The sequence below is a fragment of the Thermobia domestica genome, chromosome 9 (assembly GCF_964235325.1).
Source record: "Thermobia domestica chromosome 9, izTheDome1.hap1.1, whole genome shotgun sequence".
Classification (NCBI taxonomy): domain Eukaryota; kingdom Metazoa; phylum Arthropoda; class Insecta; order Zygentoma; family Lepismatidae; genus Thermobia; species Thermobia domestica.
Window position 1 is genome coordinate 94,926,689 of NC_137462.1, and position 144,179 is coordinate 95,070,867.

General features: G+C 35.0%; 1 protein-coding gene across 1 annotated transcript; it reads left to right on the forward strand.

Annotated features, from left to right (window-relative positions):
* Positions 1 to 51,370: 51,370 nt before the first annotated feature.
* LOC145694045 (rh5-interacting protein-like) lies at positions 51,371 to 96,358 on the forward strand. The gene is made up of 5 exons (XM_081770184.1): positions 51,371 to 51,492; positions 52,329 to 52,502; positions 55,242 to 55,415; positions 77,477 to 77,644; positions 95,948 to 96,358. Exons 1-5 carry the CDS (start codon positions 51,411 to 51,413, stop codon positions 96,118 to 96,120), a joined length of 771 nt encoding a protein of 256 aa, XP_081626310.1. The 5' UTR covers positions 51,371 to 51,410; the 3' UTR covers positions 96,121 to 96,358.
* Positions 96,359 to 144,179: the final 47,821 nt, after the last annotated feature.

Below are 144,179 nucleotides of genomic sequence, written 5' to 3' on the forward strand. Positions count from 1 at the left end.
ATGATAATTTAATTGAAATTCATCGTAATTTGGCACATGGCAAACAGCAGTGTGGTAATTGAAGTTGAAGAACTAGGGAAATTCCCATTCACCTCTAAACACTTTCCAGGAACCTCGTTCCCTTTCGCTTTCTAGACGAGGGAGGGAACTTCGTAATGGTATCAAACCTTCATGTGTAATTACAAAAATTAAATTTATAAACAAATGAGAAATCATCAGTTTATCAGGCTTTAATTGATAATTTATTCACAAGATTCCCTATCAAAGGCGTGGTAGATGAAGTTTCTGTTCTACATGGGTCGACATTGCCAACAGACATGGTCGATATGGAAAAGATGTTGTATGGTGATAGAGAGATGATACTTCTTGCTGAGTATTTCAAACCTGGCCAAGAAAAATCTTTATCAAACTTAAGTCTAGCAAGTAGATTGTCGATGAGAAGTTGCAGAAATCGGGTAGAAATATTATAAACTTCCACGACAGAGTGCGAACAGGGATTTCACCTTATGAATTTACAGATGACTAATATTAGAAATACACTAAGTGCTCAAACATTGTCTAACTTGTTGCTCATCAATGTTAATGGCCCACCGCTAGACAAGCTCAAAGTAGACGAGCTAGTTATTTCTTGGCTGGAGGATGGACATCATTCCCCTTCGGATGATTTGCCGCCAAAAAGTTACCAAGTTACCAACAGGAAATAAATCCGATTTCAGATGTTTTGAGGTGGAAAATTTCGAGTTACGGAAAATGAATACTTGTATTACTAATGGCTTATTTGAGTTATTCAACTTTGTACCTAATTTTTAGTAAGTCTCTTCTTTGCTTTAGGTAAACTACTTTGAATAAATATTCATAATAATTGCAATTATGCATATTTGTAACTTAAATTTAACGTGGTGTTTTAGTGATTACACAAATTACAATTACGAGCATACTTTATGGAGATGCTCTTACAGAGGGTACCCGAGCACCTTTATATGCTATGAACGACTGATTTTTCAAGTCTTTTATGAGAAAAATACTGTGAACTAAGAAACCATAACCTTTTCCATATTGTAGAGGGATATTTTCCTGCGAATAGAAGTTTCTTCTGGAATGCATTCAGAAATTAACACTTGAAAGAATACTCTCTTAGTACAAGTATATTTTAGGCACACACTAAACATCCCCCGCCTCGAATTGTTTCAATTTCCCCAATGACAAACACTTTACCATTTTATATGGTAAAGATCAGATCCACTGTTATTGTAACAGAGTGGTGCTTGAGCGATTGACTAGAAATTCGAACTCCGATTAGTGACGATTTCACAGTCTTGTTTTATTACAAGTGTAAACTCTTTAGTCAGGTCAGAAGAGGCCGTGGATCTTGTTCAGAGTTGATGACGATGGCTTTTGGTAAGTCAGAGTAGGTCAAAGTGGATGAGAGTGGTTCATGGTGGGTGGTGGGTCAGAGTGGTCACCGTGGGTGGTGGGTCATGGTGGGTCTCAGTGGGTCATGGTGGGTGGTGGGTCAGAGTGAGTCACGGTGGGTGGTGGGTAGCCGTGGGTCATGGTGGGTGGTGGGTCGCAGTGGGTCACGGTCGGTGGTGGGTCACAGTGGGTCATGGTGGGTGGTGGGACGCAGTGGGTCACGGTGGGTGGTGGGTCACAGTGGGTCACATGTTGACCCACGATCCACTGACCCACGCAGAAAACTTGACCCACTGACCCACTCGATCTCTGGATACGAGTCGATTTGAGACTGCTCGTAAAAATCTGGACTCGACTCGAATGTCTCGAAAATCTTCCTATAATTCAGAATTAATGCTGGGCAAAGTACAAGTGTGTCTGAACACACAGTGCACCAAACACTCCTAAAGATTTGCTTACGCAGCCGACGACCCATCCATGTGCGAATGTTAAGATCACGACATCCACAACTACGACTGAAATGAACACGTGACCATCGCCACTGGACCTGACGCAGTGTCGGAGTGTTGTATTGTTTGATGAATCCCGATACTTTGTTCATCATGAAGATGTGAGGGTGCGAATCCATCGTGTTACAAGGGAACAGCACTTTGACTCCTGTACTGTGAAGGACCGAGACAAGCTGTTGGCGGCTTAATTATGCACTGGGAACCTTCACGTGAGCATGACGGCAATGTTTCCGAACAGTAATGGCCATCTCCGACAAGATAATGCACTATGTCACAAGGCCAGGAGTGTGATGGAGTGGTTCGAGGAACACAGGGGCGAGTTCCAAGTGATGTGCTGGCCCCCCAACTCGCTGGATTTGAACTCAATCTAACACATCTGGGATGTGATTGAACATGACGTCAGAGCGCATCGACCCCCACCCCGGAATTTACGGGATTTAGGTGATCTGTGTGTGCAGATGTGGTGAAAAATCTCTCCAGCGACCTACCAAAGATCACTGCATTCCTGTCAAGACGCGTCTCCTTTCTTATCCGTGGCAAAGGTGGACATATTGACAATTAGGTGGGTAGACATAAAATTCTGGCTGATGTGTACGTATATTTTAACTTGTATACTTTGTCTCGACTTGAAATTCGACACGTCTTGTCTCGAATTCGAGTCGGGTCGAAACAAAAAGTATCGAGTCAAGAGAGAAACATATTTTCGAGTCGAGACATTTTCTCGAGACAAGTCGAGACAGGCTTAAATCTCGACTCGACTCGACTCGTACGCATCCCTACACTGGACACATGGATGCTTACATGAATGTTCCCCAGAGCATAAATAAACGCTGCCAACTTGCCTCCGTCCCGCAGTACAGGTGTCAAGGAGCTGTTCCCTTGAATCAGGACGGATTCGCACCCTTCCATTATTATGATGAAGAAGGTATCGGGATTCATCAGACAATGCATCGCTCTGCCACTGCGCCAAGGTCCTTTGGCGATTGCAATGTGTTCATTTCATTCGTAGTTGCCAATGTGTGGTGTTGACATTTGCACATGATGTGTCGTCGGCTGCGGAGGCCTATCATTACGAGTGTTCGGTGCATTGTTTGTTCAGACACACTTGTACTTTGCCCAGCATTAAAGTCTGATGTTAGTTCCGTCACAGTTCGCTGCCTGGATTGTTTTACCAGTCTGCCTAACTTACGACGTCCGACATCTGTATTGAAGTGTGGCGCCCAACTCCTCGACGTTTGGAAGTTGTTTCGCCTTGGTATCGCAACTTGTTGAAGGCACTCACCACAGCACTCCTCGAACACCCGACAAATCCTGCAGTTCCAAAATAATGGTGCCGAGTCTTCGGGTCATTACAATCTGCTCTCATTCAAACTAAGATAGATTGCACGCCTTTCCTATTCTAAACACGGCCAGCACTCGCACTGATACTGCATGCACTGTACGTATGTCTGACTAGCAGGCATTCCTCGGCAGGTGACGCTGCTATCGCCTGAATGGGTTTATATCGATAGTAGATAGATGATCATAATGTTCCGGCTGGAGTATAAGAAATAAATTTAAAATGTAGGAAATTTTCAACATTCTGACTAACTTGCAGGAAATTTCACAAGTTATGGCAAGAAGCAACTGACTTGGACAAGACAAGAATAGTTGATGAGGCAATCATTTTTCAGGTTTTTGACATGTGCGGCTTTGACGTCAACAAATATTTCATGCCTTGTTTGGTGCTAATCAGTCACGCTTCCATTTTCTTTTCTAACTTTTTCCAATTCACGATAGTTAACAATACATGGCGCAGTTCGAATACATGTCCACTTTTTCATTCAATCCAACTCAAGCCCTTTCAGATACTATATAGTTGTATTTACTTACCAAGAGTTAATTGCATACATATACTTTCTTCAAAATAATATTAAAAATAATATTAAAGATTTTCGGGACATTCGAGTCGAGTCGAGATGTTTACGTTCAGTATCTACTCAAAATTGGAGTCAAAAAACAAATTTGTCTCGACTCGTCTCGAATTTTACAAAATGTGCCTAGACTCGAATCTCGACTCGAATTATAGTCGAGTTGAGTTGAGATTCGAGACATGTCTCGACTCGTGCGCATCAATACTTATAAAACTTAAAATGAAATGGTGCACATGTTCTAAAAAGTTGATTTCAATTGGATCCTAATCACTAATCAATTATGACAGAAAATACTATTTACCATTTTTAATCAAAATGACGAACAACACTGACATTGCTATAGGTTATTTCATCTATCTGTATACATTCTGCAATTTGATTTTCATATAACAATTATTATCCGAGTTACGGGATATAAAATAGTGAATATTTATGATATTATGATAACCACCATTTTGGTTTAAGAACCCATAGAGAATGATAATTGTCACAATGGCATAACTAGGCCCAACAGGGAACCGAGCAGAAGTTGAATTGAGCCTCTAAACACATTAAACTGTAGATTATATAATTATGATTTGCACTTATTCGGGATTCAACTAGTGAGCCCAGGGACACTACCCCGATTGCCCCAGCCTACTCATATCTCTGTTATGTACCTGTGCATATTACGTTATTTTCCAAAGTTCTGGACATATTCTAAAAATTTCATTCAATTCGCACAGTAAACCTGAAAAATGATAGAAAATGCTATTCACGGTTTTGAATCAAAATAGTGAACAACACGACTGACATTTAAATGTCAAATAAATGTTTGTATTTATGACAAATATAGATTTACATATAATCTGAAAGACTTGTTTTCGTACGAAATTAGTCCGGTAGGATAATTAGTTTCTGCAGGACAATTATTAACATTTAATTTTCTAACAATTGTCGTTCTGTTTCAAAGTCATGTTAATGGGACGACATTCATACAAAAGGATTTTAATTTATGTAGCTATCGTGCAAGTTTCGATAAAATTGATTGAGATGCAAAGAAGTTACTCAAAGAGGAAGAAACCTATGCGTTAGTAAATTTGGAAGCTTTTAAGATCGTCACTTTGTTTTCAGAAACTGAAAGTTTAAAAAAATACAAAACGACAAGCCTACATCGATCCATCTATCTGATCTGACATATCAAAATCCCTTCAAAAGTATAAAAGAAAATCGTGGGGGACCAAATAACAAACACGAGTTATGGGCAGTGAAATCATAAACTTGTTTCCTATTTTCTATCAGAAATTATCAAAGCATTATCTATTTACGAAAAACAAATTTTAAGGTTTTGTTTATTGCAATTCAAAGAAAGATTATAAAACGCAACTCAAGACAGTTGTTGAAACGGCTACCAAACTTTTAAACCATCACTTCCACTCCCAAGCGCCAGAGCGTTACAAAGGAATGCATGTAAACGCAGGAGATACAAGCGTTCAGGCACTTTGCGCTGTTGCCAAACTTCGGACGCCATATAGTCAGTAATTTCAAGGGAAGTATACAAATAAAATATACAAACTTTGTGACTCGAGCGCCAAGGTGGTAAACGGCCGAACTAATAAGCAGAATATAGGTTTACAATATGCTATCCATTCGACGTCCGACGAACTTTAAATATCGAAGTTATTACCCGTCGAAGAACATTTTCGGTAAATAAAATATATTATTTTTTCCAACCAACAATCAGAAAAAGCATCATTTTCCATGAAACACACACAGGAAGAAAATTATTGAGGATTGTCATCTGGCGTCCGGTATACGGACGTCATATGTACGTGGACGCCACATGTAATGCAATCTTCGCAATGTACGGACGCACTATGGTAGCAAAACTAATATATATATATATATATATATATATATATATATATATATATATATATATATATATGATGTAAAGACTTATCTAGAAATGCCCATTTCAGTTTTAAGCTGGTAGATAAAACCTATGATACTTTGAATATGCTAATATTGATAATGCTAGGTTGTTAGACATATAAAGGTATAACATAGATAAGATAAATACAGGGCAGTGCAAAAGCTTGGGAACACTTAAATAAGTCCAAAACGATCAGAATTGGGAATAAAGGAAAAAACTTATGATAACAGGCTGGTGAAAATTATTTTGCGACATATGGCACCAGCGGCCAGCATCTTGAAATTCGTTAACTGTGTTAAATGGGAACCCTATCGTGTAATATATAAAATAGGATAATTTTTTTCAGGATCAAATGCTGAAACGGAAAACTGTTGAAAAGTCTTAACCGATTTTCTGCATTTACCTGGAGATAACGCAGTGTACAATGTATGGCCCACTGACCAATTGTACAGCAATTGTTCAATGTGCCGTCCCTCCAGAGCAATTGCTAAATGTATCTGCGGTTGACAGTCTTCTATTACACTGCACAGTCTGACTTCAGGAATGCTGGCACACGTGTCAATAATCGTGCGTTAAAGGTAGTTAGTGTCCTGTGTTCTTGACAGCATACACAACGAATTTTATCTAGCCCCACAGAAAAAAGAATCGAATTGAGCAAGATCTGTGGAATACGCAGGCGATCACATAGATCTCCACAGGCTTATTCATCTATGTGGGAATTGCTCTTCAAGATACTCACGAGCATATATTCCAAAATAAAGTGGTATCCCGTTATGTTGATAGAACAAAGGGAAAGAGACGTCCTTTAATGCAACGTCAACACACATATGCGAATCGAGGATTCTATCTGATTTGTTCCGTGGCCTACTAACAGAATTCGAGTCGGCGGTCTGAATCATACTCGCTTAGATGTTGGAATAACTAGATCTTTTATGAGTGCCACTTATGCACAGATACGATTCGCAGAATGGACATAAGGGATATATCACATTCTTAGGCTAGGCTACGGGTACTGCAGGTGAGACTTTTCGCGAATGATGATTACAGAGCAATGGATGTAGCTTCGACCAAATATGGGAAAAGGGCTGCCCTTCTGGATGACGAGAGTTGAAATCGTCTGAGATCTGTCTGTTGCTGCGCTATCCTGAGATCAACATGCTATTCTCTCATCCCGTGTGAATGCCTTTTCGTTGGTCGTACAGTCAAAACCATTTCAGCACTGGGTTTCTGAAAAAAGTTTATTCTTATCTGATGTATCACACGATAGGGTTCCCGTTTTAAAAAGTCTCCCCCATTTGAAAAAGGTGCATTTCTACGCGGCGGCTGATAGCGCCATATATCTGAAAAGATATTCCGCTTCGTATGTAACCATAGCTTTGTTCCAATTCTGAACGGTTTGGATTTTATCTGGGTTTACGCACTTTTAGACCACACTGTAGTGTTGCTAAGTCAACATAAGGTTGTATTTTTATAAATTCCAGGTCATTAAATATCCCAAATCTATTCATTAACTGATAACTTGTTATTCATTATTCCAAACCAAAATACTATCTCAACCATCCACATTTTGGATATCTCATCAATTGTAATAATGAATGTTAGATGGAAGTACAAATGCGCATTGAAAGTTTCTTAGAGTTGAATACCATGGTCATAATATAACGTATTTCTAACAGTTAGGATCAAAGTTAAAAAAGAAGATTGAAAATTTTACGTTCTTCAGAATATTTTATAACGAAACATTGATTACATAATTACCTCACATGGTTTGCAACCTATATAAAATTGATACCTCAATATGTCTCTGGAATGAGATAATGTTTAAAATGGCGTAGTTTTGATAAATTGTTTTAAGCTATTGTATTCGTCTGCTTGTGTAACATTAAAACAATGAATCTCGGTAGTTGTAATTACAGAAAGTTATCGCAATTTCATAATTTTTGCTGTGTTCCAGATTTTGACCCTGCTCATCATATCTCCGGAACGGATTGAGATAAGAAATTGCTGAAAATTGTACTATAATCTTCATAGTTATTGAAAAACATTTACGTGTTTTAGCAATTGTCGTTTTACATTCTTCACAAATCATTCTCAGGAATTTTATTACACTTAAAGTTTGATCTCGTTTCTAAAAGAGAAAGAAAATCTTCTGAAAACACTAATCATTTAACTCTACGCTTCCAAATAAAATGCAGTCTTCCTCAATCAAATGATATTTGAATACTTTGTAATATATATATATAATGAATAAATATATATTACAGCTATATCGCCGGATTTTACAGGAAATAATTGGCATGCCTGCAGAGATGAGTTGAGCGAAGACTTCTCCGTCTACCGAAGCCATATTACTTCAATGTCAAATAGCGTTGCTGCTATTTTGGAAGGAAAAAATAGTCATAATAGATTGAAATTCGAAGATATATATATATATATATATATATATATATATATATATATATATATATATATACTCTAATATTCGCGGAAGTTTTAGTATTAAATTTAAGAAATATATAATTATTCCTAGTAGTATTCGCTTTATTGAAATATATTCATACATCTTTAGACATACCCAGCACGGGCCGTGTGGACTTTGTGATGAACAAACACCGTGCTCGTGGGTTTTCTCGGGGTTTTCCTGTTTCCTCCCACTTTCTTCATTCCACCATTTTCACTCATTTCTCATCATCACTCTCTCCTTTAGCCTAACCGGCAGAAGCGTGGGACGTAAAACTTAAAGATTTCATTTAATTTTTTCTCAGACATATTTAGCTTTAAGAACGTTTTTCTTTTCTTTTTTCTTTCTTTTTTTGGAATTTGGGCTATACGTTTGTTACATTGATGATCTGAAATATGTATGAAATCTTACATGGGGACTAAGTAAGTTTTTCTTGCGTTATTTTCACAAGTTTTGTATCCGATTTATTGATGTGCAAATGAGTATTGTCCTCAAGTACTTGTACTCTTTGTCAGCATTTTGACAGTTTTCGGGTTATCGCGTTATGGCACCATTTTGTGCCACGTGGTTGCTTTATACGTTCAGCAAAAAACATATTAATATTGTTTTATGTTCGCAGCTTCACACTAGATATTGTGGTGACATGTAAATCTTAAAATTTGTTGTCTTGAATATAATATTCTGACTGCATACAATAAAACATAATTTATATTTGAAGTGCATATGGACAAAAAATTTATTGTTACTGATGCTATCGAATGCTTCTATTTATATAACTGCGTTATATAAAGTCAGGAGTACACTTGCTGTCTTAGTTTCAAAGTGTTTTCCAAAGAAAACCTCCAATAAAATGTTTGTTTTTCTATTTAATCAATGTGAACTGATATAACAAGTTCGTGACGTATTCTGAAAAGTATTGAAACAATTGTGAAGAAATATTGATGTTTCCTTATCTTAGGAAAATGGACATTATTTACAGTATTTTATTTACGAGGGCGAGTGAAAAATTATCTACACTTTTCATTCTACAGTTCATGTACCTGAAGCTAGGATTATACTATGTACATAATTTTCCTACGTAATCTCCCTCCTTATCAATGCACTTGTCCCAACGGTCGACGAGCTTATGTATTCCTTCCAAATGAAAGCTTTTCGGTTGGTCGTGAAGCTATTTTTGTGCGTCTAATTTTGCACGTCTAAATCTGAGGTGAATCGGCAACCACGCAAAGCATCTTTGAGTAGCCTAAAAAAAGTTAGTCAGATGACTGATGTTCAAAGCAGATGCTACCTCATCGATAGTGATTCACCTATTCGCCAGAACCATCTCTCTAGCTTGCTGAATGTTGTCATCTGTAGTGAAGGTTGATCGCCGTCCTGCTCCCTCTTCATGCGTTACACTTGTTCGACCACTTTTAAACTTCTCGAGCCACAAGAACACAGTTTTAAGTGATAGTGTACTTCTCCCATATTGCGATGATAGTCTTACCCTTTGATACTCTCTGACCAGAGGAATCGGAACACTGCTCGTTGTTCCTCTTTGGTGCAAACTTCTAATGGAGTAGCCATGATATATCTGCAACAAAAAGAAAAAATGGAGGAATTAAGATCACACTTTCACAGCATTACCACAACAATATAACAATAAAATATGCAAGGACGGATGACAAAGTGTGGAATGTAAGAAAAGTTATGACAAAAGTGTAAATAATTTTTCACTCGCCCTCGTACTTCACAATATTGGTCTTTGGAGGCGATTCTTACTCAATACGTTACTGTTACATTATTCCTTACTTATGACATATTTGTTACACAAATCCATAATTGAGAATGAGACAGTTAAAACGAATTGAACATCAATAAAAGTTAATTAAATTATTTAATGAAAAAAGTCTGTCAAGTATAAGAAATGTGATATCACATACTTTAAAACTGTACACGAAATCGATTTCAATGTAGTGCATAACTTACATTATGAATACGCTAATTTCTCTAAACAAAGTAATTACAGTAGGTGATTATAATGTGATTGCGATTCTAATTTAGGCTTTTCATGAACCTAAGCTCTTATTTTCTAATGGAACTATTGTTTTGTTGGATTACATGCCTTTTAGTAAAAGACTTGTCGCATACGAAAGTACATATTTATGCAAATATACTTAGTTCTTTCCTTTAAGTTATTTTATCAGTGCATAGTCAGTTCAACTGTATGTATGTTTGCAAATTGTAATCTAGGAAGGTAACAAATAATTGCAAAACTCTGTTATCTTTGTTGTTACAGGTGTGTCCAGACGATGGCGTAGTGAGCACAATGGTTAATAGGAAGTATGTAATACAACTCAACCAACATTATGGAACCGCCATAAGCTACAACACAGCGAATGATGTATAGTCGTCTTGACAGTTATGTGTTATGAATAATTGTATTTTAATGCATTCAAACTCTTTAACCTAATTGACTCTTAAGACATTTCTACTCTATAGCAGAACCAAAGACTTAATGAACATGTACAGGTCTGAGCAAATTATTAGCAAAATTGAAAAGTATAATTTACTTCAGAAGAAAAACTTTCATTTTTCTAAATCTAAATATATATACTACTAGTTATCGATGCTTTATTACACGCAAACATCTGCTATAGACGATCCCTTATTTAGAATTAAGACAAAATATTCTTGCCGTACTTCGAATCAATATTTTCCATACATTTGAAAATATAACTTTCTCTACTTAACCCTTTAATTGGCAAGCATTCATAACATTATATTTAAAATATTTAGTTTGCTTTTATGATTGAACCATGTCTTCCTAATCATAATTTCGTAGTTTTTAAAGTATTTTTGCACTTTGGTTACAAAATACAGGATGTTTATTTCAAACCAACATTGCCATAAAAATAGGTCTTATGTGTAGCTACTGAACAGTATTGCCCTATTATGATCAAATATCATAAGAATACCCTCAGTAATTAGCAACAGTCTCGTTGAAATATTTTCCTACAGAGCAAGAAACCACCAATAAAAAATAAAAAAATGAACTTTCGCGGAACGCAGGAGATAAAGCTTCTACAATACTAAATTTGACTATCCCCTGTTGACGAAGATTAGAAATATCTAAAGAAGCGACCCGCAAATCATGTTTATGAATATTGTATGAAAGCAATAATGCCAATTAAATAATCCCTTAAGTTATAATTCCATGCAATAGAATGCGATGTTGCTTGAGAGCAATAGTGCCAAATATAGGGTGGGATGTGGTTTCACAATTAGGTTTTATTTTTATGCTATTTATCTTTGATTGCAATTTCAGCATGAGTTACGATGGTTTCATAAGGTTCTCAGCTGGACTGTTTTTGAACTCCTGTTTTATCTGGGCTAGTGCTCCGCTGCTAACCACATAAATGACTTCAAAACAAGTTGCGCACACACAATTTTTGATCAATGATAAGGTGCGACGCCTTTCATAAATATTTCATCATGACACGTATAGTATGTTAATATTAAGCATCATATACTCTCTTACATTCATGGCTACTAGTAATGTTTGATTTCATGAATTTTACCAAGTTCATACGTTAAAACAGCACTACTGATTTTTACTTAATGATGCGATATTTTACGTGCTCTACGGTACACAATTATTTGAAGTATGTGGATTGCTTAGGAAACAGGAAGTACACATTAATTTAGCTATTAAGTTGAATGAAAGTTAATAAATAAATCATTCACCTCTTACCTAGTCCCATCATTATAAATGTCGAAAATATATTATTATCTGTGACACGAGGAACATATCGCAAGATAGAATCAAATAAATATAGAACGTATCTTAACTCTGAAAATTAAGTCGCAATACAAATTCAATGCAACCCATGATCTCAATATTCGAAAGATATTTCCTGTCCACTATCATAACGCATAAAATGCTAGTTAGGAAAGATGGATATATTACGCTATAAAGTACTCAGTAAATGCAGACCGTGAATGTACTATGAAAGTTTGTGAAATGTCACTAATGCTATACAAACATATCATATTTGTTATTTCGTTGGTAGTGACTAATACTTATCATAGAATAGGCTATGTCCATATTACGCATTATCCCTAATTAAGATTGAAAAGAAAAAATGACAATATTTTAATAAAACTATCCATCATTTTTCACTCTGTTCATTCACTACTAGATTGCAAAGCTACACAGAAAACTCTTTCTGTATAAAACATTAACTACGGATCTGGAAAAGTTTTACAACGCCGGCACTGACTTAATACCTTAGTTTAAAAGCATATTAGGGATATTGTGTACGTTAAATATTAAAATAACTTCCGCTTGTAAAATCAAATTAAGACTATTAAATGTGCTTTGTGTTAATATTAAAATTCATATAAATTATTTCTTGCAATTTAATCAGTTTATTATTTCTCCTTAAATTAAACGTCTTTCTTAACTTAGGAATTTGAGCTTTAAAAAGAACAAAATTATCATGCCTCAAAACATTATTACTGTCAATATTAGATGGATGTTTACTTGTTTTTGAATAACATGTAATCGAACAAACTATTGACTAGTAACATTGATCTTTGCAAGGTGTAAAACCTGGTATATTAGTCTGAATCTGAAACAATTTTATAAACTTTATATTCTTACTTATATTGAAAAAAGGGTTCTTTCAAGTTCACAAACGTGCTTTACGGCGTTGTAACTAATCGCTTTTCTGTTCTTCAGCAATGTTTACATTTATAACACAAAGTGTCTTGAGCAATACAATTGCAAAGACAGTTACAATCATGCGAGTATTTTATTTCACAAATATATTAGGTAATTCAATAATTAGTATGGAATTTCATCTAGCAATACGTCAAATATGTATGTTGTATTTTTATTTATCATGCATTATGCGAGTTTGATTTTTCGAAGTGAATTTTGTTTTCATATGTTTTAAAAGTGTACTTTATACTAATATCTTGTGTTTAATGTATGAAAAAAACTGATTCACAACAAACTAATAGGAATTAAAGCAAACAGTGAGGTTCGATCAACATCATAGTCATATTTTTATTATTATAATAGTTCTTCCTTGACAATTTACCTTGGTTTCAATGTTTCTGTTGTGGAATATGAATCTCTCATATGCGTATTTAATAAGTTACTTGAATGTGATTACTGGCTGAAAGCTAAACCGCATTTTTTCGAGATACTTAGCCACAATGTCATTCAAATAAGCAAATATTTATATGTATAAAAGTAACCAAGATAATTCTGTCACTTTTTCACTCACCATTTTCGATAATCGATATGCCACCTAAGACGTATCTGGAAGCTCAAAAATAGTCCCCGTCAGCATCGACGACCTTCTGCAACGATCTAGAAGGCTATGGATTCCATTGCGGTTAAACTTGATGGGCCGTGAAGCAAAGAATGTATCAAGTGAATTTGGCACCTCTACTAGGAATTTGAACTGGAGTCCTCTAAGGTTGTTGTCCAAGGAATGCAACAGGTGACAATCGGACGATGCCATGTCCAGGTAGTATGGCGGAGACAATAGTGCTTTCCATCCAAGGCGTAGAATGTTGTCCCGGGTCATCCTAGCCACGTGGGGTTTAGCGTTGTTCTGTAACACGAGAACCCATTTGCTATTCAGAAGTACTGGTTCCAGGGTTTTGAATTTTTCTTGAATATATCACAACTGCTGACAGTTGCGTTGATGCTGTTGACCAACTGGTAGCAGTTCCTGATCCATGATGCTGCGTGCAGTCCACCAAACACACAGAAGGACCTTCTTCTGGTCCAGTGCTGGTTTCGGCTGTTTTGGAACCGACTCATGGGATGCTAACCAATGATGACGGTGCAGTGAAGCTTCGTACGGAAGCAACTTCTCATCACATGGCAAAACCCTGTCCAGAAATGGCTTATTTCCCAGACGAGACAGCAAAGGAACACAGGTGTCTGTTAGCGTTGCCTGCTGACCCGGATTTAAATCATGTGGGACCCATCGACCTTACTTGTACTGTTTCTCAAGTTGATGGAGGTGCTGCCGAATGGTTTCTTCACTCACAATGAATTATAGTCCTAGTTCCTCACATGTCTGGACACTGTTTGCCTCAATTACTACTTGAAAATCTTCGTTTTGTACGTGTGTTGATCTTCTGGAACGTGGTGCGTCTTCGTGTGTTTCGAGAAACTTGTTAAACCACAGTGCACTATCCGCGTAGTCACGACACCATTATCAAAGCCCTAGAATATCTTCCGCCCCGTTACAGCGGCGTTTGACCCCAGTTTTATGTCGTACAGCACACCCGCCCTTGACGCTCGCTCCAGTTCCCATGTTTACTCCGTCCTGACTCTAGTTCACGTTGTAACTGAACTGCCAGAAACAACATTGCATATATACGCACCAACAACTGACTTTCACCTTGCATTCAACTCGTAGCGTGAGGGCCGATTTATCACAGTCCTCCACAAAAAAACGACAGAACTTTCTTTCTTTAGCTCTATATAAACAAAATATCATTAATTTCTATTTTATATATGCAGAGTGCGTGAATCTCTTAACACATCCTTTCCAAACTCAGAAAGAAATTACATATGATAATATAACTCACATTTTAATGGTAACTTTGAAAGTTTTGCACATTATAGATGAGTAGATAGATAGTGTACCAATTTCCGTCCGATTTCAGTGTACTTACTGTGTGAAAAAGTAGTGACGGTTGTATCCTAAGAAATTATACCATAATGTACTATACCTCGACATCACACTTTCCACTGCACAAATTAATTACGAGCACAGGTTATAGGAATTGTCTCTAACTCCTTCCTCCAAATTTTCCATAGGCTAATGAAGACTATTTTAAATGTCATTTTAATTCCGAATCACTAAACCCCTTTGGACGGGAGATATAGATTTTAAAGCAAATACCACGGAGGCAATACCGGATTCTCTTTGCTGTTCGAAACTGAGTGTAGCTGATGAACTGAAATGTGAGTGGTTCCGTATGTTGTAATTAACCTCAATCGCAAGGTTGTAAACATTTAGCAACGCTAGGTTACATTTTGTATATAATTTGCCATATATTACTAACTCTCCCTATTAAAAAAATCTAGAATTAAGCCACATTGATCTCATCGTATATGCACTAAACCCTGGGTTAGCTGTTATTCGCATTTTGTCCTTGATTAACTAGCAACTTTATAAGTACTAGCTTCCTCAAGAGCTTTATAAAGATTATCCTGATTTTGTTTGAAATTTGCGAAGTGGGTCACAGAACAATTACAGCAACATTACTATTTCAACTAAAGAACTGACCACTTAAGAGATTAATTAAGTGAATAAGCAACACATTTGATAATAGTAAGATATTGTAACGAATTGGGATGATGAACCTGTAAGTGTTCCCAGAAAAAGTTATTATATGTAGTGGTAGGAGAACATATGTTGTGTGTCTTTTCCTTAAGAAGAAGAACATACGGCGGCGAGTATCATTCGATGTCAGAAGAGAATATTTTAGCATTGTTGTCAAAGAATGGGTCATTTTAAAGTGTTTTATCACCGTGATGATTTCTCCTTGTCATTGTGGTAATTGGCTCGTAAGTATTTGGATATGCAGCTTTCAAACACTTAAATTGGTCAGCGAGGTACAATAAAGTTGACATCCGATCCGTCTGAAGGAACGTGTTAATTTCTTTACCTATATTAAGCATGAAATCATCAATGCATGTGCAATATTACTGCGACATGGTTTTGCAACAAGATTGCGTTAAAAATCAACTGGAATGGACAGATTGCGTTAAAAATTAATCGGAATATTGAACATCCAAGATAAAAGTGACGTGTCTTTTGTTCATGAGTAGCCGGGTTTCGAGGACAACAACAAATGCTCATAACCGCATCTCGGTTGGTGGTAGAGCAATAAGCAAACACAATTTGACTGATGAATAAATTCACAATATAAGTGGTATGTCTCATGCTATGTTTTCAATTTAAAATTTCCCATGTTTCAGGATTTATTATAGCGGTCATCATCGTCATATGTATATCTAATTTGATATGTCATATAAACCATCATATACTTCAAAATTACAGTTACGCTATATTTAGCATAATTTAACTTTAATTAGAATGTTTTTACGCTTTTAAAGCACACTATATTTCGGAATGTTAGTGCGACGTCTTCCCATGAAACACAATACAAATTGCTATTTTCAGTTTTAATGAAATGTTGTGTATATAGAAGGATAATTGAATTTATAATGATAAAAGAATACTCATTCTTCAGATGGTTTAGAGAGAAAGACCTCAGGCACTTAAATCGCAGTCACTGCTAGCATATAACTTCTAGACAACAAATAACAGGTAAGTGATCCTCAGACTTTCAGATATTAAATTGTAAATACTAGCCTGTATTCTACGAAAGAAGTGTCTAACGTCACTCCTTCGAACGAATTACGGTCTATATTTCTTTTATAAGAGCTGAAGAAAACTAAGAACCTAATCTAAGAGAGGGAAGATTGGTCAAAGCTCTCCTCTACTGAAACAAATCTGTAGACTTATTTATGTTAGTAAAACCGACCAGGCGCTTTGCTCAAATCTTATAAAATGGTTAACCTCTAAAGGTTTAAACAAAAAAACAATAGATGGCTACATAATACCAGTAATTCTCACATTTATGTAACAGCAATTGATGAGACAATTTAACACAAACAAGAGATAATAAGTAAAGACCACCAAACTTAACTTCTTCGACCACATTATAGACAAAGTAATTAGAGTCCTTTTTCAGGAAATTGTCAGAAGAGATTCACACCATAGTAAACTATTCCTTCTGAACTTTTCTAAAGTATGACTGAAGCTGGTTATTTCTAACTGGATACTATATAACATCACGTTTTGCTGCCGTACAATCAGTAATCCACGAAGAATGGAAAAAGAAGACTGCAAAACAAAGGATGAGAGGAAAACGAAGCATAGTCGATGGTTTCGCAAACACATTAGTTGAGCATTTAACACTAATCCTACACTACCCACACAATCATATTCAATTCCCTCACACCGTATCATCCCTATCTTTCCTTAACATACTCTCTCTATCATGGCTCTTATCATAAAGTTGCTCTCCCACTTCAAACTGGCCAGTCGTTGAGTTCATTTCATTCCAGTTGTTTCCATCATTTTGATAATATATATATATATATATATATATATATATATATATATATATATATATATATATATACAGTGGACAAAAAAATCCAAAACGTTTGCTAAAGTGTGAAAATCATACCTACTATGGTGTGGGGCATCCTTTTGCATCCAAAACAGGTTGAATCCGACGTGGAATGGACGTACACAGATCCTGAATCGTGGTGTGTGGAATTGTGTACCATTGTTCCTCCAAAACATACTCCAGTTCCTTAAGTGATGCTGGTGGAGTGTAATGAGACCGAACCTGCCTTTCTAACTCAGACCACAATGGCTCAATGACGTTCAGATCTGATGATTGTGGGACCCAGGGAAGGCAAGATACCCCCTGTTCATACTCCTCAAACCATGATTTCACCGTTTCCGCAGCGTGACAGAGCTATGATGGGACCTGCGGAAAACCACGATATCACTGTCCATACTGTAACAGAACCACTCCCCTGCTTTACAGTTAGGAGCAGACAGACTGTATCATAGGCCTGCGTCGGTGTTCTTCATACATAAACAGGACCGGTTTTTTGGAAACAAGGTGAAGGTCGATTCATCGGACTACATTACGTGTTTCCACTGCTCACGAGTCCACGCCTTGTGATCCTTGCACCACTGGATACGCCTCTTCGCATTTACTGCTTTGACCAGGGGTTTTGCGAACGCGACCCTGCCATGAATTTTCATTTTATGAAGTTTCCGTAGCACTGTTTTCGATAAAACTGGGCTCTGTATCCTGGAAATGAGTTCAGACGTAATTTTCATTGCAGTGGTATTCTTATTAGCTGCTACAATCTGTTTTAATGCCCTCCGGTATTTATCTCACAGAATTGCCTTTCGACCACTGTTGTCCTTTGCAGACGTCGTTTGCCCATGAATTGTCTATGCCCTCGTGAAATTGGACACAATGCCTTGCAATACCCTCACAATGTTTGCCACTCGTGCCACTGAAGTTCCAACCAGACGGGCACCAACGATCATGCCTCTTTGGAAGTGTGTCAGGTCGCCTATTTTACCGCACCATTTTCACACCACGACACACAGGTGAACGGTTTACTGCTGACGGAAGAGGAAGGTTCACATGACACATTGAAAACAAAAAACGATCGGCAACCGCAACACACGTTGTACAGTGGGGGTCAAACTTACGTGTCCAGTATGAATGTTCTTAGATTTTTCTAACCCCTGTATATATATATATATATATATATATATATATATATATATATATATATATATACACAAAAAATAATTATAAAATTTGTTGAACACAAGTTCCAGTAAACTCGAAATAAATATTGAGTACTGTATTTTTGCTATATGCTACCTTCACATTGAATATGAAATCTTGGTACCTTCAATTTGTAGAATCTATCATAGTATAGTCAAGAAACTTGTATAAACTGATGTAACTATTTAGTTTCCTATCTTATTTTAGTTTAACTTTTTTTATATATTCGTCTGTTGAATAAAAATAATGCTGCAGAAGGGAATTGTAAACTTGTTTTCTAAAATGAGTTTGTGTACTTATATTTTTATTTCTCCTCGTAACTTGCTATACATAAGAATGTAAGCGTATTTACTGCCTTTCTCATAAATAAATGTATTGTGGACTATTAAGGAAAAATTCCTTTATTTCTCGTGTCGTATTCGTGCTGATCGCTATGTCAAGTAAGGACATGACCTAGGTTTTTCTTTACAAATAACAGCAGATGGAAAATGTACAACCAATGTAACGATAGTATATTGAGTTTTTTTTTAATATTGGCCTACAATGCTCTTTATATTTTGATTTGGTAATTATTCTAACAGTCCTTTATTTGTAAACAGAATACTGCTTTACTTTTAGACATGTTCCCCAAAATATAATTCCATAACTCAATGTCGATTGAAACAGGCTGTATTTTAATTGCATAGCACACTTGACTTAGCTTCCCGGTAAGCGACAGTATATGATCATCCCATGTATGGGTGTCTGATATGTATAATTCCAAAAACTTAACCTTTGATGCATTTTGTATTAGTGTATTGTTAACCACGATATTTACTAGATTCGGTTGTTTATTTTGGGTGTGGTGGAAATTTACACTTATTGTATTCCACAAATTTATATCATAATGTTCTTAAATGGAATATATATTTTAAAAAATAACATATACAAGGGTTTCTGGAGCAGGACATCCAAGTTCGCTCATGTGGTTCTGATTACACGTTATGCTGTAGGTTTATGTCCTATACTGCATCACTGCTGAAACCAACCTAAACTTTAGAAAAATCAATCCTGGGATTATTAAGAAAATTGAAATCCTCATTCTCTTGCAAAGCAGTTACAGAAACCTTGAGTTTAAATTTTATGCATGATATTTTTAATAATATTACTCCTAGGTGCGTAGACATAGATCAGGATAAACGGAAGAATGGATGGTCGTTCAGAAGTAAAATTTACGCTTTATACGAGAGTTAATCGCGTAAATGTTTCGAAGGAGGACTACAGTTTCCTCTTTCCTTCCATTGGTGGAAAGTAAAGAAGTAATTGTCTACATTAAATTTAATATAAGTTTCTCTTTCAAATAAAAATAATTATATGTTTATGTTTAGAAACTCAGGTTAAAAAAGTTTAATCTTATAATTTATTGCTTTGAAGAATTAAAACCTGGTTATCTTCACTCAGAGTTGCGAACCTGGTACCACTTAGAGCTGCGAACATGACGCGGCATATAACTTGTTAGTCCAGATGTAACGATTTAGGAAGAAGTCTAGTCAGAGATAGATAGATGGAGAGATTCATCTAAATATATATATATATATATATATATATATATATATTGTTGAGGAAGTAGAGTTATATTTTACAAATCTATAGCAATTGGCTCAAATAAAGACAAATAGATGTAACAAAATTAAAGACAAAATTAAAAATAAAATTAAAGACAAGAAATTACAAAACGCAAAATTAAGTAAAAGAAAATACATTTCAAAATTATGATGAGATTGTACTGTTGTCCAAGTTATTGTTTTTGTTTTATGTAAAATGTAAATACAGACATGTGAATGTGTAATGTTTTGATGACGAAGGACAACAAATAAGTAATGCAGAGTAAGAACTATTGTGAGAGTCATTGTAAAATTTATTTTTTATTTATTATTAGTTAACATCAACACAATTTTAGGATGTGACAAAACTGTCAGATTACGGAGATAGACGTCTGGAGGTTTTGTCTATTTGATGATCATTGCAGAAATGTGAATTTCGGCAATGAGATAAGAAAACACGTGGAGTGACGTGAATCAAGGTGGCAGTTTGGAAATTGACATGTTCGAGATAAATACCCTACCAAGATTGGAAGGAGATCATTCGAAGAAGAGCATTCTAAGACGATCATTCGAGGAAGAGCTTTCTAAGGATCATTATTCAACGAGATTTATTCAGAGAGAGTTAGTCGTCAGCGAATAGTCACTAGTCACTATAATATAGTTCTTTATTATAATTTCTAGAACTATTCAACGTTCTATAATCTTGGTAGTCTCATCATTCCAAGATGTTGGAACACGCTATGTTGTACCTTGCTTCCAGAGGACCATCAACGGCATCAATTCAGAAGGTACGTGATCATCGTTGTCAAATAGAGAAAATAGTCAGACTTTGCGACTTGTGATCTGATAATGTTTTGTACATTCTTGACACAACACATGGTACACTTTAATGACGAAGTTCTTTACTGAAAATACAATTGTTTATTAATGAAACTTGGCATGTGTTTGTTTTCATGAAATTAGTTACTGACTTTTCCTGGACATTATAGAGAATGTTCGGAGGACAATCTCCCTGCGTTTTGAGCTGCGCATTTGCTATAGAAGGCACACGAAGGGGTGTTGACATGCGTTCCACTAATAACACTAAAGCCCGTCTCCTGAATACACCAAGGAGGCAGATAAAAAAATGAAACCTTTTGTAACCTTCAAGGGACATAAAATAGAACATTATGCTCATATGGAGAACACCCTATGAGGTGCGCTCAAGGGGGTTTCGAAGGGTAACTACAAACTTTTAAATAGCAGGCCCCACCGCGCGGTATCTCGTTTGAGAGGTAATCATGTGTTAAGAACAATTTTTCAAACTCCATGTAGCTAGCGTGTCCCTACCCAATATAGACGCCATCCGTAATGTAAGGTCGAAGTACGTTCCACGCATAACACTAAGGCTCGTCTCCTGAAGAAACCAAGGCAGATAGAAGCACGAAACCTTTTGTAACCTTGAAGGGACACAAAAGACAACAATATGCTGATAACAAAAATCCCCCGTGAGGGGGGCTAAAGATGGTTACGTAGGGTAATTACGAATGTTTCGACAGTACTTACGGATGGTCGCCACGATGGATAGAGACAAGCAGTTTCCAGAACTGGTCTCTATTTAAAATAGGTTGCTATTTAAAATGTTATAGTTACTACCCATGACTCCATTAAGTCCCCCTCTCGGGGGATTCTCCATATTAGAATAATGATGCATTTTCCGTCCTTTCAAGGATACGAAAGCTTCCTGTTTGAAAAGACCACTTTGCGTAATTTCGGTGGGCAATCAGGAAAGACTTCATGACTAACCTGCTAAGCAGCTATTTTGAGCTCTCGTTTGAAGTGACTTGGATAGTTACTTTTTAAATTATTTTTGTTCTATCCTTTGAGTGGTTATTTGATCATAAGTACTGTTAGTCAAAGTAGCTCACTTTTCACCAAATCGTTGCAATTGTGTCTAGTTTGAATTCGGATCAGATCATAGGCTATCTGTACTCAAAGGACTATGGGGGATCCAAAGAGGTGGCATGAACAGAAAATACGAGAGAAAAAGACGCTAATAATTTGGTAAATTTACCTATTATATTATCTTCTTAGTTGTGTTCTGTTCATTTCTTTATGAAGAGCTGTGAGATTAGTCGTTCTTATTTTGCTAACTTCTTCTGATTCCATTATATTCCTTCTGGAATTACAATATATATTTTTTGTATGTACTGTGATACATTGATTCCCCCAATGTTACTGAGTAATTTGTTAAAGAATCTAATGGCTTTATAATTGTAAAACTATGAGATCAATCATAAAGTTTTCTTTTTCCTTCCCTATTACATGCGTATCTCCTTTGATTTTTTTGTTATTTGTAAAGGTTATTTAACTTATTAGCATATATCGTTTTTCATCTCAGTTCTTTTCTTCTCGTCAGAAGTTTGGCGTTAAAACATGAGAGATTTATGAAGTAATTCATTTGAAAAGGGTATTATTTACTAGAAAATATTGCGACAATTTTTTAAAAAAAAGCGTTAATGACTTATGTTTATTTGAGAAGATAGTCAGAACTTAAATTTACAAGATTGACAATAAAGTTATTTGACTCTATTTTAGATTACCTAACACTAGTGTAATTTTTGAGACATCAATATGGATTGTTTAAAATTGTATTAGGTACTTATATTGAGATGTCTCTATTACTCAGATTTAATTTGACGAAACTGTTCAGTGTGAGTATTTGAATAATTTATTTGCAACAGTATTGAATTTGTTAAATTTTCTTTGAAGAGATGTTCTTTTTCCTGAAGTTTTTGAGGGCTCATCTTGTAACAAAATTTTATTTCCCGATTTGGAAATTCATTAATTGATCGTGAGAATTTGAACATTGAAAGAAGTTTGATATATTTAGAGACAGTTAGGACTAGGATTCTTCTAGTTGAATCGAAGTTTTATAAGATAGTTTTATGATTTAGAAATTACAAATGTATTCTGATGATTTGTGACTATGTGGTAATCTAAGGTGCTATTACATATTCACAACCACCTTCTTGTTTAAATAACACTTTTATAGCATACAAAGTTGATTCTTGGTGTTTATTTTTTATTGAAATTTATTTATTGTCTTTTTGTGCAAGGAACATTGGGTCATTGTTAAATTCATTTTTGAGACACATGACTTAGCTAATGCTACTCTTCGTAGTCCCGCTCGCCGAAGATCTCTGAGTAAGTCCGAAATGAACGAGTTTGACTTCTCTTAATTGTTTATTTTGGGTTCATTTGGGGAATGAGTGTATAGAGGCGTTACATTTTACACTTCCCTTATATACATGGACAAGAGTACACCATAGCTCACTTTGCATGCCATAAGAATTATTAATAATATATGAACGTCAGTCTTAGAGAGGAGCTTCAGGTTGAGATCTTAAATATGTGAAATCTTTACAATGCCAAAAGATGGGCTTCAATAATTTACAAACTGATGCCTCATATATCTTATGAAAGTAAATGAAACTAACCCTAAAAAATTTCAAGTCTCCGTTGGTGTGACACGCTAACTTCTAGTAATAAACAATCATACTAATATATGTTTTTATGTCCCCTATAGCTTTAAATTATAATATATTATACGTTATGGAAAATGAAATGCTTGAATAATTTCGCACTTCTCACATGGACTTTGTGGTTGTTGCTGATTTAACTGAAATTATAAAATAAATAAATAAAGTATTAAATATAAACAGTATAACTTTTATTAAGTATCATTTATAATAATAGTAAAAACCTGGTCAAATGTTTGGATAGAGTTGGTACAAACAATAGTGAGTAGTAAAGTAAGTGAACAAAATTTTTCAGAAAGAATATATATACCATTTAACACGACATAAACTTTCATAGCATAGGACCGATGTACGGTTAATTCATTCGTGAAAACAAATATTCTACGATTTAAATAGCAATTGCTTGTTTTCTTTACTATTTTCATACATATTTAATCCTGCTATCAGATGGAAACGGGAACCGGTCAAAATCCCCACAGCCAAAACACCCACACTCAAGAAATGTCAAAACGCCCACACAAACGGTCATAACCCCCACACAAGTAGACAAATCTCCGAAATACACGAACGGTCATAACCCCCACAGCCAGAACCCCCACACTCAACAAATGTCAAAACGCCCACACGATCGTCATAACCTCCACACAAATGGACAAATCTCCCAAATACACGAACGGTCATAACTAGTGATGGGCAGGGGGAATATTCCCGGTGGGAAGGAATTTAAAAAATGGGAATATTCCCGGTTTTTCCCCCTGGCATATAAATTCCCGGGAAGGAATTTATTTGCATTTATTTACTTTATCTTCCAAATTATAAGAACAATATGACTAATTACTTTATTTTAATATATTATGATTTAATTCTAGATTTTAAAGAATTTGGAGGTTAAAAAATTTAACATTCTTTGACTGTACTTTATATAACTAATAATATATTTTTTTGTTCCATTTTCATTTGCACTAAAAAGTAAGGCAATTGTTTAGAATTGGAGGGCCAAAACTAGCAAAAATTAGGGTGATTTACGGAAGAAATGAGTTGATAGTGATGTTCAAGTAGTCAACAAAGTATCGAACACATTTTTTTTAGGGCAGTAGGGGATTTATACAAACCGGAAAGGTAAGTGGTAGTGATTCATGTGAGAAAAGAAAGTGAATTGTTGGTAATGAAGATAGAAAACAACGGGGCTCTAACCCACCTCCATTCGCTAACGCTCGCTCTGCAACGCTGTCTGAATTTAATGTTGGTAACGTAATTTAACGTATGAAACCATAAACCAAACGCATCGGAATAGAATATCACAAAAAAAGTAGGTGCAAATCTGTCCCCAAATGCTAAAGAACAGCCAAAATTAGCAAAGTACTAATTTACAAATGATGAAAAGGAACCATTTTATAAAGTAATTTAGAATTATGTAGAAATAGAGATGAAACACTATTAATAAACCCCGAACCACCATTAGTAATAGACGTCGGTCTGTCTCCTCTCTCTGACTCGAATTTCTGAAGATGTACTCGGACTTCTTTTACATGTGAATTAACGTATGGAATTTCGAGAAATACGTAGAATGAAAGGTCGTGTATGGCAATGTTACGTGCTAAAATATAAAGATAAGTATCTTGCAAATTTTGTGAACATATATATGTATGCGGAAATGTTGATAAATTGGTGAGACATGTATCTTCTAGCATTTACCCAATCTAATTATTTTATAACATTTATAAATTTAATGTGTTTATAATATCAGCAATAGAGTCAAGTTGACCAAATCCACTTACATATAAATTTAATCTGTTACTATATAATTTTTTCACACATATTTAATTGATAGAACATATTGTAAATAAATATGCATTTATCCGTTAATCTAAATATAATAAAGTGTTAATAAAGTAACATAGTACCGTTTAGAATATTCATTTTAAAGAATCCTCTGTGGACAACAGTAATAATATGCTGTGATATAAGAATTAATTCAACTTTGGAATCATAATATAGTAATAGAATGCAATTTTCTTTCTGATTGAACATAAATTCCCGGATAAATTCCCATTTTGGGAATCTTCCCAGGGAATATTCCCGAAAAATATCTTCCCGGGAATTTACCCATCACTAGTGATAACCCCCACAGCCAAACCCCCACACTGGTAATCGGTCATAACCTCCAACGGTCATAAATCCCACACAAATGGACAAAACAGCCACACATAGCAACGGTCACAATCCCCACATAAATGGACAAAACCCCCACACAAATAGACAAAACTCCCACATGCAGAATTTTCCAGTGTTCTATTGAGCGAAATGTGGAAGTCTGGAAAGTAATTATGTATAGTGTATAAAACAGAAAGAAACCTGGTATAATTGCATGAAATCTATACATTTTATGTTTAGCTTAGCTTGATACAGTATATAAATTTAAAATTCGTACTTCTTATGATCTTTCTGAAGTTGGTACAAAGAAAATATTTCAATCGTTAATAGAATAATTATACGTATGTTTCCTTCAACGACATATAATCACTTCAGAAAAGCTATTCAAGTAGTAGCTGCAAGACTTGCAAGTATTTCTTGGTCTTGGTCTTACATCGGGATTCTTGGTATAGCTTTTGGTCTTAGTCTTCCATGTAAGACAAAGACCAAAATTCTTGCTCCCATCGCTATTTGAAGGAGACCAAGTGACCGAAATTTCACTCACAAGTCAGAAAAAAACATTAAATACTTAACTCATGAACTTATGACTAGACATCGTAATTTTATGCAAATGCAAATTTTGTTTGTTTATATGCATCTCTGTTAAACTTGGTAGTGGAATCTAACAACAATAATACAACTCGAATTTAAAGTTTTATAGTCCATATAAATCCATATTTCAAAGGTTATTGCATAGTTTGCTGCTTAAGAGCAAATTGAACATATTCTATAAGTTTTTATTTATGATGCATGCTCATAGCATGCAATATATTCAGTTGTAGTTTGTATTTTCAAAATATTTAAATTTTTATGCAACATAATGAATGTTTTTCATGGGAGGATGGAAGAACGTGTATTTTACGAAGTACCATAATGTTAGCAAACAATCTGCAGAAGAAACACGCTTTCAATTGTCAAAATGTTAAGGAAAAACTGATAATGACAAAGAATCATTGTACTATCATGTCGACATCAATTTAACAACAAGAGACGCACGAAATGGTGCCCAATGAACGCTTAGCTCTAGTTAATGAAGTTCAGCAGAGCTCCAGTAAGCTTCCGGTAATATCGGGCGCTACGTGAAAAAGAAATTGGCGGATGTTTTTGCCGGAAGCTCCACATAAATAAATAAATAATTGAAACTATGGCAAAATACCTTCAAGGGTTAGACTTGAACTTACTAGGAAACACAGATACTAAACTAAACTCTTTATAAATATTGCTAAATATCATTTGTTGATGTTGAGAGGTTATTTTTTGACTTCAAACGTTACAAACTGACACCAAAAGTATAGAGGAGTACCTCATAATATACTTTAAAGCTAATTATGGGAAGAAGTAAATCCTTAAAAACGAAAACTTTTTTTTTTTTTTTTTGATCAGTAGAAACATAAAAATGTGAGGCTCTATTATTTCGTGTAATGTAAATGCACTCTAAAATACAAGTATGAAGGAAAACTACAGATCGTGTTCTCATATCACTGATTTTATATTTCACCTATAAAACTTCGTCTCAATTTTGCTGCTCAATTTTGAAAATGCCCTCTTTTATTGCATTGTTAGTGCATATTAAATGCATAATTTAACACCTTTGAAAACTGAGTTGCATGTGTATTTCATGAATTTTAAGTGCATAAAAATCCGATGTCTACTTATGACAGCTTCGACGTGTGGGGGATTTGTCCATTTGTGTGGGAGTTATGACCGTTTCGATATGTGGGGGTTTTGTCCATTTATGTGGGAGTTATGACCGTTTCTACGTGTGGGGGATTTGTCCGCTTATCACCTTGTCCACTTTGGATCATAAGCGATTTTTGGACTTTTTTTTATTATTTTCAGCGTGTGAAACTTACAAGACATGCAATCACGATCATTTCAGAGTGTGGGGGATTTGTCCGATTGTGTGGGGGTTTTGTCCATTTGTGTGGTAATTGTGACAATTTCTGCATGTGGGAGTTTTGTCCATTTCTGTGGGGGTTTTGTCCATTTATGTGGGAATTGTGACCGTTGCTATGTGTGGGAGTTTTGTCCATTTGTGTGGGGGGTTTTACCAATTTTGTGGGCGTTTTGACATTTCTTGAGTGTGGGGGTTTTGGCTAAGGGGGTTTTGACCGTTCGTGCGTTTGGGAGATTTGTCCATTTCTGTGGGAGTTATGACCGATCGTGTGGGCGTTTTGACATTTCTTGAGTGTGGGGGTTTTGGCTGTGGGGGTTTTGACCTAGACCCATGGAAACATATTTAAGTTAATAATTCTGTTCTTAGACTCTTACTTTTAAACCTTCCTTCAAGTAGAAAGTGATTCAATTTACAACTGAAGATATCTGATGGCTGTCATTTTCTTGTAACGCACCAGCAGCAGTCTAAATGTCTGGAACAAAATGAGTTATTAGATACAAGCTATACGCTTTGACGCAACTCCACAGCTCTTCAACTGTAGCTGGCCAAGTTGATGGGAGTGAGAGGCGTTGTTCACCACAAACTAGATATATTCAATAACGAGAAATTGGGTGAACGCATCAAAAGGAAGATAGAGAAACATCGTGTCCATTCAAGAACCTTAGCAAAGTAGGAGTAACATTATTCTGTTGGATTGTTTTCTATAGCGTAAATGCATTAAAAGGATCACTATTGTGCCCAGCACCTTATGAATGTACTCTTGGCAGTCCACATGCTCGTCAATGCGTAGGATGTACATACCAACATGAAATATGCAGAATTATTGACATACAACATAAGAATATCTAATGCTATGTTGAAAATGCAGACGTCGCAAAGCCCTGCGCTACGTTAACACGAGATACAGATGAGGCCACATTGAAGCTGCAGACATAAGTGAGATTCGTCGGTAAAGAAAATGTAGTGACATTCGTGTCTACATGCGCGATGTTCGCAAAAACATTGTAGTAATGCGTAACTAGCAAACAAACCATGCTCTCTCAGACGCCGTTAAGCTGTTCTTTGGTACACAGGGCGCTGTAGTACAGCTTCCAGTGCCTGACCCAGTGAGCGGGAAGTATCTTTCTTTTCTTTCGATTTGCCAGACTCATACGCATATGCTGTCTATTCTCGTGGTACAAGATGTATGTTCAAGTTGAGAAGTTTAGGTAGAAGAATCTGTCTAAACTGTACATGAAATAATCACTTTACCGTCAACTAAGCGTTTGTTGGATTGAGCTAAACATTTGAGTGACAGACTGAACGTTAAGGGGTAAAAAATCTCTCACATCATTCACATAAAAGAAACACATCGTGATAATATTACGTATTAGCGGAATCATTTCTATTATGTGAGTACTAAACACTCTTTGAATCTCAATATTACTTCTATCTAAATAACGCCATTATTCACGTTTAGCCCGTCTCACTATCTTAGACTACATTTCTTCTTTTCGAAATAATACTTTCCTAAAATGCCAGAATTCAATAAGTTAATTGTAAAACTGCATCCGCAACGTTCGTGCTGAAAACTATTAAAAGCTCAATGTTACAGTTAGCTAAAAGTGTAGTTTTGGGGTAAATGTGTCTTGATCCAGTTGACATAAAATGGTCTGGACATGTATTTACGTTTTTTTGTCAACTCGGCGCGACTTTTCTACTCGTGCACAGAAGCGTGTGGAGCATTCACGTGAGAGAGTAGCCCGTGCTAAAATAAATGGGAAGATGAGCAGAACCACTCAGTCTGACCACACCAAGAGGAAACGATTGGTACTTTCTTACAATAACAAAGCTCGTCTACACATCACATCTCTCTACGAAGTATGATAATTAGTTACTCTCTTGGCTAGGAAGACCCCATATATATATATATATATATATATATATATATATATATATATATATATATATATATATATATATGTGTGTGTGTGTGTGTGTGTGTGTGTGTGCGTGTGAGTGTGTGACCAGCTCGAACGATAAACATGTCACAATACAATATCCAGGAAATTAAGGGTCAGTTTGCCTTAGGAGAGGGCACAGAAGTTTTATGGCAAACCTCCCAACCGAATAAGTGCATATATCCAAGTTCGAGACGATGCTGAAATAAAATCGCATAATAACATGATAACAACACGAATCCATTCAGACGGTTGTTCAAGCAGCCATGGACCATTTGTACCCTAATCTTTTACATACCCGCCGATTGTGTAGAAATTCACGAGAGGATATCAAAGACTTCTGACTATCAACGTAGGGCGGAATTACTCTTAATAAGATTTCAGTTGTTAATCAGTAGCCTTTATGTTTTTGTGGTAACGCCGTAACGAGGTATAAATTCTGAAATCCTTGCAAACCAGTTATACATTATATAAATATAGCTTTCTACACTTTCAATAGACAATTCTCTCAACAAGAAATCATCAAAATGTAATAGTATCGAGAACTTAAAAACGAAGAGTAACGAGCAATTCACAAACAAAGATGAATTTAGTATTTAATATTCAAACACGTAGCTTCTGTAAAGTTTGGTAAAGTCCAATCATAAATTGGCGTTACAAGAGGTACTTTGTTCAAACTTTAAAGATTTACTTCTATCATTAGCTTCCGCTCACCTTGCTTGCTCTTTACGGCCCTCAGTGTGTGAATTAGTGATTTTATTTGAGTTAATTTTGAGTTCAACGTCTCTATCAGTAGGAATTCTATATGAGAAAAGGACCTACTGATTAACGCGGAATCTAAACCACATGAACTCCAGCCGGGAATCGAACAAGTGTCTCTCACGCCGAAGACGCGTACGCCAACCACTTAGTGACGAAGATCTGTGCGAATTAGTGGTCTATCTTAAAGAAACACATTAATGTATTAACTAAAAAATAGAAAGTTTCTCGGATTAAAAACGCTTATGTTCGACATCCTGAAATCGTTCAACCACAAGTTGTTATTAATAATAGTAAAATTTATTATCCTAGTATAAATCCAGTCCGTAATGAAATTTTGTGTGTACCATTGATTACATATATTATTAAATATATATATATATTTTAAATAATTGTACTATTTTTATGTTTGTCGTAGTTCTAAATAAATATGTTTAATTCTTTTTGTGTAGTACAAAGAAATTTATTTTACACCTTTGTGAATTGTAAATTTATATTACACATTCGTGAAGTGTAGCCAATTACAATGAGGAGAAACTGTATGTCAAGAGTGCAATTCCCTGAATTGTGAAAACTAAAATATGGAAGAAAACCTATATTTGACTGCTAAATAATTTTGTTTTATAAACATCTACACTGTAAACTATTGAGAACAAATCTCAACACAAACAGTACTATTACTTTGTATTGGGTATCTCTAAGATGTGAGTGAGATACCTAATTATAACAAGTGTGTATTTAGTGTAGTCAGATTATAGTATAGGAAGTAAGTCTTACATAACATTGCTAAATTACAACGCACTTGATAATACATTCCTTGATGTAGTACGAGCTCAAAGTAAAAGAGAAATAAATTTTTAATATACATATTTTAAACACAATTCTGATATAAAAGCAACATATTCTACGAGCAAACACTATTGTTTGCAATATTTGGATTACATATTTCTTTTTTCTTTTTAATTTTACTTCAGTTCAAACATACAAACACAATTTCTTCGCTAATGAATTAGGTTCTGTAGACTTTCTATGTGAATATATATTTCATATGTTCCCAGATTTACTCTTACAAGCATCTTCAAATTTGCTGTTAATAATTTTTCAGTATTCGTCGTCATACCCTTCATATGATGTAGCGTATACAAACAGAACCACCATCTAAATGTAACGACTATAACTTATTAATCTTATATTTTACGTTACATTCAGCCCACAGTTCGCGTAAATTTCAAAATGTGTCAACATGATCGAAACACATAAAATCCGACACCCCACATTGAATCACTATTACATTTTTATTGTCAAGACTCCATCAATTATACTTTTCTTTTTCGGTTGTCATAGCAACGTTTTAAATACACAACTATCTGCTGGTATGGTAAATATGAGTACCAATTATACATATAAAATCAACCTATATGTCCAGTGAAGATTAAATCTTATTTCTTTATATTTAGAATCAACAACATATATATTGGGTAAATGCGACAGTAGTCGACCGAATTTGACAACATCTACTTTGAAACTTTGCTAGTGCTGACTGGTTTATTACAAAAGAAAAAGAGTATATGCATTTTATAGAGTACACTGTTCTTCAAAAATACAATGGATGAAACTTTGAGTAAAATTCTTCTAATGTTGTTTTAAATTTAAATTTTGTGAAAACTACTAAAACGTATAGTGCTGGACCACACAAAATCAGTGGTCGACCTATGTTTGTTACACTAGTCGACCACTAAAAATATGAGACAGTTATATGCCTAAAATATGAGATATGCCTAAACACTTTACAATATATTACAAAACTGTTTTTTTTTTTTACATTTTTCTTGTATGTTGTCCCTTCTAATAAACTAGTATAGTGCAAAGAACTGTAATACTAATGTTAGTAATACGTTTGCTTACATCCTACTACAGTTCAACAGAAATTCTTCACCACTGGAGTCACTTTGTCCGTAAAAGCATCGAGGACACTAAACTTCTTCATAAGTGTGTGCAGTTGATGCTTCTAAATCAGGATAAAATGTTCGGTGTATTTTGGGAATGTATACAAAATGCATTTTTCTGGAACATTGGTTACACGTAACGCACTTTAGCGGGTTATTCAATTTAGTGTCAACGTAATGTTTACATTGCATACACTCAACTTTTCCATTTGCAGCATCATCTCCAACATCACTTGTGCTTCTTTTCTCCCTATTTGTTGGCACACTTTCACACAGGTCTGTTACACTGAAAGAAGTCCCAATGGTATTTGTTAGATCTATGTTATTTTGAATTACATTTTCGTCCTTGTCTTGCACGTCCTCGACAAAACGTTTTGCACTGTCTCCAACTTCAGTTTGGTTACTTTTGTCTCGATTCAGAGTAGACGTTCCTTCCAAAGTAACTGGCTTGCTTTTAGATTTTATCTTTTCCTTTGTTTCCGTACATTTTCTTTTACGCTCTTCTTTCTTTCTCTCCTGTAAGACTTTAGCTTTCTCTTTCTCTGAGTAGTACTTTATCCATTCAGAAGACACGGCGAAAGGAAGTTTCTCTAATCTCCTGTTGCTATTCTTCCTCGCTGACGTTCCTTCGCCTGGTCACCACAAATGATCTTGAAAAGAACTTGATGTAGGGGTAGATTGAAGTGTACAAGTCTGAGGAAGATTTTCAACTTGACTAGTACTTTGGTCACTAGCATCAACTTCAAGCAGTTCCGACGCAGCACTTCGGAATGCATTTTCTTTTGTAGATTCCATTCCTCCCGTACATAAACTATCGGGTCTGTTTTCAACACTTTTTTGACAAAGTTTTTGCCACAGTGTAAATATAGCAAGTTCATGGTCAGAATCGTTCATTTCTTCACAAGATTCCGCTAGTTTTTGAAACTTTTGTGTCACATCCAACCCAAGTTCATAGTTCACAACCTCGAGCGCAATTTTATATTTCTCATTAATAATTGTAGATTTACTGCTATCTTCAGAAACACTACTGAGGAAGGAATCATTGTTTCTTGATTTGAAACACTTCGTATAATCAACGTTATTGGGCTCAAATGGAAAACGTTCGCATTTTTGAAGGCATTTTTATGACTTCTGGTGTTGTCATTACTTCCGAGAGAAGTGGACAAAAATATTTTTTAGATAGGACCTGGTTAGGATTCTGCCCTTGCCATTCATGAACAATTTGTTTCCACTCAGTTTTCAAGCCTCTGAAAACTCCCGCATCTGCAGGTTGCAATATGTGTGTAGCATTAGGGTAAAAGGCATACAAGATAATACCGTTCTCCGAGCAGAACTGTCTTGTGTGAAGAGTTAAGTGTGTCTTATGCCCATCAAGGAAAAACAAGACGGAAACATGGTTTGTTGTTCTTTCAACCATGATAGTAGTAAATTTGCAACATACTCGTAAAAAGTTTCAGACTTCATCCATCCACAATCGGATAGACCTAAGCCCCATCCTGCCGGGACCCACTCCGCGATGTTTTTAGGAGGTTTTACATATGGAAATACAACCATCGTTGGTAAAGTTTTCCCATCAGCAGTAAAACCAGCTAGTACTGTGATAGTATCTTTTTCTGAACCTGGTGCAATTTCGTAAAGATTTTTCCATCCTTTAGGGGCTAATACAACTCCACTCTTTGGACACATTTGGAAGTTCGTTTCGTCAACATTTAGTATACATGTAGGATCTATAAGTTGTTTTCACATCTTGATTCAGTCTGATAATCTTTCAGTTCACTAAACCAGTTTCTTATTCCTGTTTCAGATACACACGCACGCGCTTTCGACACTATCTCAGGCGATCTCTCAGACAGTTCGGGATGTCTTTTCAAAAACGCATTATACCAGCTAACACCAGGACGCCCGTTTTTGAAAGGTGATGGCCTAGGCCTACCATCAGAAGTAATAAGTTTTTTCACTGTGTTTAGAAGATCATCCTTTTTTTCTAGGCAACCCTAATTTCGCCACAGCAATCAACCAATCTACAAGTTTTTTCTTCTTTCTCTGGCAATATAGTTGAGGGAACAATTTTTCTGCCTTCTGGACGTCTGCTGTGTAATTTATCTAAAAGTGTTGTTTTTGGCACACCAAAAGTACAAGAGGGTTTCCGCGCTCTCATTCCCTTCGACCTTACGGCTTCCAAAGCATTCTTCATAGCATCTTCAGTGTAGTTAAACAAACGTTTCTTGTTGACTGGAGCCATGGGAGCTTTGACTTAGACCGTTTTCCCTAAAAACAAGAGAAAGATTGTTTTATGTTTTCGGTCATGATAAGAATGGTAAGTACAATTACATAGCAAGAAAATTATTAGTGTCTGTACACACCATTCAATTTTTATCATAATCTAATTGTCGTACTAGAAGGTTATCCTACATTGATTTAAATAAGGTTGTTCCCATTCATTGGATTACGATTCGGAATCGAATAAAACTAACAAAGTAATTACTATATCTGGCTTATTAAATGTAATTTGTGTGAGTCATACGACAAAAATCGATTGGTATGTACAATCACTTAGGGGAAACAGGCAAGCGAACATAATGAAAAATTGAATAAATATTTCCTGCCTAAAGAAATAGGGCAAATTTTGAGCCTAACACTTAACACTTTTGAACTCAGCAGCTATGCATGATCAAACCTAAATTGCATATCGGCTTAAAGTTCGCTATGTTAGAGAGTATTGCCCCTACTTTAAATGAATGGAAAGGTAGGGCCTATCATGAAAATGACGGGTATAAACTAACCTACAATATCATTTAATGAAGTGTTTATCGCTAAAAATACTTTCAATCTCACTACTTTCCAAGTTTCTACATTAAATTGCCTTTCTTCTAAAATAAATAATTAAATGAAGACATAAAGTGTTAATGAAATACCTTACGAGACAATTCATGCCGATAACTAGTAACAATTGATGATTAGGAAATTATTTAGCACTATTTTTCAAACCAGACTTTCAATAATTAGCTCAAATACAGTAGTCGACCACGAAGATACATAAGTCGACCACCCTAGGTCGACTACTGTTTTCATTCAAAAGTTAACAATATTTCCTACTTTATATGCATTATTATTTCTTTCGCGGAATCTTGAGGCAAGAATCGTATAAATATTTAATGGCTATCGGAAAACATAGTAGTCGACCAGGGTGGTCGACTTCAAATTATGCATTCACATCGTCCATACAATAGTGGACCACCCCCCTAATATACATAACAAAAAATGAAACAATGAAATGAAAGCTTTGAGTTTTACGTCCCACGGTTATGCCGGTTAGGCTAAAGGAGACGGTGATGATGAGTAATGAATGAAATGGTGGAATGAAGAATGTGGCAGGAAACGGAAGAACCCCGAGAAAACCCACGCACACGGTGTTTGTCCACCACAAAGTTCACTTGACGAGGGCTGGGATCGAACCCGGGACCCCTAGCACCAGAGGTGAACGCTCTATCACTGAGCCACCGCGGCCCCCATAACAAAAAAATGTTTGAACAATAAAACTTAAATTAATACAATGTTTAATGATTATAACAAATTGATCAGTTCATTTTAATGTCATGAAATTAAAGCTTGCTTATCTGTTGGCAAGATCCTCAAAAAATATCTTGTTATTGTGTCCTCCAGTTACAATTGCATACGACTTCACGAACAATCACATTCCCGCCAAGTCGCGAAAACATTAATCTTACACAAAAAGCTGAATAACCACAATACGTGGGTGCGTTCGAAAATGCAGTGCTAAATACTGAGCGGTAATAAATAGTGATCTTACGAGTAATTCTTCTTAGGGTGTAAAGATGTAGGGTGTTACGAGTAGGGACGATGTAACGCCCCTTCCACCTAGCATAAACAGAAAGCTCTCAGTCCGACTATTATCATTCAAATAATAATAATAATAATAATAATCGTCAGACCGAATGCAATCCGATTAACGCCTAGTCGATGGGACTTTGAACCGGAAGGTTTAGTTCTCCATCGTACAACCCGTTAGTGTGAAAGTTAATTACCATTCCAATATTTCCAAGAGTAAATTCAAATTAAATAGGAGACAAATTATTATATAATAAATAAATGACAACAAAAATTCAATTTTCAATAACAATATTGAGTTGTATATTTGCACTATTGCGTTAGAATAGTGTAAATATACTATTGAAAAAAAATACAACCAAAAAAATTTATATTAAAAAAATATACTATCAAAATACCTGAGTGAATCTATAAGCAAAAAGTTTCTTTATATACTTGAATTCTAAATAGTAATAATATCAAAAATTATTCTTAATAGAGTCTTCCATTATGCAAGAAAATACAAATGCAATACGTTAAGTTCCTCTAAATATCAATGATTCTCAATAATTCTATAAACTGTTACTTATTACCTGAATTCATAAAGATAATCAAAATTAACAATTTACAAGCGCGCATCTAAATTTCTCTTTCTTTACGAATTCTAATAAAGATTTTTATTACTGAAATATTCAATTTCAAGCAAATAAGTCTATACAATATGGCTCTATGATGTATTAAACAATGCATCTATTATATGAACTCTCAGTCTCAATTTTTATAAAAGTGGAATAAAAATGTTGAATCTCAATTCTTGACTTAAACATATATTATTCAGCATTTCAAACAATTCTCATTCAATACCTTTTTAATATCTTTCTTGACTCTTTTCAATAAAGTGGAATGAGAATGTTAGAGGAAAAAATATTTGCATTCTAGTTTTTTAACGGCAAAATACTCGGAACTCTTCATATAAAATGAAGATTAACCATATACTGTAAAAGAATTCAAATTAAACTGGAAATATTGGAATTCTAAAGGTTTTTCAAAAGTTGGTCACTTTTGTCCCCTGTACTATTTAACTCCGAAAAAATGGAAAATTCCAAAAAATTCTAGAAATTTTCGTAAGGGTGAAAAAATGATGGAATTGCCATAGCAATACAACCTGAAGTGGATTTCAAATCGTACAACCTCACAAAACACAGAATGAGACAAGTCACAGTCACTACTTGTAATAAGTCAAAAATTACACTCACCTTGACTTGTTTATAGTATGGATTACCTTCTATGTGTAACGCTCGCTCTCTTTTGGTAGTCAGGCTTCCGTCTGAGCTTTCTGATATTCGATTGAAATTGGTTGAAAAAACGTCAGTTTTAGAATGTAAAGTAATTCCTTACAATAATCCTTCTAAGCCTTAGTTTCCAAACGAAAATGTAAAGCAAGAAAGAATTATATCTGGTATTTAAGCTAACTACACCAGCTAGTGCCCGATAGGAATTACTAATAATGTGATCTAAGCGGGCTTTCACTCGGCACAATAGGCCCCACAAGCACTGCCCTTTAAAACTCACTATTCCTCTGCACAGAAGTAACAAAAAAAGAAAGAATAAGCTTACAAAGCAAATAACTCTCTGTGCTACTATTTCACAAGCATATAAATCACTATGAAAGAAAACTTTCACTCTACTATTCACTTTCATTACTTAGCGGCCACAAAACGATGAAACAAAAAGAGCCCGTTTGACTTGCCACTAAGTTTGCTTGCGAGAATTGAATAGACGAGGAATAAAACATTCCTTTTTCCACTGATCACTTCGTTATTTAACTGACATAACACCAATGTGATTTCATCGACAGTCGACGATAATACACTCATCACACAAACAGAAATAACAGCGGTGAAACAATTCTCAAAAGAGAAACCCTGCCGAAACGAAACAAAACTCCATTGACTGCACAATCCTCTCGTTAAACCAGTACTCTGTTTTGACAATCATCCGGCAATACCACTACGAAACAGAAGGGCAATCTTCCGGTTGAATAAATACGAACACAAGTAAAGTAGGCACGGGACCTACTTTAACTTGTAGATTCGGTTTTATAGACCACGCGCACAATTCGCGACTGCAATCTTTCCTCTAACAGTCTTACCAACTCTCTTTACTTAAACTTTTAACAGTTTCAATATTTTTTCTTCCTTCCTTCCAACACTTTACTTTTTCTTTTTTTAAAAAGAAATCAGATATGGAACGCAGATAAGAACAAACAGTCGCAAGGAAGATTATCAGTTATTCTGAATAACACAGATTGAAAAAATCCGGATAAGTTAATCACCAAAGTCACCTCTTCATCCGTAACAAAGTTCAGACCAGAAGGCGCATTGATGGTTCGTTCTTCTACCTTACGAACATGTTCTACCACATTGCATCTTTTCACTAGATCTCGATTCACTAAGTTAAAACTAGAGCCCCCATCAACACAAATATTAGTTAAAATATTATTAATTTTTCCAATGACGAACGTTGCCACCAATCCGTTCATCTCTGATGGGACACTATTCTTCTTATTAACTGGAGGAACATATCGATTCCTATTAAGGTTCCCAGAAAATCTTGAAGAATCCGAAACCCTAAAACTATTCTTCATGAGGTTCGATTTTACATTAGGTAATGTAGAATTCGGATTATTATTACAATGTTCTTTCTTATTTACTGAAGAACCCAAATTCGAACAAGACATTTTCTCTTTGCCTTTGTTAATCCTCAAAAATTTAACATACTCCAATTGTTCCCTATTTTGCAAAACATATTGTTCGGATATTTCTAACAATTCTTGTTTATTTGCTGGATAATAATAATTTAGCATCCGAAATCGTTGATTTGGATTCATACCATTTAAGATTATACCAACTAGTTGACCTTCATTCAACCCGAGTTGTAAAATATCCATAGATATCATTACTGATTTGACAATCGTTAATTAATTCTGTCAACCCCTGTTTTCTATAAACCTTTTCACCTATTAGTGAATCCACAACTGTGGGTGTACTATATCTATGCAATATATTATTCCTAAAATAAACCCAATCAATATTATTATTCAAAGCTGACGTAACTTTCTTCAATATACTACCATCACATCTAGAGAGAAGTACTGAAAGAATCATATTAAATGAATAACTAGTATCCATTAATATTTCTTGGATCATAAATAACATCTCAAAAGTCTGAATGCTATTATTTCCACTAATGTTCTTAATTTCTGACATTTTATTCTCTAAATATGTTAAAGATTTATGAAAAGTAAATTTAGTCATCAGCTTATGTTCTAGGTTAAGGTCTGAAAATACATGATCTTGTCTATTCGTAGGAATGTTATTATCCCTATTACCTTCAGAACTATTCTGATTTCTATAATTCGAGTTATGACCATGCATTCTGAGACTAGGATTATTTAAACCCACTTTAGGAGTCGAACTCAAAACATTAGAAACTCTTTTATAATAGTTTCCAAGATTTAGATATCTATTCTGCATTCCAACTCGTTCTCCTGAGTTACTGCTATCAGAAATATTCGGAATATTTCTACCTAAAGGCGGTTCCGAAAAAGTTACTCTAGGATCGTTTCTAGTAATTTGACTATTACATGGATTAGCCATACGACTAGCTCTATCTAGATCAACTGAGTTCATAATCGATTGATTATTATCAATAGGAACACTAAACGATCTTACATTAAAGCTATTAGCTAGTGGAGGAGTCAGTTCCATGCTCAAATGAACAAAAGTTGAGTTTTGATCTAAACTAGGATAACCAGTAGCGTCTACTGTTAAGAAATCTGCATTCGACATGTCTATACTAACGTATTCTTGTCGAGACTCCATTATATGATCAGAATTTAAATGAACAATTTTATAAAAAACAACAGTACAATATAAGAATAATATACTATAACTAAACATATACTACTATTTTCTACTCTACAATAATACTAAGATGGAAATCTACACGACCAAAGCAACAACGCTGGAAGGAAAATCGAAAATTTTCAAAGATTCCAATAACATTAATATATACAAAAATTTGTAAACGCTGGCTGAAATATTTCTATCAAAATTCTCAAATTCAATAAATTTATTTAATTGAATTAAATTAATTGAGTCACTATAATTTTTTAAAATTAATTTTATAATTAATTCTGTATTCAGAATTCCAAAAAAATGTTTCGGTGGAATTATAATGTTGGAGGAGAATTTTTTTTCAAACTCAATTTCAAAGTATTTGAAATACTAAAAATTATTTTCCAAATATAATTCAATAGCCAAAGAACTTATTAGAGACTGAGAATTTATTTTAAATATTAACAATAATAATAATATACTAAATTAAATATAACAACAACAAAAAATACTTGACTTGTGTTCGTATCTTGTAACGCCCCTTCCACCTAGCATACACAGAAAGCTGTCAGTCCGACAACTATTATCATTCAAAAAAAAATAATAATAATAACAATAATCGTCAGACCGAATGCAATCCGATTAACGCCTAGTCGATGGGACTTTGAACGGGAAGGTTTAGTTCTCCATCGTACAACCCGTTAGTGTGAAAGTTAATTACCATTCCAATATTTCCAAACAAGAGTAAATTGAAATTAAATAAATTGAAATTAAGTAATTGGAGACAAATTATTATATAATAAATAAATGACGACAACAAAAATTCAATTTTCAATAACAATTTTATTAACAATATTGGGTTGTATATTCGCACTATTGCGTTAGAATAGTGTAAATATACCATTGAAAAAAATACAAACAAAAAAATTTATATTAAAAAAATATACTATCAAAATACCTGAGTGAATCTATAAGCAAAAAGTTTCTTTATATACTTGAATACTAAATAGTAATAATATCAAAAATTATTCTTAATAGAATCTTCTATTATGCAAGAAAATACAAATGCAATACGTTAAGTTCCTCTAAATATCAATGATTCTCAATAATTCTATAAACTGTTACTTATTACCTGAATTCATAAAGATAATCAAAATTAACAATTTACAAGCGCGCATCTAAATTTCTCTTTCTTTACGAATTCTAATAAAGATTTTTATTACTGAAATATTCAATTTCAAGCAAATAAGTCTATACAATATGGCTCTATGATGTATTAAACAATGCATCTATTATATGAACTCTCAGTCTCAATTTTTATAAAAGTGGAATAAAAATGTTGAATCTCAATTCTTGACTTAAACATATATTATTCAGCATTTCAAACAATTCTCATTCAATACCTTTTTAATATCTTTCTTGACTCTTTTCAATAAAGTGGAATGAGAATGTTAGAGGAAAAAATATTTGCATTCTAGTTTTTTAACGGCAAAATACTCGGAACTCTTCATATAAAATGAAGATTAACCATATACTGTAAAAGAATCCAAATTAAACTGGAAATATTGGAATTCTAAAGGTTTTTCAAAAGTTGGTTACTTTTGTCCCCCGTACTACTTAACTCCGAAAAAATGGAAAATTCCAAAAAATTCTAGAAATTTTCGTAAGGGTGAAAAAATGATGGAATTGCCTTAGCAATACAACCTGAAGTGGATTTCAAATCGTACAACCTCACAAAACACAGAATAAGACAAGTCACAGTCACTACTTGTAATAAGTCAAAAGAAAACTTTCACTCTACTATTCACTTTCATTACTTAGCGGCCACAAAACGATGAAACAAAAAGAGCCCGTTTGACTTGCCACTAAGTTTGTTTGCGAGAATTGAATAGACGAGGAATAAAACATTCCTTTTTTCACTGATCACTTCGTTATTTAACTGACATAACACCAATGTGATTTCATCAACAGTCGACGATAATACACTCATCACACAAACAGGAATAACATCGGTGAAACAATTCTCAAAAGAGAAACCATGCCGAAACGAAACAAAACTCCATTGACTGCACAATCCTCTCGTTAAACCAGTACTCTGTTTTGACAATCATCCGGCAATACCACTACGTAAGAGAAGGGCAATCTTCCGGTTGAATAAATACGAACACAAGTAAAGTAGGCACGGGACCTACTTTAACTTGTAGATTCGGTTTTTATAGACCACGCCCACAATTCGCGACTGCAATCTTTCCTCTAACAGTCTTACCAACTCTCTTTACTTAAACTTTTAACAGTTTCAATATTTTTTCTTCCTTCCTTCCAACACTTTACTTTTTCTTTTTTTAAAAAGAAATCATAATATGACAATACCAATGAATCCAACAACCAATAGTGACTCTTACAATAAATATTTGATTAACTCAATCTATTTTACATTGTTTTTATCCTTCTTTGGATTAATTCTTCTTGTATCGTGTCCATAATCTTCGGCCTCATTCCTCAGTCGGCCCCATTCCGAAGACGACACGGCACAACGATTACTATAGGTAGGTCGACCATAGTCGCAACCACCCTTCTTTTCTTTTTCTTTTACATGGCAGATTATGTACTTTTATGCACCGTTGCCCAAAACCAAGATATAAAAATAGAAGGAATTTACAAAATAGATATACAATATCGTTCTATACATGGGCCCCGGACGATGTCTTCTTGAATTGGTTAAATTTAAGAAAGAATACTGGACTGCTAGGTATATTTATATACTGGCTTACATTACTTTCCGAATATGTCTTGAATATATACATAAATTATAATACATATATATTAACTTCATTTTATCTCATTGTTACATTCATTTAACAATTAATTCCATTTTAATTGTATAACATTATGAACAAAGTGGAATAATTTAAAGAATATGTTCAATTTGATAATTTTTGCTGTCCTAAAATAGATTCTTCAAATCAACATTGTAGGAGCTCATTGAAGGATCAGCTCCGTATATGCTGACATATTATATGACTTATTTTTACTTTTTGGGCATAATTAACATAGCTTTGATAAGCAATATTTGTATCGGTGCATAGATATAAATTGTATAGAATTCAGAAGAAGTACGAATTACAAAGAAGTTATAACAATACACTAAAGGAAATAATTAAGACTTGATTAATATCATATTTAGGATTAACACAAATAAAGAATTTATTATATTAAGAACTAGCAACGTTTATATAGGTTAGAATACAGTATAACATGTTTTATTTATTCGAGCATGTTTATCATAACTTTTAGCAAGCAATATTCGTACTCATACCACAATTTGCTGCAACTTAGTATCCATTATTTTTATTATCTTTATAGAATTCAAACGAATTACGAATTACAAACTAAATTATTACGATATTTAAAGTGAAATGAAACAAAAATCAGTCGGGTGTTTTCTCGAACGCCACAACGTTAGCTTAAATTAGATTGCCAAAGAGTTCAGTTAAGTTCATTTTACGCCACAATCTTGTATACAGTTCTGCCTATTATATACATCAACTGTATTCGGATTTCTATTTTGAGAATTTCTTCCATCTATGAATCAATTACGAAATCTAATTCGTGTAAAATTAAACTTATTATTCGATTCGTTCCTAAATATATTACGATTATTGCTTCTGTTTCTCCTAAAATTAGAATCAGTTCTATTACCGGTAAAATTGGGTTCAGTTCTATTCTCGTTAGAATATAATCTATTATTATTTCTTGCATTAAAAATACCTTCTCTCATAACTGTTTTGATTACAATTAGTATTAGCCTGATTTCGATTACTATTAGCTTGCAACGTATATTGACTTTCAAAATTTTGCACTATTATAACAAGGTGATTGAAATTAACGCATTGTGCAGAAATCAACATTTGTTACAATTTAAAAGGTAACAGAATTCGGATTGATGCTATTATTGTTGATTCCTGTTAGTATGCATTAATTAATTTCAATTCATTATATAAGGATATTACAAAATCATTGAGACCCTTATCCAATTTTGGGTTACAAGGTATATTTCGAACTAAGGCGTCTCCATTGGCCAACATGAAATCATTTTCAAAGTTGGAAAGTAAGGCATTTTTAAAATCTAAGTAATTACGTAAATTACTTCTGATTGCCTTAAACGATACGGAACACGGTGGTAATAAAACATGAGGGAGAATTTTCAAAAATTTAGATGGTCTACACCAATTAAATCACATTCTTCTTCGAAATTTTCTAAGAATGTACTGGCCGGGATGCCATCTGTCTTTCCACTAAACTTTGTTAATGATCTAATTTCGCTAAACCAAAAATAATTACCTTTATTAGTATGATAACGATGCTTGGAATTTATTGGAATATGTGTCCGGCGGTGAGATGGATGATTTTTCCCCGTTTCTCTCTATAGTAACTTCACTATCCTCTTGTTCTGAATATCCTTCTCATGAATTATTATCCTCCTCTACACCTCTAGATACATATGGAATAGGTTCACCGTTGATAGCCGGACCTCGATCACTATTTGGAGTGTTAAATTTCTCTTTGATCGCTTTTATTTCTTGCCATTCCCGAATCTGATTGGTATGCTCATTAACTACAGTTTCCACAACTTCCACCAAACTTTGTAAATTAACAAATCGATGTAAAATCTGCTCCATCTTATTATCTGTCTGTTCTGATTTCAAATGTATTTGTTGATTTATTTGCTCAAATTTAGCATGCACCTGTTGCGTTAGTTAATGTGTTATGGATTGAGTTATTTGGTGGGACATTTGCCCTAGCTGAGTATCAATGTTTCTGCTGTTGCTGCGATATTATCTGTCCAAGCTTTCTTATAAGATCAGCCACGTTCGTTGAAGATATCATACTTGTTAGCTCTACATCACCTCCTTCTTCATTTATATTTTCATTTCCAGAAACACTCATATTTTGATTCTATAAATTCTTTTCTCACTTCTAAGCAAAGTATGCACCCTGTTGAATACTATGCTGAGACAGCTTTACTTTACTTCAAAACTAATCTCAAGGTTCTGGTCGGTAAACCACCATCTAAAATGTACGTCCTCGGCGACAAAACACCATCAAAAATATAAGGTCCTGGGCGAGATAACACTATCTAAAATGTAACGTATATACATAGATAGAACCCGTGTAACGTGGGTTCCTGTCACCACGGCATAGCGCGTCCTCAGGTTGCGGATCGAGGAGAAGGACTCTAGATGTAGAGGTTAGCTGCGAATATACTGAATAAGCAGTCGCGGACAGACGACTAGGAGTAGTCCTCCAGCTTGGGGGTTTGGGTAAGGCTAACACCCTCATCCTGTAAGAAAGGTACTTGTTCAGAAACATTCACAAAAGCCTCGGACAAGGACTGATAACTTGGCACGACATCAGCAAAAGAAAATGGACATGAGTTTTGGAACATGGAATATTAGAAGTCTTTACAGGGCAGCGCGTTAAAATCTCTAACGAGTGAGTTAGAGAAACACAGAATGGACATGGTAGGAGTTCAGGAAGTTAGGAGGGAAAGAAATGGATCTGTGAATTCCGGAAATTTTACGTTCTTTTACGGGGAAGGAAATAAAAATCACCAGTTAGGAACAGGGTTTTTCGTTCACAAACGAATATTACCAGCAATTAAACGGCTTGAATTTGTTACTGACAGACTTTCTTTTATTACTCTTAAGGGACGGTGGTGTGATATTATTGTTTTAAATGTACATTCTCCAACTGAAGATAAGGGTGACAGTATAAAAGAGTTATTACGAAGAAGTGGAACGGATATTTGACCAACTCCTGCGATACCATATGAAGATTCTATTAGGGGATTTCAATGCGAAGGTAGGACGAGAGGATATTTTCAAACCGATTATAGGGAACGAAAGTTTGCATAAGGAAAGTAATGACAACGGTGTTAGACTCGTGAACTTTGCAACATCCAAAAACCTAATCGTGAAGAGTACAAAATTCCCACATCGCGACGTTCATAAATACACTTGGACATCACCAGACGAAAAAACACATAATCAAATTGATCACGTTTTAGTAGATAGAAGAAGGCAATCTAGAATAATTGACGTCCGGTCGTTTAGAGGGGCTGATTGTGACACTGATAACTACCTGGTAGTAGCGATAATACGGGAGAGATTATCGTTCAATAAATGTAATATTCATTGTCCGAAAACGGAGAGATGTAATTTAAAGAAATTAGAAAGAGAGCCAAGTAAGAGAGGAATACCAGATTGAAGTTTCGAATAGATTCTCGGTTTTAGAAGACTCACAATGCACTAGTGTTGAGGATACTTGGATTGAAATTAGAGATAGCATCAGAAAAATTGGGACACGCGGAAATACGTAAAAAACAAATCATGGTTCGACCAAGAATGCATTAAACTAGCAGATCAGAGAAAACAGGCAAAATTACGTTGGCTACAAAATCCGAATGAAATAACTACACAAAATTTCGCAGATATCAGGCGGGAAACTTCCAAAACTTTTAGAACAAAGAAACGCGATTTTCTGAAAGCCAAAATTAAGGAACTTGAAGATAATAGTAAAAATAAAAACATCCGGGACATGTATAAGGGAATCAACGAATTTAAGAAAGGCTATCAACCTCGTGCTTACGTATTAAAGAAATCTAACGGTACAGTTCTCACTGATAGGGATAGCCTCTTAGATAGATGGAAGGATTTCTTTGATGATTTGCTGGACACGCAGCCAAAAACTAATGTGCGTGGAGAAAAGGAGATACACAGCGCAGAACTGTATATTCCAGAACCCAATCGAATAGAAGTGGAAGCCGCTATAAAGAAATTAAAGAAACACAAATCTCCGGGTGTAGATGAAATTCCGGCTGAGTTAATTTTAGCTGGAGGCGAAAAATTGTGGAACAAGATACACAAACTCATTCTCCTTATCTGGAACAAGGAAGAATTACCACAAGAGTGGACAGAATCAATCATTGTTCCAATCCACAAGGAAGGCGACTAAACTGACTCTAATAATTATCGAGGTATTTCTCTTCTGTCAACATCCTATAAAATCCTTTCAAATATTCTATTAGCAAGACTGACCCCATACGCAGATGAAATTATTGGAGATTATCAGTGCGGATTTAGACGAAATCGATCAACTATCGACCAAATATTTACCATTTGCCAAATACTCGAAAAGAAGTGGGAATATAATACCCGGTACATCAACTATTTATTGATTTTAGAAAGGCTTACGACTCGGTTAGGAGAGAAACATTATACAACGTTCTTACAGAGATTGGAATACCGAGAAAGCTAATTAGATTAATTAAGATATGTTTAAGTGAATCCCAAAGTAAAGTCGGGGTAGGAAAATTTTTGTCCACGAGCTTCCACGTCGAAAATGGCCTGAAACAGGGAGATGCGTTGTCGCCATTATTATTTAACTTTGTGCTGGAATACGCCATAAGGAAAATCAAAGATAGCAACCAGGGCCTACAGTTGAACGGCATTCACCAGGTTATGGCATATGCTGATGATGTAAATTTAATAGGGGATGATAGGAGAACAGTAGAAATAAATGGAGAAATCTTATTAAACGCTTGCAGGGACATGGGTTTAGAAGTAAATGCAGAGAAAACTAAATACATGGAAGTGCGTCGGGACCGTAATACGGCAAATTGTGGAGGCGTTAAAATATTAAATAATACTTTTGATAAAGTGGATAGTTTCAAATATTTAGGATCAATATTAACAGACGAAAATCATATTCACAAAGAAATTAAATGTAAACTAAAAGCTGGAAATTCGTGTTACTATTCGGTTCAAAATCTCTTGTCGTCGCGAATTCTGTCGAGGAATTTGAAGCTTAAAATATATAAAACGATAATCATGCCTGTTGTTCTGTATGGTTGCGAAAAATGGTCGCTTACTCTGAGGGAAGAACATAGACTGAAAGTATTTGAGAACAGGATCCTGAGAAGAAAATTCGGACCCAAGAGGAACGAGAATGTGGAATGGCGGAAACTTCATAACGAGGAACTACATAATTTATACGGTTTACCCAACATTGTTAGGGTCGTCAAGTCATGTAGCTAGAATGGAAGAAAGTAGAAACGCTTTCAAAGTCTTGACTGGAAGACCCATAGGAAAACGACTATTAGGAAGACCTAGGAGCAGATGGGAGGATAATATTAAGATGGATCTCGCAGAGATAGGAATACAAAGTAGAAACTAGATGCAGTTAGCTAAGGATAGAAGTCAGTGGAGAGCTTTTGTGAACGCGGCACTGAACCACCGGGTTTTCATAGGCCATAGAGTTAGTTAGTTAGTTTTATAGATAGAACCACCATCTAAATGTAACGATTATAACTTAATATTCTTATATTTCACGTTACATTCAGCTTACAGTTCGCGTAATTTTCTACTATGGCAACACAATCGAAGTACATAAAATCAGACACACCACATTGGATCACTATTACATTTTTATTGTCAAGACTCCATTAATTATATTTCTCCTTTTCGTTGTCATAGCACTATTACTGTTATGGTAACTATGAGTACCTAGTATACAGATAAAATTAACATATATTTGCAGCTAATATTAAATCTTATTTCTTTATATTTAGAATCAACAACATATACATTCTTCTTTTCTTGTTTTTCTACACGACAGGTGTGTACTTCTATGCGTCTTTGCCCATACCAAGATATACAAATAGAAGAAATTTACAAAATAGATATACAATATTTTTGTAATGCTTACTCCTTGATAGAATCCTTTCACACTGCTGCACTTCTAGTATAGGCAAATTTGGGTTGAAGACGGAAAATAAATATTAGAAAGCAAATTTTCATCAGAACGATAACTGATTTGCTTTAACTTGGTATGAGAACGATCTCTGTATCTCAGTCCTGTGATGAGATATTATCGTATAAGCATAAATGAATGTATTCGCATGGCCGCCTTATTGAGGACGTCATTTGAGATGGTTACCCATGTGCTATTTTGACGATTTTCTTAGGAATATCAGCGATTTAAAAAAGTTTGTTTTCCAAACGTTTTTTCTCCTTTAAATGTAAAAATATTCTCAAATGATCAGCATAATCTAAGTGCTGACTTCAACACCTTTTGCTACAGAAAATGGACTAGTTCGGTTAATTGTTAAGATATAGGAATAATATTGGTGTTCTCAGAAAGGTGAGACACTACTCTATAATGTTTATTTCGAGGTGTTTTTCTGTATATCTAATACTTTCATAGTAATCTACTATAAAACAAATAAAATGAAAAGGAGAAAATTAATTTTTAATATCCGCCATATTTAAAAATGGCGGCAATATATAAGAACGATATTAACGGAAATCACTTAAACTATGCTTTATTTTTAATTTGGCACCAGAATGCAGTTTGTATGTCAATTCCGTGATTAGATATTACCGCTTAAGCGGAAATGTCGCAGTTGCGTAACCGCCATACTGGTGACGTCATTTCAGGTGGTTGCTCACTTCAGATTTTTGGGAATTTTTCAGTGGAATATAAAGGAAGTAGATAGGATATACAAAAATGAAAATTTGCTTTCTATTTTTCCTCCTTTTGGAGCCAGTTTTGGCTTAATTTTGCTATGCTATTGACATTAAACGATAGACTATGATTCAATAGGACACAGAAGGTATTCATAATAGCAATATGAATACTCAAATAAGAGCAATATCAAGATTTATTAAGAATGTCCAGCGTTATTTCGTTTGTATGTTCTAGAGTTGATCCACTCATGTATATTCCTTTTAGTTTCATTAAAATACATAACAATGTCAGAAGTTTTCAATGAATATTATTAAATTTGCAATTCAAATAAAGGTAACGTTTATTCAGGGCGCACTTTTCTACGTTTTGCGCTCTCCAAGTGAAGTTTACATATCTTATAAAAGTAGTAGCCAACACAAGAGCTAAAATTATAGATTAATAAAGAATCCTGGGACAGACCGAGATGAATCTCTAAATATTCCAATTCGTGGATCGGGAGCTGTTCGTACAATGTCGTGTCTCAATCTAGGAGTCATTGGTGCAATGCATAGAAACTGGTGATCACTTTGAAAAACAAGTTTTAATTTTTCACTACTCGAGGTTTATTATTTACTGCAGTGTTACACTAATTAATCCTGAATGCCACTAGAAAAGTCGTTGTAATAATATGCAGATCAAAGTGTGTATTCTTCGTATTAATAACTAAAACTTGCTATTTGTTCAAGAAATTTACACAATTTAATGAGTTGAAAGAAATATGATAATAACAGTCTTGTGTCGAAGGTTATGAATTATATTTTCTACAAGAATGTGTTATTTAGTGTCTTTTTATTATGAAACTAAATTTATTTGCTAATACGTAGTATACTGGAATAGTTATTTTCCTTAAGTATGACTGTCTCAAATAATATAAATGTATATAGCCAATTTTAATAATATTTCATTCTATTTTATATTTAAACCCATCATTTTGAAAAAAGGGGGCGCAGTGACTCAGCGGTAGAGCGTTCACCCTCCTGTGTTTGGGGTCCCTGGTTCGATCCCAGCTCGCTCTGTGTGGACTTTGTGGTGGACAAACACCGTGCTCGTGGGTTCCCTCGGAGTTCTCCCGTCTCCTTCCACTTTCCTCATTCACCGTCTCCTTTCGCCTAACGAGCATAAAAGTGGGACGTAAAACTGAAAGATTTCATTTCATTTTGAAAAAAGACTGAATTGAATATTTTTTAACGAAACTCTAACTTCCTTTTAAAGGGAATATTTACAAATTAACTCATACATAATATGTAAATAATTATATTATTAAGTACGTTTTAAATATCATGTGTTGCTATGAAATTAAAAATATTCAATCTATGTTTTCGTCTAAATTTATGAACATTGCTAAGGATATAAAATCAATTAAGATTGGTTTATTATAAAATCTTGAAGTAATGTTGTAGAGGCAATTCTTTATAAGCAATAATTAGAAAAACAATAAAAATATGTTCTATTTTATTGATTGCTATGTGACACAAATAGTTTACTCTCGGTATGAGCTTCAACGATTTCCTGGAATTTTCTTTAATGTAGAATTATGGTTCATTTGAGTTAATATCAAACACATTCGCTCTAACAAGCAATAAACCAACTTTTTCAAACAGAATGTTGCTTAATCATTAATCAGAAATTCATTGTGATAGATTAAACAGCATGGGCATTTTAGTTGGAATATGTTCTCTCCTGTTGAACTTCGGGGTTTCAGTACACACGTACAGGCCTACATCTAACTCAGGTAATTTGTTTGCCATTTCACTAAATGAGAAGTATTCTTGACAGTAGTGTTTTAACAGAGCGAATGAAATAAATAGAAAACATTAAGATTTCGGTGTAAAGAAAAATCTGGATTATCAGGTGGGTGGAAAGGAAAAGCCATAAAAAATTTTAAAAAATATAAGGTAGGTGGAAACTTACGAAACATTACTTACAGAAAAACTATTTGGAAAATAAGCCGAAATATTGTTTGAAAATAGACTGAACCCTATTTGCTTTCTTTTTAGTTAAACAGCTATATATATATATATATATATATATATATATATATATGAATTATGTGTTTCAAATAATTTTGTTACTAAGATAATAGTGTGTATGGCAAGAGCAATAAAGATACAGAAAATATTATAAATGCTAATGTAATAGAAAAATATTTATAAATCTAAATTCATAAAATGACATTACGGCACGTAAAAACGTTGACAAATACTTGAAGAATTGTTATAATACGAATCAGTGGTAACGAATACTTTAAAAGATTTTTTTATTTTATATGAGGAAGTAGCAGGACAACAATATATTTTGTGCATTTTTGTACGAAATCGTTAATATAAGTCATAAACTCCTTTCAGTTTTGTAAGAAACTCTGAAATGTCAAATGATTGATTCGTTTCTTTGTTTTTCACTTGTATTGAATTAGAGCGTTTTATTTTAAAGTTTCTCATTTATGTTTGTATCTTTATGTATACCGAATTGTTTATCATGATATACGCATGTAAGTAGATTTTAGGTAAATAATACCATGTGACATAAAATGTAATATTTAGCACTACAATACGTCGTTTTATTTATCAGATTGTGGGCCAAATGAATTTTACAATCCGTGTGGCCGCCAATGTCCTATAAGATGTGACTTTACACCAGCGCATTGTTCGTCTCTTTGTTACCCTACTTGTGAGTGTGTAAATGGCTACGTGCGTTTATATAACAAGGGACCATGTGTTCCTGTTTCGCAGTGTCCAGTACTAGGTGAGTGATCTCTGTCTTTATTCCAACATACGAGGTACTACAATTTACTCCTGCAATAGCAATATGATATATACTTGAAATTATTTTACTCGACTTTTAGTTCTATAGCTTATGTAACATGGAAAATACATAAAAGTAAAATCTAACTCAGCACTGTGTGAACGCAGAATTTCAATGCTCGTCCTTCAAAAGATGTCCACGTTTGCTGCTACAGACAGAACCTTGAACGCAGAAAATTACTACAGAAGAAGGCTGGAAGTTTGTGAGCCGAAGTAGTTAGTGTACTTTAAAGACACTAACCAATCAATAATCAATCAAAGCTCCCCAACGATCCTCACCGTATCCATAACCTAGATCAACTAGCTCCTCTCTACAAGGATCCCAGGTTTTATACCCGTGTGATCCATGTGGCGAGCCCTGATTGGCTGAGAGTATGTAAAAGATACGGGATCCCTGTCTTGTTTTTCTGCTTTATTATTTTCAGTAGAAAAAAAATTCAACTTCATAATCAGACATTTGATATACAAGATGAGAAACAAATAACATAAAAGGAACTGCATATTTTTTTCTGTTCAGGCAGTACACAACTGCATGATTATAACAATACACAGTTTAGTTTACATGACAATTGCATCACAATTACAGTCGCAGCTGCAAAAAAAATCTTCATAACGAAAATGAGATAAGTATGAGTAAATTGAGCTTGAAGTAAAATAGTAACGTCTGCGTGTACTATCGCTACGGATGTAGGAGTAGCATCGGTAAACATTTCCACTGTGTTAGATGCCGGTTGGGTCAAAAATTGTTGCTGGCACACTATTAATCCGAGAATAAAAATGGTACATTAATGGAAAACACACTTGGTTTAAAACTGTCTATGCCAAGTTGTAAGAAAGTTTGGTAACTGGGGTGAACCACATAATGTATCCTGCCAAAACTTGACGAACACATTTACTTTGAAATAACAAACGTTATGAGCACGAACGCACAATATTGAGATAGGCTTCACGAATAGTTAGTTGGTTAGCGTCTAGATCCAATAAAACTCCCAGATATGTCACCGAATGTATCGGAGAGAGCACAGATTTGTTGTAGTTGATGACAAGCGATGTTTCTGAAGTAAGTAGAAACACAGCAGACACTAGTTTTTCTGAGGTGCCTATGGGGAGGATATAATCATAGTACACTAAATATTTCACTAAATGTGACACATGATGAGTAAACTCGTGTATCGGAAAACGTTGCAAGATGAGAGGTGATAGAGCCCATCCCATAGGGAGACGGGTGAAACGAAAGCATTGGTCATCACAACGAATTCCTTAATATCTGCGTGTCTCTGGCACAAGACGCACATGATAAAAAATTTGCTGTAAATCTATCGTTAATAAATAGTCACTCGGGGAACACTGTGTAGCTAAGTCCGTAATGCAAGGCAGCGTAACATGAGACAAACTATGGTAGAACTTGGCCCACTCAGAACAATCATAAAAGATGCGCACTTCTCTATCACTTTCTGGTATGCAAAATATGGGAGAGGTGTTGACCACATCAGCAGACCGTTCAATGATAGCAGCGTCATGTAGGGTACTTATAACTGGTAAATATCGGTCCTTAACAACCTTCGGCCAAGCAGGGCTCGCCACCTGGATCACAGGGATATAAAACTTTTTATCCGTGTAGAGGGGAGCTAGTTGAGCTTGGTTGAGGATACGGTGAGGATCGTGCAGCGCGCGTTGGGATCTTTGATTGATGAGAGACAGGAGACACTAGGTTTCCTAGGGTGCCTATGAGGAGTAAAGGACAATAAAATTAGCCACTGAACAATAAGACGTACAGTAGCCTGACCTCATTATAAATATCGGACAATGTAGTATGTCGAGGTCAGTAGGACTAGTTACAGGGCATACTGTGCTGCGTTAACAGCAGATTTGAACACTAGACCAAAAAAGTGGGTACATAGTTCAAAGTACAGTACAAGGTATGGGTTTCCGTAGACGATGTGTCACATATATACAATTGATAACGGCATGATATCAAAGATTATTACGAATAGTCACTTTTTATTTAAATGCTACCACTTTCCCCTGATAGGCAACACCTTTAAGAATATACTTACGGGAATGTGTCAAGTGAGGATAATTACGTGCTACAGTGAAATTTAGAAATATGTCTGCCGTAGTTCACTACGAAAAGGGCCACCCATACCGAATCTGTCTAAATGGAATAGACAGAAAAAGAGTGCTTTTAGAGAAGGTAAATTATGCAGAAGCCAAGTTCTCAGAGATCAGAGTGATTGGTATTGCAACTTGGACATTAGTTTTAGGTATGATTTTAATGGCAGGGTGGAAGACGACTCACTCACTCTGTTTTCCCTAGTTTGTTCACAGCAGAAAGAGAATATATTTACAATGGTCTTTCGTAGATCAAAACACAATTTCGGGGGAGGATGGCTTTGAAGGACCGCTAAAGATAGGAATTCTAATACTAGTTAAATGTAACAGACAAAAAATTAAGAAAAACTTAGTTTTACTTTAAAATTTATGTTTCCATATATACTACAACATATAGTTTGTGTTTCTGTGAACAGAAAATAAACAACTTGCAAGCAATCGAGTTTATGGACTTGATTAGTAACTCAAACCTTAAGAATCAAATTTTGATCATTTTTTATCTACATGTTCTTTTTTGATATTTTAACAAACTGCTAACTTTAAAATTATTTTTTTATTTATATGACAGAGTGCGGAGAAAATCAAATTTTTACTCTTTACGCATATTGCAACCGATATTGTGATAATATACCTTCACCAGAATGTAAAAATGTGCTAGCTCCCGGTTGCATTTGTAGAGAAGGCTACTTCATGAATAAAAATTTTCAGTGTGTTCCCTTCGAATCTTGCAACATCCCACAAGGTAAGTTAAAGATTAAACTTCTCAATTTAAAGTAAGATTTTAATAGTTATGAAAAAGATACGAGGTTTCCGAGGTTTCCGTATGTATAATACAGCATACGGAAACTATTCCATTTAAAAATGAAAGTGTATTAAGAAGTCCTATTTCTAAACAGAGCTTAATACAAACATTTATTAAAAGTAAAATGAAACATAACATTGTGTTTATGAGACATTGAGTAGTATACATACTTTAGTAAGACAGATAAACATATCCAAAAATTAAAGTTGTAAGCACTCCTCATTTTTTACAAAGGTAACTCTATTTGGGGAGCAGGGACTGACATTTAACCAATCCGACTTCTCTGGATTCTGTGATCAATCTAAATGTTGTTTATCTTTTTCAGGGTTACCTCTCTCCAAATACCCACCTGCATCTTGCTAATACCATACAGTTTTTACCTTGATGCTTAGCGCACCTAACTTTATATGTTACACAATTATATGCATTATACCTAATAATAATTAATACAATGGAAAAGAACATAGAAATATCATTAAATTTTAAATAAATAAAACTATATGGATATACTAAGGTAGGTGTAGGCCTACATTGAAGTAACACAAATACATAACAAAAAATAATTATAAGTAGAACAATATTAAAGTATAAGAAACCTGCTTTCTTGCTTCGATTTGCCCCGGGAGTTTTTCCCTCAGATCATTTATCAACAGTCCACTTCTCTAGTTCATTAATGTGTAACATGTTTTTTTCCTTATCCACTGTGCTTCATTCTATTTCTTTGTTGTTGTCTGTCTTGCCCTTGGACAACTTCCCAGTCTATCGTAAGACCCGTTTTTAACATGTTTGGCAATTCCAGTACTATTTCTCTTAAGAATCACATCATTCATATTTTGATTTATTCCTTTTATTTTTTTTTTTATTTCCATAAAGTATCTTATATCACAATCCTTACACTGCTTTGTACACTACCCCTTCATCTCCTTTCTCTATGTTCTTCTTCCTTCTCCTATTTGCTTTCAAATCATTTCAGAACTCTCCGTTCCTTTTATTGTAAAAGTGAAAATATAAAATACATGAGGAGATGAAGTAAGTCTCAGCTCTTGAATGTAACATTCCCATCGTGGGTGGCCACGAAGGAACTCACACCTGCCGATGCCTATTAAGAACAACTTGCAGCTTGCAGAAACAATAAACCTGCTTCAATAACCAAAACACTTACTGTCATACCTGCACAGATTGCACTTTCAACAAATTGATCTTTAATTATGATTGTTACATGAACAGTTTCAACTCAACGATCTCGTACAAGTTGTGGCACTTCATTCACTCTGCTATAAGATTCACTTCTTGAATCTGTAACAGTAGTAATTCATCTTCCTTTCGAACAAATGACTTTTAAAAGCACGTTTAGCAATTCTAGTGACACATGGCACTAGTCACATATAAGTGCAACACCTGGGTCTTGGGGACCTTAACACTTTGATTGGTGGCACTTGGCGAACGTTTTTGAAGTACAGCTTATGTGCAAAGTGTTTCGATTCCTGTTCCAGTTGCAGTTCGAATTCTTCTTCTGTTTCTGATTCTGACTCAAGTTCCAGTACCAGTTACACAACGCAGGGACATCTCCAGTAGACTACAAACATAGCAGAAAGACTGGAGATTTTTACAACTAGTTATTTAACACTATCGCCTATTGTAGAGATTACACAAGAAAGCCTACGGCACAGCAGCAACATACTATGCAACACATATTCCAACTCCCAATCTAGAGAGGCAATCACCACACGCAGAAGTGAACCAATTACAACCAATTTAGAAGCGGAGGTATTTTTGTAGCCCTTTACGACCACTTTTTGAACCGTTATAGAAGAATATGACCTATTTTGCAATCCCTAAATACAATAGTACATATTACAATATCTACTAGTATTACTCTTTCACTCTGTGTGTGATGGTCTGCTCGTGGCATTGTGCATTGAGAACTACTACTGGCTGTTCAAAACATTACCGCTAACTCTTTATCCAGTCCTTCAGTAACGGGGCAACGTTAAGGCCCTCGTGGTTAGGATGACCCAAGAAATACTATTCCAGCCGCCATACTGCCCGGGCTTTGCACTTGTTCCATCGCGATAAAGTGCATGATGTCCAGAATGCTGTAAAATTTTATGACCATTTTTATAAACTTTATAAAAGGCAACTACCTATTGTAGATATTACACAAGAAAAGCTACAAGCAGCATAGTTTAGAAACGGCATAGCAGCAACCCCTACAGAGGGCTATGAACTTGTATTGAACATAGCAGAAATTGCACTCAGCCTAGAAATACTATGATTACATGTAAAAACGTAGAAGTTACAGAGATTACACAGGCTATAGCATATTTCGCAACTTCTACAAAGGGCTATTGACATGTATTATTCTAAAAATGCTATAACATTGGCAACCGCGTTTTTTCAATCGTTATAAAACACAATGACCCTAAATAACATACAATGACTACCCGTATTACTCGTTTTTGTTATGAGGAAAAGACTATGACATCCTTACTTAACATAGTGGAACAGAAATTACATACTAAAAAACCCCATAAGTCTGGGGTAGCATTGGCTCAGTGGTTCACTCCCAACTTCGGTTCCGCTTCCAATTCCGACTCAGATTAAAGTTCCGACTCAGGTTCAAGTGCCAGTTCCGGTTCCAATGACACATCCCAACTAGCGTATGTGTGTGTGGGGCGGTTTCATACCATTTTTCATTATTACCGTCTTATTTAGACTATTCGGCATAATAGTGTGACGCAAAACTTTAAAATTGCATATAGATCACACATGGTTCACTGAGCACTTGGTGACTTACATTCAGTTCAAAGTCCGGTTCCAATTCTTACTCCAGTCCCGGTTCAAATTACACACCTCGGCTCGCGTGTCGTGTGCGTGGGTTTTTTCCTTAGTTAGGGACGTAACCGTGGGACGTAAAACTTAAATATTGCATTTCGGCTCTCTGTCTCTCTCTCTCATACACACACATACACATATTAAAATTCGCATGGTTTCCGGAGCACTTAGTAGCGTATGATCACTTCCAATTTCGATTCCAATTCTAGTTCCTGTTCCCATTCCGATTACATATGAGCTGACTGCGAACATATAAGTCATTGCAAAAATTATAAAAGACTATTACCAAGAACTACTAGCACTGTTCTTTTTAACTCTATATAACATAGCAAAGCTAGTGAAAGAGAATGACGTATTTTCAAACAACTACGCAAGAAATACTATGACCAACCTTTGAACCGCAGTACAACATAACAAAACTTACAACCTTTTACCCCATTGCACGTAGAGATTTATATAACGCTACGGCGTATTTATTTCACATAGAATTTCAAAATTACTTAGTCGCGTTTCATTAGGAAAAAATCTCAAAATTTGCAATATGTATTCTACGTTTTTCACCGGCACCACAGTTTCAGAATTACCTTTCAGGTAGTGTTGGCAAACTGAAATTCGTGCGAGCAACCGGAACAGAAATGGAAACAAGTCACAATGGAGTTCCGATTCTTTGCAGTTTGATCGTTCCAACTCACCTATTATTGACGCGCAACACTCTTACGCCTTAGGCATTCTCGTTTTATGGAAAGATTCGCAATTTTTGCTTCTCAATGCTATTATATCCGAATTTTGAGAAACGTTTCTGAACTATTGCTGCATTTACTGTAGGAGAAGACAAACGGGTAATTGCTTACGTGACTGACTGTATTTACATTATTCTATTTTTAAGTTAAATGCAGGAATTGTATTTGAATATACACCAATATGTATTCTGCGTTTTTCACCGGCACCACAGTTTCAGAATTACCTTTCAGGTAGTGTTGGCAAACTGAAATTCGTGCGAGCAATCGGAACAGAAATGGAAACAAGTCACAATGGAGTTCCGATTCTTTGCAGTTTGATCGTTCCAACTCACCTATTATTGACGCGCAACACTTTTTGAATATACACCCATATGTATTCTGCGTTTTTCACCGGCACCACAGTTTCAGAATTACCTTTCAGGTACTGTTGGCAAACTGAAATTCGTGCAAGCAACCGGAACAGAAATGGAAACAAGTCACAATGGAGTTCCGATTCTTTGCAGTTCGATCGTTCCAACTCACCTATTATTGACGCGCAACACTCTTACGCCTTAGGCATTCTCGTTTTATGGAAAGATTCGCAATTTTTGCTTCTCAATGCTATTATATCCGAATTTTGAGGAACGTTTCTGAACTATTGCTGCATTTACTGTAGGAGAAGACAAACAGGTAATTGCTTACGTGACTGACTGTGAATTACATTATTCTATTTTTAAGTTAAATGTGGGAATTGTATTTGAATATACACCCATTTAGAATTTGCTGTAATCACAAAAGCTTACTGCAGAATATAAAATTATTTCGTTGATCCCTCCTGTGACAGAAATTCCAATTACGCGTGTCTTGCCACTCCTGAACAGAAAATAGTTCGGTCATACGCACTCCAAGTGTTAAGACAGAACGTTATTAACGTATTTATGCAACAATTGAAGTGCAATAATTATTTTTTGTTAATATTGTTTTAAAATTAATGTACTAATTGACCTTCTAACTTCAATTGAAATTTTAATAGCGAAACCGAAAACAAAATACAAATATGATCCCGAGGTATATTTGATCTTGAGCTAACGTGTTTTTTGCATATTCTTTGTGCCAACCTAATACCAGTGTGCGAATTGAAAAATTTTCCCAGGGGGGATGAATTTCACCCATATGCGCACCCATTCCCCCCCCCACACACACATATATGAGATCTTTCATAAATTTTCACTCAAGTAATATTTAGGTTAGCTACACAAAGTAAGAATTGTTGCCATTTTCTATCTTATCTTTATGTCCATTTAAAAATACTCCAGAGGGGGGAAAAGTTATCGCTGCCAGGGATAAAATTTTTCTTCTCCAGGGAGGGAAAGATTTTTGTCAGGGGGGGAAATCCCTGGCATCCCTCCCGCCAATTCGCACCCTGCCTAATACAATAATTAAGAACAGTGACAATACTAATCTACCCTAAATTATCTAGGCTGTATTTATCTAGAGCAAGATATTATGGCGCAATCTCTTTTCCTCTTTTATGTGTTTTAGAATATTTTCTCAACTTACGAATGAAATATTTAAAATTATTTCTTTTTTTCTTTACTTTAAAAATCAATGAACTAATTGAGCTTCTGAGTGCAAGTTCGTAAAAAGGAAAAAAGTTAATAAATTGGTTCCAAAATTAGGGATGACCTTAAAGTTTCGGCTCTGGCAGAACCGGTCCCACGAAGAACCGGATCTCGGATCTTAGGAATCGGTTCCAGAGCTGGATCCGAAAACCCGGTTCCAGAACCGGATCTTAGGAACCGGTTCCAGATGTGGATCTGAAAACCCGGTTCCAGAACCGGATCTTAGGAACCGGCTCCAGGAATGGATCCGAAAGTCCTTAAAGACCCGTAAAGGAGGCACAAAGTTCAACTTCAAAACACTGGAAAAAGAACCATGCGCTTGTGCCTTCTCCGCCCAGACCTGCTTGTTCCCCAGAAATAAAATTTTGGTCCACCAGTGGGTGGTTTGCCAAATGAGTTGGCCAGTTCGCCTGTTTAGCCAATGAGTTTGCCAGTTGCCCAGTTTATTTAGCCAAATGAGACAAGCGGCCGCCGCCTGGGCGTCTGCCTGTCGCTTCCACCATTTCATCTAGCACACTGTTCACAGCCTGCCAGCAGTTCGGGTTTACGGTAGGGATGGTCACAAAGTTTCGGATTTTCAGAACCGGCTCCGGAACCGGTTAAAGACTTGGATCGCAAAAACCGGCTCCGGAACCGGATCTTCTAGAACCGGAAACGTTCAGACCAGAAAACCGGTTCCACCAGGAACCGGTTCTGGCCATCCCTATCCAAAATATCTCCGAAATTTTTGACGCAGAAATTGTTTTCGAACTTATTTGATAGCGAACCTGAAAACGAAATCTCAAGATGTTCACAAGTTATATACTTGATCTCGAGCTGATCACTTTTTGGATAAAAAGATTCAATATATTTCAGGCAAAAATATTCTTGTAGGCCTTATTATTTGAGAACTACATATGGTGTAACAAAACCAAAATTAACAATTTACTAGCATGATGTGCTTATTCCGTAAAAAAAAAAAAAAAAAAAAAAAAAAAAAAAAAAAAAATTGATTTAAGGACCGTTCAAATATTTTGTGGCCCCTGATCCACAAAATTCCATATATTTTAAAGAATCAAGCATTTTATTTTATGCCGTATATTTTGAGAACTACATATAGTATGGCCAAACCAAAACTAGCAACTTACTCAGTATGGTGTGGTTATTCTGCGAAAAAATACGAAAGCTCGATTTAGGGACCGTTCAAAAATTTTGTGGCCCTGATCAAAAATTCAATATATTTCATACAACCAAACATTTCTTGTATGATCTGTCAGGAAAGTAAATGTACACCTGTTTTTCGAGTCTGGCATTCCTGCTCTCCATCCGTGGAGAGTATGAGAATTAAATCAATCAAATGTTTACTGAGGGACAAAAAGAAAAGTTTAATCTGAATAAGACATCGCAGAGGGACACAAGCTGTCAATATGAATAGTGCATAATGTAAATAAAGGACGACACCGAAAGGGAAAGCCAGAAACAGCTGTTAAACTTAGAAAAAAGAGTAAAAATTGTGAAGTGGGAACATAAAACACAAATACAACAAATACGCCGAAAACTAAACGTTCACCATACTATGATGTTGGTGTAGTGGCTAAGGTGCTGGCTTACAAATGCAAAGATCGCCAGTTCGAATCTTCGGTGAGGACATTTTAAAAAATTTTTGTTTATAATACATGCAGCTCATGAGAGATGGTAAAAGAGATCGTATTTAGTCTTTCGTAGCAATTATTATTGGTAAGGTTTAGTACTGATAATACTTTTTGTCTTTGCGTATTGCTTTTATTCTTTTCTTCATTTCAAAAGAGAAAAATATCCGAACAAATGCCACCAAAATTCCTCATATTTTGAATATAAACGCTATTTGCAATTAGTAAAGAATAAAAATTGAACGTTCCGATGTAGCTGCAAAAAGTAAAAAGAAAAACATGGAAGTAAACCATACTCATGGTTATTAAAAATACAATTTCTATCTGCCTTACACCTCCCGACCACGTTTCTACGTTAGCAAGTAAGAGGTTTGTGTTTAGGTCAGGCTGGTCAATACGTTTTGCAAAGGGGCCCGGTTTAGCTCTGACGCACCACAGGTGCGAGAAGGGAGCAAAACACTTTTTCTCTCTCCCTCTGTGTGTCTGTTTATCTATCTATCTGTATATATATAACGCTATTTGTGAATGCCGTAACCACCCTAATTTTCAGCGGATTGAGATCAAACTTGGCACAAACATTAATTGTGAAATATCTTCAGTTCGTTAACGAGAATAATCAGACGAAAATGTTCAAAATGGCGGCCCTTTAAACTCTTAAAAACTTCGAAGGGAACCAAATTTCCCCCATAAATGGGTATTCAGAAAGTTTGAATAACTTTTCCTCTTCTACTGAAATATTTGTGTGCAGAGACTTATTGAAATATTGGACCCGATTAATCGCATAAAGAATGTTCACGCCCTTTCGCTACGGCCAGGCTTTTTTTTTTTCCAGGAGGGGGTTATTTTCGTATCGGAACAAGATGATTGCTAGTGATGATATGAAATTACACATTGAAAGTGAAGTAACTTGTGAAACGTGTTATTTGAAAGAATAATATAATAAATGTGCTTTCCTCTGACACAGAGAGAGCGTGAATGGTGAGGAGTGTTATTTGGTTTGCTTTTTAGTAACACATTGCATTGCAAATAAAGGTAGGCAACATTAGTAGTAAGTAAAACAATAATAATAATAATAATAATAATAATAATAATAATAATAATAATAATAATAATAATAATAATAATAATAATAATAATAATAGGTGTTGTTTGTGGCAAGGCAATATCTTCCTCAATTCTTCTTCAAACGTAATGATTGTAACGCCATATCTCCCTTACAAACAAAATATTAGCAATTTATATCGAGAGAACGGGAAACTGTTGAGTGATGGGAGCAACGTTAGACAGTATGCACTCATAGTACTCAGAAAAATAAGCGACTTCAACGAAAAACGAACGAAGAGTCATTGCCGTGGGTAGTCATGGAGCCAAGCAGAGCCCTCTTTAGGCAAAATGTCGATAACTTATATCGAGAGAACAGGAGGTGATAGTGAGATGGGACCAACGTTGGACACCGTGGACCCATAAGGCGCATCGAAAAAATTAGGGGGGCGGGCGCCAGCCAGCCTTACTTATTTCCACATAATAATATAAAATTATATTGTCGAAATACACACACGAGTTAGCTAGTAATATTTCATATTATTATTATTATTATTATTATTATTATTATTATTATTAACGACAGCGTCTTTTCATTACGTGTATATGTTTGACATGAAGCCAAAGAGAAGATCCATCATTCGTAGAAAGAATAAGAATAGCCAGTTACTTTAATTGTGAACGACGGCGAAAAATACGAAAAGAGACAACCTTAACGAAAAGAAACAATACTTTCTCTCAAATGGATAAAAAAAAATCAAGCCGAGGTAGATTCGAACTTGCATGGACGGCGCGAACAGCCAGTTCATTGGCCACTTTTTTTTTTAACTGACTCACCGAATGTGTTTTAGTAACTTACTTATTGCTAATTTTACTTGCTTCACTCGTTTAACTTGCTTTTTCTAATAACTTATAACGACAGGGACACGAACACAGAAACATCGAGGACAGTTAAAAATCATAAATGCTCTTCCGCCGGGAATCGAACCCGGGACACCATGCACCAAAGGCGCACGTGCTTGCCACTAGACCAGCGGGCAGGGCACTGCTCACTCTCTGTGTTGTTAGGGATTACTACCACTGTATTGCCAGCTATCACTTCTGTGGGTTGTATACTATGATCACATGTTTCTTCTTTGCTGGAAGAGTTAAACCTACATTCTATGTAATACATGAGGTATTTAGACCTACATGCTCTTCATATAATGTAATAAAAGTGTCATGCTGGGAATAAGAAAAAGAACATTCCTTGGACAAAACGAAAACTATTGGCATCAGAAATATTTATCTACGAGGCATGCGCAGTAGTATATTTCAGAATAGTTACTCTTTAGTTCAGTAAACGAAGAAAGGGGTATAAAAAAGCAAATATGTCGAGTCAACGAGATCGACCAGAGTTGACAGAGGCGGAGTAGTAATACAACAACTTCGTTAAATTGATAATTGGTTCTTTATTCTGTAGTAGATCGTATCACAACTTTACGGGAGAGCAGAGAAAGACTTACTAACGCTGTCCTATAGTATGCATTAGTAACACGATCATACAGACACAAATGGATGTAACTGTGAGTACTATAACTTGGATTTAACGAAAGCCGTTTAGATATTCAGTGGTTTGCAGGGTTGTATAAGACACAATACAATTCTTCATACCTCAGCTTCCAGTAACTAGATACATGCAATTTCAGGATAGATACTGAAACTGCTGTCGGATTTTAATACATGACGTATTGCAGGATACAAAATGCTTTGTATTACTTGTTTGTTTGTAGACAGCTACTAGCTTAGTGTTCCGAAAGGTTGTGTAGAAACTAGGGATAGTCAATTCCCGAATTATTACTTTCCGGACTCCCGAAAGTAAAACCGGACAAATTCCGGGATTCGGAAAATTCCGATTTTGGAATTATTCCGGAATTCGGAAAAATCCGGAATTTAGAAATTTCTGATTTCTTTAATATTCCGGAATTCGGAAACATCCGTTTTTTCGAAATCCGGAGTCTTTCTCAATTCCGGAATTTTCTAAATTCCGGATTGTTTCCGAGTTCGGAAATTATTCTGAATTCCGATGTTTAACTGAATTTCATAATTTTCCGAAATCCGGAAAGTGAAAGTTCCGCTTCCGAAAAATGAAATTATTTTGGTTAATATGAATCGTGGCGGAAATAAGTCTTTGACCAGGTAATGGCGACTTCTTTGAAAGAAATGGGGTGTATGAGAATTCAATCTGTCATATTTATAGTTTCGTGTGGAGAAAAAACAAACTTGTGAACCAGCGGTTTAAGAACAACTCAAGATATTAATGTAAACTTTTCCGACTTCATAAAAGAAATACGAAAGAAATTTTGAATCGAAGAAATATAACATACAAGTTTGCAAGCGGAGACAAAGAAACCTTACGTAATCAAACTAAAAACGAATCTTTTACCGCATAGCGATCGCGGTTGAGTGGTCAAGGTGCTTGCGCGAATGCACATTGTAATGTGTTTGTTTTACTTTAGGATTTTGATGGCGATTGATCAGCGATAACATATGTTTTATTATATTCAGATACTTGAATACTCGGATGCAATATTTGAACTACCAAATCTTCAGGAATAATAATAATAATAATAATAATAATAATAATAATAATAATAATAATAATAATAATAATAATAATAATTATTATTATTATTATTATTATTATTATTATTATTATTATTATTATTATTATTATTATTATCTCGTAGAAGATTAAAAGCTAGGTGCTAATTATCGCTCAGGTCATACCATTACAAGCAGAAGCGTGACATTTGGAAAGAATATTTCGGTTTGGTTTAATGTTGCTCACGAGAAGAGGACTTTCTCATCTCGTTTCTAAAACAAATAAAATAACATGAGAATTAACATTTTACATTCGAGACGGGTCAAGACCAACTCAAAATTTTCGTCTCTCTTTGGAGATCAGAATCGAGACGAGACGAAAAGTATCGTAAACATTTCCCGTCTTGTCTCGATTATCGAAATAGTGTATGTCCATTCTTTAAGTAACAATTGCTCTGTAGACTGAATCTCATAGGCTATTTCGTTACATTATATTTCAGAGCTCATTGAATTATGCTATGTGTAGGTATTTTGTAGCAAAGCTTTTATATTTACCTCTGCATATCCTAAAATTTAGTTTATTATATGCCTTACTGTTGCGTGATATTCAGTTATATTTATTACAGTTATTTTCCTTAAAACATACAGTACAATACTTTCTAAATGAAACTTCAACGGAACGTTGTAGTTTAAAATGTTGGTAGTTGCAGAGGTGTGTCTTGAAGCAGTAGCGTAGCCAGGATGTGTGTTTGGGGGGGGGGCAAGTGCTGTTACAGGCAGATATAGAAAAATTACAAACAAAAAATATATAAACATAAAAATATATAAAAAATTACAATCATCAAAGTACCAAAGTACATTATCGGACCTCTTTGGGGGGGCCGGCCCCTCCGGGCCCCCTTCCCTACGCCACTGTCTTGAAGGTACTGAACCCTTTCCCCGAAATCTCTACTTTTAAGTAAGTTTTGCCAAATTTCAACGGCAAGTTTAAAACTTTTATTATTATTATTATTATTATTATTATTATTATTATTATTATTATTATTATTATTATTATTATTATTATTATTATTATCATTATTATTATGATATCAACACCGTGTATAATCTTTCAAAGATATACGGTTTGTATCTGAATAGTAAAAGCTAATTGACTGTCGATCTCGGTCGTCGAGAAGTCTTCAGGAGGGAAGGACATCGGTCACGTTCTGGGTTTGAGTTCCGAAGGGGCAAGTTTTCGGGCTCGAGCCAAAAATTGTTAAGAGTTATAGGCTTCAGCCAAACATGTTCAAAACAGCTGGGACCGGGTTTAGGCTTCTCAACGGCTCGAGCGGCTCGGCTTACAGCTCATTCACTATCGAACCGAACCAAGAAGTGAGCCGAGCCAACAGCTCACCCAACCGAGCCGATTTCAGCCATCGGCTTCGTTGAGCTGAATCGAAACGTGTCGATGGACTAATTTCAACTTAGCTGGCTTGAACCGGTTCACATGAGCCGAGTAGGGTACCCATCCCAACCGAGAAAGCTCGAGCCATCGGCTCAATTGAGCTGAGTCGATGGCTCGTTCCAACTGAGCCGGATCGGGTCATCGGCTCATCCCAACCGAGCCGACTAGAGATGTTCGCTCAGTTGATACGAGCAGAGCCGGTTGATATCGCTACCCGAGTTGGTCTTCTGCTTGGGCTCAAAAATTCGACAGTGCAGGTCTCAGCCTTGATTTTAAGAACAACAGTATATACTTATATTGGTGATTACGACATTTGAGGCTGTCTCGTAATAATAAAAAAAAACCCTTGTCTTCTCGTTATCTAGACGAGACGAGATACACAAAAATTGCCCCACGAGATGCACTAAAATTACGAGACGAGACGCACCCCTGTCGTGAGCAGCACTAAAAAGTATTCCATATTAGTGCTTACATTTCTCATGGCTTTCGCTTTCCAGTCTAATCAGGCCATTATTTAAAAAAGTTAAAACGAGCTGAACGAGCGAGCGAGCCATTATCAAACTCGACTCAACTCGAAACTCGTCCTGGAAAACAGCTCGACCTTGATCGCTACGCGGTAAACGATTCGTCTTTACTCTGGTTACGTTAGGTTTCTTTGTCTCCGCTTGCAAACTTGTATGTTATATTTCTTCGATTCAAAATGTCTTTCGTATTACTTTTATGATGTCCGAAAAGTTTACATTAATAACTTGAGTTTTCCTTAAACCGTTGGTTCACAAGTTTGTATTTTCTCCACACGAAACTACAAATATGACAGATTGAATTCTCATACTCTCTATTTCTTTCAAAGCAGTCGCCATTACCTGGTCAAAGACTTATTTCCACCATGATTCATATTAACCAAAATAAATTCATTTTTTGGAAGCGGAACTTTCACTTTCCGGATTTCGGAAAATTATGGAATTCAGTTAAACTCCATAATTCACAAGCATTCCGGAACTTGGGAAGAATCCGGAATTTAGATAATTCCGGAATAGAGAAAAATTCCGGATTTCGAAAAAATCCGGATTGTTCCGAATTCCGGAATGTAAACGAAATCAGAAATTTCTAAATTCGGGATTTTTCCGAATTCCGGAATTATTCCAAAATCGGAATTTTCCGAATTCCGGAATTATTCCAAAATCGGAATTTTCCGAATTCCGGAATTATTCCAAAATCGGAATTTTCCGAATTCCGGAATTTGTCCGGTTTTACTTTCGGGAGTCCGGAAAGTAATATTCCGGAATTCGCTATCTCTAGTTTATACACAACCCTTCAGAACACTAAGCTAGTAGCTGTCTACAAACAAAAAAGTAATACAAAGCATTTTGTATCCTGCAATACGTCATGTATTAAAATCCGACAGCAGTTTCAGTATCTATCCTGAAATTGCATGTATCTAGTTACTGGAAGCTGAGGTATGAAGAATTGTATTGTGTCTTATACAACCCTGCAAACCACTGAATATCTAAACGGCTTTCGTTAAATCCAAGTTATAGTACTCACAGTTACATCCATTTGTGTCTGTATGATCGTGTTACTAATGCATACTATAGGACAGCGTTAGTAAGTCTTTCTCTGCTCTCCCGTAAAGTTGTGATACGATCTACTACAGAATAAAGAACCAATTATCAATTTAACGAAGTTGTTGTATTACTACTCCGCCTCTGTCAACTCTGGTCGATCTCGTTGACTCGACATATTTGCTTTTTTATACCCCTTTCTTCGTTTACTGAACTAAACAGTAACTATTCTGAAATATACTACTGCGCATGCCTCGTAGATAAATATTTCTGATGCCAATAGTTTCCGTTTTGTCCAAGGAATGTTCTTTTTCTTATTCCCAGCATGACACTTTTATTACATTATATGAAGAGCATGTAGGTCTAAATACCTCATGTATTACACAGAATGTAGGTTTAACTCTTCCAGCAAAGAAGAAACATGTGATCATAGTATACAACCCACAGAAGTGATAGCTGGCAATACAGTGGTAGTAATCCCCAACAACACAGAGAGTGAGCAGTGCCCTGCCCGCTGGTCTAGTGGCTAGCACGTGCGCCTTTGGTGGATGGTATCCCGGGTTCGATTCCCGGCGGGAGAGCATTTATGATTTTTAACTGTTTTCGATGTTTCTGTGTTCGTGTCCCTGTCGTTATAAGTTATTAGAAAAAGCAAGTTAAACGAGTGAAGCAAGTAAAATTAGCAATAAGTAAGTTACTAAAACACGTTCGGTGAGTCAGTTAAAAAAAAGTGGACAATGAACTGGCTGTTCGCGCCGTCCATGCAAGTTCGAATCTATCTCGGTTTGATTTTTTATCCATTTGAGAGAAAGTATTGTTTCTTTTCGCTAAGGTTGTCTCTTTTCGTATTTTTCGCCGTCGTTCACAATTAAAGTAACTGGCTATTCTTATTCTCTCTACGAATGATGGATCTTCTCTTTGGCTTCATGTCAAACATGCACACGTAATGAAAAGACGCTGTCGATAATAATAATAATAATAATAATAATAATAATAATAATAATAATAATAATAATAATAATAATAATAATAATATAAAATATTACTAGCTAACTCGTGTGTGTATTTCGACAATATCATTTTATATTATTATGTGGAAATAAGTAAAGCTGGCTGGCGCCCGCCCCCCTAATTTTTTCGATGCGCCTTATGGGTCCACGGTGTCCAACGTTGGTCCCATCTCACTATCACCTCCTGTTCTCTCGATATAAGTTATCGACAATTTGCCTAAAGAGGGCTCTGCTTGGCTCCATGACTACCCACGGCAATGACTCTTCGTTCATTTTTAATTGAAATCGCTTATTTTTCTGAGTACTATGAGTGCGTACTGTCCAACGTTGCTCCCATCACTCAACAGTTTCCCGTTCTCTCGATATAAATTGCTAATATTTTGTTTGTAAGGGAGATATGGCGTTACAATCATTACGTTTGAAGAAGAATTGTGGAAGATATTGCCTTGCCACAAACAACACCTATTATTAATATTATTATTATTATTATTATTATTATTATTATTATTATTATTATTATTATTATTATTGTTTTACTTACCACTAATGTTGCCTACCTTTATTTGCAATGAAATGTGTTACTAAAAAGCAAACCAAATAACACTCCTCGCCATTCACGCTCTCTCTGTGTTAGAGGAAAGCACATTTATTATATTATTCTTTCAAATAACACGTTTCACAAGTTACTTCACTTTCAATGTGTAATTTCATATCATCACTAGCAATCATCTTGTTCCGATACGAAAATAACCCCCTCCTGCAAAAAAAAAAAAAAAAAAAAGCCTGACCGTAGCGAAAGGGCGTGAACATTCTTTATGCGATTAATCGGGTACAATATTTCAATAAGTCTCTGCACACAAATATTTCAGTAAAAGAGGAAAAGTTATTCAAACTTTCTGAATACCCATTTATGGGGGAAATTTGGTTCCCTTCGAAGTTTTTAAGAGTTTAAAGGGCCGCCATTTTGAACATTTTCGTCTGATTATTCTGGTTAACGAACTGAAGATATTTCACAATTAATGTTTGTGCCAAGTTTCAACTCAATCCGCTGAAAATTAGGGTGGTTACGGCATTCACAAATAGCGTTATATATATACAGATAGATAGATAAACAGACACACAAAGGGAGAGAGAAAAAGTGTTTTGCTCCCTTCTCGCACCTGTGGTGCGTCAGAGCTAAACAGGGCCCCTTTGCAAAACGTATTGACCAGCCTGACCTAAACACAAACCTCTTACTTGCTAACGTAGAAACGTGGTCGGGAGGTGTAAGGCAGGTAGAAATTGTATTTTTAATAACCATGAGTATGGTTTACTTCCATGTTTTTCTTTTTACTTTTTGCAGCTACATCGGAACGTTCAATTTTTATTCTTTACTAATTGCAAATGGCGTTTACATTCAAAATATGAAGAATTTTGGTGGCATTTGTTCAGATATTTTTCTCTTTTGAAATGAAGAAAAGAATAAAAGCAATACGCAAAGACAAAAAGTATTATCAGTACTAAACCTTACCAATAATAATTGCTACGAAAGACTAAATACGATCTCTTTTACCATCTCTCATGAGCTGCATGTATTATAAACAAAAATGTCCTCACCGAAGATTCGAACTGGCGATCTTTGCATTTGTAAGCCAGCACCTTAGCCACTACACCAACATCATAGCATGGTGAACGTTTAGTTTTCGGCGTATTTGTTGTATTTGTGTTTTATGTTCCCACTTCAACAATTTTTACTCTTTTTTCTAAGTTTAACAGCTGTTTCCGGCTTTCTCTTTCGTTGTCGTCCTTTATTTACATTATGCACTATTCGTATTCACAGCTTGTGCTCCTCTGCAATGTCTTATTCAGATTAAACTTTTCTTTTTGCCCCTCAGTAAACATTTGATTGATTTAATTCTCATACTCTCCACGGATGGAGCGCAGGAATGCCAGACTCGAAAAATAGGTGTACATTTACTTTCCTGACAGATCATACGTCATATGAAGACTAACAATTTACTCAGTATGGTGGTCTTATTCCACAAAAAAATATGAAAATTGAATTTACGGGCCGTTTAAAAACTTTGTGGCCCCTGATAAAAAAAAGAATCAATATATTTCATTCAGTCAAACATTTTCCTGTACGAATTATATGTGGAGAACTACATATAATGTAGCCAAACCCAAACTATCACTTAACTCAGTATGGTGTGCTTATTCCGTAAAAAAAAAAAAAAAAAAAAAAAAAAAAAATCCGATTTAGGAGCCGTTCCAAACTTTAGGAGCCCTTCGAAAAATAATTATGTACTTATGTTATTTTTTGTCCTGCTTATCTCTTTTTTTTTTTTTTTTTTAAATGAAAGTATTCCAGCATTCAAATAATCTTCATTTCTAACAATATTCATAAACTATTCATGTCGTTTTTTTTTTTCTGACAATACAACTTTTACAGATTTGTCATGTCCACTTTTTTGGGCCTGAAACAATTGTACACTGTTGATCTGTTACAGAAACAGGAAAGAATTCTTACATTCAAAGTACCATTCCTCTCTGAGACTGCTTGGTGCACTTCCATTAAATCTGGTATTTTTGGCAAGTTGGTAGGTTTTAAGGAATCAACAGCCGAAATTGCAGAAGTATCAATGTAAAAGAACTTAATGTTTGATGTTTCAGACCTATTTAACATATTGAACAATGCTTTTGCATCAGTTAAGTCGTATCCATGCGAAGCTAATATGTCAGCTTGCTTTTTTTTTTAACTGTCCCACCAACACCATGTGCAGCACTTTTTCCGTGACTTGTTTCATTGAAATTCCAGGACACAAACTTAAAATTGTACTTGCTGAAAGACAAATTTGAAAACAAAAACACATTTTTTCTAGAACGATACTGGCTTGTCGGTCCATCACTAACGAAATGTAAATAATCAATATCGGATGACATGTAAGTTAGTACGGGATGTAAGTGAGCCCATATAGCGGATGCATCATGTCTTGTACATTCTGAGATTGTGCAAAATGACAAAATATTTTCTCCATGGGGCGATAAACGTGGGCAACACATGTATGTAACGATACCTGATTGCGAGAAGCACCGAAATGCATCTGCTGTGTTTCTTGAGAAAATTTACACTGATATTTCTCAGAAAAATGAACGTAGAATACACATTCTTTCTGTGTAAGTGTCTGTTTACGTGTCTTTACTAAGTAATACTGATGATATACGTTGTAATTGTGTCTAAGGAAAGGCATCATATCGTTTTCAATTGCACGTGCTAAGTCTGTCACCAAACGTCTTACCTTTTATTTTTCTGTAACTCGTACTATAATTGTTTCGGATGTGCCTTTCGTATTGTACTTCGTTCTTTTTTTCTTTTTTTGTTCCAACAATACCAAAAAGTCTGTTCCTGTATATTTGGAATTTTCATATTCAGCGACATGCTTTTGCACTTCAAACATTCTCGGTATGGACAGGATTTCCTTTTGGGATTACAACATAAAGTTTGAGCAAGTCCATGTAGATTATTTGTATGAACCACCGTACAAAGTTTCAATTTATCTGCTTTGAACTGTAAATTGGAATGCATTTTGCAAACGCAGGTCTCTCCTGATTGTGCTTTTGGTTGTAGAATATAAAATGGCTTGAGAGCACAAAACTTGATATATCCTATGCTTGTGTGAGGATTTTGCTGGAAAAACTTCTTGCACAGAGATTGCATGTTATCTAAGAGTATTCTAACTTCCTTCCTAATTCCCTTCTTTGTTCTTTTATCTCTTTTACCTGGCAATTGACGATTATTTGGATCATCGGAGAGACAATTTATAGCTTCTTCCTTCAACCCTTCAGAAATGGCAGCAGTACGTCTAGGTTGTTGATATGACAAAAGGTTGAGAGATTATGGTGACGACAATGAACGTTGGCATTCAAAGATATAGAGAGTAAATTTCCTGTTTCAGCCTGAAGACGATACAGAAGGTAAATTTCCTGTTTCAGCCTGAAGACGACAGAGAGGGTAAATTTCTTGTTTCAGTCTGAAGACGATAGAGAGGGTAAATTTCCTGTTTCAGCCTGAAGACGATAGAGAGGGTAAATTTCCTGTTTCAGCCTGAAGACGATAGAGAGGGTTAATTTCCTGTTTCAGCCTGAACACGATAGAGAGGGTAAATTTCCTGTTTCAGCCTGAACACGATAGAGAGGGTAAATTTCCTGTTTCAGCCTGAAGACGGTAGAGAGGGTAAATTTCCTGTTTCAGCCTGAAAACGATAGAGAGAGTAACTTTCCTTCTTCAGCTTGAAGACGATACTTTCTCAGAATATCCGAACACAAAACTTCATGAAAAATGTGTTTTTCTTTCTCACGTTTCAAAGCCTGATACTTTTTGCGCAATGAGGATAACACAATATTACTAAATAAGAGTCTTCTTCTTACTTGATAATTACCTGCTAATAATACCTTACGTGTCTCTTTTCGGGGAGTCATATCCTTTGTATCATCAACCTTATTTTGTAGACAGTGGAATTTTTTCTTGTACCTGGCAGCTCTTCTATTTTCTTGTTCCAATTCCTTCTCCAACTGCTTAATTCTTTTGTATGCATGGGCCCTATCTCTGCGTACAAGTTTCCTTCCTGTCCTCCGTTGGCTGGACGAACTGTAAGAAAGAAACATTTTCACTGCGTTTAGTTAGTCATCAAATTGTGATCTACAAAACGTAAATAAAATTAATTCAAGAGACAAATTGTAGCAAATTAGGAAGAGAATAAGTTGGAGACCTTGTTTTAGTAATTTCAGAAATTCTTCAAACCAATGTTTGGTAGTTTATATTTCAAGCAATCTTATTTTCTTAGATATTTGTGTACTAAACATGGCTTAGACTTTTGTTCAAATTGGGATAGCTGCTCCAACAAATGGAATGATACTTATCGTAGACGGGTAATATATTTAAAATAATATTGTTTTCCGATTTGTCTCAAATTTCGATACAACTGGATACTTCTAGAAGATTATCCTGAAACTTTCGCGCAAAGTTGTTGAATAGAAAAATACACAAGTATTTTTTTTCGCAAAACAAATTATTTTGTTTTGCGGAAAATATAGCTTGGCTTTGTTTCTGTTTTTTTTCTATTTCTCTATAAATAAACCATGAGTTGCATTTTGCGATCCCTAATTGGACATTTCTAAAATATATTAGAATTTTTAATTCAGCCTAGTATGCATTCTGCTAGCTGTTAACATAATCCCTTGTACACAGAGGGTAACTGATTGTCTTTGAAATTTTGATGACGTATTTTCAAATTTTCGAATGCGAATAATTATTCGGCATTTTTTTGTGTGTGTGACGAATAAATCCCAAAATAATACTTCTAGCGAGAGCGAGCAGAACAGCAGAAGTCAGAAAACGTTGTGAAAACAGGAAACATCTTTTTCCCATGCCATTTGAACCAAAAATGAGGAATTAATTCTGGATCTCAAATATCGACTTAACTCATTTGTGCAATTTCTGACTTATGCTCTTTTGCCCGGGCAAGCTTGACATACAATTTATTATGAAGTAGGAAAAAATATTAAAACATAAAAAAGGTGATTTTTTTAAAAAAAAAACAACGTATCTTTCATGTCTGTTTCAATAAAGCAGTTTAAAAAATATTTTTCCATTTAAATATCAACTTTCCTGATGTTGAGCGTTGCCTTGGAGGTTTAACTAACTTCTAACTTTCCTTTGAATTCTTTCAGGGAAAACTTACCTTGCTTGATCTCTTAAAGGAGAAGCAGGTGGTGTCTCCGTGTTACAAATGTTCAATACATGTTTATCTCTTTGAATCGTTCTTCTTTGATTTTCACGCCACTGTCTTCTTTTTTTGTCTTTGTTCTGTTGGAGTTAAATCGCCAACTAGTTTTATTTGTCCTCTTGCTTTTATTTCCCTGTATCTTTGTTTCTCCTTTCCTAAATATTCTCCATATACTTTTCTGCATTGGCTTTAATTTTCTGACGGTAACGAGTTTGTCTCTTGTTTTGCAGACAAATGGGCCATGACACATGTAGGATAAATAAACATACAAATAGAATGATACAAATAAAAAATATCTTTAAGATAAATACATACGAAAAATCTTTAACACTTTTAACCGAAAATTCAAAAGAAAATTATACAGCACATACCGTAACAATTTACGTGTTTTCGCAATTTATTTTGAAAAGCTATGCCATTAGTCATTGATGTTGAATTCTGATTTTAAAAATATTGCATGCATGACATATTATTTTCTTTGTTCAAAATTAAATACAAAATCAAGATTGTAAAAAGTTTTTTGTCATCATCAAATTCGAATATGAATACCGATGATTGAAGCTGATAACTGAATTATTTCTATTCGTTAAATTTTACCTGCAAAGTAACAGTACAGCACGTTTTATATTTTTTTGCACATTTTAATTATAACATTACCTTCTGATTGTCATTATTAAAACAACAAGTCATTTCCGTAACGAAATTTGACGTAATGGTAAGAACCGTTATGGGAATGATGTTTCTTCGTATTACAGAAACTTCTAGAAAATCTTACATAGGTGGGAAGTCGAAATGAATTCACCAAGAACCTGATCCACAAGGACTACAAAACAGATGTTACATCATTCACTTATATATTGTATTTATAGCATAAAACTGTGTTACGTTTATGACAATGATGAAACGTAACTGAACTCACCTGCAGACAAAAGCAACGATAGAAATCTTCAGACCGCCGTGCGTTGGATCCCATGTGCCTCCCGCACATGCAAGGGATACGAATTACGCTGCGCATTTATTTCGGAGGCAATATTGCCAAATCGAAAGCATTTAAGAACAAAAACGTAAGTAGTGACGGTACTGACACTAAAAGCTAGGGACACAGCTTTCATCACGAAGATGTAACCTTAAAACAAAAGAAAAGAAAAATACTGTTATGTATTTATATAAATGGGCTCAAGTTCACTAGGTGGCCAATTAAACAAATACATTTTCACATTTGTATATACCATAAAATACCATGAATGTTCGCGTACCTGTTGCTGGGGACACGTTATGGTAGTGACATTTACGAATAAAATAATTAATTAAAAAATAAAAATAAATAATTAAAAGTTACGTATTGACAGTACATTAGTGTGACACTAGCTACTTATGTCAACAAACAGAAAATCGTATTTCTGTTTGGAAAAGGACATTTTGTGATTTCTATCTAATGTACTTCTCTTGGAAACCCAAAGCATGTAAGCTTTCTAATCACAATATACTGACAGTATTTCGTGATTTATGTATGAAAAAATTCGTTCAGGATGAGACTTCCTACATTTTGAAAGAGAAATAAAAATTTTGTAACATACAGATTAAAATATCTTTCAGAAATGTTTTGTTTCCTTCAGGATGATCTGGGTTATTATGTTCCGTTGTTTTATTGTGTTAGTTTGATTATGACATTGTTAGAATGCAAGAATTTTCTAATATAGAATAGAGGATAATATAAATACTTTACACGTTAGATATAATAACAGTTATATAATAACATTAACAATTTCTAATTTCTTGATTACTAAAGGTGCTATTTGTCCAGAAAACGAAATGTATTACACATGTTTCATGCGCGGAAATGATCAATGCAATCATGCTAATTTTACTGATACTTGTGTAAGAGGATGTTTCTGCAAAGAAGGTTTTCTACGTATCAATGGTGTATGCGCCCCAGCTACAGAATGTGATAAAATTCGTAAGTATAAGACTTGCAATATAATTTTGTACTATAGCATTCATTAGGCATTGGTAACTAAATAAAGTAAATAAAGTTGGATGGAAATAAATTATTAAATTTTAAAAATTAATGACTTTATTGTCGTGAGATCTGTAAGGAATATATTTTAGGATTCAAACAATTGTTTCTAAATTTGAACATTGTATGAATCCTAAAATATAATTCTCAAAGTGTCTCACAAACATTTTTATTCGTAGGTATAGATGTTGAATTTTATTTCCACAAACTATAGTTATTTATTTCATTCTTCTGAAATGACTCCCAAAGAATGGATGTTTTCAAGACATTTAATTGGTTCTGGATATTAAAGTCAAAATATGAAGTACCTCATGATGAAATTTCTACACCGATATTACAGCCGTGGGTTAGGTGTAATTGTATACATACAAAAGTGTTCATCGATTCTTAATACAACTTTTATCGTACGAATTGAAACAATCGTGGAGAATACACATCCATAGAGTAAAGAAAAGACGACGTCCTTTAATATGTTGACAATTTTAACGGCATTTTAAAAATAAAGATTATTTTTATTATAGTGTACAATATGACTTCATCTTCAACTGTTTATACTACATAGTACGGGTATCAATAAATCGGTTTGAAACACAAAATAATAACATAGTTCTTTGCAAACAAAAGAAAATGTTAGCTAAGAGAGGTCTGGTGTAAACTGCTCTCCTTCCAAGCTACCAGTTTTACGGAACGCGAAAGGAATGTTGCTAAGCCTTAATATTTAAGTATGTCCAGTTGACTGAGATATTGTAAGCACTTATCTTCAAGTTTCCTTTGAACATTTTTACTTGATGATTAACTCTTAGTTACTATCTATATTCCTGGCGTTCTCTACTCGTACATTTCGTTCACTTACATTATGAACAATGTAATTTTACATATTTGTTAAGTTCAAAAAGTGATTAAAAAACTAATGGAACGAAGAAGGAGCGTTTGCTTCCTTTTACACTTACAATATAAAAAGGAATCTGACCTTGTTTGTCATTGAATCACAGAATAGTACCTTATTTGATTGGATTGAACTCTTAAATGTAATATTCACATGTATGTCTTCATAAAGTGAGTTGTATTTAAATGTTTATCTTAAGTGAAAGCGGGAATTAACGTATGCAAGAAATCGTGTATTTCAGCAACGTGTAAAGCTCAAAACATGAAACTCCCAATATAAATTCCTCACTGAAAATAAGTGGACACGTGTTCCAGTTTTTTATGTATTTGTTTTGATTGATGGTGAAACAAGGGGGACCAATTTAAATAAATGCAGATGACTGCGTAGTAGTTGTATTTTCCAGAGTAAATTTAAATTCTTAACGGAACCTAGAAAACTTGGTACAGATATGACTCACAATTTCAAAGCTCATACTACGTTTGTAAGTCACCTGTTTCGCTTTTAGGGGCGACACGTACAATTAACAAAATGCTATCGATACTAGTGCCGAATCATAGTCTTTGAAGTGGTTAAGACTAATAGTAACACCTTGGATTTCCTAATGCTCTACGCTTAGTATTATTTGCATTGCTAGGGGTTGCGAGGAAAATGACATGTAAAAATAATTGAAACCAACCTATTTTCTAGTGCCGAATATATAGCTTTTGAAGTCGCTATTATGAACGTGACATTAATGATGTATTTGACACTAAGTTCATCCCCATTTGGATAAGGGATGAAAAATAAAATCTTCCAAAACACCAATAAAATCTTCGAGTCCATACCATAGTTTCAGAGTGTAGCTAAGCAGATTGGTGATAGTCATAACTACATTCATTTTTAAGAGTAAAATATAACAGGCTTGAGAAGTGATATGTAAATTACCAGTGTTAACACCCAATTATATATATATATATATATATATATATATATATATATATATATATATATATATATATATGTGTGTGTGTGTGTGTGTGTGTGTAATTTACATTATTGTTTGTGTATGTATGTTTCTTCCAACACAAAGGGACTAGATGAAAACCCACACACTAAGAAAATGTCAAAACGTCCTCATTTATGATCATGACCTCTATACAAATGGAAAAATTACTCAATTCACTAACGGTCATAACCTAAACCAAAACCTCCGCACTCAAGAAATCTTAAAACACCCACACAATCTGTCATAACCCTCTCACAAAAGGACCAATTCCTAAATGCAAGAACAGAAGTAACCCGGAGATCTTTGCTTTGTACTCACTTTATAAATTACTATAAGAAGTACGATTTAAAATTTGTATTTCGTATCAACTAAAGCGAAATGTTTAAATAACATAAAATAAAAGTAAAATTTTCTTTAGGTTGACTAATATCTAAAAGGTGGAGGTATCGATCACATAAATTATTCAAATTAACAAGATTTACATTAATAATTTACTCCACAGCGAATTATCGTTCTACAATTTCAAAGATAATGTTACCTTTGATTGCTCGTTTCTGCCTGCCAGGACTCTCTTCACTTGAGCAATGACTTACTTCTTATTAAGTAGTAATAAACTTGTTCATTCAATTTACTTCTTCGTTCTTTAATGAACACCTGAACCAATTAGGTTTTATAAACGGAAACGTGTACTGGGCGATTTTGGTACAAGCTCATTCTGAAGTAGCTAACCACTAAGAAACTTCTATTCCAGTAGAATATTAAATATTTTAAGTCTATTTCAGACCAGATTTCAGTGGTTAATGAAGGCAGTTCTTACGGGATGCAGAAGTGTGAGCAAAATAAATGACACGGCTCTTGAATTTGATGTTCTTTTTTTAATATGTCCGTTTTCCTCATGCGTTCGAAATTTTGTAAGATCACTACTTCAGGAAAGGTTAATGAACATGTCTTCAATTTTGTGTTCAATATTATTTCAAAATAAAGAAATTAGAAGCATAAGACCTTAATTTTGTATAAAACACGAAAATTACCAAGTTGAAAAGGGGATTTTCCGAGATCGAGAGAGAATTCTGAAGTTCAACGTAGAACTTAGAGCTCTACGCCACTGAAAGTAAGAACAATTTGGATTCATATCCACACACAAAAAAAAGAAAGGAAGAAACATTTAATCAAATATTTCTAACATTTCTTATAACAACTCTTTTGTCTTGTCGTGAGAAATTATTTGAAGATACAAACAATTTACATTCGTTGCTGTCAATACTTGGATTGAATGTGAAATGTATTTATACATAATGAATAGTTTCCTAACTAGTAAATAATGCTTTCCTGTGGCAATTCGTGCATGTTGCTTTTCTTCTTCTATTTCCTGTCTTTTTCCAAATACAGCTAATTTTTATCGTTTGAATTTACCGTATGAATTAAGAACATCGAATATTCATCACCTCAGAAGCAGAAATTCTATTGAATTGTATTGTACTTAAAAGCTATTCATTCTGGAATGAATTATATTGCTCTTCTGTTCTTAGACGTTTCCTCCCGCTGTCGTGGAGGCTAGCAGTTTTCTAAATTTCTCGGTACCGCTTCACCCACGTTTGAGCTCTTCTTGAGTTTATCCAAACATATATATATATATGACCTTGCAACAGTGAAGCTCCATGAAGCGTGCCATGACATCTTAAATTTTACTTTGGGGTTCGTATGGAAAAAGACCATTCACCTTTTTATTCACATATATTGACAGAAGAGTACTTAAAAATATACTGTATATCCTGAGGGGATGAATTATAATAATTCCAAAATAAGTAAGTTTTAATTAGAATACGTTTTACTATACGTTCTGCTTCAGTGATTATGACATTTGATATTCTTAAGTCATACGGTGAATTCAAAAAAATAAAAAAAATAAATGTATTTGGAAAAAGAATCGATATAAAAATAGGTAAAATATACATCAATTAAACCACAGCGCATTCTTTACAAGTTAGGTAACTGTTCATTGCGTATGGATACATTCCACATTCAATCTAGTATTCACAGGTACGAAAGTAAAACGTTTGTATTTTTAACGATTTCCCACGACAATCAATAGAGCTGTTTATAGTTCATAGTTTGTGTGAACTGTTGAAAGGAAATCAAAATAGTGGAGGGATTTAAGGCATAACGCTTGTAATCTCACGGACGTAAGTTAGAGTCTCATCCAGATAGGCATTTTCGTTTTCTTTATAAAATGGCTCGGTTTCCTACGAGCTTTCGTGTTTGTTCCTCTATCACTTTCATGTTCCTTCCGTCTTCTAATGCTTTCATGTTTTATTTGATGTCTCTTTTTCCTATTTTTATGTCCACTCTTCTACCAAATGTATTTATTTTTTGAAATTACCTTATAACTTTAGAATATCAAATGTCATCATCACAGAAGCAGAACCTATAGTAAAACGTATTCTAATTAAAAATTACTTATTTTGGAATAATTTTAATTCATCCCTTCAGGATATAGGTCTACAGTATATTCTTATGTATTCTTCTGTCAATATGTGTGAAGACAAAATTAAATGGTCTATTCCTTCACGAACGCAAAAGTAAACTTAAAACGTCATGACACGCTTCATGGAGCTTCACTCTTGCAAGAACATGAAAATAAAATAATTTCTTTCTTTCCATGGTTCCCATACAAATAACGTTTGGGAAACAAAATATATTCGGTGAATTCAATGCAAGGGTGAATTCTTGCAATTGTTAATTAAAGGTACAGCGTCTCAGAATGAGCAATAAATTTGGGGTCAACCCAAGAAGAGCTCAACGGTGGGTGAAGCGGTACTGAGAAACTGAAGAATCTGCTAGCCGCCCCGACAGCGAGAGGAAACGTCTAAGAATAGAAGAGCAATATCATTCATTCCAGAATGAATAACTTTTAAGTAAAATACAATTCAATAGAGTTTCTGCTTCTGAGGTGACGAACATTCGATGTTCTTAATTCATACGGTAAATTCAAACGATAAAAAATAACTGTATTTGGAAAAAGACAGGAAATAAAAGCAGAAAAGAAGGATGCATGAATTACAGGACGAAATCATTCTTTACTAGTTAGGAAACTATTCATTGTGTATGAGTGCATTCATATTCATTGCAATTATTGAGAGCAACGAATGTAAATTATTTGTATTTTCAAATGATTTCTCACGACAAGACAAAATAATTGTCCGATATTTCGTTTTGTGTGAACTGTTGATAGGTGAACAGAATAGCGTAGTGGTTTAACTCGTAGTGCTTGTAATCTTACAGACGTAGGTTCGAGTTCCCATCAAGGAAGAAATTTTCGTTTGCTGTATAGACCCTAGGCTATAATGGCTTAGTTTTCTGCGACTAGCGAAGTATTCAACGATAAATTCAAAATCAGCTTAAGTATCGGAGATAATAAAACACGTAAATAAATCCTAACAAATTTATGATTTATGACTCCAGTCTTGAACCAAACGAATCTTTGGAAAAAACTCTTTCCATTGCTTAATGAACATCAGTAATATAATTGATTGAAACAGAGTCTGGGAAATTACTGTCATTGTTTTTTTCTTTAAATATTTTCCTTACGCTCTTAGAAACATTGTTTTTTTGATTACAAACTTATTTGCTAATTACATCATATAAAATAATACTAAATTTCATATCTTTCGCTGCTGGCACTCCTAAAATTCAAAGAAAACGTTGTCAGAATATACTTAAAGGAATCAATTTTTGCGAAATTTATATGAAATTGTATATTAAGTTTAGTTCATTAAATTCAATAGATAATACACTTACATACACCTGCGTTTTAGGAAATCTATGGAATTGAATTGTCACTTTGTATTACTATATATATATATATATATATATATATATATATATATATATATATATATATATATATATATATACTGCTGAAAACACATATTTAACCAGTGACTATAGGTTACTATTTGCTAGCAAAACTTTCAGCATCCTATTAGATATTGACAAACACCGATATCATCAATCTATGACTTACGGTTCCCGAGATATGACTCCTTATATCTCCCGAAATAGAAATTTCTTTTGGCCAATACCTGGGGAACAGTGACCATTCGCTAGTGGCTACCGGTTACTATTTCGTACCAAAATATTCACTGTCCTCTTAGGTTTGGTCAACAGCAATGTTATCTCTCTATAACTTATAGTTCCGAGATATGGGTACTTAAATTTCCCGAAATCAGAAATTTGTAGGCCAATATCTTGGGAATGGTAATATCGACGCGAAGTGCTCAATCACTACTTTCAGATAGTTTTTATTCCCTACAAAATAGAGAGTTCAAAATTGAAAACTTAACCAATAAAAAGCACACAACCGCACACACACACACACACACATACATAGATAATTCAGTAGTGAACTAAGTTCGTTGAAAATACTTCCTTTCCATCTTAAAGCAATATTTATGTAATTGTTAGCGAATAACTACATACAATGTGTTCGAAATGCAATATGTGTCAGAAATTCACTACCTGTTCATTTAATTAAATATTTTCGATGGTTATTTATATTTAAAGTTTTCCTAAGGCAAACTTCTATAATTTAATAATGTTACCACGAGACAAGTCAAGACGAGATTGTAGACTGTCTCGTCTTATTTCTTGGAAACACAATCTCGTGTCGAAAATTATGTATATCTCGTCTAGTGATGGGCAGTGGAAATATTTCCGGTGGGAAGGGAAATATAAAATGGGAATATTCCCGGTTTCTTTTACCTGGCATATAAATTCCCGAGAAGGATTTTTTTTTCATTTCTTCCAGTTTATAAGAACCATGTGTCTAATTACTTTATTTTCATTTATTATTAATTACTTCTAGGTTTTAAATAATTTGGAAATTAAAAAGATAAAATTCTTTGACAGTACTTTATATAACTAATAATATGATATTTAGGTTCCATTTCCATTTGCACTAGAAAGTAGAAAAGCACTAATTTACAAATGATGGGAAGGAGCCAATTTGTAAAGTAATGTAGAAGTTATGTAGAAAGAGATCAAGTACTATCAATGCACTCCGAAACGCCGTTACTAATAGACGTCGGGCTGTCTCTTGTCTCTGACTCGAATTTCTGAAAAGGTTCTCGGACTTTTCTTACATGTGAATTAATGCATGAAATTTCAAGAAACAGGTAGAAAGAAAGGTCGTATGTAGCAATGTTCAGTGCTAAATTATAAAACCAGGTCAGTATCTTGCTACTATTGTGAACATAAATATGTATGCGCAAATGTGTCTTCTAAGACATGGTGAGATATGTATCTACTGACAGTTACCCAACCTAATTTGTTTAAAATTTTAAAAATTTAATATGTTTATAATATCAATAGTAGAATCAAGTTTAGAAAAAAATACTTACATTCAATTAAAACTGTTTAGCGGTGTAAAAGTACGTGGGCTTACTATACCATTTCTTCACACATTTACTTGCATGCAAAATATTGTAAGTAAATGTGCATTTATGCGTACTCTCTAAATATAATATAATATTAATAAAACAACTTAATACCGTTCAGAATATACATTTTGAAGAGTCCTCTAGACATAACACTAACAATATACGGTGATAAGAAACGAATTTACCTTTGAAATCGTAATGTAGTAATAGAATTCACTTTTCTTTGTGTTTGTACAAAAATTCCCGGAATATTTCCATTTTTGGGAATCTTCCCGGGAATTTTCCTAAGGAATATTCCCGAAAAACATCTTCCCCGAAATGAACCCATCACAGGTCTCGTCTCGAAGTTTTCACTCGTTATCGAGATTATACACGATAAATATTTTGTCACGTAGCATGAGCTTTAAACATAAGTAGTACTTGTTACTTTTCTCCACAAACTAAAAGCATAAAGTAAACAATTATAGTAGAAAAACAAAAAGTTCTGTGGATGGGGCTCGAATCACCTTCACTCACATTCGTTAGTTTCGCGCCCTTACCAACTGAGCTACTAATTCCTTACACATTACGTGTCTGTTCTATTACAAGACATGAATTCCATTATGATAGTGTTCCATTTTTCCCTTTTCATAGATAATTTCCACTGATTTCTTTATTTATATTGAGTCTACATGCCATATCAATATTTCTTATACCTGCATAGATATAAAAATTTTATTAGATGTTTTGTTTGTGGAAATGAATCAATCAAATATTTGCTTCAAATGTTTAATAAAATATCTCTAAAATATCTTATATCTACAGAGTCCATATAAATAAAGCAAACAGTAAAAATTATCTATCAACAGGAATGAATTGGAAGATGATAATGAAAATCGTATCTTGTAGAACAACAGACGTATGAGATAAGCGCGAAAGCATAAAAGCAATCAATAAATGTGATCGAAGGCGGTTCGAGCCCCGGAGGGAGGTTTGTTTACGATTGTAAATATTTATTATGTTTTCTGTATCTTAGAAGAAATAAACTACTACATATGTTTAAAACTCAGCACGGTGCCAAAAGTAAGAAAAATTGCCGTTCTTGCATCTCTAGTATTATTCTTCATTTTTCTTTGCCAATGTTTCGTAATTACTTTCTGTATGCCCACTGATACATAAAGAATGCTTTCCCGTAAATTATATTTCTCAAAATCAGTAACTTAGGGAATTTTATAATAAATTTTCACATTACTTATCGTCTCCAAAATCACGTTATTGTCTCCTCTCGTGTCATCACTACCCAATTAAATGCATTATAGCAATTTCCCCTCTATCTACTTGTTTCACAACAGACTTCCATCTTCAATGTTTACTTTTCCTTATAAAGCTTTATTGATACAGGAAATCATCGAGGAAATCAGTTGTACTGATCGTCTAGGAAATTTACTGTATTGAGGTGAAAGTGGTATAAGGCACTAAATTAGTAGTAATACTTCGAGACAATACAATCAATTTCGTAGACGAGACAGCATTTTCACAGCCAAGAGAAGTCAGATTTTAAACTGTCACCTGGTCTTGTGGCAACAGTAGAGATGCCTTGAGACAAGATAGTTCTTGTGTAACGTCTCGATAACAAGCGGAGATTTGGAGACGATATATATATATATATATATATATATATATATATATATATATATGTATGTATAATTTTCGAGACGAGATGGCGTTTGCAAGAGACCAGACGAGAAAGACTTTAATCTTGTCTCATCTAAACTCGTGGGAACAATATTAAATTAGGCAAACTTGGCTTAGTAAAACTTTAAATTTCAGTAACCGACCATAATATTTAATTAGGTCAACAAGTAGTGAATTACTGACATATATCCCATTTCGAACTCTTTGAGTGTAGTTCAAAGTGTTTGAAGTGTAGAATTCTTCGAAATATACGAGGGTCATTTAACTCGAAGTAACATGGTTGTGAAATGGAATGTAGTGAGTCACTCATCTCAAGAAGCTTATAGTACTTCGATGTACTCTCCGCCAGTCCGTTGAACGCTTCGCGAGATGTCTGGTAACCGTTGAATATCTGTCAAAGCCCACTTTGTAAGAGGGTATTGAGAGTGCGCCCTAAGGCACGAACAATGCTGGGAATGTATTACTACTAATACTGAGAGGTCCTTTCATTTTTGGGAGAAGATCAAAATCGCAGGTGCTCATATCTAGGGAGTATGGCGGGTGCTCCAGTGCCTCCCAACCCCATCGTCGTAACAGTTTCTGTATCGGATTGGCTGTATTTCATCTGGCATTGTCGTGTAGGAGGATTGGTAAAGACTCCAGGAGGTGTGGACTTTTGCGCTGCAATGCCGGTCGCAAATAGTGACTGAGGTATGAAGCATAGTATGCAGCATTAACGATAACGCCCGGTGGAACTTGATGTGACAAGATAATGCCTTCGTGGTCGTATGACATTATCATAATCACCTACACGTTTTCTGGCACTTATCTAAGCTTTTGTCGGTCGTGGAGATTACGGGTGGCAATATTCACGGGACTGACATTTCAATTCAGGCTCGTAGGATCTTCATCACGTTTCGCCACTTGCAGTAAAGTGGTGAAAGAAGTCACCACCTTCCTCATTGTAACGCTGAAGGTGTAGGTGCGCACATTCCCACCTATACCAGTTTTAAACCTAGGTCAGAGCATGGGATACCTACCTGGTTGCAATTTTCCGCATGCCAAGATCTTGTGTTAGAATGCGGAACACTGATCCGGTAGAAAGGTTTAGATCCTGCGCCATTTCACTACAAGTCCTGCACCGATCTCCGTCAACCAGTGTCCGTAGTCTTCTCGTCCGTAGCCGTTCGCATATGCTTTGCACCGTGCATTATGTCTGTTGACTGTCGCCCGCCTGAAATCCTGCGACTCATCTCGCCACTGTCCGATACGATAGAGCAGCTTCTCCACAGGTCTCTACTATTCTTCTGTGAATCGTCCTAGCATTTCGCCCTCTTGACACCTGGAATTTCATAAACACACGCTGTTCTGTACGCGTGAACATTGCTTAGGGCGGCATTTCACACAACAATCACTTTAACAATGTCTACTCGCCACACACACCGTAATATGGGACTGCAGCTGCGTTAAACTGACTCGTACACATCCACGGAACATAGTACGTTCATCATTTGTCTACTGACCACACGACACTTCCATCGTAGCAGTGTTGCCAGTTCGAATTAAATGAACCTTGTAGAAGAAAATAAACTTCCGATTGCACGTTAGAGTTCACATTTTTGTAATTGTAAGTGAATTCTACACTTTGAAGTACACCTGCTACAATACATCGTAAATGAAAAAGCTAATCTAACGACGTTGTCTATGCATCAATTTTATAGACTTTTGAACATGAGAAGATAATTTTCTACATTAGAATTTTATCATGTTACATTGATTGAAATTCTCTTCCTTACGTGAAACCTCTGATGAAACTTTAAGCGAAGAAATTATTACTAGATGTTACTATATGACCTTAGGAAGAGGAGATACATATATACACTTCTCATTTAAAATGAAGGAATAAATGTCCCATTGTATTTGCAATTTCCCATTTTAGAAGGAATTGTCAATAATATATGTTTCTACATGTAAAAATAATGAATGAATTGATGTTTATTCGCAAACACCTCTTCAATCGTACAGATTACCAATTTTTAATAAACGTTGGTACTTAATGGACTATGACCTATTTTACATTTTATTATGCTACTTTGATTACAATGCGTGCTCTAAGGAGTAAACGGACAAATTTTAAGAAGGTTTTGAATCTCTCTCGATCCAGTCAATTTAGAAAATAATATGACTAAGCGTTTTTGAATTCAAATTTTCATTTCAAAGGAAGGGGAGTAAATGTATTTTCTGTAATCTATATATTTAAAATTGTGTTTGTGTGTATGTGTACAGGGCATTTCAGAACAACACCGATAACTTTTGGGAGATTACTCTTAAAAGTATAGAGCAACCTGCTTGCACAAATGATTTCTTTCGGAGTTATAGGCTACCTAACATATGCGAAAATGAATTTAAGGTTCATAGCTCCAAAACTATGAGACCTACCGTAGTACGATCAAGACTTCATTTCGGAATTAATATGTGCACTATCCACAAATACATGTTTCAGAATGCTAAGGTAATCACGTAACAATTTTTGCAAAGGCAGTTTGGCTACGGGCATATAATTTGAAGTACTCACCAACTACCCCTATAAAAATTGTTGCGAAATACTGCAGGATTCAGAAACATGAACATTTAGATAGGGCACATACTAGTTCCTAAATGAAGTCTTGACCCGGCTATGGTAGGTCCGATAGTATTGGAGCTTTGGACGTTTAAATTTCATTTCTTTCATGTTTTCAGCAGCCTATATCTCCGAAAGAAAGCATATCTGCACCAAGGTGAGCCTATACTTTTCGTCTCATCTTGGTGTGAGGAATCACCTCCCATTCGTTATTGGTGTTGTTTTGAAATACCCTGTATGTAATGCTTTATAACTTTGAAACTCTTGGAGACATTTCTACCGAAGTTCGTATATATACGACTTACTTCGATCGTAAGTTCGTATATACAGGTGTATAAGTTGAAGAAACGCGCGAATGAGATAGCGGTAGCACTGCTACTGGGACAGGTAAATGATCAAATATAGAATAAATCAAAAACGACCGAAATTAACATATAGTTTCAGAGATGACTAAGATAAATAATGGTTCTAAGTTTCAGTTAACTCCAGATTCAGCCCCCTTAACAGCGAAGTGAAGAAGAAGTGAAAAATACATTCTTCAAAATAATCCGGCTCAGTGTCTAATCCAGTTTTCGGGGTGATGGAAAATCGGCTGTCCGTTTTGAAATTATTTTTGCAACAGTTATTACGTAGTGATAGCTATGTTTTTATCATGTCACTTTGACTGAATGGCTTATTTTAGTGGATAGAGTCCAATGAATTTTGTCAAAACTGATGTATCTCATGCTTGTTTTAATGATTAAGCTTTCGTTTCGATACGTATCGTAAGGGTAAAGGAATTATAATGCGTTCCATAAAGATAATGTCTCCGTGTGAAAAACGAGCAGTTAAGCTAATTAATATACAGAGAACTAATGAACTACATCGACAGACTGTAAAAGATGATTTCTCAAGCCAAAATAAGAAAAAAGAGTTCATATTGACGAATGGGTGTAAATGCCAGAAATGCCTTCAACAGAATTTTCACACATGCTCTGATTTCAAGAACAAGCCAAATTAGTGAAAGTGCCTTCCATGACAACATTGAGCATGGAACACCATGGTGGAAAAAATAAAAGTTAGGGAAAGCCATGTCACAGTCCGTCGTGTTCCTATTCTCTGTTCTACATAACCTGATAGGAGAAAGAAGTTTCTCCCCTCCCCCCATCACCACGCTCAAGAGGAAGTGCAAAGAACGTGAATGTTAGTTTTTCATCTTCCACCATCAGCCCCCGCACACGGAGGTATAGTGTGTATCTAAGTATGTCTAAATAGTAAATTGTAACTTTCAGAATAACGCTACATATTTTTTAAAAAAATTAATCACATTTACCTGTATTAGTGAGGAAAGTAACACATTTGTTAGTACAATGAACATTTTATTGAACAGTTGTATTGTTTATTTTTCTTCTTTTGGCATTTGGGGTTGCGACATAGTGTTGGAATATCAAGTGATGGCATGGTTGGTAATTAAGTGGGTGTTTACTGTATTGATACAATAATTTATAATATACAATCGAAAACCAAATACAATAGGTATGGATACAGTATCAGAGCATTAAGAATAACAGCAGAACCCAGGGTTGCCAACATTTTTAAAGAAAAAAAAAACGGGACGGGACAATCGACGTTGGATGCCCCCTTTCCTCCGAAGTTTCTATGTAAATGGTTCATTATATTGATGTTGTCTTCATCATCATCGATCATTGTATGTAAAAAAATAACGTCGAAGAACAGAATACAACTGCACAGTACAGATTAAGGTAAAAAAAAACGATTGCGCAACAAACTAAAAGTGAAGCAGAAGACGCAGCCACTGGTATCAGATTTGGCAGACGGACGTATAGTTAGCGTGGCAGCCACCCGCTGAAATGAGCGCTAGTGTTACTGCTACTGCGGTAGCATCGCTTTTATGGAACTAGTCTTGGGAAGTAACGTAACGCAAATAACGCCTTACTTGTAACGCGTTACTTTTTAAGTAACGTTTCCTAGTAACGCGTTACATTTTTTCCAAAGTAACTGTAACGGTAACGCGTTACAAGTTTTTAAGTAACGTACCTAGTTTGCGTTATTTTTTTCGAGTTACATTTCGGATGAGTAACTACAATATATGTATGTTTTATTCGGAAACAAATGTTTTTTTCCTGTAAGTGAATTTCTCAGAATGGAACAATGGAGCATGAAAGATGTCAGTGACCGACGATTCCTGCACTGTTCGCCTTTTCACATTTCGCCTTGAGACCCCTAGCAATGAAATTTGCATGTAAAACCTGTTATCACTTTTCATCTTAATGTAAGGCGGAACGGGAAATCTCGATGTGCATTTTCCCGTTTCGCCTTACGAACTTTACGTTGATAGGCTTGCAAATACATTCATAGATACAATTTGATTTGTTTCTTTATATAACAAAATATAGAGCCACTTGCTGTTTTTGGAAGATGACGACAGCCTCAGGAACATCTCGTGTACTGATTGCAAGCACCCGGAAGATTTTGTCTTAGATTTTTACAGCTACAAATCAATAATTCAGTGAGTGAACTACAAGAGCAGTGGTACTGGTAGTCTATTTTACTTTGATTGATGTTGTTTTTATAACGATGGAGAACGAAAATATTTTATCTTCGAACATTTGAAAGAATACTTTTTCTTAAAAGCTGAAGTTGATGGTGAACAGAATTTAAAAGTAAAGTGGTGCCCCGCAAGGAAATATTTATCAATAGCTAGGGTGCCATAATTAACGACATTCAGTAAGGTTTAATATGAATAAACGAAGTTCTGATGAGCGGGCCTACTTTATTGGTGTAATGTTGATGCTATGTAATATTAGAGTTCTTTTAGATCAGTTTGCATATCCTAAAGTCCCGTTGATTATAAAGTTTGGAACAACTGGCATTCAGAAGCATGTATCGATCTTAGAGTTCTTGGCAACTTTTGATTCATCCCCTAGTTCATGTGTTCTCATTTTGTCAGTTGTAGTGTAATGTTTCTCTATATTCTGTATTTTTAATTTTACATAGCAACATTGTTATTATTATATAATTAGTTTAGCAGAATAATAATAACCAGCCATTTTTTTAACGCATAGGGATGGGCACGAGTCAAGCTAAAACTCGACTCGAATCCAAGTCGAGTTTCGAGTCGAGTCAAAAGTAATATTCTCGAGTTGAGTTCCGAGCGGATTCACTGTTTTTGGCGTTGAGTTTCAAGTCGAGTCGAGTTTGATAAATGGCTCGCTCGTTTTAACTTGTTTTGGAATCATGGCCTGATTACACTGGGAAACGAAAGCCATGAGAAATGTAAGCTAAGCAGTAATATGGAATCCTTTAAGTGTTGCTCACGACAGGGGACACTGCTCGCATCTCGTCTCGCCTCGATAGCGATGAGAGATTTTTTTATAACAAGCTTAGCTCGGCTCGGCTTAACTGAGGCGATAGCTCGAGCCGGCTGGCTTGGGGTGAACCATCGGCTCGAGCTGGCTTGGTTGGGTTGAGCCATCTGCTCGGTTCGACTCAACTAAGCGAAGGGCTTTAGCCAACTCGGTTGGGTGAGCTGTTTGCTCCAGTCCTTGGCAATTCTAAACCCGGGCAAAGAGGTTTTGAAGATATTTGGCCACTGCCCTATAACTTTTAACAATGTTTGCCTCGAACCCGAATACTCAATATAGACTCTCAACCCAAATTCAGAAACTCGTGAACAATGTCCTAGACTTCACGACTACCGAGGTTAGTAACCAACTACTTTCTTTAATATTCAGGTATAGAACTAAACCGCCTATCTTTGATGTTCATACACAGTGCTGTTATAATAATAATAATAATAATAATAATAATAATAATAATAATAATAATAATAATAATAATAATAATAATAATAATAATAATAATAATAATAATAATAATAAGTAGTAGTAGTAGTAGTAGTAGTAGTAGTAGTACCATTGATAATAATTATATTGTCTATGTAAGATACCTGAAGAGAGTACTCGAAACTATATACCAGATTTGGCTCGACTCGACTCGAAACAGAACCCGAATTCGAGTCGAGTTGGAGGAAATTTTTCAAGCCGAGTTCTCGGGTCGAGTTCAAAGATGTCTGTTTCTATTCGAATCGGGTTTCAAAGAGAACTGGCTCGAACTCACTCGTGCCCATCCCTACGAGTTACGCAGTATGGCATTTTAGCCAATGTTACATTACATTAAAATGTTCATATAGATGTCAAATACACATTTGTCCTTGCATTTACGTAAATCGATTCTGAACATGCAATAATAATAATAATAATAATAATAATAATAATAATAATAATAATAAGAATAATAATAATAAATAATATCGTTAGGAATAGTAGTACGGAAAACTGAAGTAATAAGATTTTTTCAAATATTCAAAGTTTCGGACCTAAAATTAACGCGTTACATTTTAAGAGAAAGTAATGTAACTTGTAACGCGTTACATTTTTACAAGTAACTTACCCAACACTGCCTAGAACAGATAATAATAACGTGCACTGCGATATATTTTGTCACGATTATTTCCCGGGTTTTTTTTTTTTTTGACGTATAACAAAACATTGCAACAGGTTTTCTCCGAACATGAAAAACTGTTCTGTGATGTTTCCAAATACTTTCGATCTTTCTTTGAAGCATTCCGGGCACACATTTTCACGGCTTGTCTTTTGTCTACTCTATACTCATCTTGAAATCACATCATATCTGAATATCTATTGAGAGCACATTTGTGATCTTGTGGTGAATCGCTTGTACACCTATTACATATTAACGAAACATCAATTTTTGGATTGCGTATGTATGATATACGAATACTAATATTAAACGACTCTTTACGAGCTATCGAATTCAAACCAGCGCGTTTTGAAATCTAATTTTTCCACAATGTTGTTAACAGTTTCCCTGAAACTATACACTTTTCTCAACAGGTCCATACAAACTTTTCTCCTAGTTTGCAGTGTAACTGTGGGTAACTGTAACTTTTCTCCTAGTGTAACTGTCTCTTACAATTTGCCAGTAGAGTGCATTAACAGCCTGCGTATATAATTATAATTATTATGTATTCAGTTGTAAAAATAGTCATCTACTGGGCGGATACACTGTCTGAAATTATTTTTATGCTTTGAATGTTTAATGTGTTCTCTCTCTCTCACTCTCTCTCTCTCTCTCTCTCTCTCTCTCTCTCTCTATATATATATATATATATATATATATATATATATATGAATGCCACTCATTCTAGCTTTGGAACTTCTTTTATAAAATAACAGACAAATGTGGACTAAATATACATGAGGTATGGAGAAAGATATTGGATAAAACAGAGAAGAAAGAAGAGATTAAAACAGGTGTGTTGAACAACGGATAGACAATTAAAAGTTTATGTTTTTCAAAAGTGAAAGTTATTCATACACAGGTGTGCCAATTAAAAGTTTAGCTCTTAAGTGAAAGTTGATCATTAAAAGTTGCATTTGTATTAATTAAAAATTGTTAAGGAAAGGACGAATATGATTGGTTCGTGGAATACATCCTCTCACTTTAAGAAGTATATAAGCTGTAATCTTAGAAATTGTATTTCATAATGTGTCTGATGAAGGCAAAGTTAATTTGCCGAAACTGTAACGCTATTATTTATTAGTTAATATATGCTTTGGTCAGAATTTGTCTGTTATTTTATATATATATATATATATATATATATATATATATATATATATATATATATATATGGGAAACCGGGGCATTCGCGAACACTGGGGTAATGCCGAACACCCAAGTTGACGTCCAAGGAAGCTTGTTAGAAAAGAGACGATTTTGCTGTACGCTAAGGAAAAGAGGTAGAAAAGTGTAGCGTAAATTTGATGACAGTCAGTTGAGTAAATTGCCAGGAAGAAGACGTGTTGTTGTTTTTGTTGATTCACTTATAAAGTTGATTTAACGATCTGGGCAAGATAACTTGTCTCTTATGTTATCTATATTGTTACAGATAAGGCTATATAGTACTCTATATGTGAGCATTAATTCTTTGTAATCTTACTAGCCTGTATTCAATCAACAATTAGTTTCAACTATAACAATAAAATGGCGTGTCATGGGGAAATGCGAGACAGAATGTTTGCCATTACCCCGGAGTGTTCGGGATAGCACTATGGTGTGAAGAAATTATCAAAAAGTAATAACATTTGGTTTGGGAAATAGATCATGTCTTGGTAATAAGCGTCATTAGTTTTATTAATTAGAATAGTTTGTTTTATTCATTATTTTTATATATGTATTAGTTTTGTTTGTATTTACAATTCTTATTAATAATTTAAGTACTAAATTACGGTATATTTTTAAAGTATTTTAATGCGTTTCGTTTCTTTCGTAAAGGAAAATTTAAAGCAAACATTACGTTCAGTATTATCCCGACCACTGGAGCAATTCTGAACATAGGTACATTTTTAAAACATCTCACTGATTTGTTGAAAAATACTACTTTTGACTTTCCTCTGCACTTTAGTAAACAGAAAAAACTCCAAGTTTTCTATAAACAAGAAATCTTACATCTATTTGCAAAAACAAAAGAGTATTTTATAATCAAAGCTTGAGTGTTAGTGAATACCCCGGTCTATCATATATATAGTAATAAGTATATTCAGAGTGCATATGACATAATTTATATTTTTTCTAGATTGTGACGAGAATGAAGAATACAGGCAAACTGGAGCAGTTACAGGAGGATATTGTTCGTTTGATGAAATCAATGATAATAGTTGTTTTCATGCTTGTATTTGCAAAAAAGGATATAATTTGGGTGACCCCTATATTAATGGAAAATGGATGTGCGTTCCTGACGGGTATTGAAGGCATGTGGAGAGTAAATGAAATTTTTCCATTATTTTTACCTCAACATACATTAACCAATGGCATAAATGCACAGAAACAGGTAATTTGTCATAATTTATGTACAGGTGAGTTAGTCCCAGTGAATAAAGTGTAAAGAGTTCTTATTTTTAGGAATGTTACAGAACTTGAAAAACATTATAACTGACGTATCAGTCCTAGGAAGAGTACGCCTGTAAAAATATCAACACGCTGAAATAAAGGGAAATTACAAAAAAAAATATATTTTTCTATTGATTAATCATACAATCTAAACTGTGAAAATCCGACAACATTGTATGCTGCTCAAAATCTGAATTCAAATCACGCTATAATATCCATGATCACAGCTGAACGTAATCACATTTTTCTGTGTAAGTGTAAGAAAAGTACAGAATTCGCAAGATATGTAATACTTTATGGAGATATATATATATGAACAATACTTCCGAACTGAACTAAATATCCTTTTTTTTATTTAATAAAATTGAATATCCCTTTCGGACCGAAGTGGCCAGAGTGGCACACATGGGTGTGTCACTTTTTCATCTGCTCCTTTGTGGACACTAATTAAGATACCGGGATATTTTTTCTTGGTCAAATATGGCTCAATATTTCTTCTGGGTATAGTTGTAGAAAGATCTCTTTAAGACTTGTCAGGTTGATACCTCGGATAGACACATAATTGTTGACATAAATTGGATTCCCTAAAGCACAAACAGAACAACTTGTGTAGTGTGTTGACTGAGTGAAGAGTGAGAAACGAAACTGAACGAGTATCACTGAGCGACACTCAAAATAACTAAGGCTATGAGCGATTCATCTTTATTGAAAACTAGCAGCGATTACCCGGTTCGCTGGGTTACAATAAAAAATTTAAGTGCACAACTCATCACACGCGTTTAGTACCCGTGAAATATACTATTGTTGTTTTCAGTGGCATGGATTTTAACGGCCTTATACTTTAGTATAATGTAACACTAATATCGGTCGTTTTCGATGATTTTTAAATCTCTTCCCTCCCCCATCCCTAAGTCCCACCGCCAAAGTGATATGATACAAGCCATCCAACAAAAGCCAATTTAACTTACGTTTTCTTCCTTGTTAATCACCCTACAGCGATGACCTTTCTATAATGTTTATTACTCTAATTATCACATTTTGTCTGATTCTGATTATTTCTCCGCATTTATCTGTTAACCCAGGTAGTATACGATGTGAAAAGCTTTTCGTGATGGAATGAGAGTGTAACTATCAGTAATTACTGTCAGTGCACAGCATATTGAAATGACTTCTGAGTGATAGTGAAATTATCATATGTGTAAGTGTACTCTTCCACTTTGCTCGTTTATGTGTATACCCCCCGTCTTTAACACACTTGCTCCGAACGGATGCACTCCCTGACTGACCGCTCGGGCCACCCTGCTGCGCTCCTGCCCTTCATTCGTGCTTTTCAGTAGCCATCTAGGACAAGTTGATTCGTGTTTCATGTACTAGATTTTATGCCGTACATCCACGCTATATTTATACTTAGCCCTCCTGAAGTCAATCTGGAAGTAATGATGGAGCTATTCATTTAGTGCATCCTCTGCTAAAATACATACAAAGCTCTAACCTAACCTGAATATGTAAGAGTATCAAATTTGGTAGAGCTGTCTGCTCGATTAATGTATATTTTAAAACTACTTATACAGGTCTATTGCAAAAAGGATACAAAGAACAGGTTCACTTACTGCCTATTTTCAAAGTAGGCCTACTCCAGTGCTCCCATCACCAATTTTCATATCTGTCACATGAAGGACATAGTTGGATAATTATGAGGCAAATTGTTATCTTCAACCAAATCAGAAAATCGCATTTTCTTGATAGTTCGTTAACCTTATAGGCCCACATGCCAACAACACAGCTCAAATGGTGTAAATTAAGTTTCACCAACATTTATGGGCAACGAATACGCCCTTCTTATCCCACGAAGCAAGTTTCTCTCACAGCAAATGTCAACTTATCATATTCTCTTAAAGACACATAAAAATCTAGCAACTACAACACTATATGTTCTATCCGAAAGAAAATGGCACCTGAAAGGTGACATATGCACAAATTAGTTGCCATGCGCGCCACTTAGTGAATGAACTCTATATTCGCTACGGATAATATCCGCATATGATATTTACCATAGTCTACGACTAAGGGAAGGGCTAACACCTTTTTAAAATAATATGTAAATATTATATGTAAGACATCTACATATCTATAAATTAGAATTATCTACCTAACATTTACGTATATTCAGGGGATTTCTGGGGGCGGTGGGTTGTAATACTGCTACTTAGAGCTACTTTTAAGAGCTCCATACTCTGGGATGTGTTATTTATATATAATACAAGAAAGTCTACTTTTCTGGGGAGCATCGTCCCCAGGATCCTCCCCGGCGTATAATACATGTACAGTGTTGTGTGAGTTCTCTTTTGAATTGTTGTCACTGATTGTTTGAGGAATTCTTCTGCTACAAACTAATGTTACCGATACTTAAATAATAAAATGAGCTTCGCAAATCATAATTCGTAATGAAAATAACATAATTCGTAATGTTGCACGTATGGGGGACCAGTTTCGTAACGGTATTGCCACATAATGCTGTGAAAAGTTTGTCACTGTAAGAGTCGTATGTGTGGTCCTAGAAATGTCCGGCGTGGAATTTCCCTCGGACCTCCTGTCCCATCCGGGACGTCCCGTGGCCATCCTACATGGGAATCCTTTAGGACGTCCCATGCAGGACGTCCATGGGATGCATGGGATGTCTTCTCATTGTCCCGATAATACCGGGAACTGAATGGGATGATTGGGATCAAAATTGACATCCCATAGACGTAGTGTGCTATATGTGTTAGGCCTAGGATAACATAGTTCATAGATTTCAGGTCTCGTGTGACAGAGAGTGATTCAACTGTCTGTTCCGTCTGTACTTATTCTCACAATTTCCCGAATTATGCTCCTACACAAAGAATCCTCCACCCACACATTGTTTCCTGAATATAAAATTGTCGAACTAGAAACTTCAATTATCACCATGTCTTTCACTCGACCAAAGTCTCAGAGTGTTGTTCGTAGCATTTGGTTTAAAAAGTTTAAAACTAAAGTTCTCATCACTACTAATTTTCATACGCTGTTGAAATGAAACTAAGACAATACTTTAGTCATCGCCTTCATGACCCTATCCTCTCAGAGTAAAACAAAATATCTACAAATTTGTAGCTCAAAGTCCATTTAACAGAAATCGGATTTGATGGAAAACGAACTACTTGATAGCGAATGGACAGAAACTGGCTTAAAAGGGACTTTTAGACTTAAAATTTGCCTTTTCCAATATGGCGCTTGTTCAGTGAAACAGCTTCAACGGCCATCTTGGAGATTTGAAGCAATTCATCTCTTAGCCAGACTGCAGGGCTCTTCTAATAAAAGAGACACACTGGTAGCCTTAAGACCTGTGAGCACTTTAGCAACTTTTATTTTTTTTTCTTTGTACGTTCAACTTAAGTAGTTTATGGCAACTTCCTTCTCAACCATTTTGTTTTGGCAAATTTGTCTTTTCAATTATCTCTCATTCTTTACTGCCATTGCCCCTTGCTACTTGCATTTGCGTACCGGTATTTGAACTGTTAAGAATTGTCATTGATTCCTGATGAACGAGAATAAAGATAGTACTTGTTTGTTATGAGGAACATAAATATTAACGTATGGCAAGATAGCCCCCCCACTTTAGAAAATTGAAACAATGACTAGATCATTCGTTTGTACTACGTTCGTACCGTTTGTACCGAAAATATTTTCGTTTGTACCATTTTCCTTATAGGGGTACCTGAGAGGTCAACTGGGGGGGGCTATCTTGGCGCCAAGATAGCCCCCCGGTATCACAGCACAAAAAATTGGAATACACCATTCGAAAGCAAATCGTTTGTACCGTTTGTACCGAAAAAAGTTTTGTTTGTACCCTGATAGTTTTCGAGAAAGAGGGGATGATATTTGGGGGGGCTATCTTGGCGCCAAGATAGGCCCCCCGTATCACAGCACAAAAAATTGGAATACACCATTCGAAAGCAAATCGTTTGTACCGTTTGTACCGAAAAAAGTTTTGTGTGTACCCTGATAGTTTTCGAGAAACAGGGGATGATATTTTGGGCGGGGGGCTATCTTGGCGCCAAGATAGCCCCCCCGTATCACAGCACAAAAATTTGAAATACACCATTCGAAAGCAAATCGATTGTACCGTTTGTACCGAAAAAAGTTTTGTTTGTACCCCGATAGTTTTCGAAAAACAGGGGATGATATTTTGGGCGGGGGGCTATCTTGGCGCCAAGATAGCCCCCCCGTATCACAGCACAAAAAATTGGAATACACCATTCGAAAGCATATCGTTTGTGCCGTTTGTACCGAAAAAATTTTTGTTTGTACCCTGATAATTTTCAAGAAAGAGTGGATGGCGTTTGGGAGGCTATCTTGTACGCAAGATTGGCCCCCTAATATGTACTTTTTCCATGCCCATTAATAAGTATTATGTGTCTACTCATGTGAATTTATGTGAATTTAGATCTCTTGATGTACATATCCAAATGAAAAGAAGGACTTGTTGAGAATAACGGAACGTTAAAACTGAATCGGCGAGTGGGAAAACAGTGTGTGTTCAAAATAAGCCATTTTCAGTTAAAGGCGAAAATAACACTAAAGATGTTGAACTACAAGTTGTAATGAAGAGCAGTACAATTTGGAAGACCTCGCACGTTATAACAGAATCCTATAATGTCGACTGTACATTTGTGGCATTAACAAACGAAAGTTCTTTCTTCAAACATCTCAAAATGCGTTTTGTGCACTAGTAGTGTTTTTCCGCTCAACGATTCAATTAAATATAATCTATTTGTGCCCTTTTCCGTAAATAAATACCGTAAAAAGCATAACGAAGTGTGTACAAATTCAGAAAGAAACTGGATTTACCGAAATAATCTTAAACAAAGAAAACTAAAAGATGAAATGTTTGCTCACTTAAACTGCGTCCTTCCACGTTTCAGCTTTATACCAACTGAAAACATTAGCTGTTTATATCTGTCACATTAACGGCTCGAGAAGTTTGCCGCTTTCATAGACAATAGACGAAAGCAAATAGGCCATTGCTGAATAATACGCATTTACTTAAGGAAAAGGTCAAAAATAGAGAAAATTTAATTGAATCGGTGAGTGGAAAACTACTATAGTCCACAAAACGCATTTTGAGATATTTGAAAAAATAACTTTTGTTAGTTAATGCCACAAATGTACAGTCGACATTATAGCATTCTGTTATAGGTCTTGCAAATTGCACTGCTCTTCATTACAACTTGTAGTACTACATCTTTAGTGTTATTTTTGCCTTTACTTCAAAATGGTTTGTTTTGGACTGACACTGTTTTCCCACTCGCCGATTCAATTCTAACGTTGAGTTATTACTGAAAAATTCATTTTTTTATTTTGATATGCAGAACCAGAATTCTAAATACACATCAATTCACATGGTACTTATATATAGATACTTATTAATATATGATACTTATTAATAGACATGGAAAAAGGACACATTAGGTGGCCTATCTTGCATACAAGATAGCTCCCAAATTTCATCCCCTGTTTCTCGAGAACTATCAAGGTACAAACAAAACTTTTTTCGGTACAAACGGTACAAACGATTTGCTTTCGAATGGCGTATTTCAAATTTTTGTGCTGTGATACGGGGGGGCTATCTTGGCGCCAAGATAGCCCCCCGCCCAAAATATCATCCCCTGTTTCTCGAAAACTATCAGGGTACAAACTAAACTTTTTTCGGTACAAACGGTACAAACGATTTGCTTTCGAATGGTGTATTTCAAATTTTTGTGCTGTGATACGGGGGGCTATTTTGGCGCCAAGATAGCCCCCCCCAAATGTCATCCCCTCTTTCTCGAAAACTATCAGGGTACAAACAAAACTTTTTTCGCTACAAACGGTACAAACGATTTGCTTTCGAATGGTGTATTCCAATTTTTTGTGCTGTGATACGGGGGGGCTATCTTGGCGCCAAGATAGCCCCCCCAAATATCATCCCCTGTTTTTCGAAAACTATCGGGGTACAAACAAAACTTTTTTCGGTACAAACGGTACAAACGATTTGCTTTCGAATGGTGTATTTCAAATTTTTGTGCTGTGATACGGGGGGCTATTTTGGCGCCAAGATAGCCCCCCCAAATATCACCCCCTCTTTCTCGAAAACTATCAGGGTACAAACAAAACTTTTTTCGGTACAAACGGTACAAACGATTTGCTTTCGAATGGTGTATTCCAATTTTTTGTGCTATGATACGGGGGGGCTATCTTGGCGCCAAGATAGCCCCCCCAAATGTCATCCCCTGTTTCTCGAAAACTATCAGGGTACAAACAAAACTTTTTTCGGTACAAACGGTACAAACGATTTGCTTTCGAATGGTGTATTCCAATTTTTTCTGCTGTGATACGGGGGGGCTATCTTGGCGCCAAGATAGCCCCCCCAGTCGACCTCTCAAGTAACCCTATAAGGAAAATGGTACAAACGAAAATATTTTCGGTACAAACGGTACAAACGTAGTACAAACGAATGACCTAGTCATTGTTTCAATTTTCTAAAGTGGGGGGGCTATCTTGCCATACGTTAAATATTACCATATTTACGTCTTCCAAGGCTCTTGCCTACGTTTTGCTCCCTAGTGATGGGCAGTGGGAATATTCCCAGTGGGAAGGAAAATAAAAAATGGGAATATTCCTGATTTTTTCCCTGACATATAAATTCCCTGGAAGAAATTTATTTCCATTTCCTTATTTTATCTTACAAATTATAAGAACCGTATGACTAATTATTTTATTTTCATTTATTATGATTTACTTCTAGGTTTTCAATAATTTGGATGTTTAAAAAAATTAAAATCTGTCGTCTGTACTTTTTATAACTAATAATATGTTTTTTAAGGTTCCGCTTCCATTTGCAGTAAAAGTTGTAATTTCTGAAGAGGTGCTCGGACTTCTCTTACATGTGAATTAACGCATGAAATTTCGGGAAATAATAGGAAGAAAGGTTGTGTGTGGCAATGTTACGTGCAAAATTATAAAGATAAGTCAGTCTCTTGCAAATATTATGAACATAAAAATGTATGCGCAAATGTTGATAAAATGATGCGACATATGTCTTCTGGCAGTTACCAACCTAATTTGTTCATAACATTTAAACATTTAATATGTTTATAATATCGGTAGTAGAGCCAAGTTTAGAAAATCCACTTTCATATCAATTTAAACTGTTTAATGGTGTAAAAGTATGTGGACCTACTATACATTTTTTCCACATATTTACTTCCATAGAACATATCGTAAGTAAATATACATTTATGAGTACTCTCTAAATTTAATAAAATATTAATAAAATAACATAATACCGTACAGAATATAAATTCTAGAGAATTTTGTGGAACAACAGTAATAATATACTGTGATAAAAACGAATTTAACTTTGAAATCATTATATAGTAATAGAGTGTAATTTTATTTGTGATGTACATAAATTTCCGGAAAATTACCATTTTTGGGAATCTTCCCTGGAAAATTCCCAAAAATTATATTCCCGGGAATTTACCCATCACTAGGTACGAACGTGGAATGGAGCCTGCAAGTCCCTGGTATAATCCCGAAGGTAGTTGACACCACACAGTCTGCAGGGGGGAAGTGACAATTGTGTCCTGTGGATGGGTCCACAATCCAATGCTCGGAGGCTGAGTTCAACATCTCAGTTGCTCAATGGGGTTTATATCAAGGTTCCGGAGTGGCCAGTCCAGTCGTTGGACCTTCCTTCCATGGTCTTCGAACCATTCCCGGACGACATCGGAGCAATGTGGCAGCACATTGTCATGTTGGAAAGCCACAAACGACCGGAAAAGGTCTCCGAGCATCTGCCCATGCTACCCACTAATCAACATGTCTTCCAAAATAATAAGGGAGCCTATTTCATACCAGGGAAATTCGCTCCATATCATTAATGATACCCCACCACCTTGGACCACGCCCTTGGACCCCACCACCTTCCTATGCGAGATTCATAGCTTCATGTCATCTGCGCCATATACAGTGCCTTTCACCGGCATAGTATAGTTGATATCGTGACTAGTTGGACTATATGACATTACGCCATTGTTGAAATGTCCATCCGCAGTAATTGCTGGCAAACGCATCATAACGTGAGGTTAGCATTAGCACTCGTGTAGAGCGACGGCCACCATCCCCGAAGACACGCATGTTCCGACGGATTGTTCACTGAGAGGCGTTTCTAGCAAGGCCAATGTTGAATTGAGGCGTGGTTTGTTGCTCTGTTGCTCTTCTGGCTCGTTGATAATTTATCCCAGATGCCGCCGATCTCGGCCATTTAGGGCAATTGGACGCCTGGTATTGTGTTTCTTGAAGTCTGTGATGCTTTCATTTACCCATTCTTGGTACACCCTGGACACTGAAATATGGAAAGCTGAATTCCTGTACAACCTCGAGTGTCATGTACTGACACCTATCACCATGACCGTTCAAATGCCGTCAACTCAAGACGACGTTGCATTTGATATTATCACTCACACAGCTAATTTACATATTGTTTTACACACAACTTTAGTCGTTGCTGAGTTCTGCAGAGGGCGTGGAACACACTTGGTATCCGCTTAGGAATCAGAGACTTGCTATCCCATGAGTTTTGCTAAGTCAATATAGTTTATTTTTGGACTTTTGCTTACATTAAACGTAATATAATAGAGTTAGACTTCCTGTAGTTTTTCCTAAGTACGTACTGATCATTCATGAACTTTCTTTCCTTGTTCCAAACACTGACAAAAATATTGTACAAAGAATAGAATACGCCAAAGAATGGAATACTGTACAGTCATATGCAGAACAGTAACTTCTATAAAATAATAATAACACAACAATTAATTTGTTAAAATAGGTAAATGTTTGCGACTACCATTCAAACTTGCTGAGACACACTAGTGTGCGTGGCACACCGCTTGCGGAACACTGGACTACAGGAAGGGATTTTTCTATCTAAACATCATGCAAATAAATGTCGCTCCTCGAAATTCGAGTTGACGACTTCAAATGGTTCGGAATTGACTAAACAACATAGTGGTGTAATCTCAAATAGATATTAATATCCTTATTGAAACTCTTTTGTCTAAGAATGTTAATAATTATTACTCAATTTGGCATATTAATACTATGTGGTTTGCTGTCTCCGATCCCATCCTCCCAAAAAATTATGATGCAGTCTTAATTTCCCAAAATTTGATGGTCTAAATAGAACATGGCAAATGCGTATTTAAAGTTAAGTTCATGCTGTACAATTCAGAGTAAATTTTATGAGACAACAGAAAGAACACATTAGATCCTCTTAAGCAGTTATTTGGAGGGCGGGCTCAGCCTCACATCATTCAAATTGGGAGAGTCGGGCACCCCCAAGTCACATGAAGTCGGTGCTTACGATTTCAATGAATGTGTTAAAATGAACAAAATCTTGCATTTTGATTTTCTTCACTTTACTACTCTAGTAGAGTTTACGATTCCGTGGGTGCTTTACGTCTACGACTGATTTACGCACAAAAATTTCTGCCTGCGTATCTATTAACTCATTAGGAACTAATAAATTGCGAGTTCCTGCAAGATCATTTACTTTTTTCAATGTAACTTGAACACTTGAATTAGGAGGCAAAACAACAGATCGAGCCACTAAAAATTGAGGTTTATATAATTTTGCTATATGGTTAGAAATTTCTTCAAAAGATACGTATGGCGGCAATTCAATTCTTGGAGGAATACCAAATTTAACAAAACTAAAAGAATTCTTATTGTGATCAACCATTGCAAGATGATTTTTCAAAAAATCTTGGCCAATTATGCTATTATACGGAAAATCTTTATACACTCTAAAAGGATGCGTAAAGTACTGTCCTCCTAATTTAAATTTAACTAAAGCGATTTGATCACTTCCTTGAGAATTTCCAGTGATACCACGAATAAAAGTCGTTCCTTTGAGTATTTTATGCTTATTACTTAAACTATTACCAGAAATTAAGCTAACAGTGCTGCCTGAATCCACCAGAAATAAATGCGGCTTATTATCAATATATGCTTTAACATGAGGTAAATCAGCTTCATATTGAATAGGAACATAATATCGCTTACTATTTCTAACATTATTACACATATTCTTGTCTACTTTATTCCTATTATTCGATTTATCATTCTCATTTACATTGACTGAAGCAGGAGGCAACGAATGAGCAAAGGATGGAGAGGATGCATGAATGGGATTTCTTCGCTCCAAACGCGAATGCTCATAAGATTGTATACACACAGATTTTCCTTTGTGTGCGTGAGAAACTTTTGCGAGCGCAGTTCGTTGCACGAGATCTTGTAACTGGACTTTGATACCGTCTAACTGAGCTATCAATGTATTTTTTTCTTCAGGCTGACTTACAATTTCATTTTCGTTCTGAATATTAACATCTAAAGTATTTTCTTTTTGCTGTATAGCATTCTTACTAACAGGATGTATATTGTATTCGTTTGTTATTGCCAAGGACTTCGATTGCTGACTACGCATGCTGACAAGAAAATTAACTCTTTCCTCTAGACCTAAGGACTTTGCTAACTCAATAACAGTCTTATACGATTTTCTTACAACTACAGAATAAAACGAAGGCAATAACCCATCGATTATCAAGTTAAGTTGTTCGGTCACTGGCATCTTCGGATCGTACATAAGAATTAATTCCCACTTATGAAAAATGTAATCTAGGACAGATTCAGAATCTAACTGTTCTCTATTTCTCATTTCTTGCTCTAAAACTTGCGAAACTATATTATCTTCATAAGCCTCTATTAATTTCTTCTTAATCTGTACATACATGAAATTATCATATTCTGCGGTTGATTGTAAAGCTAGCAGATAAGCACGAGCCCCGTTTTCTAAACAATACGGCAACAAATGACGTTTCTGTACATCACGTAGGTTATGAAGGACAGAAAAATCCTCAAAATGACTAAAAAACGACTGAACTGACTCGTTCAATTTGCCGGAAAATTTGGGGGGTTCTACTAAACGATCTAAGGCAGAAGATATAGCACTAGTATTCTCCATTATATCTATTTTCAAAATTACACTTATAATAAATATCTTACACTACTATGTATATATATCCAACACCAAAATGTAATTAACACAAAGAAAAACAAAATATAATAACTTAGCAAAATTTTCTCTTCTCACCCACTTATCATTCGATTAAAATACAACAAAAACAAAAAATTACTCTAACAGAGCAAATGAATAAAGTAGCGAGGGTGGGCGGGTGGGTTAAAAGTAACTCAACTCAATTTCTCTCGACAAACTATAAATTACACAGTACAAATTACTCAAAATTTGGGATCTTAAAGCATCTACCGAATATTTAGAATCGTAATTTATCGAAATTTTAGGATCGTAACAAAGGCGTAAGCCTCACAGCATCTCCATCATGTGCCGGTGCTGTGACATCAGTTATAGCTCAGAATACGTGATAAATAAATGCAACCAAATGGGGAAGGAACTGATGCACAACACGGTACTTAACTGTAAAATTGTGGTTGAATTTAAATAAAATTCAAATGCTTCTAATTTAGAAAATGACTAGTTGGGGGAAAGGGTGAGAGAAAGAGAAAGGTTATAATTAAGGAATAGGAATGAGCACTAGCCTGACATATCCAACGAAGCTGGTGTCGTCCTGGTCATCTGGAATGAATATCTGGAGAAGTCTGGATTAGCTGGTGACAGTCAACATCTGGATCTTAATCCTGTTGAACTGCAAGGGGCGTCGATGATGCGTCTTTGCGATGTTGTCCTCCTACACCTTCATTCTACTACTCTGGTGACAAACTTAAAGGTGTCTGCGGTGATGAGCCGTCAGAATGGTACTCTTTGACTTCTGGAGTCGGTGGTCCTCCAGTGGTGGGATCCGTTTCTCTCCGATGATCCTGCACCTCTCTTGATCGCGTGTCGAATACCCCTTGTTGTTCTGTTCCTCGTGGTTTTGATCAATTCAAGAATGATGACCTAATCGGGAAGTATCAGGCTGTGCTTGAAGGTATGCGGAAAGGAAAGAAGGAAGCTAGTCGAGTTTATTTAACAAATGTGCATTTACAACATGTGTCTGAGAATGTACACTTCTAAACAAAGTTTTCTTTCTTTGAGTTTTCAAAAGTTCATGTTTCTTTATATCAAATACATATTCACTTCATTTCCAATGATATTTCCTTCACAATATTCAACAACACTGCCTCAAGGAAAGAAAGTGTATGTATTATCACTTGTGGTTATCTAATGAATTACGGTCTTAACATATCTTTAAATATTTTTTTCTCAATGCAGAAAGGTATAAGCGTTGTACGGCATTGTTACATTGTAGCTAGTGAGCAGCTAATGAATACAATGAGCGAAAACCCACTGCAACTTGCCTCCACCCACTTACATCATTGTATGTGTACATATTCCCTTCTTCCCTTCTCACTCACTCCACACTCACGAAAACACACTCACGGAAATCGGAAAAACGGAAAATTTTCCGGAAAATGGCAACGTAAAATTTTCCGGAAACCGGAAAATATACTTTTTGAAAACCGGATGTTTGGTTTTCCGGAAATGGCCATCCCTACTCTCTACTTTTCTTTTGCTAAACCATTGAAAAAAACATTGAAATTAACTCCTTTTTGCGTTATTAGAGTTCAACCGTCACCACCCCTTAATAGGAATATCCCCTTCATTTCCTTTTTTAAAAGAAATATTTACTAAGGGACTATTCATTAACACGAGTAAGGAGGTACATTTGTTTATAAAAATGAAAAGTACATAAATATTTAAATAAACATACATTTGAAACTTCTTAAATACCTCAGTTTCTCTCGATGTTGTAATAAAATTCTCCGTGAACTTCCTCAAGGACGGAAATCCATATTACGCGAGAAAGCGAAAATGAAGATGAGATTCGCCTGCAACGCGAGAGAGCATCGAGCTTCGAAAACAGCACGATAACAAGTCAGACTCAATGAGAAAATAGAGGAGTCTTAATGAACATCATCCCTTTGAATGCTGGAGCGATGAAAACAAGGAAATTTTACATTTCCTTCCCCCACAATTACGCTAAATCCTCATGAGAATAATCAAGTATCAAATAGGATTCAAAATGTGGAAGATCACTCAGAGAGTGAGAGTCCACAGGCACCATAGTTATTAAAACCTAGAGCTGAAAGGAAAACTCTTCTGGTCTCAAGGTACAGAAAAGATAATTTTCTCTAATTACCTACCTTACCCATCCTTATGCTGTCACTAGTAGGGGAAAAGAATGAGTGAAAAACTGAAAATTAAATGATTATTTACAAGTACATATAAACTTTATATCCAAATAATAAAAACTAAAAAGAATAACAAAGCGTGTCCAAATTCAGAAAAAACTGAATTGACAGAAATAATCTTAAAGAAAGGAAAAAAAAAATGAAATATTTACTCACCTAAACTGCGTCCTTCCACGTTTCAGTTTTACACCAACTGAAGAAATCAACTGTTTATATCTGTCACTGTAGCGGCTCGAGAAGCTTGCCGCTCTCATAGACAAAAATCGAAAGCAAGTAGGCCATTGTTGAATAATACGGTATTTACTTACGGAAAAGGGCAGAAATAGAGAAAATTTAAGGGAATCGGTGAGTGGAAACACACTACTAGTCCACAACACGCATTTTCAGATGTTTGAAGAAAGAACTTACGTTTATTAATGCCACAAATGTACAGCCGATATTATAGCATTCTATTATAAGGTGCTAAGTCTTGCAAATTGTACTAGTCTTTAAAGTTCTACATCAGTGTGCCGCGAATGGGCCGCTGGTGTGCCGCGAGGAAATCGGAACAAAATTATTAATTCTATAGCAATCAAATTGCAAAACAAAGGGGAAAATGTGTATGTGTATTTTATGTTATTATGAACTTCTACTATGAATCTACAATTTTAAGTTTCGTACTGTGTTACTTTTCTGTACATTTTTAATGTTGAAAAAGTATTTGTTATCATTATTGCTTCTTTATTGTTGCAGAATATTTCATAACTTGAAATTTTAAAATATCATTCAATCCTTTCGACAAAGCAAACATGCATACAAATTAACTACATTTGTGTTTTAAAAGTAAAAGAGATTTGTTTGTTCGTTCGTTATTTAATGATCTTCCTTCTTAGTGAAAGGTTGGATACAATTTTCGAAAAAGGTGTACTTTTAAAAATCTGATTCCTATATCTCATTGCAATTGTTTTCGGTTTTTAAATTAGAATGAAAAATAAGCATAATGATTTACCGCGGAGGAAAACCAATGATCGAGATTTATTCTCTGTGAGAAGGAGATCAGTAATCACAGAAAAGAATTACCTTGGTATTTTATATTTACAAATAATGTCTATATGAGTGTGCCGCGAGTTACACCTGTAGTGTGCCGCAAGTTGAAAAAGGTTGGGAAACGCTGTTCTACATATTTAGTGTAACTTTCGCCTTTACCTCAAAATCGTTTATTTTGAACTCACACTGTTTTCCCATTCGCCGATTCAATTTTAACGTTCAGTTATTCTTGAAAAGTTCTTTTGTTTATTATTTGGATATGAACAACCAGAGTTCCAAATACACATAAATTCACATAAATAAACACATAAAACTTATTAATGGGCATGGGAAAAGTACACATTACGGGGCCTATCTTGCGTACAAGATAGCCCCCCAAATGTCATCCCCTCTTTCTCGAAAACTATCAGGGTAGAAATTTCATTTTTTTCTATACAAACGGTACAAACGATTTGCTCTCGAATGGTCTATTTCAACTTTTGTGCTGTGATACTGGGGGGGGGCTATCTTGGCGCCAAGATAGCACCTCAGTTGACCTCTCATGTAACCTTATAAGGAAAATGGTACAAACGAAAATATTTTCTGTGCAAACGTAGTACAAACGAATGACCTAGTAATTCTTTCAATTTTCTAAAGTCGGGGGGCTATCTTGTCAGACGTTTCTCTTCTTAGGAGCAGAATTTTTCGAAACGCTAAAAATGTATTCGTTTATTTTTAATTGAGTTTAAATTTCAAATTTCATATTTAAAATTTAAAGAATTCTTACCTTTGGCATTTTCTAAAAATTAATAAAACAAAGTCGAAAAATTTAATGTTATACGAATTGCTCCTTCCTTCTTTAAGTGTGGAAATTTTGGAAACGGTGAGAAATATGTTCACTTATTTTTGATGATAAGTTATATGCCGAGTTTCATCTTCCTTACTTCAGAGATTCGCGAGATATCCTATACAAAAAGCAATGTTTATGCCCTTAAGGACACATATTTCCAACAATCCTTCCTTATCCTTTTCTTTCGTTAAAAAGAGTATTCTTGCTAACTATAGTATTATGGCTTAATTGATAATGAATAACTCACTTCTACTGTCTCATACACTATAGATTATTAATGTTTCTGTTATTTTTATTACTATTACTAATGATTTGAGAGTACCATGTTGCACCTGCAGAAAGGGTCAGACAAAGATCATAAGTGATTAACATCAGTGGTGTAATTCAGCCGGTTCGCAGCGGTTCGGGCGAACCGATTGTTAAAATATTTCTAGTTCATAGAACCGTTTGCTATACCGAGATAAACCTACAAACACACATACACACACACACATTTCCAAGCCAAGCGTGAAAGATAGAAGCCAAACAAAGTATGTGTTTAAACCTGGCAGAACCTATTTTCAGAATTTGAAAATTAAACCATGCAGATCGTTTGTTCATGATTGTTCTCATAAAATTTCCCTTTGTTTAGGATTTATAAACAACTTATATCAAAAACAAAATGGGCGGTGGCAACCTCCCGTAGCAGAACCCATTTTCGGCAAACGAAAATTAACCACGCACATAAGATTTCTATATCTTTTACATTTCTGTTATCATAGCAAGTGTGTGCATTGAAAATTTCAGCTGGAAGGGAGAGTTTGTAGAATACAAAGTTACACAGCCAAAAACAATTGACCCATTTGAAGGACATTACTTTGTTCTGTACTTACGAGAAGATTCATGGAGGGCGAGGAGACGGTACATTTTATTTTAAATTTCTTTGTTTTTAGAAATTCTTACAGGGTTAAACGTAAATCTCTCAGAAGAAATTATTGACGTTTATTCCTTATCACAAATGCTCAGATATCAAAAATGAGAACTGGGATCATATGAGTGAAGTAGTGATAGTTCATACATACCATTATTAACAATTGTCTATCCATTGCTGGATGAATGTCTCTTAAATACTTTTTGACAACCATCTATCTTGGATAATTCGTTTCCAAGATATTCGAAGTGCAACATAATTTCGTCACACCATTGGTATCATGTGTAGGTAGCTACATATCACAAGAGAATTATATCAATCTACCTATCTGTTTGCTATAATTTCAGACACACACACACACACACACACACACACACATATATATATATATATATATATATATATATATATATATATATATATATATATATATATATATATATATATTGTCATAATCTCGTCAAAATACAATCTCTCCAACATCTGGTGAACATAAATAACCCAAACTGTTACACTTTCTAATCCGTAGTTTACAGTAGGCTGAAGTTCTTGACAATGGCTCTGTATTTATTTGCCGGAAAACTATTACTATACCATCATATCCATACAGGTTTAATTTATATTCGTCGGAAGACAACGCATATTCCCACCAAGTTTGGAATTATCTACGAAAGCTCTAGAAAAATTAAGTATCTTATTTTTCTTAATTTCGATAATATACGGTTTCTTTGTAGCTATTCTACCATTATACCCTTACCATATTAACCCTACACAGCACAATACACTGACAAATAAAACATTGTTACCACCTGCTATTATTTGAAGAAAGTCGTGTGTTTAGCTCTTCTGAGTATTCGAAACTTTGCATATTAAGAGCATCCTATTGTTTTATATTCTTAAAGTAACAACTAACAACAAATATACTATTTAAAAAAGTTAAAATATATTACACTTTCTATTAACACTCGCCCAGCGAAGATACTAGAAATACAACGCTTCCGACGAAGATAGTGTCCTTTTGACCAATAAATATTTTAATTGTATTTTAAGGAAACAGAATATTATTACCAGATTTTCAATTAATTTAAAGCTTGATATTAATGATGAGCATATTTTTTTTCAGGGGCGGATTTAGAAGGTAAAACGTGGGGCAGCCAGAACTCAGACTATGATAGTTTACTACAAACTTTCAAATATATGTAAATAGTGTCTTCAATTATTTTTAAGACACTACGCTGATTAAGCTGTAATACGCGTATTTAACATAACGTAATTTCTTCTTTTCTTCTCTAAGCTATGTTCTAATTTTCGAATGATATCTTCTGTTAACTTGATTACTTTTTCTCTTGGAATATCTTTACGGAAATCAAATTCATTCGTTGTTAGATAATAAACGATTAAGGTGTTCAAGTTAACTGGCGATACTTCTATTCTGAAAAAGAAACGACTTTATGAATAAGATAACAGTAGTAACGATTTAAATATAGGACTAGTTAATTTTATAACACTTATTTAACTCCTAATGTTGCAGATAATATATTAGTTATATATGGAGATAAACGAGTACTTACATCACGCGGACAATGCAGATTCAAGAGCCTTAACGATTATTTAAAATCTCAATCTGTAAATATAACATTAAGAGAAGATCAGATAAGAAATAGAGTAAAAATAGAAACAGGCGATAGTGATTTTGTAATAGGAAATTTAAATTCTGTTCTTGGATTTGAGCATTTACCAATATTAGCAAAGAACGAAACACATAGTGGAAGCATGTTACCAAAGTTTCGTTCTTTCGATACAATTAACATTCACTGTAATGTAGCTGATGGCATGATCGTTAAAGGTGCACTCTTAAAAATTTCCTTGCTCAGAAATGAGAAAATTGCATGTTCAAAACAAAATAAGTAATTTTTACTCATATTTGAGACAAAATATCTCATTATTTTGAAACGTGTTCTCATTTGTGAGCTCAAGGCAAATTTTCAGGTTCCCATTTATGAGATTTTCTCATTTCTTAAAAATGAGAATGAAATAGTGCGTGATTTGTAATATAATAGATGGCAGAAAAATAACGGTAACAATTTTACCGAAATAATATTACCATGTTTTACTTGGGAGTAATATTGCTAGGGTTTAATTACTATACAGGAAACGAGATAAAGGATTTCAGTTGTAGCAGAATGCGAATGGATATGAGTACGCAGTACGGTGATGCGGCTGAAGAGGCGTATGGGTACACATCACATCATGTGAGAAGGAAGACAGCGGCGAAGAGACTGAAGAGTTGATAAAGTGTGTGAAACAGACATGAACTTCATAGAAGAAGTTCTAGTTGGACTCAACTTAGAACAATATGTGCCAGCTTTCGAACGTAAGTATAAATTATACTAAGTAACTACAAAATGCACAGCTCGTTGTTTACTTACCTGAAGTTCTGGTATGAATGTGATTCAGTGTTTTGTAAACATACTACAGTGTATAGTCGTTAGGGTGTAAAATGCTGATTCCTTTCATATAAGTTCGTAATCAAGTTAGCTCCTACATTTATCAAGCTAAATATTCAATGCACATAATAACGAGGCAGTAATAACAAGTAAAGGCGGGCTGGAGCCCCGTAGGGAACGTTGATTTCTATATTACAATAGAATGAGGAGACATGTCAATGTTTTACACCCTTTCCCCTTCTCTATAATTTGCAAAATAGCTATGTACGGAGTCAAAGAACACATGTCATCTGTGTAGTTAACATAGAAACAGCGTTTAAAAAATTGTGATTTATAATTATGGAATTGCAATGCGGAGGTGCTTTGTACTGATCACGTAACATAGATTAGCGCCCTTTTTTTTTGTTTTTGTATCAGTAATAGTTTTAATGACATAATGTATGCAGGTTATTTGGGCCTATGTTTAGCAGAAGGGGTCCAGCTCTTTTCTCTAAAAAAAAATGTTACAATTTTGGTATTTTCTGTTCACATTCGGTTAGTTTAGAGTAGGTTAGGTTAGTTTGGATTAGGTTAGGTTAGTTTAGGATAGGATAGGTCAGGGGCGGATCCAGGACCGACTTCTGGGGGGGGGGCGGCGTGTTGTCATACTGCTACTTTTAAGGGCTCAAAACTTTGGGATGGGTTTTATTTATATATATAAAATAAGAAAGATGCCTCTTCTGGGGGGGGCAATCACCCCCTGGATACGCCCCTGGGTTAGGTTAGTTTAGTTTGTTATATTAGTGTAGGGATCCCTCATAATTTTCCAAAAAATTATAGAATTTCGCTTATTTCTTCTAATATTAGGTTAGTTTAGGTTAGCTTAGGTTGGGTTAGATTTGGTTACGTTATGTTACGTCTAAGTACTTGCATCATTCATTTCTCCTGTAAATTTTGTGTTTTTTACGTGCTTCTTGATCCCTTGTACTAAACATACTCCGTTATTTGTAGCATATAGGCAGGTCAGTATGCGAATTGAATATTTCGTGCAGATTGATTATACAAATCCATACAGAGATTCATGAAATATATACTACTTTTTCTCTGAATTCGCTTTCTCTACCTTCAGCATGACGTGTGAACTTGCATTCCTCGGTGCAAATTCACTTTAAGAAATTTCGTGCAAAAACATCAGCAAACCTGTGCTAGGTGCCTCTAAAAAGCACGAGTTCTATCTACCTGACTCAGGGCAAAAGCACAGCATGGGAACCCATGCTGTAACGTTGGGATACGTCCGTAGGGATCAGGCGCGTCAGAGATGGTGGATATAAGCGTAAATTAGGATTTTGAAAAACGACTGCTTTCACGATGCAAAGATATATTTTTGTTAAATTCATTTGCTTGTTACATTGAAGTGTGCATTTACATTCCCGGTGCAGATTTAGTTTAAGAGGTCATGTGCAAAAACAATTTTACCTGTGCTAGGTGGCCACTAAAAGGATGAATGCTATGTAACCGACTCAAAGCACGAGCACAGCAGGGTACCGAGCGCGAATGCATCCGTAGGGAACTGGCGCGTCAGTAATTGTGGGTATACACATGAACAAGGACCCTAGAGAACAATTGTTTCACGATGGAAAGATAACTTTTTTTGTTAAGGTAATTTGCTCGTTACATTCCTTGCACGTTACGTTGTCCTTCATTAATCTACCACTACTTACCTTATGGACGAATGAGTGCATACTAGGTTTCACGTTCATTAATATATACACGTAAATACATATTTCACAAGTGAGAGCATGTCATATTTCGATTACTTTCATACTGCTCGATTAAAATATTAATACAAATATCTTCTATAAATTTTACAAATATGTGGATCCGTATAATCAATCTGCACATATTTTTTCCCAGGGAAGGGATTAATTTCACCCATATATGCACCCAGTCATCACTCACGTATACTATATATTGAGAATTTGAAAAGTTATCAATACCAAGGATAACAATTTTCTTGTCCAGGAATAATTTTGTTTTTTCAGGGGGGAAATCCCTGACATTCTCCGTCAATTTGCACATTGCATATAGTACTGTGCATATTTGTTCTTAATGTAACGTAGGGGCCGCGGTAGCTCAGTGGTAGAACGTTTGGTGCGTGAGGACCTAAGTTCGATCCCAGCTCACGGCAAGTGGGCTTTGTGATGGATAAACACAGTGTGTGTGGGTTTCCTCTGGATTCTCCTGCTTCTTCCTACTTTCTTCATTCCACTATCTTATTCATTTTTATCATAGTCTCCTTTAGCGTACCCTACAGAACTGTGGGACGTAGAACTTAAGATTGCTTTTTTTTTTAAATTAATTTAACGTTCCAAGATTGAGCTCTAAGTCTGAGAGAGACCCACCCGTTTGACGTGCGTTGAGATGGAATCAGTGAGTTTCGTTTCAGTATCGAGTTCGGCGGAATATATATATATATATATATATATATATATATATATATATATATATATATATATATATATATATATATATATATATTCGGGAAACTGCCACCTTAGTAATGCCAATGTGATTATTCATAAGCAAATGATGTTTATATAAATAATGAATGATGAAATTTAAATTAGAAGTTTAGTATATAGGCTAGATAATCAAAAATATTAAAAAGTCCAACTGGCAAACTAGAGGTGTAATCGAAAAAATTTTCCGAGCAGTTATTAATACATTGAATCAAATTTAACATTGGCTTCTGTATGAAACAATAGGCATTCAGGCAAACAGATAGATTAGGCAACTTGGTTTCGTTTAGTTTGTAAAGGCGTGTATAACAGCGAGGGAATGAGCGACGGGACCTACTCTTTAGAGTGACGCTTATCTCGGGGCCGCGGTGGCTGAGCGCCAAGTGAGCTTTCTGATGTACAGTGTGTGGTGGGTTTTCCCGTGGTTCTATCATTCACTCCCACTTTATTTTTACTACTTTGTTTATTAACATTTAACATCGGGACATAAACGTTGGACGTTACACTCAAATAGGAATTGTTGCCTTTGGGCTAACGGACAGATGGGACAATAATTATTACGTTTGTAGAAAAAAGAAGGAAACTGGAGAACATCGAGAGAGCCCAGGAATTCAATGTTGTCTGTCAGAGACTTACATGAGATCGAACCATAGACCTCTCGCGACAGGTGAGTGACAGCTGCCCCATATCCTTTCCTCTTACGTAAATAAGGTACCGAAACTTCACTCTTCGTTTTAGTGTATCTACAAATAAAAAAAAAAAGTTAAAAGTTTTGAGTCACGTTTCATGGTGTAATGAACATCTTAATGGATTCTACCGTTTTATCTTTTAGGCTTGTACCCGCTAAACGAATATAGGATTATAATACGCATGGGCTCTGGTGCAGTTTTTGAAAAATGAAATCTTTCAGTTCAGCATTCCACGATTATGCCCTGGAACTAAGAGAGACTGATGATGCGAATGATTGAAATGGTGGAATGAAGAAAGTGAGGAGGAAACGTGAGAATCCCGAGAAAACCCACGCACACGGTGGATGTTCACCACAAAGCCCACTTGGCGTGAGCTGGGATCGAACCAGGGACCCCACGCACCAGGGTGAATGCTCTACCTTTGAGCCACCGCAGCTCCTGGTGCAGTTTTTGTGGGTTTCATTTCAAAAAGTGTAAGGGTGATCTGGAAGCGAACCGGTTAGCTTAGTGATTAACGCGTGAGCACAATAAACCGGAGACGCGCATTCGATTCTCTGTCCAGTTATACATTTTTCGCTTTTTGTATATCAATGTCTTCGTACCTATAGACGAATTGATCTGATATGAAATCAGTTTTTTTCTGCGTGTATCATACATGCTATCTATTGAAGCAAGTGGGCCTACATCCTGTTTGAAAGAATGATGGGTATTTTTTGTTTTCCTGATCATCCAGCACGTACGGTTGGTGCTTGTTTTTCTCACGAGTGATCATTTGAATGTGTCATTTTGTTTTAGGAGCATTTCTGATGGGAAATTGTATCCCCTCCGTGAATTTGAAACTTATACACTTTTAGTTATCAGGGTAAAAATATACCAATGAAAAACATGAAAATACTCCTATATCAGATGGTTCCCCCCACCTCCTCGTAACAAAGTCTGAAATAACATTGTTTATTTTAATGGATAGAAATAACGCAAAAGGGGAGCATTATTTCTTACTTAAAATTACACTGACTTAAGTACCCAAATGTAGAAAAAACTTGACGCTACATTTCATGACCCCTTGTCATCTTCCTCGCGCTTGTATTTTTCTTAACAAGAAAGTAGTACTGTCACGTGTCCATCGGTGAAGGAGTTTGGTTTGTTTGGCATGATATTTTTTGCAATATAGAAACCTGAAATTGTAGTGTGCTTCTACTTCCGATCTTAATGTATGTTCTTTGGACGCTTAATTGATTGAAGAAAACTACTTAATGCTATCTATTGCCGTTTTCACAACCAACGTTAAAACTGAAGCGAGTTTTCTGTCATTTCTCGTTTAAATATAGGTTAAGAGAAGATGGTACGTACTTACGCTCAGAACACTAAATCGATTTCAAAGATCCACTTTTAGCTTTCTCTTAATATTTTTTTTCTGTGTAGATCAATATTAAATTGGAAACAGTAGTAAACTATTACCACTTCCGGTTATGGTGGAGGGATACGGGTAAGGATGGTATATTTCCGTGATACGCAGAGTCGATCATAAAAACCGTTTCTCGCTATGTTACCATTTTTGTTCTATGGCAATGGACGTTGAAACTGAAATGAAACCTCTTCTTGAGATCTTGAATCCATTCTAAGAAACCGCTTGTGGCTATCTGGTTCTGGTCTACGGCGATCAATATTAAAATCGGAAATGATTCATTTATGTTGGAGTTAGGAGAGGATAGATGGAAATGCATGCAAAAAGGCACTTGGTTATTGGTACGATTTGTTAGACGAAAGAGTGAACTGCGTTACTGTCGATACACTGTGATCAAATAAGTGGTTTCTTGCAGTGGTGCTATTCTAATTTTTTAACAATCTGTTCTCTCTGTCTCTGTATATATAGCAAATAATGCACCTTCACCCGCGTAATAAATATCGCTGAACCGCGTAGCCACCGTACCTTCCTAGGGAAAAGCAGCTGTGAATATTAGTGATATACAGGTGTAATTTAATGATTCAGTCTCTTGAGTTGCAGTGTATTACGTTGCGAAGCTTCCATTTGTGCTCACTGTATGTGTTTTCATTTTAGGTGAAAAAATAGACGAGGAAAGCTTTTATTTGTTAGATGAAGAAACAATTAAAGCATTAATTCCTGAAGCAGGTCCTCGCTTAAAATTCCGCAAGAAATGGCAGGAAATGACATCATCATCATGTTCTTCACCACCTACAACACTGAGAGACGAAGACACAGATTCAACCTTAGACGTTTTCTCGTCTCCTTGTGATGATGAGGGTAGTAGTATTGAAACGTCGACATGTGGAAGCCGAACTCCGTCGCATTCCCCTGAGGAGCAAGACAATGATTTAAATTTAAACTTAAGAACACTTTTGGAAAGGAAATGTCCAGATCTGCTTGAGAAGATGGATAATAATCAAGGGATTAATATTCTAGAGAAGTACAGTATCAACCGAGTTATAGTAGATGCTTTTATTGAAAAATACGGCTGTCAGCCAACTACAAAGCAAAAAAACAATCTTGCAAAATTGATCATAGGATCGTTCCCTATATTGAAGGGAAATAGTGGCAGTGGATTTGTGAGTATCACACTTGGCTCTTATTAAAAATATATCTTTTGTATTGATGATTGTAGTTTAAAATAGTGGTTCTTAACATTTTCGACCGTAGCATTCTTTGGGTGAATGCGATTGTCTTGATGCTCCTGTCATCTTAATCCAGTTCACCCATACACAAGGCTGAATGTAAGACTAGGGCAAAGCAGTTAAGGAACCATAAAACGCTTCAATTATTATTATTATTTGTAAAAAGCCTACTAAAATGTATAATAGCTTTTGTCGCATAATATGAAGAAAAAAAAAAGACTAATAGGTCATGCAATCTTAAATAGACTATTAGAACTTTGTTTCATAACTCCCTTTGGAAACGAGAACACTCCCTGGCTATTAGTAACACCCACGTTGAGAACCACTGGTTTAGAACCGCATATAAAAACATTAATTATGAGTTCTTCAAACTATTTTGAAGTTCAAATGTGTTGACTTTGCATGCGACTTCACAAAACATCTTTAACTACAGTAACAGGAGTTAACTTGTAGATTAGAGAGAGGCAAACGTTCAAGGACCACCTTTACCAATTTATATTGTAACTGTTTCTGTGTATTGTCGGTATATATATAAAATATATTTTTATCCTTTTTAATACGTTGTGGGATAATAATTTTTGAGATTGTACACGATTATGTACCAAGGTTAAGGGAGACGGTGATGATGAAGTGGATGATAATGGTGGAATGACGAAAGCGGGGAGAAACGGAAGACCCGGAGGAAACCCACGCACATGGTGTTTGTCTACCATAAAACCCACTTGGCGGGAACTGGAACCAAAGCAGGGGCTCTACGTATCAGAGGTGAGCACTCTACCACTGAGTCACCGCGGCAAGCCAGCTGTGTATAATGTCAACTGATAAGTTTAAAAATGAACTGACAAATGAATGATTATGAAGAACTAGTGGCATTTAGAATGTGGGAGGAAAGTGGAAACCCACAGAAAACTAAGAAAGAGAATAGTGCCTATCACAAACTTAACGTTGACTGGGAGAGTTTTGAGTTTTTCCGTTCTAAACTTTGTACGAACGGTATATAGACGTTGATCAAAATAATGCAAACACCTGTAGTTTGAAACATGTAAGATACGTAAGGGAGTACCATTGAGGAGCGTGCGCAGCGCCTGCATCTGGCCGTTGCTAGTGGTGTAACAGATCATCGAATGTAGTAAATTAAGCGGGGTAGATGACAGTGATGTAAAATGGAAGACATTTCTGAATTTCTAAAGGGAAGATTGCTCTCAAGGTAACAGTAGTCCAACACCGTATTAATCAAGTAATACAACCTCTCAGTATTTAAAAGCATTATAACTGTTGATGTTACTGGCGCTTTTATTTATTTATTATTGTAATTCATGTGTAGAAAGTTCACCAGAAAAGTGTCATATAAGACGAACAGTGAAATATATTTTTATTTCAGGAACAATGGTTTAGTCCTGGTACAAAAGGAACATCAGCATCAGGATTAATACAGCAACGATTGAAGAACTTCCGGTTTCGGCGATTGTCGACTGTTGAGAAGGAAGACCTGGGAGTACCACGGAAAGTAAAAGAGAATAGCGTAGCTACATACATGAACATTCAGTCCAATGAGACGCCAGCGGTGGAATGCATTCAAAAACAGCAGTGGATGAAAGAAAATGAATCACCCCTAGAAACAGTTGTCACTTATATGAGGGACACTTTCAATTACAGGAGAGAAAACATTCTTCACACCTATAAATGTACAGAAGAAATAATAGCAGCATGGCCAAGGATATTACTGCCTGCGGTGGTATGTTGAAATAATTTCCGTTTGTACCTTAAAATGTTGACATACAATTCGATGGCCCGCAATTTCCTTTGGCGTCGGTTAAACACCAAGACCTAAATTGTGTAATGAGAATGAATTGCGTTGAGTAGAATAGGTGATTATCAGTATTTAAAGGGAAAACGCAGGATGGTATAAATGGTGTCAAAATTTAAAATATCTAGTAGTTTTGTTGTAAGAGGAGTTCATTAAAAAATAACAAAGTACGAACGCAAATATACACTTAAAATCATACCAATTTTATAAGAAATGGATTACAGATTGTGATTTATTTTCTGAAGTTCAGAATACTGAGAAACAATTCATATACCTTTCAATGGTGTGTCAACATTTTTAAGTAGCTTCATTAAGCATTCTTATATGTATTTTTTAAGTATGTGTTGTTGCATATCTGTTTTCCTTTTGGTTCGTTTATGATTTTTTTTTTCTTCTTCAGGTTGATAGTGAATTCGAGTGTTTATTTGGTGGACGATCTAATGCACTCACTCTTGACTTCGGGCTAATTGCGGACAAGCTAATTTTACAAGCCCGAAATTGTGGTCGGAAAGCAGCAGAAGACGTAGCTTCCGATTTCCTTGCGAAGTATGGACGAACTACGGATATTACTACAGAAAGTAAGTACCATTTGTATTTTTAATTGTTTTGGCATGAGTAGTACACAATAGGAACATGTTTAGAAACTGGATTTTCGAGTTTCTTCATGTGGCCGGCAACATGAAGAATAGGGTTAAAGAACATCTCAAGTGCGAAAATATCCTCTCCGTGAAATACATGAAGCCAGTTACAGTGAATTCTGAAACATAAAAATTTAGCAACGCTTAACACCAGTTTCTAAGGAAGTAATTGTATTCTTTTAACAACTGTTGATAAATTCCTTAGTTGTTCGCAGTGTATTACACTCATCGCAGTAAAGCGATTAGCAGTGTTACAGAAGGCAATCCATGTATTATGGTTTCTTCTGTTATTTCAGCTCCAAGATGATCTACAATTTCACGTAACAATTCATTAATTCCAGTATCTAGTCATTAACAGTATAACAGTGTTCCGCCGAACAGTATAACATCTAATACAGTACCTATGAATTTAATGCAGAAATACAAATTTCAGTAAATTGAGAAGCAGAAGTAGCAACAAATCTCGAAACAGTTATCAAAATTAGTCGATGAAATTGTAAACCTTTTTAATTTCATTCTTTTCGTGCTTTGTTTTCATTATTTAATTCTTTAGGGTTTGTTCCGGAATTTTGAAGTTTGCCAACTTATCTTTCCATTGGAGGAGAGAATGAACAGAAACTACTGTGAATTTTAGTATTTTGAATAATAATAATAAACTTGTGAAAAAATAATCCGATAAATTTATTCCACACTTCTAGATTTTCGTAAATCCAAACCTATAGAGCACATTATCCATTCTGTAATGTTTTGTTCAGAAGGTAGTAATTTAAGCGTGACAGCTGTTAATGTACATTTGTATATTTGATTTGGAAATTTGACCCTTAATATTTTGTACAATATTAAGCTGGTGAATATATATACTATCACCTATACTATATTGTGTTGTTAAGCTCAATAGCCGTCTCTGGAGGTGTATTTTTATTTCGTCATACTCAATTTTGTTTCTAGTAGGTACTCGGACAAGACATTGAGTGTATTAGTGAATAGTGTATATAATTTGGAGAATTAGTTTTGATGTGATTTGGTCATTTGCGCTTTTGAGAAATTTAAGGATTTTAGTTTATTTATTTTGGCAGTTGCTTCTCAAACTTTCTTCTTTGCGCGATACCCTTTCGAACCTCTCCTCTCTATATTTTAGTTTAAACCAATTGATTAGTACTGGGTGGCCATTAAAAGGCCACCTTAAATTGAAATCTTTCGTTGGGCTTATTATTTATTGATTTCTATTTATCAGTTCTACGGCGATCCAAATTAATATTGTATTGTATTGTATTCTTTATTTTCGGTGTATATTCATAAACAATTGTTTATAGAATACTATGCGGTTACAGAAGTTTATGTACACCTTTTCTAAATGAACTAACATCTAGTCTGTTGAAATAGAAAAAAAAAATACAGCAAGATTTGCTATCTGAGATTGACATTCCTTATTTTCTTTCTTTTAAGAAACGAACGTTGCACTAAAATTATTACCCTATCTTCTACCTCAAGGAGTGATTTCCAGACGAAAGGGACGAAAACATGTGAAAGAACGTCCAATAGTTTTGGATTCATTGGAGCATTTTATTAACACCATACCTGTAAGTAACAAAGTTATTTTCGTTGTCATATGTTAAAATTAGTTTCTTCCTTGAAATGATGTACAATTCTTATTCATCAACGATTATAATGTAGTTTGTAGTTCATTCCCAAGTAGCGAACAGTCAAGAACATACAGGCTTTTTGCTAAAATGTTAAGCTTTATCATATCATGAAATACTAACCTTGAAATACACTCAGCACCTGTTGTATTAATTTTGTGTTATAGGCTTCGATAACTACATAATTTTTGTGCTGGTTCGTGGATTCACATTATGGCAAATGCTTTCAGTCTATAGGGGGGGGGGACTTCGTTAATAAAAGTAAACACAACAGAGAATGTGTTTCTCCAACAAAACCAGTTGAAGTTTTGATACATTGCAGCGTCACATAATGTGTGGCCTCTGCTTACCTGTTAAATAAAATAATTTCATATATGAGGACCAAGGTTATTTAATAGGCCACATTGTGTGACGTGGTAGATCATCAACCCTCCAGATGGTGAATTGGAGTAATACTCTCAATTGGGTGATTCTGCTATTAATGAAGTGTAATGCTGTTTTTCCTAAAGACTGAAAATAACATTTACCATTATACGATGTCCACGAACCAAAGTAAAGATTCTCTGAGTCACGTACAGATGATAATGATAAGAAACCATCAAAATGTTTACGATTAAAATGAGTGTTTAATTGTAGTTCAAGGTTAATATTTCATAACTAAACATGCATTCCGTTAATTAATTTCGTAATTATGTCAAGCCATAGATGAATGTTGCATCATTCGACTTGATCGGCTTTTATGTGTCTGTTCGAGTGTCAATCTGTCTGCTCCACGATAACTCTCGTAAAACTTATCCGATTTTAATGAAATTTGGTATGTAGACTCCTTTGACATTCTCACGTTACCTGTAAGTAAGTTTCAGCCCCCAAGCGCGCTTTTGGAGGGGTGTTAGGAGGGGGGAAGGATAATAGGAATAATTATTTTTTTATCCTGAACGGCTCAACCGATTTGCATTAAGAACAGACGTTAGGTGTTCTCAACAAGAGAAAAGTCGAAAATATTTTTTTTTAATTTTTTGGTGTTGAAAATTGGTCGAGATTGTTTTGGAAATTAAAAAAAAAAATAGGGGAAGACTAACTGGGGCACCCACAATTTTTTGCCAGTTTTGTCTTGAGAAGGTCCCTAACAACATATATTGTTTTAATTTTGTTTGCAGGTGTACTTCATAGTGAAGAAAGGCAAATATACATAGGTCAGCATGTATGTGGTATACGTATGATACACACTGTACACCACTAGGATAACCAATACTTTTGAATGTGGGGATGAAGTTGTTATAACATTGGAATCTTATGGTAACAAGTATTTTTTGTCTTAATGGTAATTGGTCTCTGAGAATGAAGGGGGGTTCTCGACCCTGTTCGCACTTCCCTTGGCTACGCCACTGCTGTACATCAACTGAAATTATACATTCCCGCATTTTATGTTAATTTTGCACATAATCAATGTTCTGTGATATATATATATATATCTTTGTTTAGTAATTGTTCTTGTTTTGTAACAGTTGGTTAATAATATGCCTGTTGTTAATAGATACTGTATCTATGTGTTTAGTTTGTTTCGATGGTATTACTGTATGTGTGTGTTTAATATGATCAAATAAAGAATGAATTAAAAGAAATTAATCCTCATCAAAGTTTTCGTCCACTACGGGAACAATTTCGGTTTTCGTGAACAGAACTGTTGGCTGCTGTTCTCATATGTTGCTACTATTGTGTATTATTTATCATGTGCGTTATCATTACTTATCGAAAATCATTCGACCAGCTGAAATACTCAGTAAATACTTGTTATCATAAGATTCCAATGTTATAACAACTTCACCCCCCCCCACTCAAAGGTATTGATTATCCTAGTGGTGTACAGTGTGTCATACGTATACCACATAGATGCTGACCTATGTACATTTGCCTTTTTTTTCACTATGAGGTACACTTGCAAACAAAATGAAAACAATATATGTTGTTAGGGACCCTCTCAAGACAAAACTGGCAAAAAATTGTTGGTGTCCCAGTTAGTCTCTCCCCTAAAAATGTTTTTGAAAATTTCAAAAAAAAAATTGACTTCAATTTTCAACCTTAAAAGTTTTCAAAAAAATATGTTCCGACTTTTCTCTTGTTGAGAACACCTAACAGCTTTTTTCTTTATGTAAATCGGTTGAGGCGTTCAGGAAAAAAAATTCCTTCCCCCCTCCTAACACCCCTCCAAAAATGCTTGGGGGCTGAAACTTTTGGAAACTGAGTTTCTCATAAATGTTAATCGATACTGTAAATTTGGTGCAGATATGCTTGGGGGCAGTTTTCACATGCTTATTCCGCTAGGCCCTTTGCAGGATGACGTAGTGAAATTTATTAAATTCATTAGACGAAAGAAATTCATTAGTGAAATTTATTAGACAAAAGTTACTGTGTACTTTCTTTATGTGATTCCAATGATGATTTAAATTTGCTTAGAACAAAGGGGTGAATTTACACACACATACACACACTCCAATATTGCCTACATTTTCTTTAAGGGTAGCAAATCATTACCTATAGGAACAGCTAAAATCAGTGAAATATCATAGATGCATTACGACCCCCCCCCCTTTCCCCGCGAATTTTGACTTCCAAACTATGGTATATATAAATATAGGAAGTCTTATAGAACGTCTGTGTTACTCTGTCTGCTTGCCTCTGAACAGGTATCAGAGCAAAAACGGTAACAGCTATCGACAAGCGGTTTTCGGGAATCGATTCAGCGTCCGAGGAATAGGTTCCTCGTTGAACAACCTTCTGCTTAAACTAGAAGTGATTGAAATCGAACATTTCTGGTTTCAACAGTAATAGGTATAACTCAAAAACCATGTTAGCTAGCGACAAGCGATTTTCGGAAACCGACACATGGTCTCAAGGAAGTAACCCACCTTAATCCCTATATTTCCACTGAAACCAGTAATGGCAGAAATTCGCTGCTACTTCGGTTTCAATATTAATTTTTATAGGACAAAAACGGTAAGAGAGATCGAAAAGCGGTTTTCGGGAATTGACTCAGAATCCCAAACATTGGTTCAGTGTTCGTTCATTATTTTCTATTTAAACCAAAAGTGGTATAAATCGCCATTTTCGGTTTAAACATTAATGATTGTAAATTTTAAAAAATGGAGTATTAGATCATTTCGCGTGCAGTGCATCAGTCAGTTCCGTGAAAGAGGATGGAGGTAGAAATCTGCGCGGGGTTCGTGTATCCAAAACTGACCACAGATGTTCAATTATGTTCAGGGATTGGCCGGACCAGGGTAGGTGTGCATGGGCGTACCATCATCCTGGAATATGGTGTCATTGCCTGGAAACAATATTTGGACTATAGGATGCATGTGGTCTCCTAAAATGGCGACATAGTCACACCCAGTAACCATCAGTACAGGACCAACTAAAAACCAGGATATTGCTACCCACAGCTTCATGCAGCCATATTGCTCCCATATTTCACGATTGGCTGGAGATACTGTGGATCATATTTTTCTGAGGGAGGCCCCAGACATAAACATAGCCTATAGTTTGAAATAAGATAAACGATGACTCATCCGACCATATCATACGCTTCCAGTCATCAACTGTCTATGTATATTCGCGGCAGCATTGGCGCAGTTTTAAAATGTTAGGTCCTTTATCAATGGTTTCGCCAGTGAAATCCAACCTTGTATGTTCATGTAATGTAATCATGGCGGACTGTGATTGTCGATAAGGCTGTAGGAAGGGCTGCTTGAGTTCCTTCGTCACTTGCCGCGCAGTTGTACAAAGGTTCTGAGTAATAGTCCGCGTAAATACTTGATGGGACCGGTACCTGTCACTGATGTTTTTCTTCTAACCACTGTTCCTCTTCGCCGATGTGGTTTATCCAGTTTTGTAGGCCACCATTACCTGGGATATTCTGCCTCGAGACACACACACACATTTGCCACTTTCGTTACGCTTGCACGACATAGCGGAGCGAAAAAAGTTTGCCCTCTTGGGAAATCGGAACGGTCGCATATTTCAACACTATGAAGCTCGCGGCGGCTCAGTGGTAGAGCGTTCACCTCCCTGGTTCGATCCCAGCTCGCAGCGTGTGGACTTTGTGGTGAACAAACACCGTGCTCATGGGTTTTCTCGGGGTTCTCCCGTTTCATCCCACCTTCTTCATTCCACCATTTCATTCTTTTCTTATACTCACCGTCTTTTTTAGCCTGACCGGCATAACCGTGGAATGTAAAACTGAAAGATTTCTTTTTCATTTCATTTTTTCAACATTGAACGTCTGCTCAATTCATTGCATACTGCCCTTCTATTTGCTCTTTGCGTAGTACAGCGTTTGTACTAAAACACCACAACAGTAGCTGGACGCTTCGACTGCCAACGAAAGATCTTTAGTTTTCAGGTGTGTCCATTAAATTGATAATTTTCTGTATATTACTTCATGTTGTGAATATAGTGTCCACCGCGTGTCTTTTTTTTGGGGGGGGGATCTTTACGTTTCGTCACACTAATTTTGTTTCACCATTTTGTTAACATTGCTGTGTCCCTTTGTTTCAGATCATAAACGTGAAACGTTTACCTAAATCAAAATAAATACGATTTTATTTCCGTAAGTTAAAATGTTGCCATTCATTATCAGACGATGGAAAAGATCAGACAATAATGATACTTAAAAAAAAAAAAAAAAAAGAATTCTTATGTTCCATACAGAATTCCATTTGTTTGCAATAACCTTAATTACGTTCAATTTATGATCAAAAACATTTTAGAAATTCATGCACAACATGCCCTCACGCAAAAAGAAGAAAAAATTCGAACATTCCAGATTTTGTATCATGTTATTAACTTAAACTAACGATAGATTTACCTACAAAAATACTAACATTTATTATTCAATATTTGGTAGGTGGGAGCTGGACTGGAACGGTTCATGAAGGAAGAAAGACTTTTGAATGGAAAGAGAACCCAGCCCTTTGTTCTTGTTATAGGAGATCTTGTGCGTCCACAGCAAGTGTTAGTAATCATTGAGGACCATATCATTCCAGCAACTTCTGTGTTGAAAGCTGTAGACTTAGTTTTCAAACTTACATACACTTTGAATTTAGAATTTTCACCATATTGCAAGAACGTGTGGCTATTTTTGGACGATGCATTCTACAAGTGTGGGGAAAGAATAGCTCCTTCTTGTGTTCAGGAGTTGAAACATAGATTGTTTCTAACCATTGAAGAGAGAAGTACGTAAGAGACAAAACATGTACCAAGGACGATTAATCAATACGCTGTAGTAATTGACAAAATATAGGTATACTTTTTCTGAATTTTTCTCTTGTTGTGTCAGTATATTTGTAAGATGTTATGTCAGTATTGTAATCGAAGATTTGGTACTTCTAGAAATCTTTGCAAACACTTAAGAAACTTTCATGTAAGTATTAAGATTTTCAAGTGTTTTGATAATAGTTGTCACCAGCAGTTTTATAGACTCTTTTGTTATGAGCGCCATTTACGGCGGTATCACACAAATGAAATGTTGCCTCCACAAAGTGTAAGTAATACTACTAGTACTAAATCATTACATAATAACAATGAAGTAATTTCAAGAAGTAGAGCAACAAATAATGAAACTATAGAAAACCTTTATACAAATGAAGAAAATGATCGGCAGAGTAGTGCAGCAGGTGATTCAAGAACGGATATAGCTTTTCTTAAGTCAGACGTTTCACAGTTTTGTTCACAGTTATGTAGTAGAAATATAACTTACACAAATCTTGTACACATTATTGACGGTACATCTCATATTGTGTCTGAAGTTGTTTCTTTTTTAAAAAATGAAACTCAGCATAACCTTCAGCAGCAAGGGACATGCCATACTGACACGACAAAAGAATTACTTCAGTCTTTTAGCGAATGCAGTAATTTGTTTGAAGACGTTAATTCTGTGTATAAACTGAAAAATATGTATGAACGAACTGCATTATTTGTAAAACCGGTAGCTATTACTTTGGGCGAGCGATTTGAGCAAAGAATAGATGAGAATGGTGTTCCTTTACAATGTATTGTTGAAGATAAATGTCAATATGTTCCTATTATTGAGACTATAAAGCAACTGTTCTCAATTCCTGTATTCGTAGAAAGTATAAAGCAGTCTAAAGGTGAATACAGACAAGTAACTACAGTGTTACACAACGTACAACATGGTTTGTATTGGTATTCTCACCCATTGCTTTCACAAGAAAACACACTTGGTATTGAACTGTACATAGATGAATTTGAAGTAGCTAATCCTTTGGCTTCCCATGCAGGTGTTCATAAGTTGGGTTGTATTTATTTTGCATTCAAGGATCTTCCGTTATGTCTACAGTCTTCTCTTGAAAACATATTCCTGATTAATGTACACTATGCTCTTGATGTAAATAGATATGGATATGAGAAATTATTTAAACCACTTGTACAAGATTTGATCCAATTAGGAACGTTTGGAATTAGAGTTGAAGGGATGACTGAGATACTAAAAGTGGCTCTTTGGCAGGTGACAGGTGACAATCTATAGCTTCATAAACTGTTCGGATTCGTAGAAAGCTTTTCAGCAAATTTTTGTTGTCGATTCTGCGAGGTCCCAAAAGATATTTTGCACACTCAAACACATGAAGACATACGATTCCTTCGAACAAAAGCCAAATATCACGAACAACTTGAACAACTTGCTGCGGAAGATTTTACTACTTCAGTTTGTGGTGTGAAGAAACAATGTCCCTTAAACAACCTTATTTATTGGCATGTTACAGATAATTTGACATTCGACATTCTGCACGATATTTTTGAGGGCTGGGCTGCTTCAGAATTGTTATTAATTCTTCATCAGTTTATTGTGATAGAGAAGTTACTTACCTTGTCAGTTCTCAATGATAGAATATCAAATTTTCATTACAGTCCAAGTGAAAACAACTGTAAACCCGTACCCATTACTCATGAAAAACTTTGTAATCCTTCTGGGTCATGTGGGCAGAGTGCAGCTGAAATGTGGTGTTTAATTAGAAATATTCCGCTTCTTATAGGAGATAAAATTCCAAATGATAATTCATTTTGGTCTTTGTTGTTACTAATGGTCAGTATTATAGACATACTTGTAGCACCGACCCTAACAGTTGACGAAACATTCCAATTGCAAGAAATCATTGCTGATCATCATGCATTATTCCTTCTACTTTTTCCAGGGAAACATCTTACGCCTAAGATGCATTTTGCAGTACATTATCCACGTATTATAAGATACTTGGGACCACCAATTAGGTATTGGACGATGCGATACGAGAGTAAACATTACCCATTCAAGAAAAATGCGATCCTTTCTGGAAACTTCATTAATGTCGCAAAAACTGTAGCAGAACGCCATCAATTACATGTTACACATACATTACGAGAAAAGAAATGTTCTTTATATTCAGTAACTGATGTTAAGGGTAAGCAAATCAAGTTAGATTCGCACGAACATGCTCGTACTTTGCTCTTAAAAATGAATGAAGCAACTACTGAACATGAAATATTTTCCTGCCGCTCTTTGCGTGTAAATGGAATATTATACTGCAGAAATATGATGATTATGACTGGATGTGAGAGAGATACACCTATATTTTGTCAAATTGAGGACATTGTGCTTTTCATGGAGTCAGTTTACATCTTATGTAAAAGTTTTCAGACGATTGGTTTCTCTGAACATTTCCATGCGTATGTAGTAACACCACGAACGACTGTACAAGTTGTAACTATAAACTCTCTTTATAATTATTTGTCACTTCATGTTCGTTCCTCTTTCCGTAATGGTGACGATAATTTATATGTTACATTGAAACATAAAATTAGTTCCAATAACCTTTCGTTTCTAAGATAGTGTAATACTTATGTAAGAGAAGTCACATAATGGTTGTGAACCATAATTTATACGTTACATTGAAACATGAAATTAGTTCCAATAACCGTTTTTTTTTTTAAGATAGTATAATACTTTTGCAGTAGAGAACACATAAGATGGTTGTGAACCATATTTTGTTATATTCAAACATGAAATTGGTTCCAGAAACCTTTCTGTTTCTAAGATAGTGTAATACTTCTGTATTCAAAATCACATATTATGGTTGTGAACCATAAGTTACACGTTGCACTGAAACCAGGTGCGGCTCGTAAGGGAAATCACATAGGTAAAATTTAATGTTTTATCGCTTCGAACTAAGTGAAAAAAAAGTTACCTGTTGTCATTCTTGCTCTCAACAATTAGAACACTAAACAACTTTCCTTCTTTTGTTTGAAGCAATAAAACACTTTATTTTTACCGATATAACTTCCCTCACGAGCCGCCTCTGATTAGAACATGAAATGAGCTCCAACAACCTTTTGTTTCTAAGATAGTGTAATATTATGTAATCGAAATCGCATATGATGGTTGTGAACCGTATTTTATACTTGTATTGAAACATGAAATGAGTTCTAATAATCTTTTGTTCCTAAGATATATGTAGTCGAGAGCACAGATGATGGCTGTAAACAAAGTTATTCCATTTGCAAAGATAAGCATAGTGGAGTCAGGAACAAAAGTGGTTGATACCTTTTATGTGTTATTTCGTAAGTTCATAATCTAAAAACTAATCGACCGATTGAAGTCGTTTTTGGTACATAGTAGTAACTTTTTGTGTGTGTGATTTTTGTATATTGTTAATAATTTGCAGCTACGAATTATTCTATTTGATCTATAATCTTTGTGAACTTAAACATACGATGGTAACATGAATAATAACTTGCTTTAGAAACTCATCTTCTTAAAGAAAAATCAACATAATCACAAATCACGTAAGCAAGCACTTCAGGATATTATGATGTAAGTTACAGATAAAGTAATAGTTAATACAAAAACTAATACTTAAAGAAGTTACCGACGATTACTTTAAAGAGTCGAAGGCATCTAAAATAAAACTACACTTCGCGGAATACAAGATCAGTATTACTTTTTGATTTAGAATGTATCCTATAGCGTCCATCAGCAAGTATAATAGCTACAATGAAACGTACATTACAAATAGTAACCTAAATATAGGATTTTTGTGTATTTCTTTTTTTTTTTTTCATTGAAGAATAATTAACACATAGGAGCAAAGATTTATCACGTAAATTTGTTATATTATATGAGCTATACTAATTAAGTATCCCCATCGTTGGATTGATTGCCTGGATTTCAATGTTTTCCGTCTCCAGAAGCGGATCGTGAAGAAGACACATCGATATTCTTTTTGTACACAAACCTTAGAAGAGAACTTTCCTAATGTAAGTTGTTATGTTAGATGAGTTTTTCTTTTAGTTTGAAACGATAAACCGCACACTTGTAGTAGATAACTATTTTTCTTTTAGTTCGAAACGGTAAACTCTTTTTTTTTTATCGGTATGACTTTCTTCACGAGCTGCCTCTGGTATCTCCCTTACATAATAAATTTTAAAACTGATCTGTTGCACTGTTTTGCACCAGTTTTAAATTTCACTATTTGAAAACTCCCAAAAGTGATTGTAGCCCAGGCTAGTAACGTACACAGAATTTCATCAAGGGGGTGAGGGATTTAAGCGCTCAATCTCATAATAATTTCAAGACACACTATTCAAAAATCATATGTTCCTTGAAATTATTATGAGATTGAGCGCTTGAATCCCCCACTCCCGTGGTGAAATTCTGCATATGTTATTGGCCTGGGCTACAATCATTTTTGGGAGTTTTCAATTTCAAGCTAAGGTAAGAAAAGTTTCCTAATGTTCTAATTGTTGTAGGCTCTACAAGAATTAGAACATCGCGTAACTTTGTTTTCGTTTGTTTGAAGAAATAATCCTTTAATTTGTTCAGATGTGGCTTTCCTCAGGACCCTCGCCTGATATCTAGCTGGTCTGATATACGAGCCTTTTCCCTAATATCTTGCCTTAATACTCTTGACGCCTTCTCTTTTGCGTACACCACTGGTTCCGGCAGTCAAATTGACAGCGATAGTTAAGGCACGCCATTGAATATTTCAAAGGCAAATTATCAGCTTACTTTTTTGGTTTATTTTAAAACAAACGTTTCGTTATCAATAATGTAATTTTCTTAGAATTTACCTGTTCATTTTTTGGTTTATTGTAAAACAAACGTTTCGTTCGAAGAATATCATTTTCTTAGAATTTATCTGCTTATTTTTTGGTTTATTGTAAAACAAACGTTTCGTTCAAAGAATATAATTTTCTTAGAATTTATCTGCTTATTTTTTGGTTTATTGTAAAACAAATGTTTCGTTCAAAGAATATAATTTTCTTAGAATTTATCTGCTTATTTTTTGGTTTATTGTAAAACAAACGTTTCGTTATGAAAGAATATACTTTTCTTAGAATTTATCTGTATATTTTTCGGTTTATTGTAAAACAAACGTTTCGTTATCAAAGAATATAATTTTCTTAGAATTTATCTGCTTATTTTATTGATTTATTGTAAAACAAATGTTTCGTTATTAAAGAAGGTAATTTTCTTGCGTTGAAACAAAGGTTTAAATGTGCTATATTTTAAACATGTTCATTTAATATAAATTCTGTATGTACTAAAAGTTTTTTTTTTTTTTTGCATGTTTATATTTTGTTTATATCCTTTCCCTTCTTCTCGTATTTGAGAACCCCGTTTCTGTGCATCGTTTCTCACTTTTGAGAAAGACACTTCTCACATTTTTTTGAGAAATGTGTTTCTCAAAATTGAGGTTATATGTCTCATTTACTCAGATGTTCCTTTCTCAATTTTAAGAAAAAGTACATTATTTCTCAAATTTAAGAAACCAATTGCACCCTCAGAAATGAGACATAATTCCTCGTATTTGAGTCATTATTTCTCGAAATGATTTGAGAAAATCGAAATCTCACTTTTAAGAATGTATTACTCGGTGCACAGATAAGAAACGGATGTTCTCAAATACGAGGAATTTTTTCTCGAATTTAAGAAACCATTTTTAACAGTGTGGTGATTATGCTCATAGAGTATTATATATGAACCCACTTATCTTTTAGTGTTTCCTTTAACAAAAAAGATCAATGAATTTGAAATAAAAATAACACATGAGAATGATATTTTAATTGATTTTGGTGGAGCAACAACAACCATACTTTTACAAACAAAGATTTTATGTTAAATAAATAGGAAGTATGTGTTCTATTAAAGGTTTTACTTTTTTATTCCTTAAAATGAATTTGTGAATTTGAAGATTGATCATACGAGGTCCGTTTTCCCAAAACTCGATACAGCAAATTTCGACAAACGAAGGTATACATTTTTCTGGTATGTTTTTATGTTACCAATCGAGATTTGTAACCGCAAATATCGAAATGTGCTATGTATATAGAATACTAAATTGTTAACGTTTTCTCAGAACTCGATAGAGGTAATGTACAATAAGAAAAAACTGCAGTTGTTGTAAAAAAAGATTTTTGTGCTCTATCGAGTTTTGAAAAACCGCTCGTCAAATATTAACAAAGAAACAAGTAAGTGATACAGCTAAGAGGATGAAAGAAGGAAAAGATATGAATGTAACTCTAATCACTGCGCAAATGAAAAAAATAAGAGTTCACCTAGAGAACATATTGGTGTATTTATATTTACGATACCAATTATGCTCGTGGTAGTTGGAGCTTTAGTTTATTTAGCAGGAGAATCAGCAGTTATAGCTAAAACAGTTATTGATGCAAATAAGAATAAACAAGAATAAGAAGAACAGAAACGACAATGGAGTGGAAACAAAACAAGGTGATAGTAGAAAGTCGAAAAACTAAAACCATTAACCAACTTAGACATAGTGAGGTTGGTGAAAGACTTAAAGATAAAGTGCTTTCCAGGAGTGTTTATGAGTGATAAATTACCTAAAAAACCTAAAGAAAATGAGTGTAATGTAGTCAATTTAGATAAATCACACAACATTAGCACAGATTGGATATGTTATTGGAAAGATAAAGATGTTAGGCACGTGTTTGGTTCTGATGGAGAAGTACCACCTAAACAGTTAATACATTATCTTGGAAATCAAAATCTATTTTATAATCACGATTAATACAAGATTTTAATTCTGTTATTTGCGGACATTTATGTGTTAAGATTTTAAAATTATTAAGTGAAGGATATTTTTTGCGATGTAATGTATATAATAATACATGAATAAAAATATATTCTTAATAGCTTTTCTGACAAGCAAGGGGCGCGATATCGAGACTCGAATTGCGCAATAAGAGTTACATATACTGAAAGAGCATCAGGTAGTTAGTAAGTTACCAAATTATTAGCTGCAGTCCGCCAGTAGGGAAAAAGTTATGGGACTGTAAAGTTCAGATCCTGGCGTACGAAAAGCACACAAAACTTAGCATTTGGCTTTTTGGCTTGTTCCTTTTTGTGTTCACAAGAGATAATGAACTCTAACGTATTCCCATCACAGAACATGATGTTTGACATAAGAAAATCTGTATGAGAAGAATTGTCAGTGTTGCCATCCATATAAATTACAGTGTTGCCCGAATAAAAATACCGCGAAAAGCTTGGTTTGCAGCGAATGAAAGAGTGAACACAACGGTGTTTTGTGACATCATGTTTTCGTGGTTCAGACGGAACTACGTTTTAAATAATACGTTATTTAGTTTGTAAGAATCTAAGTCGTTATAATATACTTGTATTAACATTACGGAGTATTATTTAAACAGAAGTGCACCTTGCGTCCAAAAGGAGACCGTCCTGTTTGAGCGGTTGTGGGATCTGTTGCATCCACCACCCATTCGTATATGATCATGCCCGTTATAACCGCTGCCGGGGAAATTCTGACGCCAATGTATGTCCTGGTGTCCGAAGGGAACGGTAAATTCCCCCACAATAAGCCCCCGGATCCTTTGCCGGGAGGACAGCGAATATGTCGAAAGTGCAGCTGTCGGAGTTTTATAATAAAGTGTTCTGGGATAGCATTCCCAACAACAAGTAGAACATCTATCTCTTGCTGGACTCGTGGACCCCAAACAAAGACGACGAGCTTTCCGATAAATTTGTTCCTGCAAATGTCACATTCAGGAAGCAATTGATCCCGGCTGGATGTACAGGACTGGTGCAGCCCTTAGACGTGTACTTTTTCCGTCCTTCCAAGAACTTTGTCAAGTTCATCACTGACACAATTTTCTTGTCACAGGAAACGAACATCTGGTACCGTTACAATTTCCTGCGTCTCCAGTCGTTCACGCTGTACCAATTCTGCGCTCCGCTGTTCCGCAACATGATTCGCTTTGCTTTCTATAAAGCGGGATACCTGGACATCGCACCGGAAGCATTCCAGACACTAATTCAGTACTGTATTGACTCCCTTACCAAAGAAATGTGTTATCACTGCGCGTCCCTGGCTATCGTCCGATGTGCATATTGTGTTAACTGCTTTTGTTTGGATCACTCGATACTTTCTGCTCTTCATATCAATTATGTGGCTTAACACTGTCATTTACATAGCTATTTCCCCTTCCCAAATACCATTTGCTATTGCACACACAAACAGGTTATTCCTTCTGTTTGCCATAATCTCTCATGTTCACTTTGCAGCCCCATAATATGCCCTACTGGCGGACTGCAGCTAATAACGTGGTCACTTCATGATTTATGCTCTTTCAGAATATACCTTATAACCCGTATTGTACCGATCACGTACTATTTGCTTGCAAGTTTTTCGAGGTATTCTTATTTTGGCAACACTGTAATTTCTATGGATGGCAACACTGACAATTCTTCTCATACAGATTTTCTTATGTCAAACATCATGTTCTGTGATGGGAATACGTTAGAGTTCATTATATCTTGTCAATACAAAGAGGAACAAGCCTAATGCTAAGTTTTGTGTGGTTTTTGTACGCCAGGCTCTGAACTTTACAGTCCCATAACTTTTTCCCTACTGGCGGACTGCAGCTAATAATTTGGTAACTTACTAACTATCTGATGCTCTTTCAGTATATGTAACTCTTATTGCGCAATTCGAGTCTCGATATCGCGCCCCTTGCTTGTGAGTAATCTCTATAAATGTTCATTTAAAATAAGTATGGAAGTTATACATAAAAGAATTAATGATTATTTTGAAAAGTATGATGTTATTAATAGAGATGACTTTCATAAATATTCAATATATTGTAATTGTGTTAAAAATATAGACTTTAAAGATAAATATATTTGTTATTTCATTTATGTCCGGGAAGGGCTTATTCCTAAGTTTTGGAAGATGAAGAGTTGGAAAAGTTAATACCGACAATTACCCTAGAAGATTTGAAAAGAAAATTAATATCTAATCATCATGGCTCCAACTATATAGATGAAAGAACAAATGCTTATTATAGTGCTGGCATGAGAAAACCATGGTATAATACTATAAAAAGATTTAAGTTACATTATTTCTTTTACAAGCTTTACAAGATAGAGTAATACAAAAAGAAGTGTTTACTATGTTAGACGAAGAATTTGAAAATATACTGAAAGATCAAATATCAGTGTAAAATATATATTAAAATACTAAAGAAACATAAATGCATAAAATATTATGATGCTGTTTATTTAATACACATTGACATTACAGATCAACACCAATAAATTTACGTGTGAGAGGTAGACTTGAGTATGAATTTGAAGAATTATATTACACCCTTTGCAAGTTATATTTTGGTAAATGAAACGCCTTTATAAGTATGAAGTATTAGTTTTAATAAAACATTATCATTACCAAATGAAGTAGTTACAAAATTTGATAACGAAAGCGAAAGTGGTTCTGAAGGTTTCGGGTCATCAGGTCTCCTCTAAACAAAATAGTGTGAATATAGAAATAGAAGGTCGATAGGTATTTTATTTTTTTAATTCTAAAACAAAACCTTTTGATAAACGTTGTCTCGTTGAAATTCCTATCCAACATACTCTATCAGCATACTTTCTTATATAGTTCTCTGAAAAAAGTTTTAGTTCTCACATATATCTTCCCAATTAAGTTTATCAGCAAACTCAAACACCGTGTGCGTGGGTTTTTCGTAGTTCTCCCGTTTCCTCCTACTTTTTCATTCCACCATTTCATTCATTACTCATCATCACCGTCTCCTTTAGCCTAATCGGCATAACCGTGGACGTAAAACTCAGAGATTTCATTTCATTTTATCAGTAAAGTCCATAATAAAACCTTCTGTTAAACGTGAACATGAGCTACCTTTTTCCCAATCAACCCTATCAGCAAACTTTCTAATGAAATCATGTAATAAGTAAATGCATGATATCATCTCCCAATCAAGCCTATCTGCAAACTCTCCTATCAAATCCTCTGATAAGTCATTATATTTTATGTTCATCCAGTTAACTCCGTCTGCAAACTTTCATATGAAATCTTCTGACAAACCTCTCTATAAGTCTTTCCAATTAATCTTATCCTTATATTTACGTATAAAGTCTTCTATAACATTTTCACTAAAACACATATAAGACCATTGCTTACCCGTTAGTGTATCTAATATTTCATCAGACAAATACATAATACACTTATGAATAATATTTCGTATAAGGCGTTCGTTATTTCCCTTAGCATATTTTTAAATAAATGATCTAACATACCGATACCAATCCAAAAATTTATCAAATCAGTTTTAACTCTTTCATCTGGATCATAATAACTATCGCTTGGATCATACTCAGCATCATCATCACCATCTAAATTATAATATACACGATTGAATACAGGTGTAAGAGATAATACTTGTTTAGTTAGTCACATGTTCGATTACGATTTCCTGTAAAAAATATAGTTAATTTCAGTTTTAAACATTTTCTGTTTAATAAATAATGGATATGGATTGCTATTTAATACATGGTCAGCTTAAACTTAATCACCAAGACCTTAAACTTCTAGCAGCACTAATAGAGAGACAAGAACTATTAAAAGAATAGGAAATGTTGCTAAAAGAAATAGAAACATGAAATGAAATGAAATCTTTGAGCTTTACGTCCCAAGCTTATGCCGGTTAAGCTAAAGGGGACGGTGATGATGAGATGAATGAAATGGTGGAATGAAGAAAGTGGGAGGAAACGGGAGATCCCCGAGAAAACCCACGCACACGGTGTTTGTTCACAGCAGAGTTCACTTGGCAGGACCAGGGTTTGAACCTGGGACCCCAAGCATCAGAGTTGAACGCTCTACCACCGAGCCACCGCGGCCCCTTAAAAGGAATAGAGTTAAGGGAAAAGAGAATGTAGAACTAGAATCGAATTGAGATAGTGATAAAGAAACTGATGAGCTCGATTCTTAGCTATATAGTTTAGAATGTAATTATCTATAGCTTTTATGTATTAATCTCATAGAAGCTGCTCTATAAGAAATAAGACGAATACTGTTAAGAAATAAATGAAATCAGATCAAAATTTGCAAAGACAAAACAAGAAGATGAAGCCTTTAGTTAAACATACTGCAGTAAAGTTAAGGAGTATATGTAAAGAGAAGGGGATAAGAGGTTATTCCCTAGTCAGTAAAGCAGAACTTATTCATCGTATTAATGGTAGCGATATAACAAAAATGAAACCAAATTAAAACTTGCAAGGACAAAACGAGAAGATGAAGTCTTTAGTTAAATGTATTGTAGTAGAGTTAAGGAGTATATGTAAAGAGAAGGGGATAAGTGGTCATTTCCGATTAAGGAAAGCAGAACTTATTGATCGTATTAATGAGTATGAGGACGAAGACGAACAAAACAGATTGAAGTTTGCCGCAAAATTTCCATTTGATGAAAACGTCTTTGGAGAACTAAAACCTGAAAGAGTAGATAGAAAGAAGCCCATTTGAAGAAGAAATAACTGAAGAATCTAAACCAATACACATTCCTATTGATTTAGAAATAGAAGAAACAGCATTAAAAAGAGATTACAGACCATGAAAGTCGACAACATAGCTGGATATAAAGACTGAATAAAATTTTTAGGTGTAAATGGAAGAGTTTCTAATAACAAAATCAATAAAGAGCTAAAGTTCCATCTTGCTAAAATTTAATCTTGCTTCCATTTGTGACTATATCAAAGAAAAAGAAGTACAAGAATTTAAATTTAAAACGTCAAATTAGAGTATATTAGAATCAACTCAATTAGATGAATATATATACTTTATTAAACAAAATGGAAAGAAAGAAATTCAAGGTTGAGGATCAGGTGGACATTGCACGAAATAAAACCTTTAAAAATCAGACTAAACAAATATGTACCATTAAGAGCTTCTTCCTATATTGAACTTCCTAAACCAGTTAAAAGTAAGAAATCAGTAATTAATGTTCCAAATAAAGACAACGTTTCTTATATTTTGTGGCACTTTACTTCAATCCTATAGACCGTGAATCGTATCCCCAAAGACCTTCCAACTATATACAACTTGTTAAAGAATTAGGACATAAGTATTGTGATGGTTTTGAATTCCCTGTACAATTAAACGACATAGTAAAGTTCGAAGAGAGAAGTAACATTTCAATTTACGTTTATAGTTATGATAAGAAATATAGTATATATCAACTTCAATAGCGAAACATGAGCAACAAAGACATTTTAATCTATTATATATAAAATTGAAGAAAATAATCATTACTGTCAGATAAAAGACATATCAATTTAATAAGAAGTCAAGTAACAAAACATGATAAGAAGATGTACTTCTGCTATAGGTTTTTGACAAGACATTTTAGAAATCAGAAGCAGTTATGATATGAGCTATGTATGACGGTTTTGAATTCTTTGCACAATTAAAACACATAGTAAAGTTCGAAGAGAGAAGTAACATTTCAATTTATGTTTATAGTTATGATAAGAAATATAGTATATCCATTACAATAACGAAACAGGAGCCACAAATGCATGTCAATCTATTATATATAAAAGATGAAGAAAATAATCATTACTGTCAGATAAAAGACTTATCAAGATTAATAAGAAGTCAATTACCAAAACATGATAAGAAGATGTACTTCTGCGATAGGTGTTTGACAAGACATTTTAGAAACTAGCAGTTATAATATGAGCTATGTATATTGTAAAAACATGATGCTGTTAGAATAGAACTTCTGAAGCCATATGACAATCAAATTGAACTTCCTGCAATATACGCTGACTTCGATTGTATATTATGTAAAATTAAAATAGAACATAGTTGTTCTGAGACAGTAAAATACAAAAACCAGGTTCCAATGAGTTTCTGTTACTATATATAGTGCTCAAATGGAGATTATAAAAGGCCTGTTAATTATATTGGTCTAGATGCTGCGAAAGTATCTGTTGAGATGTTACGAAAAGAAGCAATAGAAATAAAGAATATATACCATTATAATCAACTTGGAATATATATTCTAACAGAAGAGGAAGGAAAAATATATAATAGCTCATACAGTAGTCATGCATGTGAGAGAAACTTAAGTGATTTACCACCAGCAGTTGAAAAACAAATAAATACATTAAAAAGAAGATAAAGATAAAGATGAGCGACAAAATAGAAGAATGAAATTGTGAGTTTAGAAGATTTTTGTATAGGATAAATAAAAATAAAGCAAAGGTAAGATATCATCATCATTTAACTGGAAAGTTTAGAGATGCAGCTCACAACTATTGTAATTTGAACAACAAGAATCATAATTTTATTTCAGTGCTTATTCACAACTTAACTGGTAATGATACTCATCTTTTTGTTAAATAGCTTGCTTACCATACAAATGAGATAAGACTAATTGCAAATAGCGAGGAAAAATATACAACATACTCGAAATACGTGAAGCTTCATAAAAAGAATGGGATTCATTTACGATTACTAGATTCGTTTAGATATATGTCAAAGAGTTTAGCACAATTAGCGAATTACCTTACAAAGGAATAATATAGACAAACATCAAAATACTTTCACAATCTATTAGATTTCGTAATTCGAAAAGGTGTTTATCCATATGATTAAATTGACTCAGTTGAAAGATTAGAAGAAACAGAACTACCACCAAGAAATGATCTTCAATAAGCTTAACCAAACTCATATATGTGGTCAAGAGTATGAACATGCGGAAAAGTTGGGAATTATTCGAAATTAAAAACCTTGCAGAATATGACGAACTTTGTAACAAAGCGGATGTGTTAATATTAGCATACCTGTTTGAAAACTTTGGGGACCTATGTATAAAAGATTATGGTTTAGATCCTTCTTGATAGTTTACTCGTCCTGGCTTATCGTGGGATTCAATGTTAAGATGACAAAAGTCAATCTAGAAATGTTGATGGACTATGATAAGATATTAATGATAGAGAAAGGTATAAAAGGTGGAATCTGACAATGTAGTAAAAGATATGTAAAAGCATACAGCAAACATATGGAAAGCTGTAACAAAAATGAGTGTTCAAAGTAGCTAGAATAATTACATGGAAATAATTTATGTGGTTAAGTTATGATTC

Excerpts from the sequence above, each read along its gene's own strand:
- LOC145694045 (XM_081770184.1), top strand. The coding sequence starts at position 51,411 with ATGGGCATTTTAGTTGGAATATGTTCTCTCCTGTTGAACTTCGGGGTT. Across the intron at positions 51,493-52,328 it reads CAGGCCTACATCTAACTCAG|ATTGTGGGCCAAATGAATTT; the intron begins GTAATTTGTTTG and ends TTTATTTATCAG. Across the intron at positions 55,416-77,476 it reads ATCTTGCAACATCCCACAAG|GTGCTATTTGTCCAGAAAAC; the intron begins GTAAGTTAAAGA and ends TGATTACTAAAG.